This window comes from Spea bombifrons, chromosome 9, assembly GCF_027358695.1.
Source record: "Spea bombifrons isolate aSpeBom1 chromosome 9, aSpeBom1.2.pri, whole genome shotgun sequence".
Lineage (NCBI taxonomy): Eukaryota > Metazoa > Chordata > Amphibia > Anura > Pelobatidae > Spea > Spea bombifrons.
In genome coordinates, this window is record NC_071095.1 from 30,419,771 (window position 1) to 30,559,701 (window position 139,931).

At 41.7% G+C, this 139,931-nt stretch overlaps 4 protein-coding genes and 1 long non-coding RNA gene across 5 annotated transcripts; all 5 read left to right on the plus strand.

Moving 5' to 3' along the window:
- The first annotated feature begins 51,466 nt into the window (after positions 1–51,466).
- DPH6 (diphthamine biosynthesis 6) lies at positions 51,467–72,509 on the plus strand. The gene is made up of 15 exons (XM_053475565.1): positions 51,467–51,536; positions 52,056–52,150; positions 52,318–52,505; positions 58,525–58,598; positions 58,975–59,093; positions 59,438–59,499; positions 60,017–60,111; positions 60,570–60,657; positions 61,382–61,514; positions 62,376–62,492; positions 63,193–63,322; positions 63,507–63,684; positions 67,973–68,203; positions 70,093–70,465; positions 71,959–72,509. Exons 1-15 carry the CDS (start codon positions 51,499–51,501, stop codon positions 72,075–72,077), a joined length of 2,040 nt encoding a protein of 679 aa, XP_053331540.1. The 5' UTR covers positions 51,467–51,498; the 3' UTR covers positions 72,078–72,509.
- A 4,839-nt stretch (positions 72,510–77,348) lies between these two features.
- Positions 77,349–79,741, plus strand: ZNF770 (zinc finger protein 770). The gene has a single exon (XM_053475178.1). The coding sequence runs from the start codon at positions 77,713–77,715 to the stop codon at positions 79,726–79,728; it is 2,016 nt and encodes a 671-aa protein (XP_053331153.1). The 5' UTR covers positions 77,349–77,712; the 3' UTR covers positions 79,729–79,741.
- A 3,697-nt stretch (positions 79,742–83,438) lies between these two features.
- On the plus strand, positions 83,439–111,467 carry AQR (aquarius intron-binding spliceosomal factor). Its single transcript, XM_053475143.1, has 34 exons — positions 83,439–83,602; positions 84,917–84,973; positions 85,534–85,574; positions 86,308–86,343; positions 88,461–88,581; positions 88,703–88,846; positions 89,143–89,211; positions 89,816–89,916; positions 90,484–90,560; positions 90,958–91,022; positions 91,111–91,227; positions 91,305–91,418; positions 91,545–91,648; positions 91,815–91,917; positions 92,411–92,531; positions 93,043–93,184; positions 94,882–95,060; positions 96,384–96,551; positions 97,158–97,327; positions 99,373–99,614; positions 99,705–99,851; positions 100,186–100,255; positions 101,801–101,911; positions 102,862–102,971; positions 103,262–103,397; positions 104,109–104,318; positions 104,960–105,097; positions 105,376–105,447; positions 105,665–105,852; positions 105,950–106,121; positions 106,597–106,767; positions 106,858–106,943; positions 108,902–109,277; positions 110,437–111,467. The coding sequence occupies exons 1-34, from the start codon at positions 83,516–83,518 to the stop codon at positions 110,899–110,901; spliced, it is 4,710 nt and encodes a 1,569-aa protein (XP_053331118.1). The 5' UTR covers positions 83,439–83,515; the 3' UTR covers positions 110,902–111,467.
- Positions 111,468–115,930: 4,463 nt separating this feature from the next.
- Positions 115,931–120,800, plus strand: LOC128504667 (uncharacterized). Its single transcript, XR_008355477.1, has 3 exons — positions 115,931–116,009; positions 118,870–118,929; positions 120,286–120,800. It is a non-coding gene; the product is annotated as an uncharacterized LOC128504667 (long non-coding RNA).
- Positions 120,801–129,575: 8,775 nt separating this feature from the next.
- ACTC1 (actin alpha cardiac muscle 1) lies at positions 129,576–135,463 on the plus strand. Its single transcript, XM_053474486.1, has 7 exons — positions 129,576–129,719; positions 131,174–131,318; positions 131,985–132,309; positions 133,299–133,460; positions 133,882–134,073; positions 134,477–134,658; positions 135,106–135,463. Exons 2-7 carry the CDS (start codon positions 131,190–131,192, stop codon positions 135,247–135,249), a joined length of 1,134 nt encoding a protein of 377 aa, XP_053330461.1. The 5' UTR covers positions 129,576–129,719; positions 131,174–131,189; the 3' UTR covers positions 135,250–135,463.
- The last annotated feature ends 4,468 nt before the right edge of the window (positions 135,464–139,931 follow it).

A 139,931-nucleotide genomic window follows, 5' to 3' on the forward strand; every position in this document is an offset into this window, starting at 1 on the left:
TCAAGCAAAAGCCCTATTTCTTTTTTTTAAAAAAAAAGAATGTATAAACTGTGGACCCGAGGACAGTCTGCCACTGAACGCCTAACCAGCCCAGGCATAAATACACCCCTATACGTATAACCTTGTTGTAGGGAGCTGTGAAATCTTTTTGTGCTACACAAATAAAATATAATAATTGCAAGATAGTGATGTCAAATCATTTCATTACTTAGATGATAAGGACATTTAATTTTAAACACATAATTATTTCATGACACAAAAACAATTTTAACTTTGCCCTTGGCTACAAATCCCAATGACCTCCTGCGCCCTCCGAGCCAAGCATCTAATGCTCAGCACTGATTCCTATCTCAGGCAATCCGTAGAGGAGTTGGAATCTCAGACGTCAATATGAGTTCTTAATTTACGTCGCTGAGTTCTTAATTTACGATTTTCGTTATGAAAATCAGATACATACTGTTACATTTCTAATAAAAATGATTCTATTGGTCCTCATATTTTAGCGATATCAAATTCTTATACCAAGAAATGACCTATGAGTATTCTGAATTTGTCTTCGTTGGAAAAGCTTATGATTTGATTCCCATTATGGGGAAATTAGTTGACGTTCCACAGTCCATGTGGCTGATAGACCTTCAGTAGCGGCTCTATCAATGCTCTGATTCCACTCAAAGCTGTGCGCTCTGCGCAGTCCCATGCCGTGTTTTCTGGGTTTGTGTGATTATTTTAGGTTGCATATCTCAGCCGTATTTCAGCTCTCCATTTTTTTGCTCATCCCTGCACATTGTAATGTTTGAGGCTCATTTTTCAGAGAAAAGGCTAAAGGGTCTAGGGAGGGGGGGGCGCATCAGAGTTGGGTTTACTTGTTTTCTCCTTTTTTCTTTTTAAAGCACAAAAACATCAAAGCCTCGCTAAGCCTCCAGGTTTTCTGCACATGTGCCGCTCAAGAATGATTGATGGGCCCAGCTGCAGGGGGGGGGGGTGCTCTAGTACTGTAGCATGCGCCAAAATCTTGTGGATACCTTCCTGCCTGTGTCAGCCTTCCAGAGCAGGGGATCGACCGAGATTATTGGTATTTTTTATTAAAACTTGCGTAGATCTCCATGGGGCTGATTTTAGGACTATTACATATCACTTCAAAGAAACAGTCCAGACCCTTACTGCATAAACATAGAAGCCATATTACTTCTCTGCGCACACAATATTACGACAAGAAAACCAAGAGACAGGGAAAGCCATTTCATCTAATATCTTGTGTACTATGAAATGATGATCAGTGCTTCATAACGGGGCATAGAACAACAACATCGCCACTGAACACCTATCTCTGATTTCATTCAAATTTCACATAATATTGACAATTGGTTGTTTATGGGGGGGGACTGTTTCCTTGTGATAAGCCTATGGACATCTACAAATGTAGGACCAGCGCCCACAGCATACCTCCAAAGTGTCCTGGTTTTAATGGGCCAGTCCTGATTATCCTCTGATCTCCCCTGACCCTCCGAGGGAGCTGTAAAATCTATGAACGTCTATACTTTTGCAGCCCCCTCCTTACTGTAGCTCCCATGTGGCCTCTGTGAAACGTTTTGCAGCTTTATGCGGTGAGGTGGGCGGGAAGTCACACTCTGACCCCACCCCTGCCCAATGCTGGCCACACCCTCCAACACAGGGGTCCCAATTTGGACACCTAAGATGTTGGTGGTACAGAAATCTATGGTATAAGATATCAATAAGATATCTTCATTTTAATCATTTTTCTATTTGTAGGGTTATTAAAAAATGGACTGTGTGACTTAGTGGCTCTAGGTGTTTTAGGGGCCCTAAGCCAAAATATTTATCAAAGTCTCATATTTAACGTGGCTAATAAAAAGAATAATTATGCATGTAGTAAGGAACTCAATATTTATGACCTCAAATTAATTTGTAAGAAACAAAAAGAGTTATCATTTTAGGGAACTTGTCTCGCTTTTCTATAAACACCTTCCACTCAACCTTTAGACCTCTTAGACAACTGAGGACTGTGAGCAGCTGATTAATATGCTTTTATAGTAGTGCCAGGCCCAGACTAGCCATTTGGCACATTGGGCAGTGGGCCACTGCCAACAGGGGCAGAAAGATGTTGGGAGTCTTGTCCTAACTGTCAGAGAACTGGAGAGGTAAAGAATAAGAAAGAATAACCAACTAAGTTATGGGCAAACTCAACAACTTTTATAAGTTGGCATCACCAGAAGTTAGTATATTGCAGACTACTACATCATTTTGGAATTAAAGGTACATATTAGGTAATATACGGTTATATTTTTGTTGAAAAACTGTCTAGAGCTTGTACCTTTGTTTGTTTTTATATATTTTTATATGGCACCATAACTATCTGATGACTGAAAACATGACTCATGGATTCCAGTCTATTTCTACAGATCCATTTATTAATCAGAAAGACTGAAACAATCTTCAAAACCCACAGACAAATTGGATCAATTAGTTATTTGAAAAGGCTCCGGCTTAGAGCAGTTAATAATAATTAGGCCTAATTGAGTATCAAAAAGCCGCTGACCTAATTAGGCCTGTTATCGGCAGATTAATGAAATTAATGAGAATTGTGGACAGTAGGTCCGACATGGGGGATCACTTACAAGAACGGACAGAGACAAACTCATTTATACCATTCGCACCCAGTCTTCCCAGTAGGCTGTGTATTGATTTGTTATAAAATGTATTATGGGTCGAGAAAAAGCGTACTAATCGGTTATTGTTACAATAATTATATCATAATTTAATTTCTTGTAAACCGTGACAAGAGGTGTCAATAGACCGGCTCGTAGTAAGGTGGGAATTGATGGCAGCAGTCTGAATTTCCGTATCTAGAAGAATCCTTCCTTTTATGCTGACAATGAAAGGTATTTCTAATAATTCGTATGTCAAACTATGTGAAAACTCTACAAATACAGTCCATGAATTGTGGAAATAACACAGGACTTCTCCTAGGTCAAGTGAAATGGGAAATAGTACTGACTCGTGTTGACATGTCTAGCTCCTCACGTCAGGTATGACTAGGGCTGGACAAATACCAGAAACCAGGTAGCCAGAGCTTCTACAATTTAACATCCAGGTTTGTTTGGTTACATTTTATATTGAACTCTACAGACATATCCTTTTTTTTGTCTTGGAAAAAAGTCAAGATGGCTTCTAACTTCTACATTAATTGCCCATTAGACATGCAAGTAAATGACTCAGGGAAGAGAGCTTGGCCGCCATGACTTTTATCATAGTTCTGCAATTCTCCTGGAGGCATCCATGTCACAACACTACTCTAGTGGACTCATGTGTTTGGATTCTACCTGGAACTTGATTTTGGATTGTTCTCCAGCTTCTGACCTTTGCTTCCTGATAGGCATTGTGTGGTTGCCACCTGCCATGACCTTGGTTGTTTATTGACTCCCCACTGACCCATCCTTCTACACAGTTTTTTCTGTTTTACCTCTAACTTCGCCAATGGGGTTCTCCACCAAGACACACTTGTGGCACCTCCACAGTGCGCATGTACAATTCATGCAAAAATAACCAAAAAATCCCTTGATACAACAAAGTGCCCTGGCTGCCATACATGGTCCTGTCTCAACATAACCACGTCTATAACAAATACGGGTAACTCACTTTACGTCACGTTACACGATAATGCTACTATATCACATCAGCTTGCTGTGTACATTTATCATCGTTCTTCCAAGTTATAGCTGCACTTATACACATTTAAATATATATCTGGCCGTACATGTGTGCGGTTCGGTGTTCAGAAGGGTAAGTAGGTTGTTGTAAAGTGCTGCTCTCATCTCTAAGGGTTAAATATTGCGATTTGCGACCAGTAGTCATCTCCATTGACCTGGAAGATGAATCTTTTGGTTTTATACCCATTTGATCAGACTTTGCTCATTAACTTATTAATAATATTACATATTTAATTCACTGCCTTGCCCAGGCTACTGTCAAAGGAGTCATTTTTTGATAAGGAGATTGAATATCAGACAGCGAACGCCATTAATTAAAGCACTTTAATGCCTTGGCGCTCAGGAGTTTATGATTGGGATAAGGTAATTTGATGCCACTTAATGTCCCTTTATAAAGATTTCAGGCCTGTTAAAAGCTTGTTCTGTTGCTATATCTTCCCAACAATGTCATTTTCCATTTGATGATTTAATAGGGCCCCATGATAAAAGATTACTTATTAAATGATACGCTTGGAGTTAATCTCATAAATCTCTTCTTTTGCTTGTTAACACCGTTTTTGCCAGCAAGTTGTACCGTAATTCACTTATCCTCGCACCGGGAGATACACGGAAGGCTTATTGACCCCGCCCACTGCACTTGTGGGAGGAGTCAATCTACCCATTATACAATATAGACATTAAAATAAAAAGAATGTCAATGACATAACATTACATGGTATTTTGTGAATTACCATATACTCATCCCGGTGAGTTTTTGTACCATAACTGGCATTCATTTGAGTTATATTACCCTAACAAGAACCCTAACCCTCTCGGGGCTGCGGCCGGTCGCGTTTAGGCATGACCACTCCCCACCCTATTCCCTTTCCACCCCATACAAATGCATTTGGGGATAGTCCTGTCACTCACAAAGTCACTCCCCCAAAGTGTGAGGGATCTTGGTAGCCAGAGAATGAATAATACAAGGTACCGGGCATGTGAGAATGAATAATACAAGGTACCGGGCATGTGAGAATGCATAATACAAGGTACTGCGCATGAAAGAATGCCTAATACAAGGTGCTGGTACAGCGCTACGGAATTTGATGGCGGTATATCAAACAATAAATAATAATAATAATAATAATATGAGAATGCCTTATATGAGGCTCAGCGTATCTGAGATTAACCCCTTAATGACAAAGCCCGTACATGTACGGGCTCAAAATGCATTGTTTTCAATGGGTTTAAGGACCGCCCATTGTCCTTAAGGGGTTAATTTAATTAACAGTGTGATCATCGCAAAGTTTAAGAAATGGGGGGGATTGCTAACTCGACAATCACATAGTCAATTACTCGTATTTCTACCAAAAAGTGTATTATTTGCAGGCTGCGATTATAACACGTTGCTTTGTTTTTTTTTTTTTTGTTTTTTGTTTTTTTTATTTCTGCAAATATATTTGTTTTTGCTCAAAAGGCACTGTTTGTAGGTCACATACATTTCATACCATTTTGGTTTGGCTTTTTTTTCCGCTGATGCTAAATGTTTTTATTGTTAACATTCCTGGGATAACGGAATATTATACGGCCACAAAATAGTTATCAATGCGTTCTTCCTGCCATTGCATTCAAACGTGGCTTGGCTATTTTTGCCAAACATCTGGCTCGGAGGCATTATTGTCATAAATGTATGTTTATTTCAGAAATGACAGACGTTATACAACAAATAATGTTTTACATAAATTAAGCAAGCTGTCCTAAATGTAACTTCTAGAGGATCAATCAGATCAGGACACAATCCCCATTTTCAGACTTTTGTTCACAGAAATGTCCCCCTGACCCCTCTTGAGTTGAAATATATTTCAAAAGTAACCTGGTATTTTATTACAAGCGGTTTATATGCTGCAAAATATATCTGTCATAGTCATTCCCTAGGAACTCTGGGTTTGACTTGGAGTCTCTGGGTGAAGCACTGCTTTCCCGGGTCTCTGGGTCATTCTCCTCTCTCTCCAGGGCAGGGGAGGGGTCTTTAGCCACTCCCCACCCAATTCTCCTCCAAATCTATATGAGGCTAGCCCCACCCTTGTTTGTATCAAGACCTGCCCTTCACATGGCTAAACACACCCATCCTAAAAGAAGAGAGCTCCTGGTAGCCAATACTGGGACGTTCCCAGGTACAATTATAGTAAATATAACCAAATAATTTTGTTACACATCACACATCTTGGAAAGTTATAGATTACAAATATTGTTTCTGAGCAGGGGCGTAACTAGAAACCACCGGGCCCTGATGTGAAAATTTCCCCCAGGCCCCCCAACTTCAACAGCTAGTCTGTGCCATCATTGCCCCTTGCTCCCCAACATAAAACATATGTGAACACACAGATTACACACACTTACTCATACTCCGTAATCCACACAATTACACATCTATGCTCACAAACACAAAAGTACACATCTATGCTCACAAACACAAAAGTACACATCTATGCTCACAAACACAAAAGTACACATCCATGCTCACACGCACACACAATTACACATCCATGCTCACACGCACACACAATTACACATCCATGCTCACACGCACACACAATTACACATCCATTCTCTCACACACAAGTACACATCCATGTTCACACACACAAAAGTATACCTTCCATGCTCACACACACACAAAAGTACACATTCCATGCTCACACACACACAAGTACACATCCATACTTACACACACACACATATATATATATATATATATATACCGTATTGGCTCGAATATAGGCCGCACTTTTTTCCCCCACTTTAAGTTTTTAAAGTGGGGGTGCGGCCTATATTCGGGCTCTAGCGCCCGACGCCCGGGACATGCAGTCCCGGGCGCCGGGCAGGCAGCGGGGTTAAGATACAGATCCCCCGCAGCGGTGCAGGGGACCTGCATCCTTCTCCCCGATACGCTCAGACAGCCTCCCCTGCCAGCACTTCCCACGGGGGGGGGTGCCGGCACGGGAGGTTATCTAAGCGTTTTACCTCTGCCCACCCCCGACTTACCGGAGCAGACTCCCGGGTGTCTTGCGGGGCCGGCGGGAGACATTTACGCAATACGTGCATGCAACTTCCGGTACCGGAAGTTGCATACGCGTATTGCGTAGATGTCCCTCGCCGGCCCCGCAAGACACCCGGGAGTCTGCTCCGGTAAGTCGAGGAGGGGGGGGCAGAGGGCGACAGCGGCAGCGTATCGCGGGGAGGGAGGACAGTGGCAGCGTATCGCGGGGAGGGAGGACAGCGGCAGCGTATCGCGGGGAGGGAGGACAGCGGCAGCGGATCTCGGGGAGGGAGGACAGCGGCAGCGGATCTCGGGGAGGGAGGACAGCGGCAGCGGATCTCGGGGAGGGAGGACAGCGGCAGCGTATCTCGGGGAGGGAGGACAGTGGCAGCATATCTCGGGGGGGGGGCAGAGTGGCAGCATGTTTTTTTTGGTGCTTTTTTAAAGAAAAAAAACTTTTTCTTTAAAAAAGCACCAAACTTTTAGGGTGCGGCCTATATACGGGGGCGGCCTATATCCGAGCCAATACGGTATATATATATATATATATATGCATATACACACACACAAAGACATATATATATACATCTCACCTCCCTTCCGCCCCCGCTTACCTCTCACCACTCCTGCAGCTTGCTCTCCAGCTCCTCACACACACTGTGCTCACAGCCTCTGTTTCACCGCAGGGTCACGTGACAAGGGCTGGATATCAGAGGCCGCACATTACATTTATAGGGTCACGCAGTCTGCCGCTGGTCATATCCCGCCTGTGCCCACACACTGTGCTGGAATGGCAAATCGGGTGAGTTTGGAGCAATGTTGGCCAGCAGCAGACCAGGCATTTGTCCGATGTGCCAGATGGCCAGTCCAGGCCTGATTGCTATGCATTAGTGGATTGTTATGACATTTCCACTGCCAAGGCAAATTGTGCACGTCTCGGACCACTAGAGACCAGTACTATCAAACGTTTAATGGCCCTACACAGATTGTAATCAAATAGAGTAGCCATAGCAGAGAAACTCAATTTTCCAGAATCTGAATATTCTGTATATAGGCTTAGGAATCATGTTCAAAGTCCCAAGAACATAGAGGAGTAGAATTGTACCGTGTTGGCCATTTAAAAAATAGAAGCAAATTTCTTAAATCGCATCAGATTGCAAGCTTTCAAGACTCTTCAGATCTTTTCTCCAGACATATTCCCAAACTGATGAAACCATCTTTCTAAATGATCTAGACTTCCCAGATTCATCAGAGGACAATACACAATTCCGTCACATATTGTGACTATACCAAGGGGACCCAAAACTTAAATTGATGGCACCAGTGAGACTTTGCCAGCTTTTTGCACACTCGTAACTAGATAATCAGCTACCGGTAATTAATGAGTAAGAGCCATTTGGGAGAAACATAATAAAACCTCTTGTCCAAACAAAAACGGTAACAGTCATAAGCCCATATCAAGTCTATAATCAGAAAAAGATATAATTTGTGTGGTACGGCAACCGACTTTGATGCGTGACCTTGAGCTATCATTATTTTGTTGTAATTCAGAATTCATAGTTTTCTTCAGTTGTATTCAGAAAAAAGGATGAATCATAAAAACAAGTATGTACATATTGAACATAAAAGGCTTCATTCCTTTTAAGAGTAGGGTTGACGGAGAGGGGAAAGGAGAAGCCGGAAAGAGCTATAAAAGGTGAAACCACGTAAGACGACCAGTCAGACACAGGGTGTGCCAGACAATAGGGGAAAATGCAGTTACGGTCATAGGGAACGGTTGTCCTGACATCTGACCGATGATATGCCTTTGATTTAAGGTGCTGTTCCACCTAAACTGCTTTTAATGCATTTGATTCTATTTTGCATGGACTCCAATGCACTCTGTTGTATGTAGATCTGTGTCTTTCGATATTGGAAGTTAGATCATTTATTTGACTGATTGTACTATGAGGCTATCTAGATATGAACTTATAGTGCAGAAAGAGGGTAAATCATGCTTCTATGCGCTTAAGTGGGGCAGAAAGGGAAGGATAGTAGGGGTGGATTGCCAGGGATATGACGGGAGAGATCACAAGGTGAGGGCTAGGAATCTCTTTTCAAAAAGCCATGTTTTTAGTTACTTCCTAAATGTGGGGTGGTCTCCTGCTGTCCTGAGAGATGAAAGTAGGATGTTCTAGAGCTGTGCACCTAGAACAGAAGGTGAATGGCCTCCTCGTTCTTCTCACTGTTTGCTGACAAAGTGGGCAGTAAAATAAATGTAATCTGACATCAGTCGGCTCAATAATCGAATCTTGTAGCCACGATGGCATTGGATGGGAAATATGTACATTTCAGTGACACGCTCCTCCAGAAGGAATTCTGGTATAAAATTCAAGAACGTAAAATAATCGCCCCATAGCACATTTTTTTTCTCTGAAGCACTAGGAGCACTACTGAATCACGAACATTATCATTATTATTTTTGCATTGGTGTAACGCCATCATAATCCGCAGCGCGGTACAACATGATCCAAAAAGTCTACAAAATGTATCTATAGTTTTGTTATTCCTGTAGATTTTTACAGAGCTGTTATTTCTGCAGAGCGTCGTTTTATTTTATATTTCTTAAACCGTAGATTTTTGACTGCAGTAACTGGAATTCCTCGGGAGATTTATTTAAAGGAGTAGTTTTAAGTTTCAAAAACGAAAACACTTATTTCAAAATGATTTCCTTCACAAACAAAATACAGTTTCTCCCCCCAGTGGGACAGTAAACATTATAAAGACACCAAGCTCTGTATTTCTTTGCTTCTGGCTTCTTCTGTAAACAGTCCACGACCTGGGAGTTCCTTTGGCCACAGGCCGCTATGACATCACTTCTGCTCAATTAGAAGCCCCAACCCACCGGCGCTGACGTGCTAAACCGAACGCGCATGCAGCCTGCAGCCTTCAACTACAGATCTCTGCATGTTCATAATGCCGCTTACTTGATTATTTTCTTTGTATGAGAAAGCAAATTCAATACAGTTTTTATTTTTCGTGTTACTGTCTGTGTTAAAACACCAGACATGGTGATAGATAAATGGAGCAGCCTCCCATCGGAAGTAGTTAGAGGCTACTACAATAGGGGAATTTAAACACAGGATAGGAATATGGCTATCCTGAGTAGACCAAGACCAAGGACGATTATGGTCCAAGTCTTTAGATAAAAAATGGACCGGATAGTTCTTATCTGCCGTCAACTTCTATGTACCTGTGTCACTTTAGTATAACTGGATGGCAAATACCTAAAAGAACCCAAACCCAGGGAGAGTTAAAGTCAACTAATTATGTACTCCATTAACATTTGGAAAGCCATGTCTCTTTTGGCTCAAGAGCTTTGAAATGTGTTTAGTGTTCCAAGTTAATCCTTGTGATTAAAACAACACCGACGTGAAAAGCACATTCTGTGAATTCTCTATATATATATATATATATATATATATGCTGTGTACCACATTAAAGATGTATAATTAATTTCTTAAAAGGCATTCTTCTTTGTTGTTGGGAAAAGCTAAAGACATATGTCAGCATCCAGGAGGTTAAGTGTTTCAACTTCCCGTAGCCAGGTCTCCTCTGTTTGTTTGGGCTCTAGGGATGTCTTAACAGCATTTTTTTCTCCCGAGGACCTGAAGGTTGCTATCCGGACCAGATGACCATCTAATCCCAGGAGAACAAGCGGAATGGGATAAAGTAAACACCCGAACAGCAGTCATCTCCTCTAATTACCCAGCATGCACTAATGACCTGCCCCAAGTGTGGAGGCCTCTCTGATCTGCCATTTAACATGGGACTAGTCATTTGAAAATAAGCTGTTTCAAGGAGGATCTTAGGATCCTAATTCAGCACTTTGGCCCCCAAGTCCACCGGGACACTTGTAAAACACTGATTCGCTCTCTAATTCTGGCACATTAGCAACTCTCTTACAGATGACTTTACTGGTCTGGACATTTCTTTGGATGCTCAGTGTATATTAATAGCTAAGACTGAAAAAAGAAAACAAAAAAGAGAACTTGGCAAACCAAGTACATCATGTAACATGCTCCCGACAAGTAGACTTCATGTTAGTAGCATAATAATTTAGGTTGCAAAAAGTCAATTTTGGAAGTTAGAAGTTTAACCCTTCTAACGATCATTCCTGCTTTTGATCCAAAAGAAGGCAAAAAACTAAATTTGTGACTCCAAAAATCAGATTTCTCCTAGGATCAAGAGGGTCTAAAATATTTAAATTATGTTTTTGACAAGTACTGTACAGTGTGCACCATACATTCACCCTTTCACCTATTGCTTTTTATAGAAAATGTCCTTTCTACGTAAGGACCAGAGAAGAGATAAAGCCACTTGAAATATAAGTTTTGAATAAAAGAAGTGAGAAGATCATAGATTCCTCATCGTGGTCATAACACGAGGGATGATCTTGGGGGGTTTTGACAGGAGGGTTTGCTGGAGAGTTGTGTTTCAACTCCTCGACAACTTGGATTTACAGTGGCTGAAAACCACACATCCATCATCGTAGAGCAAGGTAGGATATAACGTGTCCGCATACGATCTATCAAAATGTTTTCCTCGTCACATTGTCTTGGGACAAGGAAGCCGGTTGCTCATTCCATGATCAATCTTCCATCTTTCCCTCCTTGGTATCCAACTAACAGGGATAAAACATCATCAACACATTCAGATGTCGGAAAGAACATGTCATTGAGTCAGAGTGAGTTGTAAGACACTAAATTAAATTCTGTATAGAGTAGGGTCCAAGTTACCTTCTTCTATATACTTCAAGACTCATGTGGGAGCACGTGTGACAATTGTTAGTCAAACTGTGTGAGTATGGTTGCCGGCAATGTAAACACAGTAGCAATTCCCACCCTCCCCTGTCTGCCTGCTAATTATTTGCTTTTAAGTATGCTTACAGACCCTGCCTGTGGCCTTACCACAAGTAATACAGTTTGACAAAGAAAACCCAAGGGAGCACATCACCTGTTAACTCTTACCAGCCTACAGGCATGTGCGTTTTGTAACCTCTTAACCTCTACAGCTCCAGGAATTATCACACATTCAGATATATATATATATATATATATATATATATATATAAATATAATACCAAATAATACCAACGCAGAATACATCCACGTAGGGCAGTATCAATAATTGTATGCTGATTTAAATAGTTACAAACAGGGCCAGACTGCAGTGGAGATAGCGAGGCGGCCCTGGCGCTTTAAGGCCAGCTTCCGCCTCATGGCGTAAGTGCTGCCAATGGCTGGATATGACAATCTGCACATTAAGTTTTTATGTTCAGGAATCATGTGGCCGGGCGTATCTAGCCGGAGGCCTCACACTGTAGCACCCGATCGGGTGAGCATGGAGAGATATTGGTCAGCAGCCCACCGAGTGTTTGACCGGTGTGCCTGTCCGGGTCTGCTTACAAAGCAGTCTCAATGCATGGCAGCAATTATAGTTGGCAGCATACATTATTGGATCGTCATTAGTAATTGGATAGCAGTAGTATTGATTGGGTATGTGAAGGTTTATGTTAATGTCCTTGTGTTGCTTTGGTTAAATCACAAAACAGAATGACCTAATTTCTTAACTATCATTGAATAACATCCACTGTCACGTCAGAAGAGAAGGGCCGTTTGGACTAATCTTATTATAGACAAAAAAAAGTTGTAAAGAAAATGCAGCCACGCTAATTTCCCTTTTAATGCACCAATATGAAGCCAGAAATATGGAATCACTGTCATGAAAAACAAATGAAAGGGAAATATTTTATCTATGATACGTTCACTGTCTGTTTTTGGCAAACAAACTAAAAAATCAATCAGGAATGATATTGATCTTTACAGGTAGAATCGCAAATAATTAAAATATGACCTTGCGTATTTCCTGTGTAATCTCTACATCTTTTTTATATTTCATATTTTCATTACCTCTAAACCCAACACATCTCTAATAGATTGTAGGCTCGCTCTGCCATTCTTTAAATTGTTGTATTGTAATGAAACCCAAGGTTTATCATATTCTTCAATGGCCAAGTCACCAACCTCTTAGAGTTACCTCTTTACAAGAAGGGGGATATGACCCATACAGTTTTTTAGACAGTGCCTGAAAATTGTACTTTTACCCCAGCTGTCTTAGCCAGTGTCCTGATCATCGCTACTTCTGGCAACCCTAGATATAATGTAACAATACCACCCGGGCAGCACATGATAAACTTGTTAAAACTTACTATATAAAATTGTGTTATTCTTCTTGCTGTGTTTCTTACCCATATGTGTTGAGTCCCCTTGTGGTCTTGCCTACACTGGCTGTTTGATGGTACAGCCCTGACTTCTCCTCTGTGTGGCCTTCCCACAAGAGGAGGCCCTGCACCAATGTTGGTTTGCATTGACTGTACATTCTATCAGCTGCGTATAAGGTGGGCACGTTGTATATTAGAGAGCATTCTGATACTTCCAGGCTTGTCATTCTGGGACTCTGATTTACCTGCCCTACCAGCTGTTTGCCGTCTTTCTTCATCCCTCTCCACCTCCCCAGGTATCACCTGTCAACTCACACATATGTTCTCTCACTGTTAGGTGAGGACACTTCAAAAGCTGCAAGTTCCCCCAAGAGAAGACTCCTCCCGCTCCGCTCCCTCCACTTTATTCCATCCCATCTGTGTCCTAATTTTCCCATTCTCTGGTGTACGAGCAGGGTGAGCATCAGGGTCTGAAGATAATTGTTGTTTGTTTTTAGCATTCATAAACACTTTACCTATTCCCTGCCAGATGAAGTAGCTGCAAATTCCTTTTTTATTATTTCATATTTGTAGTGGAGAAGGAATAAGGTCACTGGAATAATGTACTTTGTTGAATTCAGGGTAATAAGGACTCAACATTTAACCAAGAACATACAAAAAAAAACACTTTGTAGGGGGGACATTGCGTTTCATTCAATGGCCCATCCAACCCTTAACTATTAGTAAAGGTTGTTGAAATTCAGGGCTGGACTGGTGATGACAAGGTGGCCCTGGCATTTAAAGGCCAGTGGCCGTCTGATCACATAGCATGAGGCATATCCAGCCACTGAATGCACACTGCAGCACCTGATTTGCCGCTGGAGCAGTAGATCAGGTGAGTGTGTGGTGCTGTGAGACAGTGACCCACCAGGCATTTGCCCAGTGTGCCAGAAAGCCAGTCTAGACCTGTTCGTTTGCCAACTACTTAATTAAACCCCAAAGATTGTGGTTGTGGATTTTTAGACTGCGACTGCAAAAAAAATAAATCAATAGAAAACAAAGTAATCCAATGTGGAATATTAGTGCAACACAGGGTATTCGAAACAAACATTACCAAACATGCCCTTACACCCCTAGGTATATACCACTTTGGTTGTAATGAGCTTCTGCTGTGGCAACAACTTGTACTAACATCAATTAAACGTTTTACGTTGATCTTAAAAACTGTGGAACTGATTGATCCATCTGGGTCCATGTAACAGAACTACGTACTACGCATGCTAAGAAGATTTGGTCTAAAACCTGGGCAACAATAGCAGCAACGGACAAACCCAGATCTACTCCAGCATGAGTCATAACTTATCCAGAAACAATCAAATCTATAGGGATATCAATGATGCATGTAGGCAATACCACTGTGTTTAAGAGGAGGTGACTGGCTCAAATTAATGTCGCAGCTGCGAAGGCGGGTAGGATTTCTATCGTAGCAATGTTTTCCATAAGAATGAACATGTCTAAAAACGCACTATAAATGGTGGCACATCCTACTTATAAACACTTGTGGTGGTATAGCAGTATCGCTTCTGTATGTGTAAGAGTTGAAGTTCTGTTAAAAGGTGCCATTGTGGTGTTAGCGTGAGTTTAGGCACTGCATATATTGTGTGCTTAAGACACCTTTATATATATATAGCCCCAGTTGTGTTTAGCAGATGTGTCTCTAGAAGAAGCCTGGAACTCATAGTTGATGATTAGGTTTGAGTTAATGATCTTCACATTGAGTTTCTTTGCTGGGGCATACCGATTGTTACTTTGCTATATTGCACATCAGGGCTTGGAGCTGCAGTTCTCAGCTAATATTATCTGTTTTCTGCCCCCACCTACTTGCCTGGGCAGCATTATTTATTAATGACACGCTCACAGCTAATGTTTGGTCTGAATTATTTAAATGCATCTTCATTTATCAATACACATAAAATGTTAAACAAAGAACACTGATTGTAGGCATTATTTAGCTGTAAGATTTTATGAGGCTTTTCCGACACACTGCTCCCATTCTGATTTATTAACCCAATATATTTTGTAATTATTTTATTTTCCTTCTTTTTTTTCCACCGTGGTAGGAAAATATATATAAAAATAGGTCGCTTTCTATGCTAAATATGGGAGCCTATGAAGTGGTTAAAAAAAAAGAAAAAAAATATTTGTAGATACACATATCTCGGCTGTGGCAAAGCTATAAATCAGTAGAGATCCGTGTTCAATTGTATGCATATATTAAAGCGGAAGTGTCACTTAGAATTGAAAACACATAAATATTTTGTAGACAGTCCTACAGATCACAATTGGGACTTTGCCGTTGAAGGGAAACATATCATTCTTTAGTTCTGAAAACACAAGGGGGGCTTAAAAAAGGCAATGTATATAGGCACTTCCTCTGTCATCCAATGCTAACCAGAGCACGACATCACACGAGTATGTATGACATCACACATTGGACAACCATTTCTTGGGCATGTCCATTGGACTGCCATCAAAATGCAATATCTACATGGGCACCCTTTCTGATTCCAAAATGAAAACAGGATAAAGTATACTCCATAGATTGGAGAGTACTAAAAACGTCTTCGTGAGGGAAAAAAATCTTTGTATTCCACGAATATTCACCTGTTCCTGTGTTCGGTTCATGCGAATATTCGTGTACATTCTTCGTGTTCATTTTTTTCTTCGCTTGTTGCAGTTTTTCTTAGAAGGGGTTAATATGGGGTAACGCGGTACGCACTACGTAGCAGCTTTGCCGCCAGGATTCTAACGGTCCGTACAAGCAACTTTATTGGTCGCCGGCAGGGCACCTGCACTTCATTGGTTGATGCCAGACGAGCCATTGCTGGCGACCAATAGAGTCACTGGTACAGATTTTTAAAATCCTGGTGCCGAAACTCTGCCTGGGGAGACCATTGGTCTCCCCGTTCCAGGAGTTAAAGGTCCGTACATAGCAAACATTCTCCTTCTACTAGTATACGTCCTGAAGTTAACTCAAGGCAACTGCGTGTTTAGTGATTAGAACCCAATTACACATATGTACACGTGCAATTTTCAGTTAGGGAAAGCCCTATCACCTAATCACACATTATTACCCCCCTGCCCCCCCTGAGCATCTCCTAAGCCTCTTAAGTGCGTATACTAAATGCACATTCAAAAAAGCAATAAAAGCACATAAATTATTAATTTGAAACATTTTGCCATCCTTTAACATTCTCCCCGTGTCCCTAATAGCTGATTTACACCCGATAATTACCGGAGGGTCTGACGTACCATATATTTTTATATACATAACATGATGTAGTGCAGCATAACAAAAATAATTTTAGAATACCGACTTTAGTACAGAGCCTGAGCACAATTAAAATAGTACCATAGTCACTTATGTTGGAAAAAAAGACACAAGTCCATTGAGGTCATAGCACTCCAAAGGAATGTGTTAGATCTCTTCTGGATGATGAGACGAGGGTTATTGCAGTCCCAATGGGCACGACAAGCCAAGACTTGGCCCTCTATCCAATGATCTGGCAACGGAGGGTTCAAGCAAAAATGCTCCGCCAGCTGCCAATTCCCTCCAGCGAGAGATGGCTGTTGCGGACGAGCAAAGCTGCACCGTAGGGCCGGGAATGAGCGTTCCGCATGACGAGAGAGTCATTAGGCAATGAGCCATATTACAAAGTACTGTTATCAGGAGTAAAACAGACACGCTGGGTGTTATGAAGCACAGCCAAGTGTGAGCGATGCCCCCAGGGCTCTATTACACTGAGATAACCACACACCCACAGTGGCCTTATTGCCTTCATAAAACATCTTTATTACACGGAAGATTCCAATTTAAGTGTAACCCTTTTGATTCTGGAGGTGTAGCAACAGGTGCGGCACGGTTTTCAAAGGTTTAACCCTGTCATAACTAGGAGAACGAGCAAACGAGATGGAGCCAAGCGTGGTACTTCTGAGAAGACCGTGGCTATATACTGCATTCGGGATCTTCTATGACTCAGCAATGCGAACATCCCTTAGAACTGGAGAAGCTGGAAAGGGGAAGCCTGCACCATGCTTTCTAATGAGGGTCTTGCATCAATGTGTCTGGGATTTATAGATCAGTCAATGTGAAAACCAGGGTCAATTTGTGGCTTTAGATTGCATTTGAAAGTAGTCGTCTATCAGGGTAAAAATAGCTTGTCTCTGCAATAAATAAATTAACACACAGGACTACTATTCTCACAGAAACATAGAATTTAAAAGGCAATAAGAACCATTCCATCCCGTCTTGTCTGCCTGACGTAGAGGCTCAGAGCTTAATCAGTCCTTGGTCTTGTCTTAGATTCAGGATAGCTTAATGCCTATCCCAGGAAGTTTGAATTCCCTCACTGTATTATTAACTCATATCAGGCTGGGAGGCTGTTCCACTTATCTACCACCCTATCAATTAAGTAAAACTTCCTTACATTGCCTCTTAGGCATCTCTTATCATACATGGATTTACTATAATATATTTTCAATATAAAGCCTTGTAGTTATGTTACATTGAAGTCGTGCACAGCTTTTCTCTCCCGCCTATATGTGTGTATACTGGCACTTTATCACACATTAAAGCACTTAGAATATATTGTATATTTATTATTTGAGTGGAAGCCTGAATACTTATACTTTCTTCTACAGCCAAATATTTCAAATTTTGGCTCATCAGTCCAGAGCACCTGTTGCCATTTTTCTGCAACCTGGTTCCTGAATTCAGTCGCTTGGCCCTGTTTCCAGGTCAATGGTATGGCTATTTGGTTGCATGTCTTCCATGAAGACCACTTCTGACCAGATTTCACTGGAAGGTAGATGGGTGTACCAGGGTCCCACCCAATGCCGAGTTGATGGTACTGCTGGACATCTCCCAATTGCAAAGGGAAGTAAACACGATGTATCTTTCATATGCTGCACTAAGTTTCTTGGCCGACCACTGCCTCCTCAACATCGCCTGTTTCTTTGAGCGTCTTCAAAAGAGCTTGGACAACCCCTGTTTGCCTGGGAGAGACCTTGCTCATACAGTGTAACTACCTTGTGGGTTGTTGCTGTGCTAAGTCTTGTCATGGTGTATGACTTTTGACATTAAACTGTCTTACTCAGTTTTATTCCCCATTCACATCTGTTTCTGTTTCAGTTAATGATTGTTTTTCAATCTAGATATTAAATTGACGATCATTGGCCATTATTTGGTATAATTGATATACCTAACTGTATGCCTACAAAATCCATGACTATGTGCAAGTATACCAAGAAGAATGTTGATTTAGTTTAGATTTTTTTTCTGTTCCCTTACTTTTAATTTTGTTAAATGATAAAAATAACGATCTATTTTTCAAAGCATACTTACTTTACCGAATATTTTCACACTTGACTAAAGCTGTTTCACTATATATATATATATTTTTACCCGTGTTTTATTTCCAATCTTTTATTGTCATCAAATTATAATTTCTGAAAATAAGCAATACACAACGAATATCCTCCATCCAGATTTTATTGTTCACCAGTCATTCTTAAACCTACATGGATTGCGCCAGACCACAATATCACATCAAATACATTTAGTTCTTTGATGATTTTACACCATGTAACATATTCTCGGATTAATAAATTGTCCATTTATTTTAACCTATGTATCCTCACTTAAATCTCTTTCCAAGAACCCCCCACTCCACACAGGCCCTGAATGTCTGCCATGAGATGATTAGCTGTAACCCACATAATTAGCTGTTTACGACTCCTGGACATGTTTATACCATGTTGACAGACGGCCTCGGCCTCGTAGACCCTAACAACTATCTCATGACCCAAATTCCCCTCCCTACATCTGCCCTTACACTGGACACGTTAACCCACTCTGCACAAAGTGCCTCCTTAACATCATTTTGCATGTTGTAATGCAAGGCGTGTTGCTTCACTACAGACTGATGAAAGACATTACACGTCAGGTATGAGATCCTTGATTTATGAGAGCCAGCAGATTAATGAGACCACTACGCCATGAAAAGCACAACCCCACCAAGATACAATTGCTTATTATCTGACTTTAGGGGGCCATGTTGACATATATAGACGTCTACCTGATTTTTTTTTGAGCCAGGTGCTAGTGCATCTATGCATTTCTACCTATAGGCCAGAGACGGCTATAAACAGCCAAAATAGGACAATAGAGAGCTGCCACCCCAACAGATGGCCAGCTGCTGCTTTAGATAATGGCAGTAGGCAGAGAGGGCCAAAGTTAATGAGGCAAACTAAGGAAAGGATTCAGAGGTGTGATGTGCTGCTGGCTGCTATTTTGGCAACATGCGAGGTTTATGGACTTATTATGCTAGTGAATATATAGCATGACCAACTATCATCGACCACTGTTTTCACCTACCTAGATAAGAGCTGTTGTGTGCCTTGCGGTATCTGGGAATTTTGGTCACACTCAGGCTGGAGAAATGACTCATGGTCTATACTATCAACCAAAAGCCAAACCAAAGAACAAAGTAAACAAAGAAAGCATAAGCAAACATCCTGCAGGTGTTTACTGATTGAGTACAGACAAGTGTTAATATCGTGGACTAAATATTGTTATATATAAATTGTATCTTTATTATCCTTTATTTATATCGCAACAACGTATTCTGTTGTACATGTACAATGAGATTCTGCAGACAAAATGACACAAGGCTTGCAGGGTCCAGCTCTCTATAGCGTGCAATTTGGTCACACTGTACCAGGGCTTATATGATAAAGTATATTGAAAATTATTGAAATCCCTGGCCAAGCTCGTTATGACATCCTAGAGCTAAGGTGACTACATTTTATTTCTGCTATTCAGGGACACACTATGAAGCGCATGAGATCACACACACAGGTATATACACGTTAGACATGTATTTTTAACTACATAATATGTACTTATCTCTTTGAAGTAAAGACTGTGATTGAAATATAATAACTGCTGAACTGCTCAGTTTCTTTAATATTAGCCCCTGCTGCCGATATATATATATTAATATTAGCCCCTGCTGCCGATATATATTAATATTAGTCCCTGCTGTCACTATTTATAAATATTAGACCCTGCTGCCAATACATTTTAATAAACTTGCACTCTATGCAAGCATTTCCTTGGAACCCGCTCCACGCACCAAAAAACATGTATAGATCAAATAAACAACACATAAAACAGCACTTGCATTTATAGATCAACTGAATAAGACATACAAACCTACATAACTACATACATAAATAATGTATGGAAACATAGCATAGCAGGGATATATTAACACACAACCCCAGCTTTGCATGTATAGATCAATTGAAATTCACATGTGAACTCAGCACTGAAGGCATAGAATCAGACAAACAAATCCTGTATTTGCAGGTATACAATAATAATGTATGGAAACAGCATTGCAGGTATAGATCAGCAGAACACACAAACCCAGCATTGCAGGTATAGATCAGCTGGAAATCACGTGTAAACTCAGCACTGAGGGTATAGATCAAATAAACACATGGAAGCTGCACTGTAGATATTGATCAACTGAATAAGACATACAAACCCTGTACTTGCAGGAATACATAAATAATGTATGGAAACATAGCATATAAGATATGGATCTACAGAATAACACACAAACCCAGCTTTGCAGGTATAGGTAAATTGGAATTCACACAAAAACTCAGCATTAAAAGTATAGATAAAACCCCATCAATGACAGGCACAGATCACAGGTTGCACAACCCTGCTTGTACCATCTTTGCCTTTCCACAAACCAATTATACATCTATGATACACACAAACACTTTTACAGTCACTCACTAATTCACACTTTCATTCACATAATTCATTCACTTAATCGGTTATTTTCTCACTCAAACATATTCATTAATGCATTCTCACAAATTCATTCTCTCCCTTATTCAGACAATTCATCCACACATTAATTCATACTCTCTGTCATTCAGACAATTCATCCACACATTAAGTCATACTCTCCGTCATTCAGACAATTCATCCACACATTAATTCATACACTCTCTCATTCAGACAATTCATCCACACACTAATTCATACACTCTCATTCAGACAATTCATCCACATATTAATTCATTCTCTCCCTCATTCACACATTTCATCCACACGCTAATTCATTTATTCTCTCACTCAATCTCACTCTTTATTTCAATATTCTTACCACCCTCTTCCTCACTATCTACCCCTCTCCCTCCCTTCTCATAATCTACCTCCCTCCCTTCTCATAATCTACCCCCCTCCCTTCTCATTATCTACCCACCTCTCCCTTCCCCCTTTGTAGTTCACTTACCTTCCTGCGGTGAGAGCGCAAGGCCTCTGTCTCCCTGCTCTGCAGTCTGCCGCAGTGCGCGTTGCTTCACTGCTGCTGAGCGCCAGAATATGACGAATATGAAAACTTTATGAGCGACCGTTCTGCGCTCCTCTCTCTCCTCCGCATAAAAAAAAAAAAACGCGCTTCAATCCTGGGACAATGCACTGGCCCTGATTGAGGCTGCCCAGGACCCGGGACGCATGGTCACCCTACCTAGAGTTCGCATTTGGAAACCATCAGGTTAGCTTAGAGAATCGGAGATGTTCTGCAGAGCTAATATGTGGTCCTCCAGGAAGTCAATAAGGTACCTTATCCCATTAGCCTGGCTTTCTTTCTTTTTCTTTCTTTCTTTCTTTCTTTCGTAAGGCAAGTAACCTAGTTGGGCTGAGTAGTTCATAGCCAAGTGGTTCATATCTGCCATCAGTTTATATTTTCTATGTTCACCAAGGGTACTTGCCCAAGAACTTCACTTCCCTGGGCTGAAAGAGATCAAAGGATCTGTCCAAGCGGCCCATGTTCCCCACCTGCCCGCAAAAGTGGGACAGTGCCTGAAAACTGTGACTGTCCTGTGAATAGTGCATTGAGCATTGGAAGGTATTTGATTGGACTGTTTCATTTGTTTTGTTTGTTATCTTTAGAATATATATTTCAGTTTGGACTGCCTTGGGAAATTTAGGCCTATTTGCGGCTGTTAATTTGCCAGAAATGCTGCAGCATGGAACAACAAACTAAAAGCTGATGATCAGGATTGTAACTGATCATCAGCTGAAGCAGAGTAATGTGGAGCATTTGTGCAGATCTGATCTCTGCTGCTATGTGGAGATCGGTGTGAGACACCAGAAGCTAGATTTAGCTAGATCGCACTGTACGTTCTAAAATACCAGTATGATCAGCTTGCTGACAGTCTGACAGCTGGACCGGAATGTCAGCATGCGGGACAAGTCACCCAATCCTCAGTGAGATGCAGGAATCAATGTGCTCTCTGTAAGTGAATGAAATATGAGTCAAATGTTTAGTTAAAGGGGCAGTCTACTGTGCAGTAAGGATTGTAATATGCATTTTTAGTGTTTCTGTCTAGGTCGTTGTGTGTGAGTGCAGTAAGCGTGTTTGTGTATGTGCAAGGACCCACAGAGGGGTCTGGTGTGAGCGAGTGAGTTTGTGTGCCTGTTTGTGTGCCTGAGGTAAGTATGTGTATGTGAGTGCAGGGAATATCTGGGTGTCTGTAAGTGCAGTGTTTTCCTATGTGATTAAGTGTGTCTGTACATGAGTGCAGTAAGTTTGTGTGTGCCTGTGAGTGCAGTATGTTTGTGTATGACTGTAAATATATGTGGTGGCATTGTGTGTCTTCAGTGCTTTCTGTGTGTTTCTGCATTTTGCAGGATAAAATACTAAACCGGTGTCCCCTGTGTGTGATGGATCAGACAGTGGTGAGGCTTAAATTAAAACACATAAAATATTACTACATTACTACGGTGTTCAGTAGTAATGGATATATTAGATTATATAAACCCTGACTCACAAGCACATACACACAGTGACACTAGCATGTAAATTGATCATGAAATCTATACACACACACAGATTGATTCCAACATGAACACACACATACACACACACACACTGTCTCCAGGGAAATAATATAGTGACAGTGGAAGAGCAAACTGAGAAAGTTCCTGGCTAAATTAACAATGCAATTACATTACACGACACAGAGGAAGATGGATGAGAAAAAACTTGGCCCGGATCCTCTTCTGTTTTCAAATTGCAATTTATTTGAGGGCTTTAATGGATGCCTTATTAAAACATCCAGGCATTGGTGAGCCCAGGCTCGCTGTCACCGCCAGTCGTGATTGATGACATCCTGAGCTGCTTCTCTTGCACATTTGCAGGGGGGGGGGAGAGCAAAAGCTGGGAATGAAGAAGGTTGGGAGGGGCTGTCTACGGGGCTAGAAGGACCCAAGCTCTCCTCATTGCTATTGATCTCTGTGTCCTACACAAGCAGCTAATTGCAGGGATCAGTCTTGTGTGGAAGCAGATGGAAGGTCGCCTACACTGAGCCGAGGACATCCATATCACAGCTACAGGGAAATCACTGCTGGATATTAACCCATGAACTGATGACGCCTTTCAGTTAACATGTGAATATAGAATTCACGTGTTAACCGTTACATACCATGCCATGATATGCCATTATGCCAGCTGAGATTTTCTGTAGCTGGATTATATAGCGCCTCCATATTCCGCAGCGCTGTACAATGTGTCTGGGCAATCTGACCTATCTATGGGAAGTCACTGCCATAAATGTTTTATTTTACATTGTAAACAGGAGCATGAATCCACTGGTAATTATTACAGCAGCCTTTAACCCCTTGAGTGCTGGGGTACGGACACATTTTACCTAGTGGGAAGGCAAGACAACTAAAGCTATTAAGAGATGGTCAAAATACACACATTTTTGATGCTTTCTCACCCTCCTTGAATAGGAAAGCCCATGATGGTGGCAGTACACAACATATCGCAGGGTAATTACACATGAGAAGGAGCTACATTCCATAGTTATGCTAAATAAACAAAATATATAGAGAAAATATGCATTTATTCTCAGCCCAGTTTTTATTTTAAAAAAGCAAATAAATGATTAAGGAAATGGGGGATCTGTGATGTCATAATCAGTTGTAGGTAGCACTTTACAGTATAATAAAAGGGGAGGTACAGTAAATAGTCTACAGCCATTGTAATCCCCACACGTAAACAGGGATCATACTTTTTTCACAATAGACAGTTGCCTCTTTAATGTTTATTGTACAGCGCTGGTTAATTTGGTAGCAAGCAGCCATGTTAGGCCGCCAGCTACATGAACAGAATTCCACTGGGAGGGAGAAAATCGCTGCAGATACACAGCTTTATTATATTACAGAAGCGATCACGGAAAGGGGGCGCTAAAGTGTCAATGCACATGGGATATGCGGTTGATATCCTTGGCCCACTTTGCCAACCTTCTATAGCACAAGTGGACATCACTGGAAGGGTTAACAGTCACAACTTTTAGTGTAACTAAATTAATATTTGGAATGGCTGTTTTGGATGTTGTGGAAAATTTTATAAAAATATAAAAAAATAAAAATTAAATAAAAATTAATATAAGCTACTCAACAGTGCTGAGAAAAAGTATTTGCGCTCTCGAATTTCTTGTATTTTTAAATTTAAAAAATGTAAATATTTCATCATAAATAAATATTAGATCATCCAACTAATTTTAACACAGATAACGTGAGTAAACACAAAATCCAGCCTTTAATCAAAGAGTTAATCAAAATCTAGATCACCAATGTGAAAAAGTAATTGCCCCCTAAACGGAATAACTGGTTGTGCCACCCTTTAGCGGCAACAACTGCAGTCAAATGTTTGTAATAACTAGCCCTCTAGCTTGTAGTTTTTGTGTTATTCTTTGAGAATATCTTGTTTAAACAATCCACTCATGGAAGCTGAGAAGGCAGCAGCCTATGGCAAAGTCAGCATTCTCCTAACGCAATCAACAACAATACATGGCTGCTGAAACCAATCAACAACAATATTTTGGTTGTATATACATTAGGTGGATTTTCATGTTGTATATATTGATCGTTTTTAAATGTAAATGTTATTGCATGAAGAACCTGGTCAAAGAGACCTCTCCTTTAAGAAACTCTTCATTGGCCAGGATTACAATGAAATATTAGGTATTTAAATGGTAGATGTAAGGTGTCCTTCCACCTTGCCAGATGTCCCATGGTCTTTCTGAATGTAGTTTTGTTTTTAGCGATGGCGATGATCATGGCGATGATCATGGCGATGATCATACCTGGGAACTTGTGAGCTCCGGCTACCCAGATCCTACCCTTGCGGGATGCGGCCAGAACTGGCCACTGATGTTGGTGGGCGTTCCCGCTGATGCCGGGGGGGCATTCCCATTGACATTGTAGGAAACACCCCCATTTAAAGGGCGGGGAGTGGGTCGTGTCAAGATCCTGCTCCCGTGATCCAGAGGATTCGGGTGTTGACTCTGAGAACTGGAGAAGCGGGGCTTTTCCCAGAGTTCTCCTGGGGAAACCCAGAGTGTTCACAGGTATGGCAATGACATGGTGGCCCTGGCAATTTAAAGGCAGCAGCCGCGCATATGCAGCCTTCGGCTGCACTGTCATGTTTTAACGGTCCTATAGCATGTTGCGTGAGTATGTGGCGCTGTCAGCCAGTGGCCTCCAGGGATTTGCCCAGTGTGCCAGATGGCCAGTCTGGGCATGCACACAAGGTTGATATCGATTTGAAGCCTTGTGGCAATTGACAGTTATCCAAGAAACCAGGGTAAAGCTACCACTGGGACTCCAGTTATACCTGGCCCTACATAAGAGTGATAAACTGGGGAGACTGTGGCTAGCATGTATGCACAAACCAGTATGTGGAGAGAAAGGATGCAATTACGTTAAATGCATTAAAACAGTAGTAGATGAACCATCAATGATAATGGGCTGGCAACCCTATACATAGTTCCATTGTACAGCGCTCCAGAATATAATGGTGCTATATAAATCAATAATAATAGTTCTGTAGTCGCAAAACAGTGACTTCCACCCCAGCTTTCAAGGCAGACAGACCGTATAGGATTTAAGGTTTACCCAATTATGCTCCAATACAGAAAACTACAAAACAATATCCTTGGATATTAACACAAATATTGCATCCAAAGATAGACCGCAACACCGCTACACAATCCATCAGACGGGCAGTTTCAGTTTGCCAAGGTCTAACTGCGGGTTCAATATCAACTGAAACTTTGCCTGATATTAATAAAACAGTCCCTGCGAATACTGCATTGTTTACATCAATCTTTGAATTAAAAGTGAGTAGAGCCAGACTGGCACGGCTGTGCAAAGCCGCTATGAGACACAAAGTCTGCTCTGCTTGTCTCCTCTTGTTGAAGCGTTCTAATTTAGGACACGCACATGAAGCAAACAGAGGAGATTAAGTGGACGAAGGTTTCTAGAATAGAGGCTGTGTTGTACTATGGAGGCACGCTCTGATATGGTTGGAAATGACCCATAGACTAACATTAATATTCTGCCATATACATATAAAAGGCTTGTCATCATGGGAACTGTTGGCCATGCTGGGCAAGGCCTAAGGCCCAAGCAGAGTGAAGGAGTCTGATTGGATGTTAATGATTAAGCTCCACCCACTATGACCAAAAATTGTTGCAGACATCTGTCATTGGTGGATGTGCTCAATAGTGTTGGGGAAGCTTTTTGTGTGGCACAAATGTTGTGGCATGACGGGGTACTAATACAGAGAGAATATATGGCGGGCTTTGTAGAATGGACAGGGGTAAAACATGGGATATTTTGTGCATGGCAGTGGTGTGAATAAATGGATGACATGAGACATGGATTCTTGTCTTGCCTCTTCTTCTTCTGTCTCCTTTCTTCGTCCACTTCTCCATTGACCAGGCTTTCTCCACCGGAGGCCAAGAAGAGGCAAGAGAAGAAGAGGTGCTGCAGAAAAGCAGACATGGAAAGAGTCAACAGAGAAGGTAGTGAGACATTGAGAAGAGATTTCCGGACTTGAGACCCCTTGAGAAGTGGTTGCCAGGGTGGACCGTCTCTCCTTAAGTACACCACTGCCTGTTGGACAAAACCAAGGGGCTCCAAATGTACCCCGGGCTTCTTGAACCTGCTCTGCCTTACGGCCAGTGGACCAAGCTTTCCCTCTCTCACAGGTACTTGCTTGATTATGCCGCAGGTAATTGTGAGACTTAACAAGTTTAATTTAAGACCACAAAGCTACATTCCTTATTAATGGAACTATGCATCATGGGATCCTTGTACGTAAATATGCTGGGGCTACTTCTTTGTAAGAGGTGAAGCCAGAGTACATGGCACCTAGTTCCTAACTGGGCCAGTTTGTTGCACTAGCGGTAGATTTTCTTATGGCGTATGACCTGGGTGTGAGATGGAGAAGCACTAATACAGACTGTTTCTGCGCTTAACTCCATCTTGACCGCTTTACGTCATTTACATTCACAATTAATGAACACATTAAGAAATAGAGTAGTAAGGACATTCGTTTTTGTAATCCCAGGGAGCACTTATATATCTAAAACATGAACTCTGTGTTTTCTTGTTAATGTATGCTACAGCAAGAGCCCTTGCATCCCCTTCTGAATCCAAGGTGTTAAAATAATAAACAAACAAGCAAGAAAAAGAGAAATGGGAAGTAAAGAGAAAGATATAGCCGGAGGCAAGGAGCGGTGTAAAATATGTATGAAAGCAGAAAGAGGATGGAGCGGTACATGGGATCCAGCTCTCAAACTGTTTGCTGAGCTGCAGGCTGGCTCCTTTAAACACTTAGTACAGAGGAGGCATTAATATTGTATGGCTCATGCGGGGAGGCTGCAAAGGTAAATGAGAGGTCCAAAACTAGGACCACAAACAGAGATGGGCTGCTTCAACCGGTGTTTAGATGCATGGCAGTGCCTAGGGGAAGGCTTGAGCCGTGGAGCTGGGAAGAGCTTTACAGTAGGGTAGGCATGCGATGATACTAGTGTTCTGGGGTATATATCTATGGACTTGTTTCACGTGATAACCCTGCTATCACCCTGGTAGCCACAAGTGAGGTTTTAGTGATGCTCTTTGGAACTGTGAATATGTTGAGCTCTGGGTAATGAGCGGACACAAGAAAATGACCAGCGCCTAATCCCTGCCAATGATACGTGCAAACAGAAATGAAGACAGAGACCTGTGAGCGGAATAATGACAGCTCATTACTCCCAGAATATATTTCCCTAATGACAATAAATGCACAGAGCCTGAAATGGACAGTCCATTAACCCCTTGTCCACAAGAAAAGCTGAAGCTTTGTCCTGTGACTGATAAAAAGTCTAATAAAAGAGACTGTCTAAAGAATAGATCTCCAGCTGTTGATTTTCAAAAAGACTTTGGAAATGGCTGTAAATCATGAGAGGCATAGTTCTGGAGCAACTAGACCTTTGGGACACCCAGCTTTGTGACATTCCTCCCTGGAACAATAAACCAACATAGCCGTAGAAAATAGGAAGTGTAACATAAGTTATCCCTCCTTTAGGCTTAAAGATAAAAGAAAGATGACTGCGCCCACAATGCCATAATCCTGTTCTTGAATCGGTTTTGGCATTCTGGCAAGTTATGGATGGCTATGCTGTGCCTACATACCCTACCTCAATGTCCCTCCATCAGCAATGGTTACTGTAGATTAGCAGAGCATGTCATTCTGTGACATTGAGGTTAAAACCACTTGGAGTAGATTTATTCTACCATATAATCACAATCTAAACCTCAATCCTCATGGTGCGTTATAGGTAGTCAAGAATCAATTTGTATAGGACCACCACCTTACCTCAACCAGACTCCAAGTGTTTAAGTCATTAGCACCACTGATCCCTTGATACATAGATAGAGCCTGATAATCGTTAATACCGAATCCAGCATTTAAAGCGAATCCACGATAAACATGACTGGTTTATCCGGCATTAGTACTGGACAGTTGGTGGAACATGTGAATGGTTTGGGGCTCCACAGCTGTCCATCTGTTGTCAGACCTCACTATTAAAGTGATAATAGTAACTATTTACCCCTTTTACATATGCCCACTAAAGGCTAGCAAACAATAGAAAGTAAGGACAACTTGGTATTCATTCCCAACATTTTTCTGCCTACGACTCTCCCCATCTCTGTTTTTTCATGTGTTTTTATCATCGTTGTTATGTTAAGGGAATAATGAAAGTAAGATTTTTTTTGTAATGATCTTCAATACTTTCAGCATTCTTTAGAGAAAAATAGAACAGCACAGCATCCTTTTATTTTTTGGCATCTAATATTCTACTACAAACCCCCCCCCTTCTGTGACCTGTCGGTCCAGCTTTAGGAAGAAGTCTATCCCCCCCGCGAGAGGGGCACGCAGCATCCGATGTGCTCCTCTGAGCATTAATAAAAGCCCTCCGTTAGCTTCATCTCATTACTCTACTACGAGTATTGACTTTGGCCTGCAGTCATGTATAGATGAAATGAAGATTTCTTGTCCTAAGTGATTACTCAGAATTACAAATCATTTCGCCAGTAATTCTACACCACAGCCATCCTGGCACCCTGCCCCTAAACTCTGCTTCCATCCACCCCACAGTCCTGCATAGGAAGAAAACAAAACAGCCTTAAGACTATATTAAATACCTATCATCTTCAGCAGGTGTTTTTGGAACCCTTAAGACTGCAGATCCTTAAAATTCTGGTTTAACAACAAAAAATATAATGTTTCCAATTCAACCAATTTATGTTAAAAAAAAAAGCGAGTCTAAAGAGATATATTAAATATTATTTAATAATGTTTCTGCATATACCTATAAAAATCACTTATTTTATTTTAAGTAGTTTAGCTTCGCTTTGAGCTGGGTGTCATACGGAAAAAACATTTCCAAAAAAATGAACATTTAGGTAAAAATTCAAATATATGCTATAATTATTTACATGCATTTGCATACATGTTTAAATAGAAATTATGAGCGCAAGCTATTGCTTTAAGCATTTTATTCATCATTTTAGTGTTTTGGTATATGTTTCCTTTTCCTGAAATATTCCAGTTGGGCAAAATAAAAAAATTCCGTTTTTTTTTTTTTTTTTTTAAACAACCTGTAGGCTTATGGTTGTTTATTTCATTCAGTGTAATTATTTTGGACTATACTATCCCAGGGGAACTGAGATATGTGGTAGAAGGTGGCAAAACAAACATATTAATGTATTAAATGGTGCTCTCCCTCTTTATTTTGCCACCAAAGAGCGAAGGTAATGTCCATTGTAACGACTAGGGCCCATCACCCCTGCCTCTGTTAATATTTATTATCTGTTTGTTTCACCCATTGTACAGCACTGCAGAATATGTTGGCACTGTATAAATAAGACATAATAATAATATGTATCGAGTGATAATGTTTTTATGGGGGTTGCTGCCCTAGGATCAACACAGGATGGCCTCGCTCTGCGTTGTACCATTTTTCTTTGCACAGAACGCCGAGATAGGACATCATATCCATACCTGGGAGATCTCCATCTATGGTTCTCCAAGTCAGGGTGCTAAATCTTGGTGTCGTGGGAGCGGCATCTAGACATGCCCACCCCCGCCATATTCCCCACCCACAATTTAAGGTGTCTGGGGCTATTCATGACCATGTGTCATAAGTCCAGACCCTCACGTAGTCCTCCGAAGAGGGAAAGCTCTTGGAAGCCAGAGCCTGAAAGTGCCCAGGTATAATCATAACCCAGTGCTCTTCATTAGGTGGCGCTCAAAATATACCTGCACTGGCCCCCCTTACCTTTTTTTCTGTATGTCCAAATTGTTGTTGTGCACTTCTTGTTATGTCCTGTTCACCCACTGTACTTTGCTGCAGACTATGATGGCACCATATAAAACAATAAATAATAATATCTATTAACTACCTAATTCAGAAATGAACCGTGATGTGACATGTCCGTGTCACTGGCTCGCTGGGCTGCTGGAAGGGTTTTTGTGCCATACCATAGAAAGGACCAAGCAGCTCTGCAAAAGTGTTTCACGTTGATTTCATTTTTTTAAGCTTTGAAAAGCTCATGCTGCTGCTTCCCAGAATTTCATGAACAGAAGGCCAAGGAGATGCTAGTGATATGGATATCGATGTAGGGTGCGGTGTGATTGGGAAATAGCAAGTGATGGAGTGTTTTTCTCTATTGATTTATATAAAAGTGGTATTAAGCATCCCCCAGAAATAGCCCTGGAAGTGATCAAAATGATAAGAAGAGACTGATGAGCCGTGTGTCTTCACCTGGGACCTTAGAGCAGGATACAGAGATGAGGAGATACTGTAACATCTCCAGATCTCAGAAATGAACCTGTAGACTGAGTGCAAATATTCATTATTAATTCATACTCTATTGGGCCCGGTTGATTTGCTTATAGCTCTGATCATCTCTCACATTAAATTAACACTTTGTTATCTCTCAAGGGTAGTTAAAGCAAAAAGTGAGACAAGTGGGTAAATAATTGTGGTAGGTCAGACATTACCTTCAACGCTATATAATGTAGATCTATGGTATAATTTGGTTCGTCACCCAAAAGGAAGGCATGGTCACTGTCATGTAAGATCATTGGGGTTATTCATAAAGAAGGACTCTAGTACAGAAGTTGTAAAAGTGGTCTTATAACCATGGCAGCCAATGGAATACCCCAGTCTGTAGGACCATTCCTTTTTTTGCTATGATGATAAGACCCATGTTACACAGAAGACCAGCACTGGCTGAGCCTGTCCTAGTAATTTGCAGTCACTTTGTTTCTAACTGATTGTTTCAAACCTTGCCTTTGTTTCTAACTGATGCCTGTACAGTTCATAAAATTCTCTAAAACTGATTTTCTTATCTTCCTTCCTTTCAATGCTGACATTCCTTAAACATTCTCCTTCAATGTCAATGATGCAACCATCATCCCTAGTACCCTACCCTGAACTCTGGCCCCACAACAATTGTATTTGCCCCTTTCTAAAAAAGTTTGAGCACTTGTTATCCCCCATCATGACTACTGGAACACAATCTTAGCCGATGTTCCTCATTACCATTTTCCCTTACAATCCGTAAAAAACCCTTCTGTCATGCTTGTAATCCTGACCAGTCACTTTACTGACACCTCTCTTCCTTTGTCAGTCTACCTACCAGTTACCTGACACTTCAGGATTCAATTTTGAATACTGGCTCACACCTACCAAGGTCTTCTTAGAAGTCCCCTCCCTGCAGCTCTTCACTTCTCCCAAAATACACAACTACTCAGATGATCTTTGCTTATTATCTGCTCTAATCTCTAGGTTTCAGGCTTCCCAAAGGCTACCCCTATCCTATGGAATGCCCTAACCCAGTTTATCACACTCTGACCTAGTAGGCAGTCAACTAATTTCTACAGGGAAGCCTATAAACAGGTTACCTCAATGCCTCTCACTGCCTCTCATTCCCTGGCCTCACCACTGCTGACAGGTATTAATTACCATGTCCTCTTTCTTCAGTTGGTCTGTGTCACAACATCACAACCAAGAGTACCTGGATAATGACAGAGGTAAAGCCCCTAGCAGGTAATGGCAGGATTCAAGAATGACAGTAGGTGGTTCCAGGGATGCTAGGAGTAACTGGAACAACATCTGAGTGACAACTATGAAAGTCCAAATGCCTCTTCTCTGCCCAGAGAAAGAGTAACGTGACCCAGAGACCCGGGAAAACAGTGGCTTCACCCGGAGACTCTGCATCAACCGCATAGAGTTTCTGGGTATGCCTTCCATACAGCGCTGTGGAATATTATATAAATCAATCAATAATACAAATTAGTTCAATTGAGTTCAATGGTTGTATGTACTACACTACATAGGAATCCGGCACTGTCTGAGTCTGCACTGATAGCACCATCTGTATAATGTAAGCTTCAGACTGGCCATTGTCTGAGCATGTCCTAAGAATCTGCATTGAGGTTGCATTACATGGACACCCAGCAATGTCTCTCGTGAAATTTTGCAGCTGCCTTTCTAAATATGACATTCTTCCCTTTGTACCGTGCTACGAACAAGCAGGATACTGTCCCAAATCCCATTACAACATACCAAAAACAGTGCCACTGAGAGAATTTCATCTGATGCCCAGCTGTTCCAAATCTGCAGAAGGAGCGGCGCTGAAAGCCCCCTCTGACCGTGAAAACATGTTAAGTGCTCTCACCGCATGGTCTTCGAGATGGACAGGCTGAGGGAGTTGGCCCGAAATTACAGTCCCTCGGTCCTTCTTCCTATATTAATTAGTTTGTTGGACCAATAATATTAAAGAACCAGGACCACAAATCTAATTAGTTTACTGTACCCCTACGGTGTTGCTAGGCAAGCAAAGGTTTAGAAGTGGTAGAAGTTAGATTCCACCATTCTGTTCCTCGGGACTTGATCACTCTTTCACTTGATTGTATGAGTTCTTGTATCTGAACCCACATTTTCTTCAGCATCCCCTCCCTACACTCATTATAAGATGCCCCCACTGCTTTAATTAAGCCCCTGCGGTTTGCAGAAATGTGCCTGTCTGGTGTCATTATTTTCCCGGGGGATCTTTATAATTACCCACATCCATCGCTGGATGCCTGCAAGCTGCTGCATCCTTATTACCAGCTCGCTAATCGTTGCGTCCTGAGAAACAGCTGCTCTGCACGCTCTATGTACGGGGGTAGGAGGAGACCCCGGAGCTGTCACACACAACAGCCCCCCCACTACACTTTTCTCATTTCAATGCTTTCCTTATTTTAATGGGACCGCCGTCCATGTCTATGAGAGCACAGGTTGTGTTTAGCCTGCTGAGTTAAGCAGTTTAACCTCTTCTTTGCAATGTTTTTGCAGTCCCGATAACATACAATGTGACAATTCTAGTAGTAAGACCATTTTCTCCAAACTCCATTGGTCCAAGCAAATACAAAGCGGCTTATGCACAGAAATTCATAAATAAGGACTATGAACGTAGATATTGAATTTGATGATTCATATCCTATATTCATTTACATCTCATCATTGTAGCGTCTGTCAATCACCCAAACCTTTACTTGTGGAATGCTCGGCGCAAGGGCCTAAATTTTATGACCTGTGATTAATGTATCATTAGTTTTACCGCTAGATTCTAAGATTTTTACACATCTAGCCACACTTTATAGTTCACTACACACTCGCTTGTCTGTGACAGACTAATTTTTTAACAAAGGAATATAATGGAATCAAATACCTATGTAAGGGTTAGACAAATGATATAGAATTTAAGGAGCGGGCGGACAGTTTCAGGAACCTGCTCCAATTTTTAATAAACCATGACGATATTAGTCCCTAGAGAGCGTTACAAAATGGCACATATCCTCAGGTGCCAGCAGCAAAATGTTAGTAGCTTTGACTTCACTGCTCCTGGAATTTCATCTTACAACCTGTAAGGTACAATTAGAATCTGAATTCCAATTAGTCCTATCTGAATGCTTCCAACCAATGCCTGGTTCCATCTTCAACAAATCTTGCTGTGGTATATGATGATAAAATTGATAATCATAATAATAGCAGGTTCTTTAGGAACACCATAGGTAGGAATACATGGAATGGATGTGGCTGATTCCTCCTCAACCCCCCTGAATATTTAGTTTGTGGACCCATAGCCAACAGATTTGCATGTTTGGAGGCATATTGAACTTTGGAGTTGCCCTGGGTCAAGCCTGGTGGCCACCCACCATGGTGGCCACCCCTTCCACACCCACCATCCTTGCTACAGAGTTTTTGGAGGCTATGTTGATTGGCACAGCCCTCCATAGTATAAATGAGCCAGGTGGGGAGATTGGCAATCTCCCTTGCTACCAACCCATTGAACCTAGCCCCCAACCTGTTTTGCAGCAGGGGACCCCTGCCCCATTGGACCTGCCACTTCAGGCTTATACCTAGTCAGCCTAGGCCAGAACATTTCAAAGCTTATGGCTGCAATAGGTGAGTATGTCAGAGTGGAGGGACAAGTATTGCTTGGCAACAAATGGTCGACCATCCAAAACAAGTTAGTAACATTGGTGAGAAAGAGGGTAGGGTTTCCTTATCACACTTACTTGGTCTGGAAGCATTTTACGAATGATACCTTTTTCTTGGAGATAGGACTCACCTCCCACCTTTACATGGCACGTGGCCATCATACGCTACTAAAGCCCCATATTTACTCAGAACATTCATTTACTGGTTTTAATTTGAAAACTAAATGTGTTCCTCTTTAGTAATTAAATATGGATACCCTTCATGTATTTGTTGCTGCGGTGAAACAGGATTGACACATCGTGTCCTGGTTTTTTTATGCTTGTAATGAGGTGCATAGTGTGGAGTTTCAGGGGCATTGCAGGATAGTTGACTGGCCTAAGACCCAATGGCACACGCCATTGAGGACCGGTGGCCAAGCCCAATGACTTTGTGTTCCGTTGTCCTATTGCTCCTATGCCTGAAGTACATGCTTTGGTACCAAGTATTCCAGCATTCTCCTTGCTCTGTCTCCTGCACTTTTTTTGGATCACTAGCCTTATGCTTGTCCAGATCGCTCTTAATTCTATCTGTATTTCATCACTTTTTTTTTTTCTTTCAGACACTGAAACTCCGCAACAATCCTTGTGCTGCCCTGAACATTCCATTCCAGGTCTGAGACAAAATTAAAACATATCCAGTTTATACCTTGCAGTCGTATCATTAATCACGTCCCTTCATTGTTTTGGTTCGGGGGCAATTGATGCTGAACGTATGCATTTAATGTTATTAAATGCATTATTATGACAGCCAGTGGAACTATTTTCAGTTAAGCAGGTGACAAAATTAATTTGTAAATGCAACATTAGTTTACAGATATCATCACATTTCCCCTGAAGATGTTTGTGATTGTTCCCACAATTAGTAAATTTTATAAATGTAATAATGTTGAATTACGCAGGATCTTCTTTGTCTTACTAGCAATCTTATCATGGACAGAACGCAGCAAATTAAAGGGAAACCGTCAACCTCCCAGCATTAAGCATGACTAAACTCGTTTATTAAAATTAGCTATTGATGGAACTTTTTGTGATAAATGTAATTATTTTCGAGCTATATGCTTTAAAAGTAAGAATCTATTTTACCGTAGTGAATATGTCGATAGGCAGCCATACATACTGAAACAAAAGCTTAGAATGTGTTGTTTTCCATGAGATAACACAAGACTTTAGTTTTTATTTAAAAATTAAAACTAAAAATGATACTTTCTAAGTATCCCTCTTCAAAACCCATAAACAAAAATGTAATACATTTTGGGGGTGCAACACCTAACTCATTATAATACCACTAAATCATTACAATGCCACTAAATCAATGGGTGTTATGCCCTGAATGAAATCAAGATAACCACTAGGTGGCACTAAATGAAATCAATTTACTTTTATTAATGAAATATTGCCCAATTGCCCCCAGGAACACCATAATAAATAAGGTTCAGCAAAGAACATCCTACCGGTTTTGAGTTCCTTACTCTAGTAGATCCTTCACCAGAGGTGTTCTATAAGACTGATGGAGACATCAGTATATATGTGTAAGTGTACAGAGCATAAAACCAAAAAGCAAAAAAAAAAAGTGTCACAAATGATTTGTTTTGGGGTGCTGGCATTAAGATGGGTAGCAACAAAAAATTATAATTACTGAAATTATCTTTTTTCATTCTGTTAAGGTAATGGAAAGTAAAAAAAAAAATCTCAGGTACGTACCAGTAAAAGAAAGAGAAAAGACCAGAAAAAGATGCAGTCGATGGGCCTTGTCCCCTCTACCTGGAGTACTAGAGGTAAAAGGATACATGGGGTTACTGGGAGTCATGCCCGCTATGATGCCCAGTCACCCCTACTGATTTTAAACCTCCCATCCCATACCTAGGGAATCCTCCCCCTGGCTACTGGTCTCTGTAGACCTCAATTCATTTTAAAGCAACCTGTGCTGGTCAGTGGAGAATCTTCCCAACCGGCCCATGCTCTCCACTCCCTGCAAAAGTGGAACACTGGGGATCAGGAACAGTGGCCAGAAATCGGGAGAGTTCACTGATACCAATACTGTTGGGAGGTATGCTGATATCAGCATATCAGAGAAGGCATGTTTTAAACTGGGTAGAACAAAAAAAATGATTAGACAAGTTTAGCGGAAGTAAACTAAATGGGCAAATGTAGAAAGGTGAAAGAAAACTATATATAGGAGAAAAGGATATAGAGTAAAATATAAATATATAGATAGACAGATAGATACTGTAGATAAAGAGGGAAAAGGAAGAAGAAATATACCAATATTCAATATAAACAAACACTACTCATTAGATGCCAGGCTTTAGCATGTTTTTACCCTTTTGTATTTCTTTATTTCATGATGGTGTAGCATAGGACTTTCAATATTGATCTATTAAGAAATGCCCAGTGATAAGTGTTTTAAGAAGCATTATTTTATAATGTACCATTTTTGTCAAATTGATCGTTTTTATATTTTGATTTAAATTGATTGTTCTGGGGGGGGGGGAAGAAATTGATTTGATTTTAATCAGGATTGATGATTCAAATCAAATCCACGCGGTAACAGGTGAAAGCAGTAATGACAAAATAAAAAACAAATATGGCGAATTGAGAAAAGATCGCTCTTCTCCTGAAGAGTATATCCATTCCCAGCCCAATCTATCAAACAAAATGTTTAAAGGAGCTCTGTCAACTAGGAGTTATTTTGCATTATAATAATAGATCATCCAAACAACAACTAGATGTATTTTAATTTTGGATATGAGCTTTTGGAGAGCTTCCTTTCCTCCGAGTGTACGTTCTTTAGGTAAGAGACACATACTGAATGCCTTAATGTGTTGTATATTTATCATATTTATTCTTTTCTTTATTGATGTCTATATAAAAGTGAAAATGACTTACTGGTATACCATAATGAATACAATACAGCTTGTTAATGGGTATTCCTCCCCGTTAAGCTTCCCCCAGCCTATACTTGTCCTTGCTAATCGCAGAGACTCGGTTACACCCAGGATATTAAGGGGTAAAATCCCCTCTTCGCCAGTGGCTGTTTTTCAATTGCAGAAAGTACATTTCTGACAACAGTAATATAAATATCTATAATTCTCACACGTAAGAATGAGTGAGGTTTACAGCTTTCTTTATGGAACTATATTTTATTTATAGGCGCTCTGAGCTCGGCTGGTTCTGCAGAAATCAATGGCTACTGACAGCAGAGAAGACTGAGGTACAGGAGATAAGAAAGATCCACAGGAACGTAGAGTCCCTAATCCAATATTGCACTACAAGTCTTATCATCACGTACAGTCCTCCTGCATGGACTACTGAGGGTCTACAGAGGTAGTCGCCTTTTAACAATGGTGGATGGATGCATGAGTTTCTTCTAGTCGGTGCAACCTACACCATGTGCGTAGTACATTTATTTTAATAGACAGTTTTGCCTATTTACAGCCACTATGATACATCAGTGTCATATTAACAACCCCCTCAAATGCAGTTCTGGGAGCTCAAAAAGTACAACATTTGTAATCTGGTCTACTTGTTCTACCATAGGAGAGATGGTCCGTAACGGTCTAAGCATGTCTATTACCTGGTGGTGACACCGAGGGGAGCCTTACTAGTCAGTCCAAGAGATAGGGGACCACATAACAAAGTTCTCTGGTCAGGGAACGCAGAGGAGAAACACGAGATGGTCTGAGTAATTTGTTCCATAACTAGGACACTTCTGAGATCTTCTCCTGCTGCCCCATATGTGGCAAGGATGTGGCATTGGGTGGCAGGAAGGCAGGCCTGGGCATGAGGCCTCAGTTGTCCAGCAAAAAAGTAGGACCTGGGCAGAGAATGGGTAGAACCAAACACTGCTGCCCCACAGCCCTGCAAATCAAATGTGATACCCAAAGCCTCTGAGGGAAATCCTTAGGGTATCCAAGTAGACATTACACTATGGTTTTAAGGGGAGCCTGGGCCACCTAGATACTTCTTATTTACCATTACCGGTTTCTACACACTACAGACTTCCAAGATCATTCAGGCTCTCGTCCCAGATCTTAGTGTCATCGGGACATGAAGAGTGGGGATTTACTGAAACCTTTTAACGAAGAGAGAGAGAAAGCTGTGCGTTATCTCTCCCTTTTTCTCTCTATACATACATATTTCACCTAGAGCTATGAAGCAGTACCATCCCACATTGTCTGAAATATCTGAATCCAAGAACATGAGGCCCCAGCGGTATGTCTGTAAATTGTTTTGCAAATGAGGCCACATGCTAAAATGTTGCTAAAGGCAAAAATTATGTATTGTCAGAATAATCATCGAAAACATGAGAAGGAATACTAGTGCCTGTGCTCAGACATTTGAACCAGACAATTGGTTGTGTGTCTTTACCAATAGTAGCTTGTTTTTAGTAATATTGTTGTGGATAAGGTGCACACCAGAGCTTTTACCGGATGAAACCTTCACAAGTACAAGCAGCTTATGTCAAATGATTCAGAAATCCATGCTTAGTTTGGAATTCTCTCTTTGGATTCTTCTATATATCAGCTGTCGTTAAGTATTGGCATAAGTAGGCATATTGACCGCCGGCATTTGGCTAGCGCTAACCTAGGGGACTGCGCCACCAGCGCCCTAGTCCGGAATATACCACTGATTAACATAATTTATCATCTTTACATTTCAAGTGTTCTAAATATAATAAATTCAATATTATTAATTTAACCAACAGTACAGAATGACATCTCAACATAGAGGGAGAATCTTATGGAGGGTAGCAGTTTAACTCTAATTGATAACATCAAGGACCATTACTGTATAGGACAACATATAACGCTGAGTGGGACAACATATAACGCTGAGTGGGACAACATATAACGCTGACTGGCAGCCCATAGCTAGGTGACCTGGCACATGTTTTATAGAAAATCATCAGACCAATTGTAATTACTACTTGTGAAGAACAAGGAAATCTTTATGATCTTCAGCAGAGACTTGGCCCCTGAGTGGAATTTTTAGCATTTTGGGTTGTTGGTAACTTTCTTCTAGATTCAGAAAAAGAGAAGCAGAAAAGGCTACTGAATGTAAGCTCAACAAGCAAACGGACATGGTAGATAGTTAGATAGATAGAGAGATAGATACGACGAAGTATATATACATAAAGATGTCTTAGTTCCTTGTAGTGGAACCTTTGGTTGACAGAAATGTTCTACTAAAGCTGAGTAGATCCAAAGTTGGTACCCACTGATCTAGCACTTTTTCCAATGGACAATATGTTTTTGGTCCCCCTAGGGTCCACCCTCAAAGAATGCAGTAGTAGTGCATACAAACATTACTTCCATGAGTGTCTGTTATGATTAGCATTCTTAGGAGCTTTCTAAGTGAGCTGACCCTGAGACTCTTGAAATACTAACCCTTTAATAGCCCGTGGTGAATATTCTATGTAACAACTCAAATGTTTTCACCAAATTACTCCAAGACCAGTCCTTAAGGAAACCTTGAATTGTCATTGCTTGAAGATACACTTAATTGGATCACCTGTGTTCAAGCAGCGATATCAACCAAAACATACCGGGAACAAAGGGACCAGTTAGAAATTTTATATATGATCACAGAAGGGTAGAATAGGAAGAAGTAAGCTCCAGATCCTGAAAATCTGCCCCTTCATTCCGAGACCCTGAAAGAGGGGCAAAAACCCTGAGACTCAAGGGCAAACCCTGAGAGATCCCAGGTATGGTCCAACATGCACCTCCTGCAAGTCCTGTAAGCACGAGCAATCATTTGCTATCAGTACTTAAGTAGCCAAGTGATGCACATCTGGTGTCGTTCTGCAAAGCCAGACGCAACAAGTGATATGAATGCATGATATGATATGAATGCATAAATTGTCGGTGTGCAAGCTCAACAATTAATACACAAGCTCCTTTCCAGAATAATTAGATGTCTACTATTTGAAGAAGTATGTAAGGGAAATTTTGCCATTAATGGTATACTTATCTCGGCTCAACAAGGGCTTGGTTAGAGTGAGATTTCTGTCTTCCTTGGTGGTATAATATAAAATACCCCCCCCTGCCCTTTCAGCGTAGATCAAAGACCCCAGAAAACCAGGATTAAATATGGAACAGCTTTCCAATGCAAGAATTACAGTAGGTATATTGGCAGGAGCGTGCAACATTTCTAAGTACTTGCAGCCATCCTAGGCTATGCTGAAGTTTATCTATCCTAATGGAATTACACCGAATCGCTGCATGAACTGTCACTGGAAATCCAATTTCATTTTAAGCAGGGTTTTGATGATGATACATGACTCTGCCAGCGCTGACACATCTGCTTAAGTCCTGGGTGATTTTTCCTGCACTGGACAGCAGCACAATAAGAAGACGAGGTTTCCGAATTATTTACCATCTGCGAAGGAAAAGCATTTGCGGGATGACAGGACCGAGCGAAGAATAATATATGCAAAAAAAAAAAAACAGAAAAAAAACGCAACGGAAGAAAAGAGGTTATCAGAGAAGATGCAGACAGGAGCTTGGGGGTTTTGGGGGCATATTTATTCCCAGACAGAAAATGAACGCTCTTATTTGTACTTTGGGCTTTAGGCCAAAACACCGACCAGGGGCATGTAGTAATCTGTTGCTGTGCGTATTGTTTAAAAAAAAAAAAATGGAGGAAGGCTGGGTAGATGGGTGAAGGGAGTTAAGCAATAGCCTCCGTGGTATAAAACAGAAGAAAAACACCAAATATATGAAAATATTTCAAAACCGTTATTGGTTTTATTGATTGGTTGGGCTGCGGTATGTTCGGGGTATGTACCAGTACTTTTGTGATTTCCAAGGACAAGACTCAGAAGCCCCACAGCCAACACTAAAAGTCTTATTTCTCAGTCCTTTTGAACCTACATAGTTAATGATTTTTTTTTTTCATTTATCGAACCTCAGGACAGTTTAGCGCTTAAGCATTTTTTTTCTGGTATGGTTCGGAATGATTGGTGGTTGGGGCCCCTATCCGTTTTATTAATATATGTGCACAGGGGTAGATAATGAAAGCGCACGGGGCCCTTTTTTTAAAACGGTGTCTCAGAAACAAAGTGGGCGACCACATTGCTTCTTTTCTCAGTTATGCTTATAGAAAATGTATACTGCGGGGCTGTATTCAAATCAGAGCTACCCTGTGTGATCCATTTTTAAATACTAACCGGTATAAAGTATATAAATAACCGCTTTAATTACATTTTTATTGAATATATGTACATTGGAGCTCTAGAGGTTTTTGAATCTTGTGGCATCAGTGAGTTGTCTAAGCATGAATGTGTGGACAGATACTGGGGGGCACGCTTCCAATACCTAGAGACCCAGGCTTTTTAATCAGAGCCCGGCACGAGACATAGATCGGTGGCAGGTCTGCTCAGTGCTCCGTCAGCTCCCACTTTTGGAAGATGTTTCATTGTATATTGGCTTTTCATGTAAGCTATCCCTACAGCGTGGAATTTACCCTCTAGGTATTACATTTTAAGAGACATAATACAATATGTCAGTAAATACAATCGATTCAAGCTAATAATCTGCAGTTCTTTAATATAATGTATCTAGAATACATATTAAAATACTCTATGAGTAACCTTAACCCCATGTGAGTGCTTCCAAAATGGAACCTGAGACAGAATTTGCAGCCATATCGACTAGATGGGTTGATTGATTCTTATCTGCCATTTCTTACTCCATAATCCCACGATTCTTGCCACTGATTGGCTGCTTGAAGCTGTCAATTAGTGGCCGGAAAAAAGTGCTTCCGCTAATTTGGATAGGAGCAATTTCAAGTCGCTGATTGACAGCGGAAAAGTGGGAAGACTTTACACATTCACACTGAGGTCTAAACAGAGCCCTGCAACGGGCATTGAGCAGAGCAAGCGCAGGAGGTGGGTATATCACATGCAGGGAGATACCTGGGTAAAATCAAGCTATGCCCTTCAGTTACAGTGAGTGGCTACAGGAGACAGTTTCTGGCTTTGTAAGCAGGCAGCGTCAGTTGTTCACGATTAAGCAGCATGTAATTTTTAAAGCGCACGCTGCTTTCTCAAAATTCTCACTTGGTGGCACTTTAAATCAAAGTGTGCGCTGCTTCAGCAAATATTTTATTCAGAGTTACCACTTGAAAATATTTTTTAACTACAATTATCAACATAGTTTCTTTTACAGTAAAAATATTTACAGAGACACTTTTACCCCCCCCCCACACCTCCAAGCATGCTGTTACTGTTGTGGGTTATTCTATTAAAAAAAAAGCATGGGAGAAAAATAGAGGGGGGGAGCATGTGTGTGTCCTTAACATAGCTTGGAATGTAGTCGTTTTTGATTAATCAAGCTTTTTATTTAGATAAGCTGACTCAATGCACACTCCTTTCTAGGTCCCAAATGACTTGGGATGCTTTGAAGAAATTGCAAAACAGACAGAATAGTGAATTATAGGCCCTGGCTGTAATGGTTTTGTTTATTACTACAACACTGACCTGATCCTACCATGTCTTTCTGTTTTTCTGTTTGATATTTAAGGACTCACATTTCTGTTACTCTTACATTCTAATGGAGCTACATCCAACTCTTTATTCAAGACCTGCAATGAGCCTCTAGATTGTAAGATCCTTTGGATTGCAAACGTGTGATCCGGGCCCTCTTTAGCTAATTTGTCAGTTTGTCTTAATCATTTAATTCCTTTTAAATGTACGGACTGTAAAAAGCTATATAAATAAAATATAGTAATAGGTGTCTAAGCTGCATAGGGCCTTCATTGACTTATAGATACGATACGATGGACTGATAGTGTGAAGTGTGACAGAGCTGCTATAAGCCAAAGAGTTGGCCACAAGTTGTAAAAAAAAAAGACAGGGGTTTTCTTTCCATTCAGATCCCGCACACCCTGTATATACTGGGAGGAAGCCTGCACTGGCTACTGGGCAAACCGGGAAAATCCAAGGAAGAACTGTACTCACACCAACCCTTCATTGTCAATTGTAAGGCAGATCATGTTCTTTGGTGTGTGGTGACCATCTGGAATCACAGTCAAATGCTGCAAAGGTGAAAGAGCATAGCGCATGTTGTATCGAGCCATTGGTTCCAAATTTGTCATTTATTGACAGGTGGCCAGGGCTGAATTTAATCCCCATCCTGGCCGTGCCGAAGGGAAAACGATGGTGTTGGGAAACTATGCATAATAGCCTCTGGTGTGTCCTGACTGGCTATCCCTTATCCAACTTGCCAGTCTTGCTGCTCTAGCTTACCTGGAGTAGGGCAAAACATTTAATGCAATAGTTGTAGTAGCTCAACAAACATCATGTCTCATGACCCCAATACTATTTGGTAATAGTTGCAACTGTGTTATGCATCAGGAGACATGAAATGCCCCCTTTTGCGGTGACCTTGTAATTTTCTAGCAGATATCCAAATCTGAGGCTTATGCGGAGAGGTCTGGTAGAGGTGGATCTCCCAAGAGGATGAGGGCATGTTTGGGTGATGTGAGAGGGTTAAAAACATTACTGGTTTGTACATTTCCCAAAAGAGACCTGGAAGGGAAGCGGAATCACAAAAGTACCTTTTCATCAAGTGCTGATGACCTAATTAGGAGCTAAGTCTGCCTGAAACCTGATAGGGTGTTTATTTTATTTACAGGGCATGGACCTCCAATGACCTTCGCCAGGAAATGCTCATTAACCCATTTGTATACCTATGTAAAGTGAAATGTAAATATCTCCAGAGTACTCTACAAAAAATGTATTATTGTAATTATAAAAATATCAAATAATGTAAGAAATAATACTTGGTCTTTATGTTGTAAGACCTGGCAAGCGGGTCTTCATACTTTCTGGTACCATTACACCACACTGCGGTAATGCCGGTTCTATATACCATTATATAGGTTGCTCCCTGGGACAGGCCGTAACATATGATATGGGTGCATTTGGAAATAAAAATCTGATTTACTCTATGTTTGGTCAGGAGCGCATTCACCTTGTGCACCCAGGGCAGCTCCACCACCTGCCCCCTTCATGGCCACTGCCCTCGTTGTGGAGAACCAGGATATGGTTTTCGTGTTGGTCTAGTTGTACATGGGATGGGGCTAGCCCCAGACAATCTAGTAAGTAGGTGTTACCCCACTATGATAACCTTTCCATGGCAGGGTGTTCTACTTACGTACCCCCTCTTGGTAAAGTAAAGCTTCCTTTGAGCCTCTAATTTTAGACTATGCTCTCGTGAACTGTTAATAAGAAATACAACCCATAACAACCAGATCCACCAAATAACGTTGCTCAACTCCAATTCCCATGCTTCATACTTTCCAGTAGTGGCTACTAGAACATGGGCAATCAACCCTTATTTTTGTGGCAGAGGAAGGACTAAGCCTAATCAGCCTAGGGTGTTATATGCCGCTGGCGAGGTGCATGATATGTTACCTATGGCTCTGTGTTAGGGAATGTTTCACCTATTTGCCCACATGTGTATTGTGTGATCAGGGCATTAAACATATGGCGCTGTTGACATTCTGGAGTGTTGCTGGGACAGACATGACATCAGGATTGCTCTCAGGATTGTTGGCAGCTACACTTTGTGCACCGGTCCTGCTGACTCCATGCCACTGAGAGAATTGCTCTCTGGCAGCTATCTTCTGTGTGGAGTAGAGAAGAAGACCCTTATTCACATTCTGGCTCTGTGTTCCTTCTTCTTTCTAATAATTGCATGTTTTCCCTTCAGGCCCACTAAAGTCTTTTACTCTTTAATTGCAATTACTCTCATTTACATAGCAGATGAGGCTAATTGCCAGTATTAGTTACCAAATGTACGGCCGCGGTGGGAGGAAGTAAAGTGCCCTACAGGTAAGAACGGCTTCGCAGCTCTAATTGAGAAGTGTGGGGAAGGAGTGAGACTCTTTTCCCAGAGAGAAAGGTGTTCAGTAAGCTGTCAGGACTGGGCCTATAATTTAAAACTGCGGTATTGTGATTACAATTTTAACCCTTTAACTACGAGAAGAAACACACTAACATTTGAATTAGTTTGGAGTAGTTGGGGGTAACATATACTAAAGGCTGCATCTCACTAAACCAGGCTTAAAAAAAACTGTTACAATAGCATAGGGTCCAATTGCTCCAATATCTTCCATGGCAGATGCCCTCTGTGTAATATTTTTTTTCCAGCTCAAGGTAGTCTAACCACTACGAACTACAAAACACATTGTTGCGTTTGTGGAAATGGTGTATCGATATACAGTTTGTTCTAAAACATAAAAAAAAATCCAAGAACAGCAAGCAGCTCAACCACAAAATGGACAGGACGTTAAGATTCTCAGACAACTCTGCTCAATCTTGGGCTTCCCAGCACCAGAAATAATCTTCTTGTTGTTGAGTATATTTACTAAAGGTCATCATAAGATGCCTGATATCTCTCACTCTCACAATTCCTAATTTATTGGTTATTTCAATCTTGAATTCTCCAGATGTTCACATTGACTTTCCACCACTTGGTGAACTACAGATGGAGAACCCATCTTCTACACACTTCTTGGTGTTCCTGTATATCAGCCGAATCGAGCTGATACCAGGTTTTTAGCCCCTCGCTCTGGGTAGCTGCACAGGGGCAGGTCTTCTTCTTCAGAAGAGAAAGCCGGATACCAAAAGATATTCTGAATCCATGGCTTCTCAAGAATAATGTTAAAAATCTAAAGAAAGTCAACGACCACACAACGGCCACTCAGACATGCGTAATTTTAAGCGGCTCCATACACAATATAAACAGGAATTCCTTAGAAAATAGAGGGCTGTTGCAGTGGCCGAGGATTGGAGTAGGTTGCTTGGTGTTTGCATGATCTCTGACCTAATGTCCCTAAGGAAGGCTCTAGGTTTTAAGATGCCCTAAGCAAAAAGATTTTGGGGGGGGGCATCTGTAATGCAAGTGACGAAAAGCATGCATTATACATAAAGTAAGAAATGCAATACTTATGTTGTGAAGTTTTCTTTTTCATTTACATTCTAGAAATATAACTTAGAGGAAAGTGACTTTACGACGAGGCAAGCCTTCCATATTGTCGGAAAGGGGGTCCCTAATACTGGGGGTCCTAAGATACTGATTAATATGTCGTGGGTCCTAAATGAGTCAGTGCCAGGTTATTTGCATGCTGTTGTCACTGTGCTTTTCCACAAGTAGTGGCTCGATACCCCTTGCTAGCCAGAAAGAGATAATGAGAGTATTTATTAAACTGGTTGGCTTTTCAGGTCCTTGACTATAATACAAAAAAGGGCAGATCTGGTTTTATATAGCGCCATCATATTACGTAGCGCTGTCTAATGGGTAGACATGATACAAGTAGTATACACCATAACAATTTGACTTATAGAAACAACAGGTGCTGCCCAAAGGAGCTTACAATCAATGCAATGATTTAAAACAAATGTCCCCACTTAAAATATGCAATCTGAAGAGTATAACTACCGGTAGTCTGGAATTGGCAGGGATAGTCCCAACAGTTGGGCTTATGTAAAACACTTTATGGTACATTACATAGGCAAAGACTTGACGTAACATACCATTCTGCCTTTGAGAACTGTACATGCTAAGCCTCTGACAATTCCAATAAACACAACATATTCTGGCACATAGGTGTAGTTGTCAGGCCTGTCCAGGCATATTTAGGGCTGTTGATAGCAATGAACATTTACTGCAGTCTGAACATACCATTCTGTGCTAAGTGGAACATTTCAGTGGTTGCTATGGCAACTGCTCCACTAGCTATTTTGCACCAGAACTGCTCTTTACATAGAACCAAACTACTCACCTCCGGAGATTAGTCTGGACTTTTATTCGAGGGATAAAGTGGGGTCGACGTGGGGCTCAAAGCTTCTTGTCAGTGTTCTTTCTCACTCCCTTTACAGACAATGCACTAAAAGGAAGAACAAATATACCATAAACTAGTAAGTATAAGACAATAAATGTTAATGCGTGTATATATGAGGAATAATACATCTTTAATACATCTGGCATACATTCCTGTTATTGTGCGCCAATAAATGCAGACGTATAAATTTTATATAAGGAAAAAAATGCTCATAATATATTTAAAGCTCAGACAAGAAATATATTTAAGGCTTCTATTTATTGATATTTTTGAATGTTACGATTGGGTCCAGAGGGCTGTTTTCTCTGTTTGGCTCTGTGGTTAGGCTGGAGCTTACAAATCAGATTCTGTATTACTGCAAGGACATCTAGCAGTCTGTAATATTTGTATTTCCTTCACCTATCGCCTTATGGAGACTATGGGCTTGTGTGGATGGTGGGTATCTATAACTAAGCTCTCCAGTTCTTTACAAGGTAGACCAGGGGTTCAGATTATCCCTTAGCTGTCTGTCTATAATGATATATAGTTTCATGTTATATTGATATGCTCCTTTCCAATGCCTCCATCCAGGAGACTTTGGCATGGTATATACCATTGCAGAGTTCCCCAATGAAAAACTGCTTGGATTACGGATGACCTGGCCAGTGAATAGCGTTGCCACCAATCATGGTTTTACCTGGACAGTCCCGTAATAAGGCTCAGGTCTTGAGTCTATCTCTATATGTCCAGGGAAACAGTGGGTTAGTACCCGTGTTACTCTTTATGCTGCTGCGGGGATGGACTGGACAGCCCTTGGTCATGTAAAAGTGGACGGGGAATGCACATGGAAAGCATGTAGAAGGAGAGACGATGTTCAGCATGTGGACATGGCCAACCGCAAGGATTTTTTTTTCCGGAGAGGGGGCTGTCTAATGACATTTTGCTGCGTGGGTCCAAGGATAAAATACTGCCCCCACATCCATTATGTTTAATGATTGATAAATTAAATCTCTCATTCATACTCTCTCTCCCAATGTCTTTCTACCTTCTCCGTCGACTGCTTCTGTGTCCCTAGGTCCTTTCCCGCAGCTCTGCTTCTTTTCTTGCCTCTTCTTTTTCTTCTGCCTCGTCCACCTCTCCCACTGTCTTCTTCTACGTGAATCTGGCTTCTAGGCACACTTCCGCAAAATGTCGTTCCGCCCTTTTGCAGAAGTGCACCGAGAGGCCAGAACAATGCAGTTAGTTTAGTGGAGAAAGAGAAGTAACGCTTCTCTTTCTCCACAAATTTATCTTGATCTCTTCGCGTCGTAAATGATCTCAGTTATATAATTCTTTTCATAGCAGACATTGGTTAGAACTGAATAAGTGTTAAGAGTGGAACTTTATCTATTTACCAATTGCTCTGTCTATCTTACCAAATGGCAATAATTCCCGATTGACTCCATCACTAAAGGCAAATCCTAGAACCCTAACCCATGGCAGTATACAGTACATGCCCTCAACATGTCATCACTCCAAAATGTGGATAGTTGGGAAAGGATGATTCTACATTAGACCAAAAATAGTGTATCCTCTTTCCATAAGTTCTAGATATTATTTAAATTGAACTTTAGTTAAGCTAATGGATGGATATATTCCAAGACAAAATGTTGTTAATGTCAGTTTACAGTACAATGATATTCTCATTTATATGCGCATTTCTCCATGACCGTATTTGATTATCTCCTATGCTGCCTCTCCTTTTATGCTCCTGGGCACCCACCAAATAGTCATGTGATAATATCTAGCATCAAGCTATGCCCTGGTTTATCAAATAGAGACGAGTGCCTCAAAGCAAGAGAAATAAGAATAAGATGGAAAAAAGAAACTTTATCAGAAAAAACCTACAAGAGATAGACCTCAGATTAGAAGGCTTGGCACTAATGTTTTATTGCAACCTAGTAATAAATCAGTATTTTGGGGGATTATCTCCACATTGAGTTTGACATCAATGCAAATGAGGCTGTACACTGTTTTCGGGTTATTTAAATGTAAATTTTGTGTACCCTGCTTTCATTAACTTTATTTTGCGGGTACATGCTCTTTTTTTTTTTTTTTTTAGAATCCTTATCCTTCTCACCCTTTTCCCAGTTTGTCATTATGCCAAAAATTATCTCCTGAGACTTCTTGACACTTTCCAAGGAAGACTCATGAGAAAGTCCATAAAATTATGAAAGACTGGTCAGCTGGATGGTTACTGACAATTTACCATATTTGCGCGATTATATGACAACCTCCCAAGCTTGAACAAAAGATTACCTTATTAGAAGAAAAAGCAAAACCATTGTTTTTGTTTTGTTGCTCTCATGCTCTGTTAATGTCTCCCTACTTTCTCAACAGCTCCGCTTCCATGTCTCCTTTGCTGGAGCTCTGCTTCTTCTCTTGCCTCTTCTTGTCTTCTTTCTTTGCCCGCTGTTCCTCTGTATCAGCTCCGTTATTCGGGTACTTACGCAAAAGGGTGGAGCCTCCACGCACACCCTCTCTGATTGGAGGAACAGCGGAGAGGCTGTCCCTGTGGTGCGCACCATGGCTCCGCCCTTTTGCAGAAGTACTCCAAGAGCCAGAATATTGCAGACAGAGGGATTCCGGAGAAAACGAGGTCAGAAACGCTTCTCAATCTCCCTAAACCATAGGCACAGGCATCGTAGACTCAGTGGGCCCTGGCGGACTAATAGATATTCTTGTCTGTCATGTACTGTCAACCACAGAATAGTAGTAGATGCACTGCGCAGACTACCATACCTAGGAGGTGGGAGCTCATTGGGTTATGTCACATGACCCCGCAGTACATGCATGACAGATCTCATCACATGGAAGCAGGATATGTGTAGACACGTCTAGTAGCTCCAGAAGATCTGGCTGGCTTGTCGTACGTGGGCAAAAGAAGTATAGCGACTACGAAATGGAGAATTGCATGCAGCGGCCATCTTGGTTATGCAGACAATATAGCAACCCAACCATCCAGCAGGATTATCGCTAAGGTGACCTCATCGGCCATTTTTCCAGAAACAAAAGTATTTTAGATGTTCACGAAGTACACACCTTCCAACATGTCAAACGGCCAGGGTCGCCGGGCTTCGTAATACTTCTCGCGTGACCTATTCATAAATATCCTGAAAATAAAACGTAAAGTATTGCAATGATTTTATTGTTTCATGAACACCTTTTCTGCTGTTGCCATTATTGCCACTTTTGGGAGAGGACTGTCAACCTTGAAGCGGGATGATTCCCTGTTGAAGGAATTATTCAGTCATACCTAACACATGCAGCTAGATACCCCTTCACATGTACTGGGCAGCAACACGTATAAAATATATGAGTAGAATGAGCAGCCTTACTGCACTGCTCTCTGATCCTTATAACAATATAGCAATGAGTTATCTGTGCCACTTAAAACATATTTTTCTCATAAACATAACCCCAGCGTGGACTTGGTTAATGATATAACCGCCCTTACCATTGTGCCCCTTATTTTCGAATCGCCTTTACTTTCCGGCAGGCATTCGCTAAGTCAGCTCTTTTAGCGGGGTCCTGAGTCAACGAGCGTCTTCTGCCCATGCGCAATAGAACACGTGTAGCTACTTCCGGGTTTGGCTGCAGCAGGGATACAGAGAGTTAAGGATGCCCGCAGACGGCATGAGGGTTGTGGCGTTAATCAGGTGATTCACACCGCGGAACAAAATGGGAATCGGAGTAGATGGAGGAGATTTAAACATCGGCTGCGCTGAGAAGTTACGTCATCATATATCTTGTGCATCTCAATTGTGTAACAAGACAGGGTTGAAGTTTAGAGAAACCAGAAATAAAACAGCCAGCATATAAGTATCCCGATGAACACTGGAAGAATTGGTGTTATCTTCACTTATGTCGTGACAGCAGGGCTTGCTGTGCATAGTGAAGAGATGGATCTTTTATATGTAGATCAATATTATCACATAAGCCGAATGTACAAAAAAACCCCAAAACTACCCCAATACGTTACTAAAATCTCCGTAATGTTCATCGCTAATTATATACAAAATTTGAATAAACTTATTAAGGTGATTAAATAAATATGATTATATTGGAGCATTCGGGATAGATGGGCTGGATGGCTCTTATCTGCCATTGCGTTGTATGTTTCTCTTTGCTTGGAAATATTAAATGCATTTAATATGATATATTTTCTATCTTTCTAGCGGAGGGAAGGATAGCTGCTACAATATGATGCAGTGTGTCTCAGCAGGTCATCAGATAGTTGCACTTGCTAACCTGAGACCCCCGGAGGCTGCAGGTAATGACGTTGGGGATCTTGTCATTACTGTTTGGTTTTTCTTTTTTTAACCCCTTAATGACAAAATGCATTGTTTTCAATGGGTTTAGGGGCCACCCATTGTCCTTAAGGGGTTAAACCTACTTTATATATCACGGTGCTTGTTCTACCTTTTTTTTTTTGTGCAGTGGATGAGTTAGACAGTTACATGTACCAGACGGTGGGACACCATGCATTGGAACTGTATGCAGAGGCCATGGGGCTGCCCCTTTATCGAGCCACTCTCAAGGGCACCAGCCTTGACATCGGGAGATCATACACGCCACACGAAGGGGATGAAGTGGAAGATCTCTATCAGCTTCTGAAGCTGGTCAAGGTACAGTAAATCATGTATTATTACATTATTCTGGTCTTGCGGTGTACTTCCGCAAAAGGGCGGGGCCAAGGTGACAGCCCTCCCCGTTCCTCCAATCAGGGGAGAAGGTGTGTCTGGAGGCTCCACCCTCTTGCAGAAGTGCTCCGGGAGACCAGGTTAGCGCCATGGATTGCTGGGAGAAGTGGTCGAAGAAAGAAGGACAAGAAGAGGCAAGAGAAGAAGCGAAGCTGCTGGAAGGGAGACATTAAGAGAGAGTGAAAAAAAACAAACAATGAAATGCAAATGAAAATTAAGAGCTGTAATGCTGTAAAGTTAGAATGTTTTCAAAAATAGACATGTGAATAGTTTATTTTAATCATTTAACAAAATGCAACGTGATTGAACAGAAGAAAAATCTGAATCAAATCAATATTTGGTATGTCCGCCCTTTGCCTTCAAAACAGCATCAGTTCTTCTAGGTACACTCGCACATAGTTTTTTAGGTACTCGCACGTAGATTGTTTCAAACATCTTGGAGGACTAACCACAGTTATTCTGTGGTTTAAGGGCCTTAGTTGCTTCCCTCTCTCTCAGTCAAATTCTGACCCAATCCCTAACTCCCTTTGCAGAAATGCAACCCCAAACTTGCACCGTAATTGCCTGCTGCCATTTTTCGGCACCTCGGTTCCTGAATCGTTGAGTCGGTTGGCCTAGTTTTCCCGTGAGAGGTATGGCTTTTTGGCCACAAGTCCACTTCTGGCCTGACTTCTCCGATCAGTAGATCTATGTACCAGGGTCCCACTGTTTTCTGTCAATGCTGATCTGATGGCATTGCTGGGAATCTTCTGATATGGTCCTCAACGTTGCCCATTTCTTTGCACTTCTTCAAAAGAGCTTGGATATTACATCTGGAAACCCCTTGACGTTTCTACCTGGGAGAGACCTGATGCAGCGTAACTACCCTGTGTCTTGTTGCTGTGCTCAGTCTTGTCAGGGTGTATGACTTTTCAGCACCTTGTTGGTGAGTTAGGCTGTTCTTCACCCAGTTTTATTACTCCAACACAGCTGTTTCTTTTTCAGTTAATGATTGTGTCCCAACCTACAGATTAAATTGATGTTCATTGGCACCTGTTTGGTATAATTGTTTAATCATACACCTAACGTATGCCTACAAAATCCCTGACTTTATGTACCTAGAAGAATAGATGCTGTTTTGAAGGCAAAGGGTGGTCACACGAAATATTAATTTAATTTCGTTTTTTTTCTCTGTTCCCTCACTTTGCATTATGTGAAATGATAAAATTCACCTATTAACGTGTCTATTTTTGAAAGCAATACTTTGCAGTATTCTTTCCCACATGTCTAAAACTTTTGCACAGTACTGTATATATATTTTGCACATGCATGCAGACCCGCGCTGTCCGCATTTGCTAATTGGGTGCTGTTGTGTCTGGATGGCCGCATGCCTTGTGAACATAAAACCCATAACGTCAGATCTCTCGAATCCATCCATCGGCCGCAATTATATAATTGGGCGAGCACTAGCCTTAAAGTGGCAGAGCCGCCTTATCATCCACAGTCCAGCTCTGTGTGTTATATATATATATATATATATATATATATATATATATATATATATATATATATATATATATATATATATATATATATATATATATATATATATATAATGTGTGTGTGTGTGTGTGTTTGTTGCTATGAACAAAAATAAGCCAGCAGCGCCCCCTGCTGCTTTTATTCATTCATATAAGGCTGCTGAAAAAAATCCTACATTTGTAGGTTGAGGCTGGTGCCAGGTACGGAGTGTTTACTCCTGTATAAACAGCGTGTCTGGAGCATTTACTCCCTTAGAGATTATCGTGTTATATATTTTGAAAGCATCGCAGCTTCTTAGGAGACTTTGAAGATATTGGCATACCGCACAGATAACAAATACATCAGTTCCCTGCAGCAAATCATTATTTCTTTTCCTTTCCTTTCTTATCTGCATCTCATCTCTAAAACCTTTATTCGATAAATATTTTCCATTTTTTTTCCTCCTCTCCCTCCCATATCTTGATGTCTATTTTGTGTGCTTTTTGTTTTTCTCTTCTGCAGTTTTTAAACCCGTCTGCAGGCCCTTGCCTCGCTCGTACGAATGAAATAACCAAATTGAAGCCTGGTTTAATTAAAATAGCGATGAATGCAGATTGCATGAAGGAGACAGTATAATACAGCCAGTCTCTGGCTGCGGACAGACTGTATAATTACTGTGATGGAGCAAAGGGCTATGCGGAATCTCTTTTACCGACACTTACAGGAAATTCTCCTTTTACCGTAAATGCTTCGCTTTGCCACATCATTGGCAGCGAGACTTTCAACGCATTTTAAAGAGCAAGGGTTAAATTCCTATATTGCATTTATTTTTCCTCTAACTAAAGCAGAGCAAAACAGAATGTGTGCCCCACACATAATTTATTGTGTTTTTTTCTAAAATTATCGATCATTTTTATTAAATGAATGCTAAACACTACTAGCTGGCCATGGCATTTTTATGATTTCATAGGAGAAGGGGGTGAAATATATTAAAACCTTAAGTTTGATATATAACTTCTTTCCCCAGTTGTTTCTCTTATGCCAGTTTTTTCTTTTTCCATTAGTGTCTCAAATGTAAAAAAAAATAGTTTAATGTAAATATGAATGGAACCAAAACCTCTAGCCTGTAGAGTGCTATTGCTGCTTTTAAATATACAGTGAAAGAGAAAAAAAGAAAAGTTGAATTCTATGGTTTTACATATCAGGACATAATAATGATAAATAAATGATTCTGTTCCTTAGCAGCTCTACAAATTAGGTAAATACAACACCGTGTCATGATTTATTCAACAAAAATAAAGCCAAAATGGAGAAACCATGTGTGAATAACTAAGTAGAAGCACCTTTAGCAGTAATAACTAATATTCTGTGTTACTTTATCGGGGCAATTAAGAATGTTATTTTATACATTTATATGAATTAGTAAAGATTTAAATCTTTCAGTTTCAAACTGATGTTTTATGCACAACAAAGAAACAAGGAGAAAATGTGAAAAAAAAATTTGTATTTCTTTTGTATTCTATTTTTTCACTCCCCTTATGTGTAAAGAACTAATAATAGATAACTATGTTTTCCACACCTGATCTGTTGTGTGTGTGTAAATTAGGGCTTTTTAATATGTATGTTGGTTGAAATGAGGTCTTTATTGGCTCTTTATCATGTTGATTAAATGAGGACCGTACCTCAAAATACGAATCGAAAGTCCCACTGCATTAAAATTCCGAGAAGCAAGAGGATCATGTGGACATACTATACATATAGCAGGTAGAATCGCAGGTGTTGATGCTTTGTCCCTCTCTTGCTGCGAGAAAGCGAGTTAAAATAGTCAAAAAAGGTTAACTTGCCCAATTTTTTTTGGCTTCCCATTTTAAGGATCTCTACAGCCATTATTGCAATTCAGTGCATACGATAGCTGTGTGGTCCGTCTTACAAATGCACCTACAGTCCAGCGCTGGCTCTGGTGAACGTTGAGTGGTCTTGTGTGCATGTGTAAAGTCTTCCTATTGATTTCAATGGGAGCGCTTTCCTGCCACTGATTGACAGCTCCAAGCAGCCAAGCAGTGGCAAGAAATGTTAGATCATGGCGGAAGAGGGCAGCTTTGTGGCATATTAAAGTATACATAGAGGCATGGGGTTACTCACAGAGTACTTTAATACCAATTCTTCTATGGTGGACATGTCATATGCAGTAGTGTAGAATACAAGACATTTTATGATTTTGTTTCTGCCCCCCCACAACAAAACCAAAAAATCGTGTCTAATATTGCAGTAAAAAGGCGTATGTAGTTAAGAGGATTGGCGGTTTGAGCCCCGACAGATCAGCAACCTTTACACGTGCTGAAACATTATCCGGATGTCTTATTTTGTTTCCAAACATTAATACCCAACTCCATCCCCCCCCTCCTTTCTCCTGCCTCCCTCAGGCTGTTTGTGGTTCTGACTTGACAATTATTTAATTTATTTCTTTATCTGATTAACTGACACGTTGGGATCACATCAGACAGAAGCCCCCCGAGGGTGCGCACACACCGATTTCATTTAAAGAAAAGCAGAAAAGGTTTGCGTTCCACGCCACGTTTTAATGGTCGCGTTTATCAGGCAGAGAAAAATTACCTACATCTCGGCGGGGGAGACGGGGACGGGTTTGTCCTAAGGACTCGTACTTTAAGAAAATTGATAATAGCTCTAAGGCAATTCGCTGTTAAAAGTTTCCTCTCATTAATATAACATTTCCGCCTATAATTACAGTCTGTGTCATTCACCAATTAAACGCTGAAGTATTATTGCTAATTTTTCCCCCCGAATGATTTTTATGATTGGTGGAAAGGCTGGGTTTTTATGACTGGTTAGCTCAGTAATGGATGGTGAAGGAGAAAGGAAAAACACAACAAGGAGGAAAGCTGGATGTGGATGTGTACCTGTGGACCAAATCCATCAAATTTACTTCAGAATTGACCCTATCGCCATAAGCATTGTGTTGCGTTCTAACGGGATCACTCCAAAGTTAGCATTTTTGTCTTGATTAATCAGGTTTTGTATCCTTAGGAGCGAATTCAGTCATATTCAGTAATTTCAGGAAGAGTGGGCTTTGATCATTCCTTAACAAAGAAAGACGTTCTATGCTGTCCTCAAAAGAATGGTTCATTTTGGAGATCAGGCTAGTCGGCAGGAGCCAGCACCTCACTGCTCACAAAAGTGTTAAAAAAAATAAATAAATAACATTGGAAAAGCAGAAAAAATTGAAAATTAATATAGGAACCCTGTGGCGCCACTGATATCTTTAGAGGTACCTGCTTTTTTACAAGAGAGATTCAAAGACGATCCTAAAGTAAATCACTAAGTAAGTCCCTTTACACAGCTCTTTCTTGAGTGTAGTACAAAGTGAAATAAATAAATAAAAACCCCTCGTTGGTCAATCACCAAAAAATAAAGATAGCGTGTGGATAAAGGGCATTTTGGCCCTCCGAAACATGACAAATCCAATTCATGTGAGATTCTGTGCTCGGGGGGGGGGATGCTACTGAACATACTGGGTGTATGTTTGGCAGTGGGACCTATTCTGTGGAAGACATTTTAAGGAAAATGAAGACTTACAAATGACTTCCGGTTGCATTGTTCAGGGGGCTCCCTGGTACACTCAAGCCTTTAAGGGCATGGTTGGTGTCTGTTTATGGATGGAGCTCTGCATAATCCTCTACTTTGCCCTACCCTGCAAGGATCTCCAAAGGGTGGACCCCATTCTTGGACATGTAGGCTGGGCTTTTGGACACATAGGTGACCCTTTAGGGGGTTATGGGCTCTTGACAGCTGCCCACTTAGCCTGGTCTTGAAGACAGTTGTGGAAATAAGATGCCTTGACTCCATGTTTGTGTCCAGTGCAGGACAATCTGGTGAAAAGTACCAGCATACGTGGTGTAAAAGTAACAGTCGTGTAGTTTTCAGATTTGATGGAGAAGGTTCTCAGCGCTTTTAGGAATCTCGCTCTTTGAGCAGTCATTAGCAGACGTTCTGATTTCAACAGAAGGTCGTGACTTTAGTGATTTTACAAAGAATGACGATGTTTTGTCCAACTATATAAATGAGCAGAATTCCTTCTACGATTCTCACAGACAAATGATTGAATTGACTCACCACACCACAACTATTTGTATTCTTTGATCGTACGAGCTAAAACCAAAAAAAGAACATATTGTAATGCTCCTTCACCTTGCAGTAGTGAAGTGTGGTTGTGTATTATGAGATTGTGAATAGGATGAATTCAGTTCAACATGGCATATTTTTTGGTGGGAAATATGGTGAATTTGGTGTCTCGAATGTAGTTTTTTCACCAACATAGATGGCTGTGATAAGAGCTGAGGTGACACACAGCACAGTGCTTTATGTCATCTGCGGTAAGCAAGATTTGGCTGGTAGCGTCTCAACTCTGTCTGTGGGTGTTTTTCAGGAGAAAGAGTCGGTGGATTCTGTGTCTGTTGGAGCTATTCTATCTGACTACCAGCGTGTACGAGTGGAGAACGTGTAAGAAGGTTTTCCATGCATGCCTAAGGGGTCTTCGGAAGGGATGATGAGGGTTACTATGTATTACATGTTACTGGTGTGGCATACTTATTTGTGTACACTTTTATGGGTCAAGAGGACGACCATGAAAGATGTCTTCTACCATTATGTCCACCAATCATACCCAATCCTAATAGAGAGAAATATACAGCCATTGATCTAATCTCTTCTTATCTTATTTTAATTGATCTTGGGCACACTTGTATCTAGGGCATAGATTTACTTTATGGTTATTTTTATCATCTTATCAAATATCGTAAATGTTTTTGCGTCTGCCTGTATGTGTAAAAAGTATATATTTTTGGGAAATTGGTTATTTTGTCCTTTTTGGCTCTAGGTGTCAGAGGCTTGGTCTTCAGCCTCTTGCTTTTCTGTGGCGTCGGAAGCAGGAGGAACTTTTGGATGAAATGATTGCCAATGGCCTTGAAGCCATCCTCATCAAGGTAGCTGCGTTTGGTAAGCGGTGGGAGTTTGGGTAGAAATGAAAGTAGGTAAAATGTCTTCTCTGCGTGTAAATTTTTCCAGCTATACTATAAGCATGGAACACTGATAAGTTAAGCAGGATGCCCACTGCTAGAATTTAATTACCTCCTCAAATATTGAGGGTGTATGATGGGATTTAGCAGCACTGTGGTTGTTCTACTCAGTGTAAGTATTATGGACACAGATTCAGTTCCATAACATTACTGCCCAGGCTCTCTTGTAGAATTCTTAAAATAATTGTACTGTACTGTACACTTCTTTGAATGCTTCCACTGAACTGGGAACTGGGTGCAAAGTATCTATTATTACTCTTACAGGTTTGGATCCAGATAAACATCTAGGGAGGACACTGGAAGAGATGAGGCCTCAACTCAAGAAGGTAAGTTTGTTACCACTTTGTATCTCTATCTACCAGAAGCACCATAGTAGGAGCTAAGCTAAGGAGCTGTCTTATTGGGTGCTTGTGAAATTCAGAAACTTACGATTAGTTTCATATTGTCTGTACAGTAGTCTACCTAAGCATTTTGGATCAATGGAGGCCTCCATAACAGATAAGCTCTCCTTTCTTAAAAACGTACCCTCCCTTTAGTCACAAACTTTTAAATATTTCCCTTTATCCTCTTTATATTTGGTGTTTTATTCTATTAAGTAGCTTTATGTAGGCTATCTGATGACGTAATACAATAGCATCAGTACCAACCTTCTGTACATGAAATTACATGCTAAAAAGTGAAAACAGCCAAATCACCGTTTGTGCTGAGCTTGACTCATCCTGAAGAGCGATTAGAGACCGAATGTAAATGCATACAGATTTGTAATGAATTAAATAAAGGACTGGAAAAGGGTCGCTGATCCTTGCAGAGGAGAACTCACAGAATTCCTGATCTGTGTTTCAGCTTTCGCATAAGTATGGCGTCCACGTGTGCGGAGAAGGAGGGGAGTATGAGACCCTCACCTTAGACTGTGCCCTGTTTAAGAAGAGAGTAGTAGTGTAAGTTGCAGTGACATTTTACTATAATACAATAATTGGGATGATGGGGAGTTTAAGTAATGGCTTACTAGGAAAAGATGAATGTCTATTGCTTGCGTGTATACATGTTTTTGAAATAGAGGAGAATGTGTCCTGTTCCCATTGTATTAGGTGTAGGAATCGAAGGCTGGTAGAACCAATCAACAACAATCAGCAATTTACCAATAGATAAGAGACAACATAATTGGAAGGAATAATCATTCGGCTCCTGAGAAAGGGAAATTAACATACCTTTCCCCATGGGTTACACATTAGAGTTGTTTTAATACATATATATTGCTTATTTTAAGATATTAAACTTAATTATGTAATTTTATTTAGTGTAAAGAGACAGATCAGAGTAAATAGGTTAAAAACTGTCTGGTGCCGCTGCTCTCTGTACATCTACACCATGGCTCTATTCTTCTTCTGTGTTCCAGTGATTCTTCAGAGGTTGTGGTACATTCTAATGATGCCTTTGCCCCCGTGGCTTATCTTAGATTACTGAAGCTTCATCTTCAAGACAAGGTAATGGTCCAGTAGTTCTTACCAAGTCTTCCCGTCTTTACATATGAATGGATAGTAGCTGAAAGTTAATTTCATAGGAAAATATATTAATGGGAACCTTGGGGAGAAACACTAACAAGTAGAAGTTATAAACAATTATGCTTATCCCCCAGATATGTCCATAGGGAAGAAAATCAGATCTACTAGGAACAATTTACTCTTTAACTTTACCAGTTAAATGTCCATCCCTGTAGGTGCGGATTGATATTATATTTATTCTGTGGGCACCTGAGAGGCCAAAGCAAGATGAGCCTGAGGTCTGGTTGGACATCAGGTTGATGTCCCACCTGTGTAGACATTCATGTGCACAGGCTTGGGACATTGTTGGAAATACCTGGGCTCAATTTTATCTTCAGACCAGCCATGACATTCCAAGTTGAAGGTTTATAGAGTTATAGGTGGGTGGTCACGTTCCAGATTATCACATATCACGCCTATGTACAAAATATCAGTGGTGCTTTTGGTTCATTAGTTGATTTTAACTGGCAAACTTGCCTTAAAATATTAACAGAGGAACTTCTTCTCTAGTCCTATGGCTTATACAGTCTGTTAAAACAATCTGAATAAGTGTAATGATAGATTATGTGGTGTTGGTTCAGATGTGACAGTTTCTCTTTAAGTAAGCCTTGGTGTAGAAGGTCGTTCGGCATGATGTGGTAACCCATCTGAAACTCTCTCCACGCAGGATAACACCTCGGTTCTGGATTTTAAAGGAGAATGCCCTTGTGATCTAGAACTCACTGTAGAGCCTGTTCAATGTGACATGGAGCACCAGTCCTTGACTTGGCTTCCACAGGGCCTTCCATCGGTTTCCTCCTGTAGGTATCTGCCTTTGGGAAATGTAAATTCTCTTTTTGTTTGGATGTGTAACATTTGCTGATCTCTATTTACAGTATCCATGGTCGATTGTGATTTCTAGTTTCAGCAATGATTACTGGTAATTACATTCTTACTGGCTTTGAATTAATGTCACCGTATTTATCGACACTAGAAAGGAACTAAGGTTTACTCTGGGGCTATGTAGATGAATATGACATGGATTTCCATGCTCCTAACTGATTAGCACACTAATCCTTAATAAATAACAAAATTGGACAGGTCATTCATATTTTCCTCCACTACTTCTGGAGGGCTAATTCGTAGATGGCTGCAAGTAGTCTGGTCTTTTTGCAACGGACACACAAAGTTTTTCATTTCAAGGGGACGAAGGCACATACGCAAAAAGTGTCTCGTACTGGAAGAAGTCTTTAAGGAAGTATAAATGCCAGTTGCTGTTATGGGAGACAGGGTACTGTAACGTCTGTGTGCCTTGTGAACACATAGCCTTGGTAGGACTCAGTCTTGAAACCTGCCGCCAGGGGAGAATACATTTGTAGCCTACAAACGTGGCTTCCAATGCTTGTCCAGTGCGTAAAAGCACCTTGAAAGAAATCATCAAAGAAATCTTGAAATTGTGGCAAATGGCAGCGTTTGACAACATTGCTTGGGGTTTAGTCCTTAATTAGCTTCTTTGGCTTTATTGTAGAATAGTAGGTGCTAGAGGCAATGTGTGAGGGTGCCTGGTCTTCTCTTGAGTTCTGGTTAGACTTGTATCTATCCTATACAACCCTCTTTTGTGCTCAAAGTTCTCTTTTAAAATATAATATGTTTCAACTATTCAAAATGTTCTCCATCTCCAGGTAAAACCAAAAAGTGTCCTACCAAGTCTCAGGGTGGATTTTTATGGATCAGTGAGCTCATCAGCTCTGGTCAAAGTGTCTATGATGCTTCTCAGAGAGGACTTTCCACACTGAATGGTAAGTATGACACCCTACAGCTCAGGAGGACAGGCCAAGTATTTAATTGATAATTAATTAATTAAGGAGTGCTGCACTGCCGGGATACAAATGCAGGTTAGAGAAGAACCAAATTCCTGTGATCAGGGTGTGGGTGCTGTTGTACTGTCGTAAAAATGTAACAACATGTTGCGCTTTTAATTTAACAAGGAATTGTTTGTGTTTGGAATACACAATCATTGGCAAGAACCCGTGTCAAACCGCGTGACTCATGAATAATTGTTGCTGACATTTTCCCAAAGGGAGACACACAACAACTAGGTGAATTTTAATTACACAGCATTATGGCAAATAACCCTGACTTCTACAATTGTAAACTAGAAGTTTTGGCACCTAATACTTGAGCTATTTAACACAAACCCTATATATATTTGTTTATGGAAAATTCTAGGATTTGGAGACAAAGACGTCAATGTATGCCAGTAGACGTCTTTATATAATAGTCTAATGCGTCAGTAGTAACGTATTAGCGATAGGAGTTTGTCAGGACCTACTATAGAGGTATTCTGCAAAAAGTTATTGGAATCTAATAGTCGATGGGGGCAGTCATGAAATTAAGAAAGATTGAAGACTGTGCTAGGTAAATATAAGCAATGAGGATCAGGGTGACATTAAGGAGTTGTGTGGACATCTCTACTAGAAGACATGTTGCTTCTTGCAGTCCATGTGGAAGAGTTGGGATTGAAGCTGAAAGACGCTGTGTTGGTCCATCTGTACGTTAGGAACATGGCGGACTTTACTACTATAAACAACGCGTACAAGACTCTTTTTCCTGAGGCTCCCCCGGCGCGGTAAGTTTCTCTCCTGCTTTATCTGAACCGCTTGTCACTGTCGAAACCAATGGGTTGGTGCTGATGACACCTCTTCAAACTTTGTGTGTAGACCAAGCTGTCCAATTTATATCCAATGTATATTTTGTGAGCTGTGAGAGTGACTTCTTGTTTTGTTAACGCCTCAATCTCTTGGCTGTCCCAGGGTTTGTGTACAATGCCTTCTTCCCGCGGAGACCCTCTTTAAGCTCGATGGCCTGTTCTGGTATATGGAGCCTGATGTCTGCAGGGATGACTACTTTCTGGAGAAGATTTCCATGCATGTGCAGAGTGTCTCCCACTGGGCCCCCGCTAACATTGGACCTTACAGCCAGGCTATACGAGTGAGTCTTGAAGGGAATTGGAAAGGACAATGTGTATCTTATCGCAGAGATTAATTGTGTCCCGGCCGTGTCATGAAAAGTCTGCTGCATGTGTCAGGAGTGGACAAGGGTGAGACGGAGAAATGGGATGAGCCGGCAAAGAGGGCACAGTGACAGAAAAATGATAGAGCTAATGCGGTATAATATGACATATCTCCTGTATCTGTCACCTTGGGGTTACACTACCAGCTGTTTGTGACTGTGTACTTCTTCTCGGATTATTTCAACAATCTGGTTCTAGGGGAAGCTATTTTATATATAAAACATTCACAGACGCTGTAGGATCTGTACCATTATCAGGCCTTTACCGAGCATTGCCGTCGGTCGTTGGTTGACCATATGATGACTTTGCTTAGACACTTTGTCTATATACAAAAGAAAATGCAGCTCTCCGAAAATTATAAAGAAATGATAAACAGTTGTATTTCTTCTACTAGTAACATACATAACACACCCTCACTGATGGAGCATACTCCATCTCTACTCTGTCCCAGGGATGGGTCCTATGGGGAGAAAAGACAAAGTCCATCTTCACGATGGAGCTGCGCATCCCTATCCTTTGGCGCCACCCAGTGCCCAGAGTCTTGTACTGCAGACCCTACTGCTTGCATTGAGGGGTGTACAGTGTAGGGAGGGGGACCATACTATGCGCCAGCCCTGAATAAAAACTGTCCCTTCGGCATCATTCACTCAGACATCGTGCCCTTTAGCTGACGCTCTTGCAATTCCTTGGAATTACAGGGATTAGAGCGAGGCGGTTAATGCGGGGCGATGGTGTTTGTCACTATTTCCAATGTCCTGGAAGGAGACCCATGTCCCCTGCGGGCAGGTCACAGAAGGCACCTTGGCAGAACTAATGCCCGTCACCCAAACCCCCACCCCCCTGGTAAAGGGAATATGAAAAGACACCAGAAGCAATACATAAACCATAATGTTTTAACAACTTGAGTGCCAGGGGGAAAGTCTTAATACAGGGCCAAAGGTTTAAAAAGATATATATATACATATTTTTAATAAATAGGAAGACACAAATATCCATTTCTGTCTATATGTCAGTCTGTGTATCTATGCATGTTTAATAAATGATTGAATATGGCAAAAGATACCCATTAAGTCTTTGTATGTATGTGTTGGTGCGTGTATATGTGACATGTCTTTATGATTGACTCTACTGGTGTGTTTACCTACTGCGTATACGTTCTGTATAAGGTCTCATGCCCCCAAATCAACAGATTTAAGTTTAATATTCCCTGCATTAATTGGTTTAACCTAAATATTTTAAGACATATTTTCCCAGAGGGAGCAGAAAACGCTGGTATTCTATGGAGTTATTAAATGGGAATAATGTGTCCGCACGTCTCTTATGGATTGCAAGCTCTTCAGGTCCATGTGTCGATGATTGTCCTCTTGTTCCCTAGGATTTGTCTTTTGTACATTAATAAGATTGTGGTTGTTCCTCCTGGTGATGGCACCCGGCGAAGCATTGCAGGGGGTAAGCACGTCCCTGATCGGGGAGAAGGAGGCGGCTACTATTTGGTTTTCTTAGCGACTGCCTCTGACCTTGATAGCGTTTCACAAAGCGGAGCTCGTGCAGGGGGGGAAAAAATAGGGTAATCAGCGCGGCGTGGACAAAGCGAAGGTGACAGCGCTGCCTGCCCTGCACGGCACATCCAGCACGGGGGCATTCACCATTCAGACAGGCAAACAGAGAGGGGGCTTGGCACCACCCGGCAGCATGCACATAGCGAGCGTTACTTCCACCTGAGCGGCTTGCTACATGTAAAAAGGAGCACGGACATATATGTGTGTATATATATATATATATATATATATCGTATTATATACGATATATATATATATATATATATATATATATATATCCATCTATAGTATTATATACCCATATATCTATGTATCTATAGTATTATATACCCATATATCTATATCTATCTATATTATATACCCGTATATATATATATATCTATATTATATACCCGTATATATATATATATATATATATATATATATATATAACCATATACAGTATTACTCATACATACTCACATACTCGTGTGCGTATAGCTGTGTGTCTTGCCTATACGTGTTTGTGCTGCTATATCTGTTGCGTTTCCATTAATAGGTGTTTGTTCTAGCTTTACGAAGGGTGTCTGCGTAGTTGTTCTTTAATCTTTAATCAAACGTACCCCTTTTTGTAAGTCGACACCTTGTATTAAAGCAAAGATACACAATAAGGTTATTTAAGATGTTTCGATCTCCATCTAATAAAATGCATCACCGTCTACTAAAGAGGTCGTCGTCTTTTGGAGCAATACGGCGATATGCATTTCCCTGCCTTCCGACGGTATCGTCGTTTTAGATACATAGGAAGGAACTATTTTACCTTAAAGAATCAAAGATATGTGGCAGAAAGTGGCAGACCTGATACATCTCATCAGTTGTCCTCATCCGACTCTTGCAAAGGATTTCCGGCCCAGTCAGTAACTCTAATGGAACGCTAATGAGGAGGAATAACTATGCAGAGAATAGGGAGCTGAGATGCTCTTCCCGTTGTTTACACATAAGGTGGGTTTCTAATACATATAACATGGGTCTGTTCTGTGTATTGAACAGCAAAAGCCAGGATTTGGGCAGAAGTGACAGATCGGCATTAAGTGCCCAGAGCTTTCCTCTGCATGCGCCGCCGTATCTGTGCTCCCTGTAGAGTTGCCTCTATTAGTCTAATTACCGGCAGGATTATCACACACCGTGCGATGAGAAGATCCCTAATCCCGTTAGGGATCTGATGAGGCAGGCTACAGCCTTCATTGATTTGGACTACAGCTAAAGTCAAAGGTTATGTCTCGTGGGGGGGGGGACCACTTACACATGCCACGCGCATGCACCTCATCGGGGGTACTTGATACCTCCCTGTATAGGAGGGCTTGCCCCCCCCCCGGCTGCCACTGTACCCTTGTGCCAGTACAAACGTAACTTCCTAGTCATTCTATATGGATTCATTGCTATGGCCAGTATGGCATAAGTACCCCAGAGGTGGCCACTTAACCATTTCAATACTATTGATAAAATTCTTTGCACCTATTAGTCGGGTTTAACCTCTTCTGCAACCGTTAAGCCTGCTGTTCCGACTACTTCGCTCGCTCCCATTTGCAACACTGATGGTGTTTTGTTTTTTTTTGCTTGTATTCCTCCGTCCTTCTAATCTCCGCTTGAATCCGCTTCCCTGCGGGGAGAGCATTCTAGGTGTCGCTCGGTATGCAGAGCGATAAACGCCATCCCCTGCAGTGGACGCCGCGGTTAAGTGAAGGAAAAATGCTGGTTTTCTTATTGAATATTGGGTGGCCTCTGACCCCTTGATAAGGGCAGCTGCCCCAGGCACTGCAATGCATTCATAAGCTGGATTCACGTTATTGGGTATTGACGTAGATCAGAGGTAGTTACAGACAGCTGATCCATGCTAGGTCTGTATGTGGGGAGAGAAGAAGACGCTATAGGATTTCAGTCCAGCCCAGGGGTGTAATTGTGATATGCAGCTTCTCATCCAGAGATCAGGACGAACCATAAACACAATGATCACAGTCTTATGATACATGAAGATCTGGGGATACATCCTCTTGCTGGCGTTGTTTGCTGAACTAGCCAAAACCCAGATAAAGTTTGAAGAAATGATTGCCATGTCTATGCCGTTTTACTTTTTCCAGTGAGGATGGAACAAACCCTTGATGTGCCTATATTGGCAATAGCGTATTATTATTTTACTTGCTGTGTTCCGTACAGCGTACGGGTTTTGTAACCTTTTTTGGCTCATCGTAGACATACAAAATTGTTGGCTAGATGCCTTTTTGGCTTCCATCTCCCATTGAAGCCAAAAGGGGTTCGGAGAGGTACAGAGGAGATCTGGCGCACCTTCTGACCACTTGGCCAAGGTGCAAAGGGAAGGGGTTGTACCTCCGACAAAAGTATGTAGGTGTTGAGCTCACACAAACCCAACCCTAGGCAATACTTTATAGCTACGTAAATGAAAGCAGGCATAGGAAAATGGGGGGGCCCATGTAACTATAGGTAAGGAGTAATTAAGTGACACACATTGTGTCCTTGTCTGCGTGTCTATACATTGAATTCCTATTGTTCCTAGTTTTCCATCAGTCCAGCAGAAGACTTAATGTAGGGGAATGTGTATTATCTGGTATGTGTATAAAAGCATCAGATATCTCTCTTTTACCCTTCGTAGGTTGGTCCGGCGGTATTCTGCGCTGGACAGATTGCACTGAAGCCCTGCACCATGCGGCTGGTCCCAGGAGGTATTACGGCCGAGGCTGATGTCTCGTTGCATCACGTGGAGAGAGTGCTGGGTGCCATGAGCCCCGGGACTTCCCTGAGCCACGTTCTACTTTGCCACTGCTATGTGACACAGAGCTCTTATATACCCACCGCTGTGGCGGCATGGGCAAAAACACAAAAGGTAATGGCTAATATATATATATATATATATATATATATATAATATCCTTGTATATTATACATGCTATGTGGCTTTTTTGATTTTTTTCCCCGTCCTGTGTTCAAGCATCAGCTCATTGACTTCATGGCCCCGGTTTCCTGGAAAAAATATTTTGTTCTGCTTTGTAATTATACATTTTATTGATTGGTGCTATTCTTAATAAGGCTTAGTTGTTTTTTTTATATGAAGGCTTGGTTCTTTATAATCAGGTTAAAGACAAATTAGGATTTTTTTAAAAAAAATGTTTGTTCCTAAAAGAGCATATTATTAAACCTTTCATGGCACCACACCCCAATCATCATCCAGCGGAGATGCCACCTACGTATATATATATATATATATATACTGCAATGCAGTCAGGCGGCAAGGTAATTAAAACACATTCGTGCAGTAATTAAAAATAGGCTTTTAAAATATATATAAAACATAGTCGTTTTTATTACAGACATTAAAAAAAAGGTTTCTCCGTATACCACCAAACACACCAAGTATTTTCCAAAATACTGTATAAGGACCTGTGATCCATAAGCCATTTCATTGACATTGATGTCCTTCCATATATTGCCCACTTCTGTGCAGGGTCCTCTTCTAGGTCATTCATTCTTACATCTAGAAGACACACTTTGTCACCGAAATGTCTATGGGTGGCGTTGGTCTTCCAAGCACACTGTTGGAGTCACCTCTTTCGTTTCGTGTAGCATGATGTCCCAGCAAGGAATCGAGAGAGTCTTCTTATTATTCTTTCTTACTCTGGCCTCTTCTACAGACGTTTGGTGGGATTCTCCTACTATTTTCTGTCCGCCCGATCCTGTTCCGTTGACACATCCCAACGTGTTTCGACTACTGAGCTTTCTGTATCATTCCATGTTTGTCTTTACGGGTTATGCAAGAAAAATATGAAATGCTGCTGATTGAGAAGTCATATTTATACCTACAGGTGGCAGCTGACCTGTTATTCCCATGTCATTATATTTACTTGGATCACCTGTATGTGGGCTACCAGTATCTCCCAATGGCTCCTTAACGTTAACTTCGAAAGTTTTGTTTCAAATTAAAATCTTTTTCATACAGAGTTTTACAAAAACCTGTAATATTCCCCCAAATCGCCTCCTCTAATGTATTGGACAGCAGCTTGGCTGTAGGGCTCAAGAGTGCATGTGATCTGGTGGAGAGCAGCCAGTCTGCATGAGTAGAGACTCAGGGAGCTCCTCTATTATGGACCATTGGCGGGGGGGGGGGTCTGTGCTTTTAATCATGACCCTCTATCATTTACAAATGTATTAAACTGGGATACAGATTAACTGTTGATGGAATAGGCAGACTAACAGTCTGGGTATCCTACCCTAAAACAGATGTGAGTAGACATGTCCCATCCATTGATAGCCTCCCCCTAAAGGGCTCCTGGTGTGGGCATAGAATAAATTAGCGCTGACAATGTAGTGTCTGGCCACGCGGCCACTAATTGAGTCCACCAGCACTCCTGTCTCCTTACCTAACCCTTACAAAGAATGCTTGAACAACAATTTGAATTCTAAGCTTGGCGTTGTTTATTGCATCTGGAACATGTAAAATTAAAAGCTATGTGCTACGCAAGGGTGTTAGTGAAATCGGACAAAAAAAACGTTGGTGATCAGATTGGTTCACCTGGCAGCTCTTGTGTAGGATATGAGACCCTTTTTTGACTATTTAGTAGACCTAGGCCTTACACGGTTCTCTTTTTCCCACATCTGCATAAAATAGCACTTTATAGCCGGTGGCAAACTGGACCTAGACCTGCTTTCAGTGGACATGTTTTCCAGAGAGCAGCAAGCTGTGATGTGTGAGCTAAAACGAGTATGTTCTATCTGCAGGATACGTCCGCCTCTATCTCAGTGGTGGTGGTACCTGAGCTTCCCCGTGGGGCAGCGGTTGAGTGGCATGTGGTTGCGGCAGTAAGTGACCCTTTGGACAGAAGATGCATATCCACGACGGAAGAGAATCTGGGATACCGGGCGATTCTGTATGGAGTGGTGTCAAGCTGCTTGTCCTGTGCCTCCCTCACAGTCTCCCTGGCTGTCTCTTCTCCTGGGCTTCCATGTCAGGACTGGAGCCCTGCTAGACAAGTCCTCATAACTGTGCTTAGGAGAGCAATAGAGGAGCTTCCCGGAGAGACTCCCCTCACACCCCTGTGCTGCAGGACCTTTTATAAAAGTGAAGGTTCGGAGTTGCGAGGTCTGCAAACAGGTGAGTCAAATACAGGAATACAAATCTGTTAAATGTCAGAGAGAACATTACTCAACGTACCACCCCAAGCCAGAGTTGTCTTGATTTCTGTGATTTGTTTGTGGATCAGGGGTAAATGAACTCAGATGGCGTGGTTGGTATGCTTCTCTGATGTTATAGAAGGTATGATTTGCCCAAATTGTTGTAGAAAGCACAAGGGCTTGACTCCCTGATATGTTTAAGTAGAGAATGACACACGTGTGTATGTTACTCATGTCTGACATGTCGTCAGCAGGTTGGATAGCTTTGAGCTTGAATGGCTCATTATTCCCTTCATACAACGTTATCATTAGTGAGGTGAAAATTACTCTGCTGACAGTGTGCGATACAGAAATGTCCACGTTACAGGAGCCTTACGAAGGGGCACAGCTCCTGTCTGGTGCCGGAGAGGCTGATCTAGGTGTGGTTCTTCGGCGTGCGGTACGGCTCGGCGGTGCCAGCGCTATCAGGTTTCCCGGCAGACAGGAGGTAACCTGTGAGAGGGCGCGATATCATTAGCAGAGCTTTCAGCAACTTCTCATATCGACTGGAAGGAAAATGCTAATTAGGCTTTGCTCGATAATAGGGTTCCTCCCATACCTGGCCTGAAGAAGTGCACATCCACAATGCCAGTGCCTGAATTTAACCCCTTTGGTGTTATTCTACATAATAGAATTACGTTCCAGATGCACAGACCACAGTACCCTACCTATGGGGCCATTGATATCTTTTTATTGTGGAATTTAAAATCCAACAGGTGTTTTCAACCCTTGTGATTGAAGCCTATGTGTGTTATGGTTGCCTTTGCCCTAGCATTCTATGTATTGGGAGACTGCTTCTGTTTTTAAATTGATTACATTGAAGATCGACCCGCTGTGTGCCAAGATATTCATGTCGGAAGCGTACATGCTCAGCTGAGCTCTCCCTCCTTCCCCCCGCGCGGGTACAGCTGGGATAGTTGTAATGAACGATTCCTTTATTTAATAAAGCCCAATTATTGCTCCTGTTTATCTGCTCATTTGAAACATTTTGGGATTCAGCAAATTGCAACGCTCCCGGCCTTTCTAATTTCAAGAGCTGCTAATATCCCCACCAGGCCCTGAATTAATAAAGCGCAAAAAATCCTCTTTCTAAGGAGATTATCATTAAGCAGAAAGTATCTCCTGCTCCCCAAGCCCCAACCAGTTACACAGGGAGGGTGGAGAGCGCTGGATCTCCAGACTGCACGTAATCTACCATTTACCTCTGAGATCGGCTATTGTGCCGTAAATGTTTGCCCCCAGGGGTCCTGCCATTCTTTCTCTTACACTAACAGAGTCCGCATAAGGCCAACAACAAACATGCGATGATGCCCTCTGACAGTTGGGTTCATTGGTCTGTTCTACCTACTTGTGACCATGGAATGCATTGTGAACCATGACCTTTGCTGTTTGTAAGCATTATTTAATTTAATCTTTTTGTCTTTTAATCTTCAGGGCTGGAAGGAGTTCTGGTTGACGTGTGGGGAGACACGGCCCCAACTCTGGTTCTAGTGCCTGTGTCAGGACTGTCCATCTCTGAAGTCTTGCATCTATCATTGTGGTTCAGCTCATGACCACGTCTCGCGGTGGACTTGTTGGAAGAAGAGGATTCGACAGACCTTAAAAAAAGTCCATATATATTCCAAATCTCAGACTGGACATTTTATTCAAAACCAGGTGGTCGATAACATATTAAACTAGCCTCAGGATAGCTAACAATAGGATGTATGAAAAACCGCCTGTCTCAAGGATGGAAGGCAGGAAGCACTGTGTACATCTGCGGGGGACCTGATCCAAAAACCATTAAGTGTGTAGTAACTAAAGCATTTGCAATATGTATATATTGTATATGGAAATATTAGACTTGATAGTACATGTTCCAAAGCTGCAGTGGGATTCTGACTGCTTTTGATTATTGGAGGTTGTCCGAGGTGGCTGGGTGAAGGGCAGCGTAAATTATCCTAGAGTAAAAAGTGGCTTCAAATAAAAATGTTATAATAAATACATTTTTAATGTTATAAGTGTATTTACTTAAAAAGTTAAAAGTTCTCCACAATTACATGCTGTGCATAGACAAAGTTTGTTATTAATAGGAGATACGGGCCACACAAAAGGAGTAATGAACTTCATATACCGTATTGGCTCGGATATAGGCCGCCCCCGTATATAGGCCGCACCCTAAAAGTTTGGTGCTTTTTTAAAGAAAAAGTTTTTTTTCTTTAAAAAAGCACCAAAAAAACCATGCTGCCACTGTCCTCCCTCCCCGAGATATGCTACCACTGTCCTCCCCCCCGAGATATGCTGCCACTGTCCTCCCTCCCCGCGATACGCTGCCGCTGTCCTCCCTCCCCGCGATACGCTGCCGCTGTCCTCCCTCCCCGCGATCCGCTGCGCTCCCTCCCCGCGATCCGCTGCGCTCCCTCCCCGAGATCCGCTGCCCTCCCTCCCCGAGATCCGCTGCCCTCCCTCCCCGAGATCCGCTGCCGCTGTCCTCCCTCCCCGCGATACGCTGCCGCTGTCCTCCCTCCCCGCGATACGCTGCCGCTGTCCTCCTCTGCCCCCCCTCCTCGACTTACCGGAGCAGACTCCCGGGTGTCTTCAGGGCCGGCGAGGGACATCTACGCAATACGCGTATGCAACTTCCGGTACCGTTACCGGAAGTTGCATTTGCGTATTGCGTAAATGTCTCCCGCCGGCCCCGCAAGACACCCGGGAGTCTGCTCCGGTAAGTCGGGGGTGGGCAGAGGTAAAACGCTTAGATAACCTCCCGTGCCGGCACCCCCCCCGTGGGAAGTGCTGGCAGGGGAGGCTGTCTGAGCGTATCGGGGAGAAGGATGCAGGTCCCCTGCACCGCTGCGGGGGATCTGTATCTTAACCCCGCTGCCTGCCCGGCGCCCGGGACTGCATGTCCCGGGCGTCGGGCGCTAGACCCCGAATATAGGCCGCACCCCCACTTTAAAAACTTAAAGTGGGGGAAAAAAGTGCGGCCTATATTCGAGCCAATACGGTACATATTTATGTAAAAAAAAAATATATATATATATATATATATTGTTTTTTTAATTCGTGAATCAAATGTGGACAGAAGTAAGGAGACATACTGAATTAAAGCAGACTGTGGACCAGGCATGTCCCTAATGGCTGAAACTACGGAACCAGAACCCTATCTTAACTGATAGTAACCCATGCAGAAAGTAGACTTAATAATATGGCCGTTCCAACCAAGTTTGTTTGAAGCTGCTACTGGGTGCCATTGCAGCATACACTGAAGTTTAGATTGTTGATGTGTTTACATGGATTTTATATCATAAAGTATAAATCGCAGTGAAATGATCTTCAGATCAGCTTGTGATCTTAAAAAGGCCACTGAGCAATAAAACCAGTGACCTTCCATAGAGTCTAAGGAAATGAAAGCACGTTACTTAGAGCCAAACCCTTCAGGTATATATATATATCACACATACATACCCCTCACATTTTTGTAAATATTTTATTATATCTTTTCATGTGACAACACTGAAGAAATGAGACTCTGCTACAACATAAAGTAGTGAGTGTACAGCCTGTATAACAGTGTACATTTGCTGTCCCCTCATAACGCAACACAGCCATTAATGTCTAAACCTTGGCAACAAAAGTGAGTACACCCCTAAGTGGAAACCATACACCGCATCAAATAGGTCTGCATGGCTGTCGTCCCAGATTATGCACAAGGAATCCCAAAAAAAAGTTTGCTGAAGATAAGCAGACACGGATTACTGGAACCATGTCCTGTGGTCCGATGAGACCAAGATAAACTTACTGGGTTCAGATGGTGTCAAGCGTGTGTGGAGGCAGCCAGATGAGGAGTGCAAAGACAAGTGTGTCTTGCCTACAGTCAAGCATGGTAGTGGGAGTGTCATGGTCTGGGCCTGCATGAGTGCTGGCGGCACTGGGGAGCAACAGTTCATTGAGGGAACCATGAATGCCAACATATACTGTGACATACTGAAGCAGAGCATGATCCCCTCCCTTCGGAGACTGGGCCGCAAGGCAGTATTCCAACATGATAACGACCCAAAACACACCCCCAACATGACCACTGCCTTGCTAAGGAAGTTGAGGGCAAAGGTGATGGACTGGCCAAACCTAAACCCTATTGAGCATCTGTGGGGCATCCTCAAACGGAAGCTGGGGAAGCGCAAGGTCTCCCAATGGTGGCCACGCAAATTGACATTTTGGGGCCAATTTGGACATTTCCACTTAGGGGTGTACTCACTTTTGTTACCACAGTTTAGACATTAATGGCTGTGTGTTGAGTTATTGTGAGGGGACGATAAATTTACACTGTTATACAGTCTGTACACTCACTACTTTACACTGTAGCAGAAGGTTATTTCTTCAGTGTTGTCACATGAAAAGATATAATAAAATATTTACAAAAATGTGAGGGTGTACTCACTTTTGTGAGATACTGTACATATGATAGGAATATTCAGGCAATGCTATGATGCTGACATTTGGGTACGGTATGTATTGTACTGATAACTGCTATGTGTTTTGTGCTGTCCAATGGCACCCCTTAGTGGTCATATAGATAAACCTCTCTTCCTGGAAGACGTTAGCTAGCATTGTGTTATGCATCATAGAATGCCGTCCAATTATTAAACTCAATGATTGCACCGTAGCAACCAATCCCTTTACCACCTTAAAGCAAATGCTCTTTACGCATTTCTTTATATAGTTGCAATTTTGAAGAATAAATAAAGCCATCTTTTTCCCTGACCCAAGGCAGACTGACTCAATGTGGAGGATATACTAAGTCTTCTTAGTTACTCCTTCCCACCATGTCTCTAGGCAGTGATGTGTCTCGGTCTAGGGAGGCAGGTCTAAGGGGACAGTGATCAAGCTCCAGTTGTCCTGCTGCGCAATGGTCTGGTTACAAGCAAACCTGGGAACTCTCCGGGTTTGACCCGGAGATTGTTGGGTGAAGCACCGCTTCTCTGGGTCACGGGAGCCGGGTCTCACACTGACGTCAGTGGGAACTCCCACCAACGTCACGGGACCGCTCGCTGACGTCAGTGGGCAGTCCTGGCCGCGTCCCGCAAGGGAAGGCTCCGAGTAGCCGGAGCCTAGAAGTTCCCAGGTATGATTACAAGGGAGATCTTTGATCTCCCTAACTAGCCTATTTCTGCAATGGAGGCCACACCGGCTCAGCACAGCTTCCGTAGACTTAATTAAAAGCCGATTTGTGCTTTTAAGATATGGCACAAAGACACCCACCATGGAGGCAAATGGGGCTGCTGCCCTACAGTGGACCTATAGGTAATCACATCACTGAAGTGTGGACTCTCACTGAGGGAGCCATTGAAGAAGCCCGTTGCATAATATAGAGCAGGGAACAGGTTGCTGTCCGAGACTCGGATGCTGATCCTCACCTTGCTTAGACCACTTATCGTTGACAGTCCGAAGGAGAATAACTGGTACCTTCAGCCCTTGGACCATAGTGATTTCCCTTTTCACTAATCTTCCTCCATCCCCAGGTGTCATTCTTAAAAATAATAGCACTTTTTTGCTCTCCTAGAACTAATAATGTTTTCGCTGTTATCATGATCACTGTTTCACATCCATTTATGAATTATTGTTGGCGCTTTGCGGAGATACAGTACAATACTTACAAACCATACCCTATAATAAATCAATAAATCCTGATATTAAAGTTAAGTCCTAAAAGTCCTTTGAATAAATACAGGTGATAAAAACACATGGGCCACAGTCAGTGACATTATTACATTGTCTTCTCTCTACCGGCCAAAAGGCTAAAGGTAAAAAAACATGGTGGCTGAAGGGTCCAGGTCCACTCGTGCATCAGCAACATCTATGTGAAGTTATAAGTGTACCACCATATCACAAAAGTGGTGGTGGGGGTTCAGAAGCACCTTGGGCTTCAAGCTGCCTCTGTGTTGAGGCCATTGGATCAAACTTTCGTCCTCTCGCAGGTGCTCAGTGGTGGTCTGGCCCTGGGGGGGCCCAGGTCGGTCCAAAATTCTGTGCAAGGGGACTTTCTCTTCTCGCCCAGGGGCAGTAGGGACCTTAATTTAGTAGTACCAAGAATCTCGACTATGGTACATGCAACTTACTCCTTTTTCAAGAGGTTTGCGTATTATACCCAAGTAAAGGGTTTTTGACATAAGCTGCATGATCGCCCCCCTTCAATGTCGATAACCCCTTCAATATCGATTGCGGTAACACTATAATACCTGAAACTCAAAGATGCTTCCAGGTCAGTTGCAGTCGGTTACGCTCTGCATCAGAGGACCCATCAGTGAGATCTGATCACTGATTTTTTTATTTTACAATATCTATTTTATTCTTAACAGCTTTTAACCTAATAAATTATCTGATGAATGAATAACGACTGTTTAGGTCACTGATCATCGATCGGTCTCACAGAGCGTCAGTCGGGGGCCTAATCTGGGGGTGCATATTATACAAAAAACAACATTTTCTTTTCTAGAAAACACAGGTGTGTATTATATCCAAGATTTTACGGCATTTGCTATCGATAGTAGCTTCAGACCAACACGATTCCAAGTGCACAAATCATTTTAATTAAACTGGTATCTATATAGCATATACAGACTCTTTGGATGTCATGCGTACATAAAGACCCCTTGTCCTTTTTTGGACTCTTTAGAGGTTATGTGCCTGTTGGCATAGCAACCAGTGGACAGTGCAGAAACAATGCTAAAGATGCGTCTCCAGAAAACTCCCATATCAAAGATGGCTGCCACTGCTTCAGTCCCTTTTTATGATTTCATCAGGCAGGGAGTTTGACACATCCCAGCTAGTGGCACATGACTTCCGGGTGCAGATTATGGCTGCATAGCTGCTGTCCTCATCTTACCCTGAGGGGAAGCAATAACAGATAAGAAAGATTCCTGACAGGGCTGTGAACAACAGGATGAGGCACAGTGGGCTTTCAGAGAGAGAATCCAGAATAGTAATGGAAGCAACTGCTTCAAGTAAGACAAAGGAAGAAGACCTTAAGAGTGCAAGCACAGCAGCAGACATGAAATACTTTCTTTTAAGAACCTTTGGGATGGAAGAGGACAGAATGATTTAAAGATGAGCCGAGGGACACCATCATTCTTCTCCAGTGGGACCTCAGGCTTTGCCTGCAACACTAGCTTCTAGTTCTGGTTTCCTTGTGACTCGTGCAAAGAAAAAATGTTGAAAACCCAGCAGGGCAAACATCTTACGATATCACCTAGGAGGAGGTCATATCGCTGTGATGTTTGCCCCAAACAGTTTGAAACCCCTTCTAAGCTTGCAAGACATCACCTCACCCACACTGGCCAAAAGCCCTTCGAGTGCCAGGAATGCAGCAAGTCTTTTCGGCAGCTTGTCCACCTAGAGAGACACATGATCACACACGTGTTGCCTTTCCGGTGTAACGTTTGTCACCGTCACTTTAAAAACCCAGAAACATTTTCAAAGCACCAGCAACTTCATAATGAGACCCCCGCTAGTCAAGTGAGGCCGGTGAGGAAGACATCTGCTGCTCGTATGAGAAAATGTAGGGCTGCCCCTGCTTATTCTGGATGCCGTAAGACTTTCACTCCTGAAGAAAAAACACTGCCTTATCATTGTGAATCTGAACACGTTACTATCAGCAAAAAAATTGAAGATCGGAAATGTGAGAGGTGTCACAAAGTGTTTCCATCTTGTTCGAAGTTGGAGAGGCATCTGCTTGTTCACACTGGACAGAAACCCTTTGCGTGTGCTGTTTGCAGCAAATCGTTTAGACAGAAGACTCACCTAAAGATCCACCAACTCACACACATTCAGGAGAAGCCTTTCCAGTGTAGCTATTGCTTTAAATGCTTTAAGACACCAGAGAAACTCCTCAAGCATGAAGATGTCCACACTCGACAACCGCAAGTTCCTGATATGTTAGTGAAAGTTAAAGACTTTGGGATGGCAACTTCCAGAGAGAAGGAAGAGTCTGGCGAAATCTTCTCTAGTCTGAATGTGATCCCTTCTCAATGTCCCTCTTGTGAACAGTGGTTTGAGACGCAACAAATTCTGGAAATGCATATTTGTTTCGTAAAAGAAGATAGGAATGCAATCAATTGTCGAAGAAGGACTTTAAACAGAGAAGGAGCTGGAAGACAAAAGAAAAGATTTGGAGAGCTACTTGACACGGATAAGAATATATTACCAGAATCCAACAAATTAGGGCATTTTCATAAAAAGGATCACATGGAAAGAGCAGAAAATCTGGAGAATGGCGATCTTGTGTGTCAAGAACTAGATGGTTCCTTAAATGCGTTTAAACTACATCCTGCACCAACAGGGAAGGAGCAGGGTATGGAACCTGCTGAAATGCTCCTTCAGAGACACTTTCAACAAGATTTAAATAAAGAGTTAGAATTCCACTTCCGGGGATTTTTGGGGAATCAAGCTGCCCAGACCAGTGCTGGAGTTTTCAGTATTTCAGACCAGGATGAGCATGGGATTGGTGGTGACACACTCTACCGTTTTCTTTGCGGTGCCCAAGGCGTTCTGCTCCAGAGGCCCAATGTCAGTAAGTGTGATCGGTGCGAGAAAGTGTTCCCATCCTTGTCCAAGTTGCGTAGACATTACCTTATCCACACTGGACAAAAGCCCTTTGCGTGTGCTGAGTGTGGGAAAAAATTCCGTCAGTCTGCCCATCTTAAAAGACACCAGGTAACGCACACACCAAAAATACAACTTCACAAGCCACAGGGCACACTTGGAGATGTGTCTCGGGTATTAAGACAACATCGAGAACACAATGGCTTTCAGTTCTCGCGGGTTTATTCTTTAAACGCTCTAGATAATGTCCAAGGCTTTGGTCAAATGAAGCCCTGTGCTGCCCCAGAAATTGAGGTGAAAATAGAATCCACTGATGTCTCTTCAGAGATCCCAAAGTCTCAACGAGCGATTTGCAAGAAGCGTAGGACAACGGTGCCAAAGGACTACGTTGCAAGCTCACGCCCCGAGCGTCCGTGGAGGCGGACAATCAGAAACAAGGGTTTCAAAAAGACCTACGTGTGTAGTGTGTGCACTAAAAACTTCCTGTCCCCTTCTAAGCTTGAGAGACATTATCTCATGCATGCTGACCAGAGACCCTTTGAGTGTTTCCAGTGTGGCAAAACCTTCCGTCAGGACCCCCACCTGAAACGGCACCAGCTCACACACATTCGGCTTAAGGACTAAGTGTTTTGCATGTTTTTTTAGTCCTTACCAGAACTTTTATGAAAGTTATTGTGTATTCTTTTTATAGTTTGTGATGTTCATTGTATGTTAAGTAAAACATTCCTAACACCCGTACCCTCTGACAGAAGATGATTCTGAGGAAAGCTCTTAAATCGTTTACATCTCAGCACTCAGGTCAAGAGTAATTACAAAAATGTTTTTGTTTGTATGTTTTTATGGTTACGTTTTTTGAATTATTATATCAAATTACTTATTGGGGCTTTGTAGGAGAGTTGGAACATTTTAAGTCAATGATCTTGCTACATTTTATGAAGGGCAAACCCCAGCGAGCTTCTCTTTACAAGGACTTACTTATTGAACTATACATCATGTAGGGTCAGAACAGATCTCCTAGGAGGTCCTGGGTGGACTTTCCAAGGCGAAATTTTCAACGCGCCATTCTTAGTGAATAGATCATGTTGCTCAAATTACTTTTTCTGATTTTTGTTTTTTTTCACCCGCTCATATATGTTGACTAGACTAGATAACACAGACCTCTTTCTACATTTCAGCTGCATCCCCTCCTTTCGTTCATCCTAAGGCCATGGGGCGCCTTGGCAAAATCCTTACATACATGAGGCCCCTCCAAACAGACACTCAACTCATGTACACCCACATGGCTCATACATGTACGTGTTATATTTTTAAATTCAGTAAGGCTCACATTCTATAGGGTAACCACATCGGCTATGTTGTCCAGGCCATGCATAATTATCACATATCTCAAGATTGTAAGCTTGCGTGTGGGACCCTCTTCCCCTAATGTATCGCTTTGTCTTAGTCTGTCAATTCTAGTGTCGTCATCCCCCTTGAATATATGTATTGTATCAAGCGCTGCGTAAACTGTTGGCGCTATATAAATAAAAGATAATTATTATAATAATAATAAGTGCTGCCCCGCGCAGTGCGTGGGGTGTATAACTAACGGGTTCCCTCTCGTGAGTTTATATGTCACACATACTGCACAGAGCAGGACTTTACCCTAGTCAGAGATTTGTGAAGAATACGTGTGTCCTAGAAAATAAATAAATAGGTCACCTGACCACCAGCTATTATATCCCATTTCTGCAGCACCAAAATATGTAATTCTGCGCCAAGATTCATGTTACACCGTGACTTCAGTTCAGTCTAGTTATTTACTTTTTATTAAATTATATTAAAAATGCAGTGGTTGAGGACTGCATGATGGGTGAAATATCCCCGCATATATGTTTATGGCTTCTTTATGGCTCACTTTGTAACACTTTCCACCGTATACCGAACGTTAATGTGTCAGCAGCGTGATGTAGATTATTTCAAATTTCCTAAATCCCCCGGACTCCTATTGAGTTCCAAAGAAACGATCCAAGACGTCAAAGCCAGATTTTAACAAATAAAGCTCAATATGTAGCCAGGGTCATTTCTTTGGGTTTTTTTTGTTGATGATCTCAAATAGAAACCCACGGCTCAGTACCAACATATCAAGATATTTTCTTTATATTCACTGTTATAAAATCAACACAAAGCTCAATGTATGCAGAGATTGACAGACTAATCTGATACTCGAAATATATTTGACCGCCATGGCAGTGTTTTTTTATGTTGTGTATAGACTTCGATTATAAAGGTTTATCACGTCTGTTATTGTTCTGTTGTTTCCCCGTGCTGTGTGTTGAAAAGGCATGCAGGCAAGAAGTTATAATAAATTGAGTTTATTAATCCTGCTGTGCTGACTGTTTCGTCTCTGGTTTTATTATTAGAAGGATTTAGAGCTCACTGGGTGTATTCAGTGGAACATTTTAACTCACTGGTATCATTTGTGCATCCTTAGGGGTATGTGACGTGTGGTGCGCCCTAAGATCGGTCATTGGGAGCAGAAGACGGCAGTTTGGGTATGTGTGTGTGTGTTGAGGAGTGCGTTCCTCGGAGTATAAATGTATAATGAGTCAAGGTGTGTATCCAGGCTAATGAGAGCCTTGTGTAAGAAGGTCTGAGGTGACCCTGAGTAATGATGGAAATCATTATCAAGGGATGCCCAGGACTCTCACGGAGGGGGTCACATAGTAAAATATGCAAAAAGGAATCAAAGACTCTTAAAGATTTCAGATGCAAACTATTTACTACACAATAAAGACCATAACATAGCAAACGTGAGTCGTCACAGGATGCCTGATCTTCAGATTATGTTTTCGTCAGTTGGCTCGTTGAGAGCGCTGATCTCCGGCATCTGACGTTTCTTTCCATATTTATGGAGGACGTCGATAGGGAAGCAGCACAGGAGAAGTCCCAGAAATACACAGACTGCTGCAAGAACGTCGTAGATCACAAAGTAGACGTTATGCTCTCCAGATGTGGGCGCTGCAGTCTTCTCCTGCGTCAGGTTGCTGTCGCCTTCAATCCGTTTAGCTGGAAGAGGAGCAGCGCTGAGTTCGGTCACCAGCAAGAATAAGAAGAAAATGATCAGCCTCATCTTTCTTCTTAAATGCTTCTTCAACAAGTGCCCGGAGTCTATACTGTGCACGGTTTTGTCTCTCAATGCTTCTTTAACAAGTAGCCAGAGTCTATACTATACACAGCTTCGTCTTCAATGTTTTTCCAACAAGTGGCGTGAGCCTGTACCGTGCAGTTACTAGCCTTGCCTTTATTACATCACTGGGCCGTGATATCACAACTACAGAATGATTGCAGCTGACGTGAAGCACACCTTTTTTTTTGTTTATTTTTTCATACAAGAAAGAGTATTGAAATACAGAACTTTGTCTTACATTATTTGACAAATGTGTTGTACATATGAACAAAACCAAATGATTTACATCATTGACAACGTCATCCCTGTAGTTCAGATCCATTTCATGTTATTTTAATGGATTTGAGATGTAATAGATTTTAAGATTTGTGACCCCAAACTTTGCAAACGAAGGCTGGTACAGCATGACTCCTATCATTATATAGTGATCCAGGCACATAGAAACATAGAAAGTGACGGCAGATAAGAACCAGTAGGCCCATCCAGTCTGCCCAACCTCTGAGTACTTTCCTTTAGTACCTGGCCTTATCCAATATATAGCTTGGCCTTATGCCTATCCCATGCTTTCAGATGGATGCATATCAATTAGTCCATTACATTCGCTCTCATTGTGTTATTGTAACCTAATCCCCCTAGCTTCTAATCATACAGCCTTTTGATTAAAAATAGAACGACTCTGTCTCAATGATCTCAGTCTGACTAATGAAAGTCTATGGAAGAAAGTGTTTCCTTGCACAAGCAGGACTTCATTGGCATTGCTGTACAGAATCAGCTCAATGTGGGGATTGCGCAGAGAAAACCGCCCAAAATATCACGACTGACAGCAATGGCGGCCTCCAGGTCTGTAGATATAGGCAGTTTATTGGAATAAAATGAAATTATTACATGCCGGGCTATAGGCTGAAAAATATTTCTGTTTATGGGACTTCCCCTTAAATGCTGTTTCTGTGGCGCTAAGCACAGGGTACCCGAATGTCTGCCCCGGAACCTGCATTATTTATCAGTTTAGCTAACGGGTGTTTTTTCCGAAGCCCTGCGTTGGCTTTCCGCCTCAATAACCCTTCGCACGGCAGCCTTCTCGGCTGCAGTAGGCGGCGCTGCTTATATTGCAGAACGTGTCGCTTTGCTTTGCTCGTCACGTCCCCTTTCGTCACGCTGTGTCAGTCCTTCCGGTTCAGGAGTTGTGGCTGCGTTTTTTACTCTTTCAGACCCGTGCGCGTCCCGGTTTCCCGGTGTGTAACCATGGAAACCCGACCCGCCGGACAGCCGACAGCCCGGAAAATGGCTACCCCGACGGTAACCCAGATGAACGCGGAGTTTGTCACTCAGGTGAGACTGCTGTTATTCCATGTGCCGCTGCCTCTGTTTGAATAATGGGCTCCCTTCCCCCTGTGGATATTAAACTCCATGCCGGCTCTTCCAGCTGCAGCCCGACAGTATGTAGGCTCTATATAGCGTTAAGTTACAATAGATTGCTTTGTATAGCGCTATCACATGCCGTAGCGCTGTACACTGCAATTGGCACCAGTTTGAGTTGAATATATATATCGTAAAGCTACTCACTCTGGGCCAAGTGATAAATTCGAGGCGGTTACCATGGTTACGGTTTCTGCTGATTTCCCCCGCACATCCTTATATTCGAGGGACAGTGACCTAATTGAGAGGTGAATTTTGGGGTGTTTTAGCACTTTACGTTATGTTCACAAACATTATATATATTGACATTAGTTTACCCCGAAAAGGGGGAACTGGAATAATCACACTGACTGTAGATAAAAATATTGTACCGCGCTATGGAGTATGAAGGCGCTATAATATAAAACAATAATGACATGGCTGCGCTTTTAAGATATGGAATGGGCAGTCTGGGGTCAACTTGGACTTGCCTTTGAAATATAAATTCAGAAGCGTCAAAATATTATATAGTCTTCTTTTGCCGTTGGTTAAAATCTGAATTGGGGATACCATCTTATCAATAATATAGATAGTAATAATAAAAAATGTTTCCCCATAATCCTAGGAGTTTAGGGTTCTTTTTTTTTTTACACTTCGTGTAAAACTTACTAAAACAATACATCAAGGCAGCGAGTGTTATCGGTGTATGTGAAGTAGATACAGAAGGGGTTTTCAGCTGGCAATGCCAGGGGGCACAGTGGCATCTCTGGGAGGGTATAAGGCATATCAGAGTGCAGAGTGGCATATCAGGGGGGTATAAGGCATATCGGGGGTATAAGGTATATCACGGGGGCAGGTTGGCATATAGTGGGCATAAGGCATATCTGGGGGTAGATTTGCATAACCAGGGGGGGGCAGGTTGGCAAATAAAAGAGGGAAAAAAACGAGAAATACAGTTTTCTCAATCATAGTTTTTATGAAATTTGGAAAAAAATAGTTAACTTGTAAATCAGATCAGAAGTATTTCAGATAAGGGATCATTTGGGATAACGCCCGTGTGCCGGTATGCTGGGATATATCATTCCTTAGTTATTATTCTTAAGTTCAGTTATCTGAAGACGGCTGCACTTTTCCTTTTAAAGGTGACCCGCGCCGGGCAGGGAGTGTTAAATGCTTTTTTTTGTGTTTTCATCTAAACTAAATGAGAAATGGAATATAAACCCAATATTCTGCCCTTATTCCATCCAGCTGGCAAAAACTTACTGGGCTCCACACTCAAAGAAGAAGCAACCCTTTGATTATAAGGTAAGTCAACATTATTTTCAAGTACAAACCTCTTGGAAGGGAGAACGCAGTGTTTTACATTATAATCGTACGTATTATGTATGGATAATATGTTCTGGCAGCTGCCATTTGTATGCGTTCTAGCGCTATTCTCTACCCGACTAACGCTGTGACTCCTTATCATACTGGCTTGTGGAACGGCATATAAACCACCAAGCCTGATGATCCGACTAATGAAAGCAGTGTGCAAGCAGGGCTTCATTAGCAATGCCATAAATAATCGTCTCAATGTAGTTCCTAAACTGGGAAGATCATCCAAATTATCTGACAATACAATGGCGGCCTCCTGGACTGCAGACAACAAACTTAGCGAAGAATAAAATAAAGTTTTTGTCAATTAAAAATTGTAACCGTGTTATCTGTGTCCAGCGATCAGGTTTTGTCCCACAGGGTATAACCAGTGGTGAGTAAGAATGGCAGAGCCATTAATGATATAAAATATTTATTCATTCCCTGAATGGAGAATTATTATCTAGACTTCACCATCATACCAAGGGTTTTTCTTTTTTTTCTTTCAATAGGTAATAGAAGATATATACGTGAAGGAAATTGTAAAATCAAGGTAAGTTCTGCTCATATAACATGCGGATGTGTAGTATTTAGAGCAGTCTTTGGCGTCAGTGAGACGTATTTAGGATCCACACATACCGAATTTACTCGATTATAAGACGACACCCAAAATTTGAATATTAATTTAGGGGGAAAAGCCCGAATATAAGACTACCCTATAGGAAAAAGTTTTACTAGTAAATATTAATTCACATGTAAACATTTTGTTTCATATTTAATAAAAACTATGTTTGAGAAAAATTACTTTCCTTTTAAATGCCACTCTGCCCCCAGATATGCCTTATACCCCCTTATATGCCACTCTGCCCCCCAGATATGCCTTATACCCAATTATATGCCACTCTGCCCCCCAGATATGCCTTTTATCCCCTTATATGCCACTCTGCCCCCCAGATATGCCTTATACCCCCTTATATGCCACTCTGCCCCCCAGATATGCCTTTTATCCCCTTATATGCCACTCTGCCCCCCAGATATGCCTTATACCCCCTTATATGCCACTCTGCCCCCAGATATGCCTTTTATCCCCCTATGTACCACTCTGCCCCCCTGATATGCCTTACATCCCCCTAAGTGCCACTCTGCCCCCAGATATGCTTCATTGTGTCTTTTCATACGTTGAATGTTTCTTTCATGTATCCCTTTGCACATATATGATGCGCATGTTTTTTTGTAATTTGTTTTTTAATAATCTCTCCTAATGAAAGTTTAATTCTTTGTTGTAGGTTTGCCATCAGGAAGATAATGCTCTTGGAATTCAGGTGAGTTTGTAGTGCACCAACCCCCAGCCCCCCCCAGCATTTTTGTACTATACCCCTTATTAAAGATCTTGTTGAATTGAGATATTACACAAAGGAATCAAACAAAGACTCTTAAAGATTTCAGATACAAACTATTTACTACACAATAAAGGCCGTAACATAGCAAACGTGAGTCGTCACAGGATGCCCGATCTTCAGATTATGTTTTCGTCAGTTGGCTCGTTGTTGAGAGCGCTGATCTCCGGCATCTGACGTTTCTTTCCATATTTATGGAGGACGTCGATAGGGAAGCAGCACAGGAGAAGTCCCAGAAATACACAGACTGCTGCAAGAACGTCGTAGATCACAAAGTAGGCGTTATGCTCTCCAGATGTGGGCGCTGCAGTCTTCTCCTGCGTCAGGTTGCTGTCTCCTTCAATCCGTTTAGCTGGAAGAGGAGCAGCGCTGAGTTCGGTCACCAGCAAGAATAAGAAGAAAATGATCAGCCTCATCTTTCTTCTTCAATGCTTCTTCAACAAGTGCCCGGAGTCTATACTGTGCACGGTTTTGTCTCTCAATGCTTCTTTAATAAGTAGCCAGAGTCTATACTATACACAGCTTCGTCTTCAATGTTTTTCCAACAAGTGGCGTGAGCCTGTACCGTGCAGTTACTAGCCTTGCCTTTATTACATCACTGGGCCGTGATGTCACAACTACAGGGCTGTTGCAGCAGGAGTTTTTTTTTTTTTGAATGCGAAGAGTATTGAATTACAGAACTTTATTGTCATCGTGTGTTGTACATCTGAACAAAACAAATCCCCCCCCCTCCATGGTGAGACTTGTGATATGTGCAAATATCACTTGTGTTACTCGTCTTTATCGCTCTTCTTCTTATTCAAACCAAAGAATTGCTGTTACTTTCATAACGGCCTCCCTTCAAAAAATTAATCAACAAACCATTGAAATTATATTTGTTTTGCTAGTTTTTTTGGGTTAGTTTTGCTAGTTTTTTCGGTTAGTTGAAACGGATTGAAGGCGACATCAATCTGACGCCGGAGAAGACTGCGATCTCCATAGAGTTGAAATGTTGACCACCACCTTTTGTGTGTCACAAACTAATGATTTTTTTTTTGTTTTGTTTTATGCAAACCTGTTTTGCCATTTTTTTTGTATCTGTGACACATTACCAGATCAGTGTTCAGTGCAAGAAAACAAATATATATAAATATGTGTGTGTGTGTGTGTGTGTGTGTTTGTATGTGTGTATGTATATATATATATATATATATATATATATATATATATATATAAATAAATGTGTGTGAGTGTATATGTAATATATTTTATATTGCTTATTATAATATATATATATATATATATACACACACACACACACACACACACACACACACACACACATGTATACATACACACTACTCATTTTTTCATGTTGGACAAATACATCACGCAAGGTCAGACAAAGGAGCTTATGGATACATAAATAGCTTTGTCTTTATCTCTAGACTCTTCCTGGATTTCAGGAAATGTTGCGTAGTGAAAGGGATGGATCACTTTCCGTCGAAAGCTTTCTATGTGAAAGACATCGCCCTCTTGGGAATCCTTTAGCTGTTGCCCCCTGTGCGTTGCAATCGCGCAGAAGTTCTTACCCAATCAGCAGAAAACCGATCTTGCACACACAGATACTTTTGCTTCATTAGGTTTTCATGTGAAATTTTTTTGGGGGGTGTATCTACTAACCTGGGACTTTGCAGGAGCATTCAGCGTTCCTAAGCATTATAACTAAAGTGAGCTTCTCTTGCGAGGAGGGTCAGCGGAGGTTTGTGAAGTACACAGTTATAGAGAGATTCCTTGAAAGTAAAACTAAATTTTAACTAATGTTACTGTACATATACTATACAATACATCAATGTTACTATACATTATGCTGAGACAATTCACCCCTCTTGCCTGAGGAACATATTAAAATCTTAGACTGTTTTTGGTTTAAAAATAAATATATAATATTTTTGTAAACAACGTTTACACAATGGTGCTTTATTTATTTATATTATATATATATATAAATATATATATATATATATATATACTAAAGTGTTGATCTGATTTGTTTGTTTCAGCCAGTACCTGGAGAACTATCTGTGGCTGAATTACACGCCAGAAGTTTCTAGCAAAGCCTACGTAATGTCCATCTGCTGCATGGTGAACGAGAAGTTCCGCGAGAATGTGCCTGCCTGGGAGGTAACCTCTCTCCTGCTTATTGCTATCATTAGAATAATTTGATTGTTCCTTTGGGTAACTTTGTGGTTTGTGAGTCAGATTCCCTTCCTAGGGGTTCATTAAACTCTTTATTTGTTTCCAGACTTTCAAGAGGAAGCCTCAACACTTTCCTTCGTTCTTCAAGAGTATTATGGAAGCATCGGTAGCTGATGAGGCGGAAAGTGAATACTCCTTACACGAGCGTACAATCTTGCTTCTTTTCCTGGATCACTGCTTCAACAGCTTGGTAAGCGTTTCCCGCGGTCTCTCCGTCTTGTGAAAGGGAACCTTTGCCCGCAAATCTGACATCTTGGTAGAGACTTGGTGCCCACCACATGTTAGAGACTTGGTGCCCCCCACATGGTAGAAACATGACGCTACATCTGGTTTAAAACAATCCAATGCACAACATGTTAGGATATCCACCATTCTACATCCTACTGTGCAGGGCTCGATTGCCTACAAAAGAAACAGAATGCTCCTCTTCTCAGCCTAATATATGTACGAAGTAAACACGACATTTTTCTATCCTCCTTCTGGCAGGAAGTTGATTTAATCCGTGGACAAGTTCAGCAGCTGATATCTTTACCCATGTGGACCTGCCTGCAAAACGTAAGCTTGCCGCTCGTTCTAAATGCACTTAATATTGTTAGTGAATCCGTGTAGCGGCTGTGAAAGATCTCATTGCATTTCCTGTGTATTATTTACTCCCCAGATATGAACTTATGTGACAAACTATCAGAGACTCCATAGGCTGTTATGTTCTCTCTGCCTCTCTACCCGCAGAGGTAGTCCGTTTATTTAATGAGGCCTTTATAGCAAGGTTCTTATCACTTCTGTTGTAGTGTACTTCTAGTTGTAAGAGCCCCATCTACGCGGCTGGAGAAAATGAAGTATGATTTGCAAAGCTAGGAAGCTGCTTGTAAAACTACAATATAGGTCTAGATGGCTTGTTGATAGACAGGACTTTTTCACTTATTGAATGCTTCAGAATTGTGGTGCCAACATTGAACCTAGACGCTTGTTCACAAAAGAATCGGTTGCAGTGAGAAGACACATTTCATCTTATTGCCTTTCTTGCAGGGAAAATTAGCCAGGCTTACCTTTTCCCAGTTTGTAATCTCTGCGCAAACGATCTAGAGCTCATGGAAAAGTGAATATTTCCCCTTATTTTCTCAAAAAACAAGTTCATTTACCCAGCCCGCTTCTCTTGTAGCATCGTCTAGAGCAGGAGCTGAAGAAGATGCAGAAGCTGAGGAAGTTTTGGAATCTCATAAAGAAAACCGATGAGAAGATGGATTCCCAGGCACGGGCACAGTATGTAGCCATGAACGTTTCTCCCATTATCGCACACCTCTTCTTTTTTGGCAGGGAATTGGCATGTGGGATTCCCCCCCCCCAATTGTGATTCACAAACAGTGGGGGGTTTTGATTTCAAATTCCTGGGGGGCTCTCTGTACCAAAATTAGGGAGGGCTACCTAAATGGTGAGTGGTCTGCAGGATAAAATTTAGGAGGGGAGGGTCTCAATATGTACACCCTGGAGGAAAGAAGAGGGAGAGATGATACGATATAAACATTTAAATGCATGAAGGGATTTAACAAAGTACGGGGAGAAAGTCTATTTCAAAGGAGGGGAAATATCAGAACAGAAAAGGTCCCAATCTAAAACGAGAGGGTGAGAGGCTTTGATGTATTACAAGGAAGTTTTACTTCGGGGAACGGATAGAAGATAAAAAGCAACAGCGTCTCAGCAGAAGTGGTAGAGGTTAACACCGTAAGGGAATATAAACAGGCATTATGCATTCTTCTATAGTGGGTTTGTGAGAGACCCTGAACTGCCCCTGTAAATATGGCCTAATATGATTTTTCCTTTGCCTTTTAGGGCGACTCAGGAACGAACATTTCTTTGGCAGCTTATCCAGAAGTTTTTATCGGTTCTCCAATCCATCTCAGCTTCAGGTAATGGTGGTCTCTTACACAGGGGTTTCCATGGTGCCTGCCTAATTTAAAATGATTTGCCGCAAGCGTGATAGTAGAACATGAGACAAAAAAAGGAAAGGATTTTGGGATGGCGTTTCCTTTAGTGCTCGATCCAGATAAATTGGAAATAGCACAAATGATGGGCATGGTGTGTGAAAAGGTACGTGTAAAACATTTATTGAAATGTCATAAATCATCTTCCAGCCTTGTTACTGCAAACACAACTATTTCTAATAATTAAATCTTTAAATGTGGAGTGTTGCTGTTAATGTCTGTAAGGAAATGTAATCTAGGATTGTTTAAGGTTATTCATTCCAAAGTCATTAAATCCTTTTGAGTACTGAGTTTTTACACTCGTCACATTTGTCTCCAATAGGACCAGTGCCGCTGGAGAAGGTCCACTACTGCGAACGCTTCATAGAGCTGATGATTGACCTGGAGGTAACTTGTCATTATTCTTGCATGACCACCATAATTTATTGGGGGTGTTTTTTTTTTCTTCTTCTTACTAACTGTCCATTCCTCACAGGCCTTACTTCCCACCCGGCGCTGGTTCAACACGGTGTTAGATGACTCTCATATTGTGGTCCATTGTCACTTATCTAACCTCAGCAAGCGAGAACAGGAGGGACATCTCTTTTCTCAGGTGAGGCGAGAGATCATTAATGCGTGGCAAAAGAATACGCTTGGGTGGGCTTCCTAAGCATATAATGTTTCTTATAGCTCCTGGATATGTTGAAATTCTACGCTGGGTTTGAAATTAACGATCAGACTGGGAATGCCTTGACAGAGAATGAGATGACAACCATACACTATGACCGCATTACCTCCCTTCAGGTCAGTGCGATTCACCTACTGGATTATTTGGGGTAGCATTTATTATTTATTTTAAAATGACTTTATGAAAACTCTAAAATTGATCTGCCCTTGCCACTTTTTTATTTTGTTATTTGTGTCATTTAGAGAACGGCTTTTGCGCACTTCTCTGAGCTGTATTGCTTTGCGCTGTCCAACGTGGCTGCTGTGGATACAAGGGAATCTCTTGTCAAGTTCTTTGGACCTCTTAGGTAAACACACATCAAGATTCCTATTCAGTAAAGTATCATTCCGTTCCTCGTATGTTAAAGCGGGACACCATTTTTTATTTATTTATTTATTTATTAATAGATAAAAAATATAAAGAATCGAAGAATCAGTGTTGTGATGTTTTGAACGTGTTCTGTTGTATTGCAGTACCAGCACCCTCCACCGTGTGGCATCGCACCTCTGCCTTTTGCCTGCTTTGCCTGAAGGAGTTGAAACAAAATACGAGAAGGAGTTTCTCATGGAGCTGCTGGTATGTTGCTCGGAGAGGCTTCAGTGTGTATTTCGATGCTTTCTTCTTCATTTCTGTTGCTGCGAATGTTGCATCCTAAATTATTCTTGTGTAAATTAAAATTATTTCCCTCTTTTTGTTAGGAGTATCTGACGTGGGCAACAAACACGTAGCTCTCAGTGTCCATCAACACCACTCATGGTCATGATCAAGGCTTTGTTTGTCCTAAGATAGCTAGAATCATGGGAGGTTTACACTTTAGATCAAACTCAAACTTTTACCGGCTTAGATTGTTGGGGTTTGAAGTTGAAGTGGTTCCAGGTGCAGTGGGCAAGATTGCCTGTCCTGCTTATCCCACCTAGATGACGTGATAATAGTGGTGTATATAAGCTCTGATGCACCAAGGACGTTACTTACAGAGGACCAGAGCAAATGTTTAGGAGCACTTATGTAGCGCTAAACAAGTCTGTCCATTTGAGTAATGATATAATGCTTTTTTTGTATTACGGGACAGGTGTCACGTCATGAAAGGAGAATCTCCCAGATCCAGCAGCTGAACCAAATGCCCTTGTACCCAACAGAGAAAATCATCTGGGATGAGAACATCGTACCCACAGAGTATTACTCCGGAGAAGGTAAGAGTCCATGTAAACTCCTCATTTCTTGGTATTCACCTTGCGGAGCTGATAGAAATACACAGCTCTCACCTTTTTCTTGGGGTGGGGGAGAAATGGAGAAAAATGGCATGTTTTCTTAAAAAAAATAAAAATTATGTGAATGATGTGTTCCCCGAAGTGTTTTGTTTAAACCGCCATTTCCTTAACAAATCTGCTTATTGACTGTTCTGGATTTGTAGTCCTAGCACCGCTCTGGTACTTACTGAATTGTTAGTATATTCATATTATCTCTGCTGTCCTATAGAAAGTAATATGTAATGTAAACCGATAGAACTGTTATGGTGCAATTACTATTTGTACATGTCGATGGCTTCTTTTGCCTAACATGGGATCCTGATGTGGAGTCATACTTTACATCAGATTAAAAGTAAAACTAATGGTGTCAGTCGGATTTCCTTGTTTATTCGTGAGTCGTGCCTATATTTCAGAGCTGGTTAGGATTGTCACGCTGTAAATGATCTTCCATTAGGGTGCCTGGCATTGCCAAAGCTCAATCTGCAGTTCCTTACGCTCCACGACTACCTTCTACGGAATTTCAATCTTTTCCGCTTGGAGTCTACTTACGAGATTAGACAAGACATAGAAGATGTGGTATGCCGGATGAAACCATGGTAAGTGGCACCATCAGACCGTCTTTCTCCACTGTTTCTTCTTATACTACTACGCTGTGTGTCCCTGTAAGGTCCCAAAACACAATTTTTAATTGATTTAACACATCCGGAGTGATGCTTACTTAACGTGATTCTATTAAGCGAAGACCACAGCAGGCATCTGGCTTGTAAGTGACTGCAATTTTGTATTTGAAACAGTGGATTTTCCCCCCCAAATCTCTGGCTCATTGGAGGATAAAAATCTCCATATATGATTAAATAGCATTGAGACCCCTGACATTCACTGGTGGTATTTCCATAACGCAGAGGTCTGCCATATCACAGCAGGGCCTATCAGCGGAAGGGTACACGTACTTAACGCTGCTCCTAAGAAACGATTCAGCTCGTACGTGGAAGCGTGAACGTTACAAAGTAAAGACTTCCAAAATGTCATGAAAGCTCAGTCTTGAGCTTTAAGTATTTAGTACTCATGGCTGAACAATAAAAAATAACAATACAAAAAAAAAAAGAACAATTTGTTAAAAAAAAAAAAAAAGGCAATCTACATCCAACCTTACACTGGATTTGCTATGACATAAGTTTGTGCGGCCACATGTGTCTTCCATCATGTAGAGATCAATTTGTACATGCTATTACTGGTTGATCACAGTCCATATCTTCCCGTGTTTATATTACATTACTTTTACTTAAATAGCAGATTCCATAGTGGGGTTTCAATAGGGGGCAGTGAAAATAAATGGCATTTTAAAATGACATCATAACCCATGATACCGGGAAATAAATACCGCTAGTACCTAACATTTTGAGTTCTCTGCGTAGCACTCCATGGATAAAGCTTCTCTCTGTGCAGCTATGTTTTTCTAGCATTTCCCTGCATTTCAAGTATATTTGTCATCCCTAGCTAAGTATTACGTGGCTTCCGGCAGAATTCCTCCACAATCAGACAAGGATAGTTTTTAGCTTAAGCCTTTAGCCAAGTCTTTTTAACAGAAACTTCTAGAGACTTTTCACGCTTACTTACTGTATTGGTGCATAGCAGGGGTTTATTTTTTTGGGGGGAGGGGGGTCCAATTGTTTGAGCAGATGTTTAAAGGGACAGTTTAATGTGTCCTTTAATGTGTTCTTCAAAACCAAAATAACAAACTGCTTGAAGTTGCTGAGCTTTTCCTCCGTGGTCTGTGGCAGCAATGCGCTCCTATTAAAATCAATGGGAGTGCGTACTGCGCATGCACACAGGGGCAGCATCTGCTGAGTTTGTTATGATTTTTCTCACCCTGCCCCAATCGGTATGGTTTGTTCCAGGGCTGATCTCTCTGGCGTTCTTTGCAGATCTGTTGCCTATCCGGAGGAGCGAGGACTCTGGGAACCTGAGCCTGGGCCCTGCTTCATGTTACGAGGCTATTTCAGGATGCCGAGTCTGCTTGTCTTTGATCAGTAACCCTCTTGCTGCTCAGCACGCTGACTCTGCAATCCATTGACTAACATAAAAGACCTGTGCTGAATTATATATAAACATTTTAATTTCACGGAGAGGACAGGTGGCCGCAAATATTTCTACAGCACGGCTTTTAAGCAGTTGAGACAATGCTGTCTTGTGAACATATCGTGTTTATTTTGTATATTCTCTCCGGTACACATACTGTATATATTAAAAAATACAAGTACACCCCAGTAACTGTGCATTACTCCTGATGCAGGCAGTCTGAATATGGCGGCACAGTGTTTGGCGGATGGGCACGCATGGCCCAGCCAATCGTGGCTTTCTCCGTTGTGGAAGTAGCCAAGCCTAACATAGGTGAAAACTGGCCAACGCGTGTCCGAGCCGATGTCACGATCAACCTGAATATCCGAAACCAGATCAAGGACGAATGGGAAGGTACGGAAGTCCTTCTTCTTCTACGGGTTGCCTTTGCTCTGTCTTACCTCGCTCTTCATGTCTACTTCATTCACAGATCTAGAGCCAAAAAGTGCAGTCCCTGATTGCCAGAGCTTGAATTGGCATGGAGAGGCTTTTATGAGTTAAATAAATGTTTGATACCAGAAACTCTGTATGCTTGTGATCCAGTGGGCCCAAGCGTATAGTATAGCCACGGATGTTAGATCCTGTAGGGAATGTTCTTTGTATATGGGCACCTCGATTCTCTCTAATGATTTTCTTTTTATAATAGACTAGATGACGGCTATTCTCAGGGAGTATCGATTCCCACAATCCTTACTGTGATCTAAAAATACGCTGATTTTCGATTGCAGGGGCCAGGTTTCCCAGACAGCCTTGACTGATGAGTGTAATTTATATGTTGAAGGCCCTGTGAGTAGCTCTCGGGGTGCTGCCAGCTGGCACTCGGGAGCATAACATATCCCCGTAGGTCCTCTGGTTGGAACCTCACACTTAAGGTGACCTTTGTTGGCAGGGCAATTAAGCCCCATGTGTTTGACCAGCACAGGGACGGAACCTTGCCGAGTGCCAGGCAGCACGCTTGCCACAGTCCGTCACCAGGTGTCTGGCGGCGTTACAGAACACAGATGCTTCTCGCTGCACACTTATAGCACCTCGTTATGTCATAGGAATCAGTCACTTTTTGCCCCTGTTATCCATCTTTAAAGTCACAGCTGGGTCACATATGGCAACTCTTAAGCCAGTTAATGATTTGTATCTGCTATAAGCCGGGAATCTGTGCTCATCCAGCGGAAACAAACTGTACATTACAGCTGCCGTTTAACAATATTGTGCATTATGACGCGTTTATATGGCCTTGTAACTATATCAGTTACTGTTTTGCTTAGGTACGTTCCCAATATTAATACTTGAGATAGGTGCTTTTTTTAATAGCATTTGTATTATGCATCTGCTGGGTGTGCACTGGGTATACAAATCAGTCTTTCCTCCCCACTGATTATCTCTATGCTTTCTAGAATTTGTATAAGGGAGTTCTTAATTAAAAAAAATAATTCTTGTGCACGACGGTAAACATAGCGGTTAGTGAAATGTACATGAATTTAGGAATAACCAAACTTCATTACCAAGCTTCATTGGGGGCTTTTCCGAATCGACGTGAGGGCTTATGTCAAGGTATCTTTTACAATAGCGCGAGAAGTTTGCCCACTCTTTAGCTATTTCAATAGATAGGGATTGGATGACCGGCCTTGTTACTGTGAGGACCTAAGTGGCAAAATATCTTACTCTTCCCCATCCCTCTAGGCCTCCGTAAGCATGACGTCTGCTTCCTTATTACCTTGAGGCCCACCCTGCCATATGGTACCAAGATTGACCGCCGTCAACCCATCGCCGAGCAAACTGGCTTGATGTATGTGCGAGGCTGTGAGATTCAAGGCATGCTGGACGAGAAGGGACGTGTCATAGAGGAAGGTAAAGTACATTTCACTTTTATAATTGTTACTAAATCAGACTCGCTTTGCACATAATGCTGGGGGGAAAAACACATTTTATGGCAGATAAGACATCTGCCTGTGTCTTCTTGGAGGTTTCACAGGAGAAAATTACTGCAATCTACAATTATGTGGGTTATTAAAAAAAAAATCTGGTTTTAGTTCATTTTGTTCCCATAAACTCTTTATCTGCATGGCCAGGAGGCTGCCCGTGTTGTCAGGTGTGTGATATTTTGCCTGACTTTCTCGGCATAGTCACCACACTGAGCTGATTCTTTATGGCAATGCTAATGAAGTCCATTCCTCCATAGACTTAATCCGAAAGTCTGATCGGGTGATTAACAATGATCTATTGTTAACCACAAGTAGTACCATAACGGGGCTAAAACGCATACAAATGGCTGATATACAGCTGCCTGATAACATTATTCAAAACTACAACTGCTTAAAAAAACTGGGTGAAGTCATCAATCAAAATACTCATTCATCTGCCTGGTAAATTGTGTTTTTTGTGTAATTGTACTTCTCAAGTCCTGATTGTCAGCAGCATTCTTTTTATCTATACATACTTTCTCTATATATGTAGGTCCAGAGCCTAAACCCAAGCTGAAAGGGGACTCGAGGACGTACCGTGTATTCCTAGATCCCAATCAGTACCAACAGGACATGACTAATACTATCCAAAGCGGGGCGGAGGACGTCTATGAAACATTTAATCTCATAATGAGACGGAAACCCAAAGAAAACAACTTCAAGGTAATCTGCGATAGGACTATCAGTAACACTATGCCCTTGCTGTGGTGGGTATGATTTTAGCGATCATCTTCATGTGTTAAAAGTAGATGAGATGGTTAAATTTGGGCAGGACAGACTGATTTCTGGAGGCGCTGTGTTTCCGTCAGATTAGGACCTGTGTTAGGATTCTGTCTTGGTTCAGGTTTATGCTTTGTCTCTTCTGACAGAGCCCCCAGCATGTATATTGTATCAAGACCCTCGGAAGCTATCGTTCAGATAACCCCTTTTCCTGTTTAAAATCACGTTTCGTAACTTTTTATTTAAAATGATCTGTGTGACGCTAAATGTGGCATTAAAAACAAACAAAAAACAAAAAACAGTATAGGAAAGGCTCAAAATTAATCCGAATATTTGCAGGATTCTCCAAGGTAATCAAACCCAAGTCTTAACTACACCCACACACACCAGACCTGGAACCTGCCATTAAAACGGAACTTTTAATGTTATTTTAAAAAATCACAATGTATCTATATTGTAGCGGCAGTTTAAACGTAAAACTCCTCCTATATAGATACTATATAGATACTGCAGGTCTGTATCACGGCTCGCCAAATGAAACATTCTCCCCCAAATTCAGGGACTAGCCAGCAGCCGACTCTGATCTAATGATCTGCCTGCCTGTGAAAGATTCTAACGCTGCCTAATAACAGAAAGTGAAGGATTCTGATCTAATGATCTGCCTGCCTGTGAAAGATTCTAATGCTGCCTAATAACAGAAAGCGAAGGATTCTGATCTAATGATCTGCCTGCCTGTGAAAGATTCTAATGCTGCCTAATAACAGAAAGTGAAGGACTCTCTGATCTAATGATCTGCCTGCCTGTGAAAGATTCTAACGCTGCCTAATAACAGAATAAATTAAATAAACCCGACGGGCGTTTCCACGCAGTGCTCACTGCATATTCACCAGGGGATTGTGGACGCGGGGGCCTCCAAACAGCTTTAAATAACCTGTGCCAAGCGTTGATTGGACGGCCGCACCACACCCTCATTCGTTAATTCATTAACTCCTAAACTCCCAGTGGAGCCACCAGCAGGGGGCTTAAGCACCATTGTGCTTTACAACAGGTAGCTGAAAGCAGGGGATTAACCCCTCGAATCCCACATACCAAAATTACTCCAAGGTCTTACTTCATTCAGACTCGAGATCACGTTCCCATTATTAATTTTGAACCTGAGCATTAACCCCAGCAATTTTCCATTGTGATTAATATACCTATATACAGCAGATATACAATCTAGCCCATCGGATGAATTTAATGCAGAAGGAATGCACCCCAGTGGTATTTATATTACCACCCCAAAGGTATATAGGAGCTCATTGACGTATTCATTTTAATAATAATAAACTTGTGGGGAGGAAAAAAAAACAAAAAAACATATATAATGATAATCAAATGTGATAGACATTGATAGCCTGTTTGCGGCTTAGAGACCGCTACAATATAGATACAGTTTATTACATTGTGCTTATTTAATAACAATAACATTAAAAGTTACGTTTTAATGGCAGAATTTCGGTTCTGCTAAATGCGGAAATGACGTTAAGTTTAGTTATCGTTTTAAAGCTTAACTTTTTTTGGAACATTACCGAATATTCATTCATGTAGGAGGTGTTGGTACCCACCCTGCATTTGTGGTACTTGCAAGTTGGTTTTAGGTTGGCGACTGGGTTGAAATAATTAAGATATGGTTAGGTATTTACAATAATCACCCAGTACATCCTTATCTAGAATAACCTGTTCTGATCACAATATTACTCCAATCAGGGTGATCATAAGGGTTTGGTCTTTACCCATTTTCTTCTGATACATTTGGTGTGGACAATTTATTATGGAAGAGGGTGAAAGCTGTGTATACTTTTTCATACTATTGATGGGTCAGAAACATAAATATGATAAGCTGTGTCCATACTAAGTCAAACATCATATGCTTTGTATGAAGTAATGAAGAGGGGTGGCCAACGTTATCTGAGCTACTTACCAAGATGTTCATCTTTTCTTGATAGGCCGTGCTGGAAACCATCCGGAAGCTCATGAACACGGACTGCGTGGTGCCAGACTGGCTCCACGATATCATATTGGGATATGGAGACCCAGGCAGCGCCCATTACTCAAAGATGCCCAACCAGATTGCAACTCTTGACTTCAACGATACGTTTTTAAGCCTGGACCACCTCAAGGCTTGCTTCCCTGGCTATCGGGTCAAGGTAACGGTGGAGGACCCAGCTCTGCACAAGGCTCCTTTTAGGTAATGAATGCTCCGTAAAGCTTGGCTGGTAACAAGCTTGCGTATTGTACAGTCATGGAGAACGATTTTAAATGTTCTGCCTTTCCTCAGGATTACATTTCCAATCTGTGAAGGAAAAGGGAAGAAACGGAAAAGCTCAGATGAGGAGGAGAACACGCAGGAGGAGCCCCCAACATTGATCGTAGAACCTCACATCATCCCAAATCGTGGGCCGTACCCATACAACCAGCCAAAACGGTATAGACAAAATGTTGTATTTTGCTAATTACTTTGATACAGTGATCAGACAAGGACACAACTTTTTTAAAAATCCTCTAACTGTAATCACTGTCAAAATTACTAGTAACATTCATCAGATAACAAAACCTGTAGCTTTTTTAATTATTTTTATTTTTTTTTTTGAAATAGTGTTTTTGTCTTTGTAGTTTCAAAAGAACTTTTAATGTGGAAGCACTTGTTGCTTCCAACGTAAACGGTGAAAATTGTGACTCGATTTGAACGTACGTTTTTTGCGGGATCGGTTTAGGCTGCGGCGTTACAATTCGCTCTCATGTTTCTTTTTGTTTACCAGCAATACCATTCAGTTTACCGCCACCCAGACGGAAGCGATCCACGCCGGCATGCAGCCCGGTCTTACAATGGTAAGCCAAAAATCCTGTACTCGTTATATGGAACTTGCTAATAGAGCGAAATAAATCTGATTCACACATACCGTAAAACATTTGCAATCTTGTGCAAGACCACGGCGTAAATGAAGTGAATTCATGCGTCCTATATTGATTTCTTTTCGTTCATAATACATTTTGTGAAAGGATATACTGTACTGTGGTTACAAGTCAGAGAGGCATGCCCCCCCCCCCCCCGGGGAGCATAGAAACGTTTCTGCTTTGGGCGTCCATTTAATGCATTAGTAAAAGAAATGGCCAGCACTGTTCCCTTTTTGGCATCTGGTTTGTGGAATGCGTCATTTCAATTACTTTGCAAGCGAATGTCTGTGTTCAATAACGCGAGATGGATTTTAATTAATTCAAGACAAATTCTCCCGTATCCTGCAATAGACGGTATTGATGTCAAACAGTGACGCGTTTTTTAGGTCTTGTAATTTAATCCGGACGTTTCGTTTGCAGTCAAACCGTTTTCTGCTTACCGAGGGAAATGGCCAAAGCTTCTCGATGTTAAGTTACGAGGGATAGTGATTTATTATCCTATATCTGTATGTAACCCATCAGATGAAGTGTTAAGTGAACCCCCCCCCCGAAGGTTAAAACACAAAAAGAACACAAACTTTTAAGAAGATTTTAGGGCAACCGTCAGTGGCTGCTTTCGTGTGACATGAAAATTAAGCATTCCTGCAAGAAATAGAAATAAGGGCAAAAATATTACTATTACTGGATTCTTTCTAGAAAGTATTTCTGCCTCCAAAACCAGGAACGACCTTTCTAATCCTGCAGCCAAGGAAGGTGGTGTTCCCTATTAGGAAGCCTTTTCTGTTTTATGGCAACATATCAGTAAGGTGAAGCAAAAGCCGTCGCTAAGTGATCCCCGCAAAAAAAAATAAATAAATATTTGAATTGCTTCTTAGAAGAAGAGTAGGCGCAACATCACCTCAAATCTCCAAAACAACTTTAGGTTTCGTAGACATTTGTCTTTGATGTCAAAAGCTGTGAAAGCGACAGTTCACCTTTAATACCTGAGAAAACAGGGACACTCGCACCAGGGGCCGAAAGAGGTCATGGCAGTGGCCCCATTACTCTCATGTCCCTCTGATGCCTCCTGGTTAATGGATCCTCAAGAGCTGCTGCATCAAGCATCGCATCCCGTTTCTTCCATCACATCATGTGTGTTTGGCTGTAGAACGCTGTCAGAGGAGCTTTTAGTATCTAGAAATGACCTCGTTCTCTCATGAACCTTTCTCCCTAATGCCACCGGCATCAATATGACTATATATCGTGAAGTATGTCTTTCTCGATGGGGGAAGTCACCTGGGTTGGCCATTGATAATACTTAATACCGGGCCTCTGTATGATGTGTTTGAAAGTGCCTCCAAGTCTTTATCTGCTTTATCTCCTTTCATGGCACCCTTCTTTTCAGATAGCGCTTCCTCCTTTTGAAAGTCCTCCCAAATTTCTGTGTAGGAGAATTTTTTTTGTTTTGCTTACAAGTAAATGTTAAACTATTTTCCTTAGGTGGTCGGACCCCCCGGGACAGGGAAAACTGATGTGGCTGTTCAGATCATTTCCAATCTATACCACAACTTCCCAGAACAGCGGACACTCATAGTTACCCATTCCAACCAGGTAGGCCTGTGAGCCAGCAAGCAACACCTCGAATTATTCAGCGATATCGTATTATGAATGGCACTCGTTCTGAACATTAGACACGCCTGGATTTGTTGAGAATGTTCTTAGCAATTGATTGTTAAACTCTAAAAAGTTTGTTATATGTGACTTTTTTGTCAATGATGACCCTCTGCCTTTGATGTGTTGCCAACCTCAGTTTCTTAGGCACTCCTGGTGGCATGTTCTGTCACATCCAGCTTTTAGCGTGTGATCGTTTCCACACATGACCTGTAATTTAACACTCCTGTCTTCTATACCCCTTGGGGTGATATCTGACCCCGTCATTTGGACGTGAAACCCCCCCATCGTCCCCACTGCTTGCACTCCTTACAAGATGCTCTGGTAATTCTTATTTTAGATCTGGAAGCAGCAGGGGAGCCAGCCTCTCGCACGATAAAAATACCATTTATTAATGTTTGCCAAAGAAGCCCGTATAAACGATCAAATCGTGGTAATGGATACTGTGATAAAAAGGAAATCACTTGTCTTGTTTCATGTTATTTAATATCTCTGCAGAGACATCACCGAGATTTCTCCGTATCCAAATATAATAACACATCCCAGATTTAGAACATAATTACACATTCTGGAAGCAGTTGTGCAAACTAGAAAATAGTAACTGGCATACAGAAGAAGGGGGGGGGTGACGTTTATGGAGAAATTCTTAGTTTTACTCTGCCATCTCCATCTAGGTGGATCTCTCCCTTACCATGAGCTTGTTCCTTAAGGGCACCCAACTGGACTGCCATTATTAGAACTACGTGTTTGTCGGTTCAGACACACCATCTGTTTGTGTTACCTGGGAGGATCTATTTTGTGGGGCATCTTTTAGTCACACAATAGCTCCTTTGTAACAGAATCTCATATATTCCAAATGCTCTTACCAACCCGCACCCATTAATCCACAGGCTCTGAACCAGCTATTTGAGAAGATTATGGCCCTTGATATTGATGAGAGGCACCTTTTACGTTTGGGCCACGGAGAGGAGGAACTGGAGACGGAGAAAGATTTCAGCAGGTGAGCGTTACTCAGACAGTCCTCTAATGAGAATGCCGACAATCCAACGTTAGTCCTTCAAGGTCAGGCCGTTGGCTTGTTTTGATGATGCGTGTTCCACATCCCATTTAGCTCTGATTTCTCAAGTGATCGAGCATACACGTGTCCTCTTCATTGGTAGGGTCATCTTTTCTTTTGGATGTACCTTCTTGTTTTTGTACTGGACTGCTAATGAAATACCTCTTTGCCCCTCCTGTCAATATACATACTCCATGCTGATCTAAGTGATAACGCATTGTGTCTCATTACAGGTATGGGCGAGTGAATTATGTGTTGGCAAGGAGATTGGTGCTTTTGAAGGAGGTAGCTCGCCTACAGGAGAGCCTAGGAGTCCCTGGGGATGTATCTTATACATGTGAGACAGCTGGCCACTTCTTCTTGTACCAGGTAATTGGTTCGTATTTACACCATGTAATGGTTTTTAGGAACACATTAATATGTGTCAAAATATATATTTCTGTTTTTTCACATAATGTAATTACAGCTGCAAGTTTATTGTGTGTCTTGTAGCTTAACCCGCTCAACTAGACAAACACACTGACTCCTTATCGCCAAAAGATCACATGACTGTCTTGGGACTTCTTTTTTATTTATCTTTATTTTAGGGAACCAACAAGATGTTTTATTAGAAGCAGCGTGTTAAAAAGAGTTTTCAGAGTCATATATATATATATATATATATATATATATATATATATATATATATATATATATATATATATATATATATATATATATATATATATATATAATAAATAATATATTTTCAGACAGCTTTGTATTTGTCCGTGTGTTCTCGGTCATTTTACCCAAATCTATTACACGAACACCCTAGGTAAACAATAGAATGCCTCTGAGCCAGCCGCTCTGACTAATGAAAGTCTATGCTGGAAAGAATTAGGTAGGACTCCATTCGCATATCCGTAAATAATCAGCTCGGAGAAATCACCCAAACTATCACATGACTTGACAACAATGGCGGCCTCCAATGTTTATTGGCACAACGTTTTCTTTAATGCTTGACTACATTATCATATACAGCACTGTAATTAGGGCTCAAAGTGATTGATTCTACCCTTCTCTCGTTTGTGCCTGCAGATTATGTCCCGGTGGGAGGCCTACCTCAGCAAGGTGAAAGCAAAGTCAACGCAGGCACTAGATGTGAATGATATTTCCAGTTTCTTCCCCTTCCACCAATACTTCTCGAATGCACCCCAGCCTATCTTCAAGGGGCGCTCATACGAGGAAGACATGGACATTGCTGAAGGGTGCTTCCGGCACATCAAGAAGATCTTCACCCAACTAGAGGTGAGTCCACGGTGGTGGACACTTTGACATGAGCCACCCATTAAAATGATTAGTTGAATGGATCCGTAGCTTTGACAAAATAATTCTCCACCATAAAGCGAAACACCCATTTTTACAAAACTCTGTCCACAGCAGATCATAGTTCATGTATTTTTGTTACCAGAAAGCCCTACATTTTCTTGCTCCATGTAGTAGCGTCAATGAAATATTTTTGGGCGATATGAAATGTGTGGAATTACACACGAAGGTGCAGTTGCAGGCTAAATCTAAAACAGCTGCAAGGAACGCTTTCCGCAAATGCGCATGGGGGTCTCGTTCGGCTCCCCTATTTCCGGAAATGTCCCTTAGCCAGTGCTAGTGCTTGACTGGTTGTAAGTGCGTGTAGTTAAAGGGGCAAATGCATATGATTTATTCTACAGAATCCCACCTTCGTTTGCAATGTGAACCCGTGCACATTTAAAAGGATTACTGAGTTATATTATGCATTAAAGCACATATGATGGCTGGGGCGTCCCCTTTAGTCCGTGGGGCATTTTACTTTGCCACATTACATATGATCTTTTTTTTCCCCCCATACTGATTATTGTGCCGCATCAGACGTGAGTTTCCAATGTTTATTAACGCGTGTTTTGCTTCTCAAGGAGTTCCGAGCTTTTGAGCTGTTGCGCAGCGGACTGGATCGCTCCAAGTACCTACTCGTGAAAGAAGCAAAGATCATCGCAATGACCTGCACTCACGCCGCTCTGAAACGCCACGACCTTGTGGAGCTGGGATTCAAGGTATATTCACGCCTGTGGAGCGCTGTTTCAATAGATAGTAGCCCTGGATACAGATGAATCCCACAAAGGGTTAAGGTGGTCGCTATTGTTGGCCATACTCGGTGAGGCACGGGTGGCTTATTGGCGCAGTTGGGATTTCATATTTCTGTCAGCTGTCGTAAGACATGAGACTTGTTTGTTAAACGTCGTTCGTGGCCCAGATTCTGTGTCCGACTCCAGACGGTCACCTTGAGGCCCCATTCTTGCTGACTCTTGGATTCTGTTTTCTTTTTCTGCAGTACGATAACATTCTGATGGAGGAAGCTGCTCAGATCCTGGAAATTGAGACATTCATCCCCCTCCTCCTGCAGGTACAATTTAGAGTCTTGACCTAGTGCCACAAAAGTTCAGCCTAAATCAGTTACTTCTTACAGGTCCATGTCTGCAAGAAATCAGCTGTGCGTGGTTTCCAAAGATTAACCCCTTGGCCAGTGACGGCATAAAAATAAGGCATTTCATTGGCAGCCATGGACTATAGACCAATGTTTGTTACTTCTGCCCTGAAATGTTTTTTTGTTTTTTTCCCAGAACCCCGAGGATGGTTTCAGTAGGTTAAAACGTTGGATCATGATTGGGGATCATCACCAGCTGCCCCCCGTCATCAAGAACATGGCTTTCCAAAAATACTCCAACATGGAGCAGTCGCTCTTCACGAGGTTCGTTAGGCTGGGGGTGCCAACTGTGGATCTCGATGCCCAAGGGAGAGCCAGAGCCAGGTAGGGTTATCAAAGTTGGAACTGATGTAGCGTCACAGAGTATGCCCAATGGAAAAGCTCTGATTGTTATGAATTATTGTAATCTCTCTTCTGGTAGTTTGTGCAATCTCTACAACTGGCGCTACAAGAGTTTAGGAAACCTACCACACGTACAGCTGCTTCCAGAGTTCAGAGCAGCCAATGCCGGCCTCCAGTACGACTTCCAGCTTATAAACGTGGAAGACTTCAATGGAGTTGGAGAGTCTGAGCCTAACCCATACTTCTACCAGGTACAGTTATTTTACTAATTGGACACTGACTACATTATATGACATCCCTGTCTATTATCCACTTTTAAAAGCACTGCTTGTTTCAATAGTTGCAATAGTGGCAACAGTGGAAATGGCACGTATCTTCTAAGCAGGTTATTGTGCCATTAAGCATAAGAGGGACACTGCTAGAATTAATCTAAAGCAGTAAACACGACAAAAGGCTAAGATGGAGGTTTTGGAGTGGCCAAGGCGACTCCTGACTTGAATACATTTGAGATGCTGGGACACGACCTTAAAAAGCCAGTTCATGCTGTAAATGCCCTTAGAAAACATGGCTGCTATGCATGGGCCACCTGTATACTGCCAGTGGGCAAACCCATTTATTCTGACCCCGTAGTAAACTTAGATATTAAAAAGGAAAGCCCGAACAATGTTTGATTTGCTTAAACATGGTCTTTAAATGTTCTCTGCGTTATGTACACGCTCTCTGCAGAATCTGGCCGAAGCGGAATATGCGGTGGCGTTGTTTATGTACATGCGTTTGATTGGCTATCCAGCTAACAGGATCAGCATCCTCACCACATACAATGGACAGAAACACTTAATCCGTGACATCATCAAGCAGCGATGTGGCAACAACCCCGTCATTGGACAGCCCAATAAGGTACGTGGGGCAGGCATGCGCAGACTATTGGGTTGGAACACGTAATGTAGGGGTTTGCAGGAGTGACATTTCTGTGTGCTGTCCCTGTAGATAACGACTGTAGACAGATTCCAAGGACAGCAGAACGATTACATCATCCTCTCGCTGGTCAGGACCAAGGCAGTCGGCCACCTCAGGTATGTGACCTGAATGAATTCTGTTTTAGAGTGGTTGTTTTTTAGAATCAGAATGTGCAGACTGCAGCATTGATGTAATTGAAAAAAAAAATGTAAATACATTTGGACCTTATTAGTAATGGTGGAACCTTGGGTCTTGGAGATAAAATTGTCCTTGCATATAGCGCTCATCCTGAATCTTTACCGTCTAAGACACGCACATCCATCAGATGGAGGAAACTTAAGACCCTTGTGCTTCATGATAAAAACAAGACCATTGTGTCGTGGGTGGTGGTTTTGCTTTCCTTTTTTGCCAGAGAGTATGTAGCCTCTTAAATGCTCGTCCTCCTCACCCTTCAACTGCGGTCCCGTCTATATGGTGTGACAGCAAGTGGAGAAGAAGGTCTTAGTACTGATTTCTCCCGCATTTAGGCCCTGCTCCCTTGGATTGCACTGCGGCTGTTTGCATGGCTGTCTTGGTAATGTTTTCAACGTACTGTAATGTTTGGAAAGTTTCTCGGATCCACTTAACATTGACTATTACTGAGATAAAGAGGGATTTGTACGTTTGCATACACAAAACCTTCCTAACAGCATTGTTGGCAGCCCTAGAAATCCCTGAAGATTAAAACGGTGGAGTCCACAAGGCATCTTCTCTACCTCGTCTCTACAGGGACAAGTATACTAATGTATGACTTAATGGGACTGCAGTGAAAGCTTCTCGAACCAGACACATTCATTCTATACAGACATCTTACTATACTGTTAAAAAAAATAACCCCCCCACCTGATTTCTTCTATTTTTGCATATTTGTCACACTTAAATGTTTCAGATGATCCAACTAATTTTTATATCAGACAAAGGCTAACTGAGTAAACAAAATAAAGGTTTTGGAGCGGCCGAGTCAAAGTCCTGACTTGAATCCGATCGATATGTTCTAACATGACCTTAAAAAGCCGGTTCTTGCTCGAAAAACCCTCCGGTGTGGCCGAGTTAGAAGTATTCCTCCTAGAAGAGCGGCCAAAATTCCTCCGCGGTGATGTAAAAGCCTCTGCCGATTATCACAAGCGTTTGACTGCGGTTGTTGCCGCCAAGGGTGGTAAAACCAGTTATAACATTTAGGGGGCCAGTTACATGGGTGATACAGGTTTGGGTTAACTCTTTACCTTCAATAAATGAAATGATCATGTGAAAGCTACATTTTGTGTTTGCTGTCTAATATTAAAATGAGTTGGATGGTCAGAAACATTTAAATGTGTCAAATAAGCAACCATAGAAGAGATAGAACAGCGATGCCACATATGTTGGTTTAAATAATTGCTTAGATGAGTCTGTTCTTTTACATTTTGAGCGTGACACACAGACAGATCTTTCCCGTAGAGTGATACGTTACACGGCAGAGCTTATAGTGTCATCTGGCTCATTGAAGGCCAAAAAACTTGCGGTTTAACTAGACAACCAACTATTTATTGTACGTGTCAACACAAGCGTCTTGGCTCGTGTCCCCGCGATAAGCTTATCGCGGGGAGGGTTTGGAATGAAATCTTTCATTCTGTTTCCATTGACTGATGATGGTGGAAAAATAATTCAATGCCAAAAAGGCAATATGAAATATACAAGAGGTTATCCTGGCCATGGCCCCGCCATTTCTCAAGGCCGCTCCGTCAGTGGACGCATCTTTAGTAAAAAGCCCAGCGCAACTGATTCCAATGTGTAACAATCTGAAACCAAAGGTCCCAATGGGCAGTAGGTATTTTATCATTAAAACTGATGAACACGACCAGGAGTGTGAAAATAAATTATATATAATGTTTGTTTTAAATATCGCTTTGGGTTTTAAGTTGGAGGCGCAGGTATAATTGGTTTTATTAACCGGCTTTAATACGGGAGACACGGATCTCCGGGTCCCTGTCGTTGATACGGAGCGTTGCTTGCAGCACATGGTAAGCCGTTGACTTCATTATACTTTGCTCCGCAGGGATGTCAGGCGTTTGGTGGTCGCCATGTCCAGAGCTCGCCTCGGTCTGTACATTTTTGCCCGGGTCTCCCTGTTTCAGAACTGCTTTGAGTTGACTCCGGCGTTCCGCCAGCTCACGGCTCGCCCCCTGCAACTGCATATCTTGCCAGGGGAGACGTACCCAGCTACGCGAATGGTAAGGAACAACCGCAGCACTTATGCTTTAATTAACGCTTTCATCTGTCCTCCTCTTAACTGTCGCTGTTTTACTGTTTTCCAGAATGGGGAGTTATCTTACCCTGCCCAGGTCATTAAGGACATGCCAGAGATGGCGACCTATGTGTACAACATGTACATGCATATGATCCAGAGCAGTCATCACTACCAGTATCGCCAGGTAAGGAGACATTGCATATGGCACCCCCATAATGGACAACTTAAGGTGCCAGTGAAGCTCCGTTTGCCTGTTTACCTATGTGATCAGCCTTTATTCGGGCAAAGTATTACCGAGAGGTCTTCCGTGAATTCCCAGACTTCTCCTGAGCTTGATGTGACCGATCTATCCACGGCCGGAGTGGCACTGTTTTCGGCTTCTGTTTCATGCGGTCTGGCTGTGGGTTTCCATTTACCTACAACGCCCCTGTCGTAAGTGTCCTATTCTGGTCATTTTTCAGGCAGCTGTAAAACCATCATAATAATCTAATTCTGTCACGTTCATTTGTAATTCCCTTAATGGATTTGCTTTTACCATCCCTGCTGTTCTGTGTCAAGCCGCACTTAACAGAAGCTGCCGTCAAGCCCGAATCTTTGTTTAATTTATGGCCAAATCATATCTATATTATCCTGTCAGCCAGTAACTCTGCCCCGCTTTCAGTGCATGCGTGCGTTTCCCTATCAGAGATCTTGGGTATGGAACACAGAGACTGTCAGGCCTTTGGGCCAGTGTCAAATGGTTCCATTGGCATATAAATCTTGGCATGTGATTGAGGCAGGCCTTATGAGGTGAGGTGGTTTCTTTTAACCTAATATTATGTGTGAGCGAGGGAAGGGGACAGACCCACAGACAGACAGACGCAGGAGTCCTCCCTCCTGTTTGTGGCCGAATTCCACACTTTCAGCACTAAATCTTTCCGCAGAGCCTTGGAAGCGGTTACACGGCCGTGTAAATGTGCTGCAGAAGCACAAATCCCAATCGTTGTGTGCAGCGGAAAACGGAAAATGTCTGTCTTCCTGGTCTTTATTAACATTAATCGATCTTCGGCTGAGACAATTTAACCACTTAAAAGATAATGAATTGGTTTTATTACCAGTAATGTATCATTTTACCCGGTTAGCAGATAGAAATACATAGGTCTCTTCTCATCACAATTGGATATTGAGTAATAGCAACTCCAGCTATCATTTGGATTTTAAAACTTGCCTTTATACACTTATTAAGCATCTGCATAGTAATGGTGATATAAAAGAAGGCAGAATGGAAATACATCAAGCGCATTGCTCATCAGAAATAATGATGTCCCTTAAAATCTGCATGATTTTGTGTTTCTTCATAACAGGGTCTAATGGCACCTCCTGCATCCACAAAGCACGAGGACCATCACCCCTCTCAGGATGAAGAGATGGAAGTAGAAAGTTTACCCTCAGAGACTAAAACAGCCGAGCCTCTGACATGTCCAGAACAGGACCAGTCCTCCGAGGTAGAAGTCTCCAAAAACAGTACCGATGGTGGTACAGAGATACTTTCAACTCAGAGTGAGGAGAAAGAGACGGAAGCGTCCGATGCCACAGAAGACATGGCAGAATCCTCCAGGGAGCAGGAAGGAAAAGCAGAGACCGAGCCAGAGAAAAGTGACGCTCAACCAGCCGCAGCATGTGAGGAAGGAGCCAGGAACGAAGAGGTGGCACCTCAAGGCGTAGTGGAGCCAGCAGAAGGGCAAAATGAAGAGGACGCAGAACACCACGCAATGCCCCAGCATCCTGGGAGGGACAGTGACAGTGAATACAGCGAGGACGAGGCCTAGCGGTTGACAGATAACATTCTCCCCATAATATAAACCGGTTTAGTATGTGGCTTCAGTTGAAAATGCATTACCAGAACGCAGTTCAGGGTGGAAACCATTTGGTTTTGGCAATCGCTTATGAAAAGCTCCACCATTCCAGCGTTCAAATCCATAAAATCCTTTGTACTGTGTTTTCTACAGCAGTCTGTCCCCATTTATAGTAATGGAAATTAGAAGGTCGATCTAAAATCCGGAATTCACATCCAAACGCAGGAGGACAATGCAGAATTGTGATGCACTGGCGTAGGATTGTATTCCTGGATCGTTTCCAGTCCATGTACTGAAAGAAGTCTTGTAGGCTATTGTAATTAAGGAGGCAGACGCTCTGTCCACTTTCTTTGGGTGGAATATGTTTAGCTGTGAAATTACAAGAAGATGAATCAGGGAGTATATGTTTTACTACTATGACATGTTTGCCTTCTCCCGCAGGGGAAATGTTGATTCACAAAGGTTTTCTGGGGTTTTTGTATAATGATAAGCAAAGCTTTGCAATAAAGTTTATTTTGTAAAAAAAAAAAAAAATTAAACACATCTGCTTTTTGCTTACTACACTTTGTAAATTCATTTAATACCATTCCGGTCCTGCGTTAATACACAACGTTAGGCTAAGGATGTATCCACAAGTTCTCAAGCACTTCTAAGATGAGAATTTCAGGGTAAATACCAAGAAATTCACACCAGATAAACATATTTAGAGTAGAAGCTTTCTTGAATTCCAGTCTATCCCCAAAATAGTTTTTTTTCCCCATTTTCAGTATAGGTTATATAGAAAATGAGGACGAAAACATCTTTATCTACAAGGGTGTCATTCATGTTCTTAATCTTATGAGCAGTGTTCTATTGCTTCCTCCACCCTTTATCTCGGGTCACTTGGTCAATGACTAGTTGCCGCGCCAAGTAAGTTAGGCCATGTTGACATTGTATTCCAGGGGCGAACAAGCCCCCTCACTTAGTCAAGTGTGGATGTGGGAGAATGACCCATGTTAAGAAGATGCACCCTTTGTTTGACAGGGATATAGACTGACTATAGGGTGGCAGCAGCTCCCCTACCACTTGTTACTGTCCCTCCAAGTCAAAAAATGACATACTGTTGTATTATCCATGCTAAAACACTATATAGAGTAATGATAATCACCTTGCTCAACATTATAGAACTTGTACCATCGCAGCAGAGACCCACTGGATATTCTGGCCATAAAGCTGTTCAGTAAACACCTCTACAATAAAAGCTGCCACCAGGACCCCAGGGTTGGGATTGCTTCATACAAGCTATCCAGCTGGGATGGGGATATCTTTCAATCGGATCTGTCACCCGCAGATAAGTACGTGTGAGCTACAAATTGTTAGTCAACATATGGTGTTATCCGTAACATATATATATATATATATATATATATATATATATATATTCACCCATGTAATTATCAGAGACATTTACATACGCTAAAGAAGCACCTCCATGGGCAAAACATTATATAATATAATATATAATATATATATAATACTAATAGGTGAGAATACAGCCTGCACATCAAATGGACTTAAACATGTTTACCATTTAAACGTATAACAGCAAGGAGAGAAAGCATGGGCAATGCCTTCCTCGTTTCTGGGCAGCATCTTGAACGAACTATAGATTCTCTGATGTTCCCAAAAGCCCAGCACTTACAGCAAAGATGGAGCAGTCTGCAATTCAAATCACCTAAAACTGGCCCTATATATATATATATATATATATATAGATAGATAGATAGATAGATAGATAGATATCCACACATTCAACAAAACGTCTCCATTTAATCAAAAGCAGCACAGCCAGTGACTGCATGTTTCCCATAAGCTAATTAAAACAATGATTTTAATGCCGTGCTATCGTAATGCAATTTCAAGCTTAATGACCTTTCCTGTTTTCTTGTGATCAGCTAGAATTTACAATCTCTTCATTCTGCTGAACCACAGATAGAGCACAACAGACCAGCCTTGTGATCAGTCTCTTGGCGATCTTATGATTTGTTAACATGCCCTCAGTGTACTATAGAGAAAGCAGCCCCGGGATGTCTGACGGCGTTTGTCAGATCATGTATGGATGCTGCTAGAAAACATGTATGTACAAAAAAAAATTTTTTATATAGAAATTATAGACTGAAATATGTTTAAACAACAAAAAAAAGAAAACCGAGGTAACGAATACCACCTGTCCGGCCACCCTGCAGCAGAAAGCGGGCATGGAGGAGCTATGATTGAGCACAGATTCTCCCCAACTGGCACATGATCCCTACTGTTCTCACAAACAGGACAGTGGTAGTGGTTTTAGTACCAAATCAGGACTGGTCTACATGGAGGTATTTAATGATGTATAGTACCATCATATTTCACAGATGTGGTAATGTTAGGTTTGCCAGAAATCTCGGCTTTGTTGGTTAAAATAATAATAATGCTTAGGAAATTCATGGACTTCAAAGCATAAATCTCCTGCTTGAGTCAATAAACCTCACTCTTTCAACCCTTCCAACAATAATATATTACTGGTAACCCCCAAGATCATGTGTTTGGGGGAAAAAATATTTTATACTGCATTTTCTAGCAAATTCCTGAATGCCTGAACATCTGTAGTACCTCCATGTACAACCCCATTAGACTGGAATGGTGACTAGGAAGGTGAAGAGCGTACTCACCCAAATTGGATAGGTTCCTAGGATAGCCCAACGTACAGATGTAGTTTAAGTTCCCATCTACACTAGAGGTCCACAGCGAAATCCTATTTTAGATGCACCATTTTCTGCACGTGGAGAATTAGCTGCCTGAGGGTGTTCATCAACCTGTAGATCAAGAATAAGAAATAGAGGGCAATAAGAATTGGTGTCCCGACCTTTGCTGATGCAGGGATATTATACATGGTAATGCAGTCCGAATGAAATATTTCTCTGTATGGATGTAGTAATTCGTCAGTTTCTTCCCTCAGGTAAAATACTACCAGGTTATTATGATGGAATTTTACAGAACCTGCCTGTCTCTTTTTCAGAAAGGATATGCTACTGTTATTTTGTAGGGCAGCTCCGCGGTGCCCACCACCAGGGCCGGATACAAGTGAAATCTCTTATCTCGCCAACAGGCCCATTTATACTATGGATGACAGCGCCCAATTGGCACAACCTATGTCGCTTATGGAATCTCAATAGTGCCAAATTGTTATTAAAGTATGGTCCAAGTCCCTGAGGGTCATATCTGGAAACACACTGGGTTTTGCTCGGAGACTTTAGATGAAGCAACAGGTTCTCCGCACCAGGTTCTACAGGTCACCATGTTCTGTCTCTGGGTCGCGTCCCAGCCCCATAGAGATTTAAAAGGTATCCAGGGCTAGTCTCAACCTTATAGATGCCCCTCTATAAGCCACTGCCCCCAAAAGAAGGAAGACTGCGGGGTAGTTACGAGGTATGCTCAAGGCACAGCAATGACCCAGGCACTCTCTAAATAAATAACAGCAAACTATAGATTATATATGTAAAATCTATATTCTGGGAGAAAAAAAGGTGGAGTGTGAAGGTCTGGAGAAGTTAACCTGCAGTGACGGATAGGGATACATCAGTTTGACTCTTACGACGCGTAGGCTCATGTTATGTTGAGTGTGCCGAATACAGAAGCAGAAACAAAAACTTGAATGGTTTTAAGAAAGAGATAACGGCGCAATATTTTTGAAAACGTATAGAAAACAATCTACATGAATGTAAGTACCAATCAGGCCAATCAGATCTCACATCAGACCGGACCATCAAACCACAATCCAGATTTGGATTTGAGGAGCAACTCTGAATTTCTAATCCAGTACAGTTAAATTAACAGTTACCCTGACTACGAGATATCAAAGACCCGAGGACACATGGACAGGAACCTCCGGACCACACATCCTGTGGAGGTGAGAGTAAAAAAACAGGGTTCATATCACACTACTAAAGGTGAGTGGGTATTTAAGGTCAGTCGTGAGGACCTTCTAGCGCTCATCTGACTGGGATTAGTTTGTTCCACTTTAGCAGATTCTGAGATTCTCCAATCTCAAAGTACGTGTGAAATATATATTGCACAATTTGAAATAAAATAGCAAGAGTAGATGGAAGTTTTTTTGTGGAACATCATGGCTGACTTTTCATAAACCTTTTTGTGAGTCCAACAAGTAACCAAGTAACAATTAGTAAAGACTGGCTTGGACACAGATGAAATCCGCTTTATCAGATAAAGAAAAGATCTATGTTGGTCTCCTGCCTGGTCATTTGTGGCTATACCTTGTAGGGCATCCAGGATTATGGGGGTCGGATCCAGACACCCCAATAACGGTCATATGCTCCAGGTGCGAACCACTACTTTGGTCAGGAGGTACCCAATAGGATTAATGAGTAAAACTAGAGTGCAACACGGCGGCGAGCGGTGCAAATTAAATGCCCCGTGTAGAGTGTGATCAGCAGGTGTGAGTGGCACCTGGCCTGCGTACCCAAAATATGAGAGAGTCTTCTCAGCTCTATGGCGGTGGTTCTGGAGATGAAGATGTATAATTCAACTTTAGATCTATGTATTTGCTAGCACTAAATGTTTGAAAAAATTAGCCATTTTTGTAGGAAAAAAAATCCATGCTTTTTTTTTTTTTTTGTTAACGATACAGCGTTAAAAATGTACTTTTCATACTTTTAAATATGCTGCTTCTACTGAAACAAAGTTTCTTCTTTATTTTTTTTTTCCTACAAAAAATAAAAAATAGGTCATCCCACAGAAACGTATAGGATCTGTTTGCGTTTTCTTGAGCCGAGTGCCTGTAGAAGGGGTTACGCCCTAATCAGATCACGCACACTCACTGTTTTGGTGTTCGGCCAAAAGGAGGAAATACACATCTCCCAGAAGAAACATTCACAAGCGACAGAAGTGTATGAGAATCTCAGCCCGTACTTACAGGGAGAACAGTTCTTTTAACCAGTTCATATACTGGGACTGGGACTATCACTATTATTTTTTTATTTTTTTTTAGGCTTTTCGGTTCTTTGCGCCTTTTCGGAGTTAAGTCTCAGAAGGAAAAGAAAATCCTAGTAAGTAACATCTGGCACTAATCTGTGTCCATCTTATTGCACTTTTCCTCTGTCGCTGTGTTCTCCCCCTGCAGCCTTCCACAAGCTCTCCTCACTATCTATTATAACTATCCTGTTTTCCAACCTAGCCTCAACATCAAAATGTTATTCTTTCCTGGGGGGGGGATTCTAGAAATATGTTAATATTAGGGAATTTGAGCGCGCATCAGGTCGGCCCATTTTTACTTCTGTAAAGACTCGTTGGTCCTTGGTCTCACATTAGATTCAGGAGCCATCTGCCTATCCCGTGCACGCTTACACACCCTTACCTCTACCACTTTTGCTGGGAGGCCGTGCCACTTATCTACCACCGTCTCAGTAAAGTATATGCGCTGTTAAAAACAAAAAAATACAGAGGTGAGAGGTGGAGGACTTCTAGATTTCTTCTTACCCGTTCACCACCGGGCCCCTGTGACAACTGCTAGCTTTTGATTATTGGATCTAGAGGCATCAGATCAAAAGTTCCTATCCGTCTGAGGTCACCTAGACCCACTCATTAGCAGAAGCCACTCAGCTCCTTTATACACATTCCAGGACTCCCCCACGGCGTGACTCATCCTGAGAACAGCACGGGGCATAAGTAGCTTCGCACTATTGTTTACGCTGACACTCAGATCAGCCTGTTCTGGTTTCTAACAAGTATATTTAAACACTCGCTACCGGCTATAATAATTCTTCCAGCAGAGAGAAACCCTTACTCTCGCACTGCGGGAAGACTCATTGAAGAATGATGGCTAGTAAGAGGAGTACCATATATGATTGTAAGCTCCTCTACTACCCTGATCATTCCTAGAAAATGCAGACTTTGGAAGTTATATTAACTAATGCTGATGTGTTATTTCAAAGAGCATTGAGAGTTACTGGACTGAAAATCCTCCCCAAAGACAAAGTCTTTTTAAACAGATAATACCAATAACAAAAGTTATGGCGGGTAAAGGTGACGGAAAACCCTTCCACATAAAATAATACTACTCCCTTAAACAGATATTGAGGAGGCTAGCAATGGGCAGCAGTCATTTGAGTTGGACATGACTCCATCAGAAGTGGTTGAGATATGCGTATAGCTATCCTGAACATAAGACAAGACCAAGGCCTGATTTAGGTCTGCGTTCTACGTCAAATGCGTAGACTAGATGGGCTGAATGGGTCTAATCTGACGTCAAATACTATGTTTCTATCCTACTGGTTGTTTACAAGTTTCACATTAGTAAACAATATGAGTTGGGTATAAATATCAGTTTGTGCAAAGTTGGAAGGTGGTCTTAACAACAAACGGAAAACCCTAACTTCATGCAGGTTTGGAGTATTAAAGAACAAAAGTGGGTGCATATTTACCAGGGAACATCCTCAACCTTCAGGATGCAGGTCAGTTGGCAGGGTAGATGACATTGCTGGTTGGGTGTAGCCCCAAACGCAGTACATTTAAAGGGGGCAGGAGGGGGAAATGGATGGGGAGTGAGGCATTCCTAAAAGCTGCTCCCAAGACCCGTAGATTTATACAGTTACTCGGAGAAGCAGCTCTTCACCAATAGTCTCCAGGCGAGACCTGGAGAGTTCCCAGGTATATAGCAAGTCTAGAACATAATTTATTGTGATGCAGACACTGCAGTAAAATAAATAAATAAATAAAAAAAGCATAGATCACAAAGATGCCGTTTCAGATCCTTCTTAGGTCACGGACTCCAATGTTCATACTAGGTAAAAGGGTTAGAATTGGATATTCTCTCGTTTAGCCGGTTGGGCTTCCTGATTATTTGGCTTCAATCATTTTAAAAAGTTACGTTTAAAGTCCTTGTTCCTTAATTATCACACCAGAAAAATACTACATATCACTGAGTAAATGAGTGACTCCCTGTTTGCTTGAAACACTCCCTAGAGATTTATAGAGGACTTCTTAGGAGATCATTTCAATCCCTACTAGATGGACGTCTTCACTATACAGCAGTTACACCGAAAGAATGTTATAAATGCTCCCACCCGCGTATAACATCTAACTATCTTCACATGTAATGTGTGTAATACATAACCAAGTAGTGTTGTAAAAACACATACACACGCCTGGGGACTTTCTATACGAGGCTAGGGTTGCCCTTGTACGCAAATATAGTATCTGATGAAATGCAGAACTCGACCTTTTCTGTGACATTTTTAATGACTGTGTTTCGGGTAGTTACCGGGGTAACTATTCAAAGAATAGCCATAGAAACATAGAATATGACAGGGATCTGGGCCTTAATCAGGTCTTGGTCTCATTTGAGGTTCAGGACAGATTCAGGCGGTCTATACAGTAGATATTGAGGTGATATTGCAGAACGGGAAGCTCAACGAGGCCTAAAAATTGTTGTGCGCTTAAAATACCCCTGACCCGCCTTCAGGGTAACCAATACAGCCATGTTAAGATTGGTTTGTATCTAGAACGTAAGCTTGTTGGAGAGGATAGAGGTAAGGAGGGCCCTGCTCAAATATGTCCTATTTGTATAGCACTCTGGAATACGATAAATATCCCAAATCACGCACTATATAAACCAATAAAAATAATAATCTGCCAAACAGGGTTACCTCAGAAGGATAAGGATAAAAAATGGACACTTTAGCAGCAAATGACTAACACAAGCCTTGCCATGGTCATATATATCAATATACATGGTAGCGCCCTAAAAAGTATGACAAGGAGGTCACTCAAGTTCCTTTTTTGTAAAACCTTATAAGCAATTACCGTATATTGCAAAAAAGTTACATTTATTTTAACAGACAAGAATAGTCTTAACTCTTCCTAACTATTACCTATATTAACAAGATTCTTTTTATGCTTTTCCTGAAGGAGAACCCTACCACACAAACCACAGGAGAGCGTGATAGAAACTCATAACTATTTACAAAGGTAATTACCACTTTCAATGGCTGCGTAGAGAAAGATAAAACTGTAACGTGTTAAAGAGGAAGTTTCAATAACGGCTGTTTGGTGACAAAACAGCTGCCCTTTTGGATTTTTTTTTTTTTTTTTTTTTTTAAACATAGACAACTGGGAAACTAAACGAAAACACAGAGTTCCTAATTTCGAAGGATAAATAGTGTGGCTGTCTAAAGTAAAAAGACACAAACGGAAGAAAGAAAGACTGTGACAAGAGGGTTCATTCACTTAACATGGGTACATGAGGTGTAGCAATAGATCTAATTTCATGAATTATACACGGTGAATGCAAAACCCATATTAGTTTCGCACAACTAACAGTTAAATTTAGAACAGGCCTGGACTGGCCATCTGGTACACCGAGCAAATGCCTATAAGCAGAGATGTATATTGGCTAGGTGCTGCCCTGGAGCGTTGGGTTATGATGTCCTGTCCCCAAGCACATTGCATGTGCAGAGTAAGCTCATTATAGAGGCTGTGACGGCTAGGCATAGTGCTCCATAGTGTACATTGGCCATTGCAAGGGATCTCACCAACTAGTTCATGGAGAAATGGTGCACAGGGGAGCGCCCAATCGGGTGATCGTCCCTCGGTTATGCAGCAGAGGGGCTGACAGTCCTAGGCTGCTAGCTATCACTGCACTCGTTTCCTTTATTGGGAGAACCAGCAGTTTATTACTGGGCTCTGCACATGCTGTAAAGGGAGAGGATGTGGGTAGAGATGTATGACATCACACATTCATTAATATCCTGGTGTGGGACATTGGACATGTTGGTCAGAATGCAAAAACGGCAAAGAATTTAACATACACACACAACAATGTGACAACATTTCCTGTTACATTTTAAGGCTTGTGTGTCAATCCCCTTTTGACAGGTTATCAAGGGTTTTCTCAAAGGACTTCTCTCTAGCATGTTCTTACGGTCACACTCGGTGTGCCAGATGACCGGTCCGAGCCTGTTTCTATTTCACATCAAAACTGTTTCATTTGAAGCCTTTTGGACTAAGGCAGTTGTATACAACCTAGTCATTAATTTTCCCCCCAAGAAAAAACAAAGTGAACCAACCATGATCATCTACAGCCTGGATATCCAGTATATGATCTAAGATCACTGTACAGAAACAAAACACTAAGAAAAGGCCCCAAAAAAGCTACCTTCCCAAGCTTCCATTTTGATTTACTTTGGATTCCCAACAACAACCATGTGTAGTGAGGTACATGTCCCAAATTTCTACTAATAGTACATGTGCTGATTGGCTTATAGCTTCCACTTCATATTAATCAGAATGCTATCTTCTAATTGTTTCTGTATTTTCTCTCTGTAGGACCAGGATGGCGGGTTGCGCACACATTCTGTGGTGCATCTTTTGGGTTTTGGTGTTGATTTTCTTGGCTTGGCCCTTAAGCATTTTCTTTGGGGGTCTGTATGGGTTCCTGGCCCCTCTGACCACCTGTGTGGGACTGGACAAAGTGACAGACCTTCTGCTGAAAGGAGTTAATTTGGGAAGAACCTGTGCAGAATATGCCCGAGATGGAAAGTCTCTGTGAAATGGTCACAATGCAGTTGGACTGAAGCCACAAACATCTTATATCCCGTCTGCTTCTTGAATTAACATCTCCCTGTCTGAGGAAAATGTCCATTTAACCTTTGCCACTTACACGGCTCATCTACACCCAAACATAATAATGGTGCTCATTATTTGCTCAGTATTAACTATATGTTATTTCTTTTATCTATGTTTGCAATGTCATATGCGCAATACAAAATAATTTCTAAGACATATATAGTACATACATTGTATCGATATGTGAAATAATAAAAGTAACCCAGACAGATAAACTTGTATTATGTTCATTGTCGGCATCTTAAGGAAACTTTACACTCATGACACTCCTAGCGTAAAAAGTGTTATTAGAGTATGAGGCTCGCAGGTATTGCCCAGGTAATGGAACCAAGAGATTTATAATTGTGATATATAGATTCTGGCTAACAAAATATATATTGGGAAACAGTAGAATGAAAGCATAGAAACATTTTAGGAATCGATAGGAAAATAATAATTTCCTTAGAAACAATCAATGCCATAAAAACACATTTAATGGTTTACTAATGTCCATCTCACTATATAAAAAGGTCCTTATGGTGCCTAATTGGGTGGTATAGCATGGGAAGGTTTTCTGATATCCAAACTGAGATACCAACATTACTTAGAGTCACACAATGTTATCATGATAAGAACCGTTTTATTTTTGACAATAACAGCAGTCGAGAGAGCACCCTGCACCCTCTACAGGACCAACTACAGGCATGAGCAGAGCTGCCACGCCGACACCCAAACACACACACCAGGACAGGCTCTGCCACACCGACACCAAAACACACACACACACACACCTGGACAGGCATCTAGTTACCTAATAAGGCACCTTGTTTTATGGAGAGAAAAGTCAAATGCATTTAATCATTTAAATGTTTCTGCTCAGTGCCCAATTTTTAAATTTTTAAGCAGAAATAACACTCCCACTATGCCCCATAATATATAAAGCGTAAACAGATTCTGGAGCACTATTAAAATATGGGAACATTGAGACTTCACATCACACAAAACTGACAAAACTGTAGGTCTGGCAACACAACAATGTCTGAAGAAGAGGGACTGCTTGGGTGATTATTTCATGGTAGCGATTGAATGCTTCTCAGAATAAGTAGGCTTTTAGGGAGTGTTTAAGTAAGTAGGGGAGACACTGACAGAACAGGATATATTTTCAGTGAATACAAGGTTGTCTTAAATATTGATCGGACCCTGGGCAAGCATTTGCTTTGGGATCCTCCATGTTCCCTAGCGTACATTCACACCCTCCACTCCAACACCAAAAAAAACAAGAAAAAAAATATCACACAAAAAAAACAAAAGTATTTTTTTCACTGACAGTTTTCTCATAATATGCAGAGTCATTGCGGAAAGTACTTTTGTTTCTTTTGTGTATTATTTTTGCTTGCTTTTTGTCATCACTCCCAGAGTCCCTTTATCTCCTCCTTCACTGTACAACAACTTTATTTTCCCCTCATGTAGTTCAGGTATCTAATAAATAACACATGAAACACACAGCAACTGAATACAAGACATACAAACCGTCAACTGAAAAATCACGAGGTACAGATCTAATAAATAAGGCATGGAACCCCTAAATTGCAGACATTCCGGTAGATCACAGGTCCCACACCCCAAAGGCCAGACCTGTCACCAAGATTATATACATAGGACTTTCCCTTATATCCCATATTGGATGCGTAGGCCATCTTTGTCCCCCAACCAATCTGCCTCTGCCATTTTTGCCACCACTTACTTATCCCCATTCATGTTATCCCCCCCCTTTACATATATAAACACAAACTATACATAACACATAATTATTCACACATACTCCCTCCCCAACCTTCTCTGTGTGCTCTTTCATCACCCAGAGAACGCAGCAGGGTCACATGACATAACATGACCACATTCCTGCCTCCCCTGGGCAGTACAATACACACTGCTTGCCCAGAGTGCCAGCAACACAGAGGTAAACTGCGGGTCCATGCAGAAGTGGTCGCAGGGTTTGCCCCGGCCCCCACATTGGTGGGTCCGTTTGCAGTTGTGACCTCTGGGGTGGTGGTTGTTACAGGTCCAAGTGGCAGCTGCTATGGGTCCTCTAGGAATTTTTAGGCCTGGGGCATCCGCCCCCTTTTGCCCCACATTAAAGATGGCCCTGAGTGAATAGGAACAGCATGGGTAAAATCCTGGATACATTAGTGGGAAGAAGTGATAACCGTTGAAGGACACTGTAGGAAGGGGGAACCTTGATCTTCTGGGTACATTGAGGAATTTAGTGATTGATGACAAGAAATAACCAGAAGTTCAGACTTGGAGATATTGAGTTTCAGATAGTGGAATGCCATCCATGATGCAATTTCAGAAAGGCACTTAGTGAGGCCGTGTAGAAGAGAGGGCAACAAAGGAAAAATCAGCATAGAGGTGGTATTGGAATCCAAACCAAGAGACAATATTTTTTACTTCTCACATTTAATCAATATAAGTAGCCCTGTTACCTCTTCCAAGCTGCTCTATATAACTACACCCAATACTTCATCTCAGTGGTCCACAGAGACCCCACCAATCCATCAAGCATAGTACAGATCTTTATCTATAATCTTATTGTTTGTCCATGTCTTTTACTACCATCATATAACCATGGATGTTCTGTGGAGATGATTGAGCAGTATGTGACGGGTGATAAAGTAATCCCTGCTGTTCTCTGTCCGTCTCCAGCTGAATAAACTGCCTTGCAAGATCCCAGGTGCAGACATATGTTTGGGGCAGGTGCTTGGACAACTGTAGGTCTGGTACATTAACTCTTCCATCACAAGAAATGAGTAGGTCCTAAAATACTTTCTCAGCCTGAAAGACTATATAAAAATGTAATTATCTCAATTATTAGAGCTATATTCCGTGCAGGTATAAAAGCAGAAGCATCTAATCATAGCTCATTGTAATGTATACATTATGCTATACTGATATTTCAGAGCTGTAGTGTATTTGGATAATAAAACCATGCTGTATGTCTGAAGTATAAATATCCAGGACGTGCCTATCTCACCTAGGTCAGAAAGTTACAATCGAACAATGTGGCAGCTTGTATTCCACTGAAAATTTTTGCACAAACCCAAGTTGAACTGAAATCTACTTTAACTTGATATTTGAAAGACAAAAATACATTATTCTGTAATCCAGCTTTGCTTCCTATAATTAAATGTTTTCCGCATTCTCCTTTCCCATTCCAACACTTAGTTTATCATCATTGGCTTTGTGATTTAGATCAGAGAGCTTACTTTTCAAGCAACACCAGTTCCCAGCCTCCATATAGATTTGGGATCGCTATAGGTTTACCAACTATGGAGTGAATCTGGAGGCCAAGCCTCGTGGCGTCTTCATACGGTCTGAGTAATGGAACAGCTGAAACTACGGACAACTGGAAGTAGCTGCACCTGTTCCTTACGGGGACATCAAGAATGAGAACTACATCAAGACAACTTTACATAACCATAGAACCGTATGTTCATGCCAAAAGTGAAGTCAGTATAACTAAATAGTATGTTATTATATTCAGGTAATAGGTACAAATGTATAAATTTGCTTCATGTCTACAACATAACAATGTTGAGGTCATCGTAGGAGGATTACAAATAAATGCCAGTTGTTAGGAGTAGACTAGGAAAAAAGGATATCTCTTCAGACATTTTGGGAGAAAAATGCCAGTTCTTGTTCACTATAAAAGTGGATCAATACTGCAGGAAAAGCTTGTCTGTCTCTTTATAAATGTATAGTTAGATCAATGAGATGTTTCCTGGAGTCTCCTAACCTATTCAGTTTTGCCTTATACAGGGCCAGCTCAGCCCTTCACTCTGGTTAAAACCACAAACTCTCTTGCAAGCTCTCCAGACACGTCTCCTTTTAACGAATGAACCTCAGGTAGTGCTGGGAAGGGGGTGGCTTATCATGGATGCATCTAAATTTACAGAACATCTTAAGTTTCAGACCAATAATAGAGACATCATTAACCTCAAGATTGTAAGCTTGCGAGCCGGGCTCTCTCCACCTAATGTATCGGTTTGTCTTAGTCTGTCAATTTTCGTCTTGTAATACCCCTTTAATATATGTATTGTATTAAGCGCTGCGCAAATTGTTGGTGCTATATAAATAAAAGATAATATAATAACAATAACAAGTCAATGTTAAAAGGACTAGCAAAAAGGAAGAGTTGCCACCTACACCATACATAACCTTTTACGTCCTGGGGGAAATCGCTCCCAAAAAGGCCATGACTCACAAACTACCCTTGACCAAGAAGGGGGAAGAAGCCTTCGAGTTACTCCCATATTATAGACATACAGATGACTATAGTTCTTTTATAGAATCTTTACCCTCTGTAAATAATCTCTACTAAGACATTTTCACCTTGGTACATTATTATTTACTAAATAGACATGCTTTGAGAGACTTGACTCCATCTTCAATATGGCACTAATGTATATATGTGTATATATATATATGTATATATATATATATATAGCTGATTGCATTTTCCTCCACCTGGGGAGAAAAAAAAACCTTTTTCCGCCATTCTATTCTATTCCTGGTGTGTTACAGTCAAACCTACCTACAAATATTGACGGCAGTAGACATTACAGTGTCTCATTCATCAGACTTTCATTGATAAATGGAGTCAATCCAAGGACAGTCACCAAATTCTCTCACTTCTATGGGTCAGAAATCAAGTGGTAGAGATCAAAAATGAGGTCATATGCCTGGTCATTTATGGGATTCGATATATTAACTTCGGGGGAAGGGGATTCCAGTAACACCAGATATGAGCATCGGAAAGTTTAAAAGGAAATCGCAACATTTTTATTTTTTGTGCAAATGCAACTTTGTTGCAATCAGACAGGAAGTAATTAATCGTCGTCATTTTTCATTTTACTTACACGATCAAAATAAACTAGTCTAAGTAGCAAAAAACGGCCAATACGCCTAAGATATTTGACACATTTTTTCGCTCTGCACAATATCAGCCCACTGACATACCGGTCCAAATATACATTCCGCCACCTCCTCTTAGGTGCTTTTTTTCCTCTAACCTTCCCTATGTTTAGGTCCCTCCGCTTTACTCTTTATCTTTCTCCCCTCCCCGGGAATGCAGTTTGTGACTGGGATGTTTCTAAGTAGGGGGAAAGAATTTTGGTGGCCTGTAGAAGAATCCACTCACACCCCCACTGCCAGGGACAGCTGCGATAACACAATGAGCCTTCTCCGTGCACACCCTGCGTTTAACACCGCAGTTGCCAAACAAACCAGAATAGAAGTGCCTCCTCCTTTATTCTAGGGGTTAAGTTTTTCGGGGTGGGGGATTCACAGACACAAGCTGATCAGATACCGTATATTGTTCCATAAACCACCACCATGTTACCTATTAGCACCAAATTACATATTCTGGTAAGCAATGGGTTAACTTTTTCTTACCAAATTATTTACTGTTATTATTCTACGCCTTTTGTGCTTTGATATTATTTTGATCGCTAAGCCGGCCGGATCCGCTATTAATTAAGGCGCGTTGATATTATCCTCAGCGTTAACCATTGTGGTCATCAATATGTTGCCAAGGTCACCCTGGATCATGGATTTGGATCAGCTCCCAGCCCCCCGCCCCCCCCAGTCACTGTACTCTTGTACATCAGACAACCACCTCTGGGGCAGAAACTCTATCTCATCCCGTTCCTACAGGGTTTTAGCTGACAACCTGTACCTAGATATAGCCAAAACATACTGCGAGGAATGCTGCCCTAGTGAAATGCTATTTTTAGGTTTCGAGAGAGAAAAAAAACTTGAGATAAATTAATCTTTCAGGACTGCTTCAGTCCTCGAGCGCAGAAGTGACAGCATTTAAACTCCTCGGCTGCTCTGCTTCTATTCCCCCCACATGCTAAATCTTACATTAATACTTTCTAAATCTATAATCAGAGAGTAACCTTGTGTTACAAATAAAAAAGTACACTCACAAAGCAAAAGGCAGCATTTAAAAAGATATTATATATATATATATATATATATATATATATATATATATGTGTGTGTATGTATAGTGGGCGTATATGTTCAATATAATTGTGCATATATACATATATAGTATACATCCACTAACATTGTATGTGTGTACAACTTGGGCTGGACTGGGGACGGCTAGGATGCATTCAGGCATACGTTACGTTCTGTGTATATCAGATCTAGCTGGCAGGTGAACACGGATGGACCCAATCTGCCACTCTAGCAGTATGGAGCGCTCTTGGCCAGCGTCGCACTGGGCTCAGTGTGCCAGATAGCCAGCCAGGGCCTCTGTATAACAAACTATCCCTCTTAACTTTGCAATTTTGACCCTGTATAACAAACTATCCCTCTTAACTTTGCAATTTTGACCCTGACTTGTCCATGTACCCTCTATATGTTGTCACGCCAAGGATTTGAATGTCTATACACTGTTCCTGTGTCACGTCTTCTGCCATGTAGGTGCAGCAGAGAAATCACACTGCATTACAACTGCCGGATAAGTCTGTCTACGTTAAATGGACGGCCTACTGCCCCAAACAGTTTTACCAAACAGTCTTACGTTATGCTTAAAAAATGACTCTCCGTGTGAGAACAGTGCACCTTAGGTTTTACCGGCCAGGAGGCACTATGAGTCAAATCGATGGGAACACCAAATTCATGTGTATAGGGGTCTCGCTAGAGCTGTGGAGATCTTGCATGCAGAGAGCGTTTGCACGGTTCTCATCAGGTGCTTCATTTGGCTAAACATCTCCTGCTAGGAAGTGAAGGTGGAGTAAATGCATGGAGTGGATTCTCGTTGGAAGCCTTCATTATAGTTGCATGGAACAAAATGCCAGGTATCACTCAGCCATCAAACGCATGGGAGTGCCTAGCTTGCTTGGTTTCTAATACCATTTATTAGACCCACATGGTTTACAATGATGTCCATTTTGGTGGCCAGAAGCACAATTTCTTACTAATGATGTAAATTTTTTTTACAATGTTTGCTGGGGAGTCAGCGCTGCACTTGGTGGCCGGATCACTCAAGCAGAGTCTGTGTGGGCTCTTTATATTAAAAAATATTGGCCCACCCTGGGATCAGATGCTTTAAAGTATGTGAGATTTGGGCAAATCTACACTGCGCTTAAAAGACTGACTTTTCTACGAACCCGAAACTCTGCGCAATACAGACAGACTAAACTACGGTACACATTTGGGAGCCTTAGCTGACAATTAGGATTTCTTCTACTTCATTCTTCTAAATAAGCAATACTGATCCTCAACGTATACATCAGTTACTTGTGAAGCTATGGAGTGACAGTGCAGCCGTTGCATTAAATCACTGATTTCCCCTCAGCAACCAACATTGACAAGCTTACTGAAGATATAACATTTCAGCTCCACCTCTCCTTTCTCCTCTCCTGCCTAAACCTAGCTACCCCTCTATACAACTCTGCCCTTGCATCAGCCCCTGGCAAAGTAGCCACAACCCAACCTACTCTTCATGATGCTCACATTTTCAACCCAGTGCATGAGACACTAGCTGGACATCTTCAACATTGGCCCCAAACTGCTGAACGTAGCTGGAGGAAATCCCAATGTGCGTCGGACGTTCTGCACTATAAATTCATGCTCTTATTGCTCATCCCAACCGATTGCCCAGCAAACTTACTTCTCATAACCCTAAACGTGTCTTCAGTACATTAGACTCGCTTCTACACCCAGTCACGACCACCCATTCCGCCATTGGCCAGTTACGATGCACGCTTACCTTTAGTGCTGCTTGAGACCAGCAGATGTGGTTCTTCATTGTGGTACCACCAACTGGATACCAGCCGGCGCATACTGTTAGAGCCTAAGAACATAGTCGGTCTTTGAGTGTGAGGCCACTGGCTGGATACACGTGGCTGTGCCCTGTGTATAGTAGGCTAACTAGATGGCACAAACTGCGTCTCACTCAAATACAAACTCATATCAAATCTAAGACTTCATAAAGATAAAGCATGGTTCACCGAGACACTCTGGCGTTAATGACAATACCCATGAAACCTCTCTATTTTAAAGAAATATAATATACCAACGTTCAATAAACATTTTACACAGGAAGTATTGTGCTAAACACACACACATTTAAGGAATTACTTTGAAAATGTCAATGTGCCCACCCACTCGATCCTGAGAGTAGAACGTGGGGATTTCCACTCAATAAGCTGCCATGACATCTTGTCCCAGGGCAAAACCTGAACTGTGTTCTGCCAAGCCACACATTTTCCGTGTATATGATGCCCTACGGACTGTACTTGCTTTGCTAGGTTTTTTTTTATTGCCATTCAGTGCAAGCTATTAAAGCAGCAACATTCTAACGGCTTTCACCTTAACGAGTTTGTCGCTACTTTTGTAGAGTTTCCAATATAAAATTATTTGTTGAATTCATTTTTTTTCTATATAACACAGTTATAAATAAAAAAAAAAAACACATTGACAGTGATTTTTTTGTAACATCTTAGCTGAATGGAAGGTAAAAAATCTACTTCTGCATGTTAAAGTCACCTGGCACTAACTTCTTTATGTACTTTATAAAACATTATTCCCTCCATGCAGCGCTTGTTTCATTATTAATGTACAAATCACCGGCAAATTAAACGCCTGTCCTGAGTATTCTTTAAACAGCACACAAATCTCCCTTCTCTGAAGATCCCCGGTAGCCTGACGCTCCCTCTCACTAACCCCCCTTATCCTTGCCAAATTGTCCTGCACCTGTCTGATCCTTCAGCGGTCCTTGTTTCTCTACAAACTATTTCTTTCATTGTGATTTTTTTTTTGTCGCCCAGCATTGCAGACATGCTTTTTTTTGGGAATCCCTATTTGGCGATGCCTCGTAGTGTTCTCCCCACCTCCATACCTTCCATACATGGGCTAAGGGGTCCATGGACCATCCCCTCCCCCTTCACCTACTCCATTAATGGCTTCTTTGCTCCTCAATGGCCCAGAAGCTACCAAATAAGGGCAGACCGCCTGCCTTTCACCGTGGAGCTCCCACTGACTCCACTTCTCTAGGCAGGGTATAAATTGACAGCTCAGTCACCAGCCAAGCACCCAGCCAATTCAATCACAGCAGCCAGCTCTTGTGCGCTGACCAGGTAAGTACCCGCAGGAACCTGTAGGTGGCTTTTTGGTGCTTTTCAGCCTATTGGATCTGCGTATTCACATTTTTTGGGACAAAGTCAAAGGCTTTTTCTTTTTCATTTATTGTTCGACTCCATTGGAATTAGCGAAGTCTTATAACTTTTTTCCAGATCTTCCTTAGGCACCAGGAGCTTCAGCCACTGAAATATTGTTTATGTGGTCTATGTTCATGCAGTTGGAGGTCTCCAGATAGATGGGAAGGGATAGATTGTTTTGGTATTTTGTTCCAGGATACGTTGCCTGCTTCGTATATTTGGGAGATACTTTATTTTACAATAGTAGAAGCATTTCAGGAAGAGTGTAAAAAATAGACGTGCCCAAAGCTGTGTCTAAAACAGCAGGCATATGCAAAAGAGAGAACCCATGGGTAGGGAATCCAAAAGTGACATAACTTGTATCCTTATCTGCATGTCTCTGCCCAGGTTGTTTTTAGACATGTCCATATAGTACATAGGTAAGAGATGGGCTGTCATGGTCACGTTTATGAAGGACACGTGATTGACCCAACGTTTTCTCACCCGTGTGATAACCGAGCTTTGCGTATCCCAGGGTGATAGCTACAGAGCTTTCAGAAACATGGTTCTTCACATGGCAGGGTAGGCTTAAGCGCAGTCTGCTGGGATATGTGAGCAGATATGGGCTTAAGAAACGGATCATATGAAACTTGTTTTGCAAGCATGTGTTTCAAGGGGTGGGGGGTGATAGACAGTCTGGGGCTGACAGCTGCTCAGGACACGTGAGATCCTAGGGTGATAGCATTGAGGGAGGGCAACACGAAAGCCACCTTTTAACCATTTAGCAGCGTCTTATTATGTAGCACAATTCCCAAAGGAAAAGTTTAACAAGTTTCTACTTGTTTTATAATAGTATTTTGTCTTTGGAAGTTAACAATTCATTTATATTATCGGCTCCTTACTTAACAAGTAACGTATTGTCTGTCCATGCGCCATTAGAGAGAGTTTAGGGACCTAAAATCGTTAAATCAGATTTATTGAACCTTCTATTCTGGGGTTTGTATTGTTTCTGTGAATAGCAAGAAATAATCTATTTTTCTATTAGTGCTATATAAGTGTATATTAGTGTGTGTGTGTGTATATATATATATATATATGTATGTTTTTCCAAGTACAGAATATATTTCAGTCTAAAACATCTTCTGTAAAACTGCTTATTTATATAAGTTTAAGTTTTTTTGACATAATACGAACTCTTTATAAGAGATACATGGATTTAGCTCAATTTAATTTTAAGATCTGGTAACTCTCACCAATTGTTATTATACAAACTCATTCAGTAAAATCCTTAATTACTGTTCTTGTCTTAATTAAAGACCAGTTTAAGGAAGGCAGGATATGGCGAAGCTATGAATGTGCGAACAGGACTCATAATCTGTACATGTTTTTTGCAGAACCTAACCCGCCAACATGTGTGACGATGAGGAGACTACCGCCCTTGTGTGCGACAACGGATCAGGGCTGGTGAAGGCTGGGTTCGCTGGGGATGATGCCCCACGTGCTGTGTTCCCCTCCATCGTTGGTCGCCCTCGTCACCAGGTATGTACTGTTTTGCACTCAGTAGTATCTTAATATTAAATGGTGGGAGAAAATTGCAAACCACTAAATGGTTAAATATTTCAGAGCATGTCCTCTTGCTCCACTCTATAAAGACAGAGGTGTATGAACGAGGTCCAGTGATAAAAAGAGTGTTATTAATAGGGGAGCCTGTCCTTAGACTTGTCATATTCTACTCCTGTATCTAATCTGGGTGAATTTGTCCTTGTTATGCTGTCAACGTTGGCAGCCCCTGAATGGTTTTGCCATAGCTGAAATTCTAGCAGAAGCGTTATTAAAGTCCCGACACTCATGAGGGGAAGCTGAGCATATTAAAATTAAGCTTTGCCAACAGCCCATTAGTATTACTTACTGCTGAATGCTGCCAAATCCCCCTCTGGGAATGTGCTGGACCCAGGCGCACTAGGGTCAAAACAAGAAAAGCCTGTACTCTATCTAGGGCCAGCTGGTTTCGGTGCCAAGTGACTCACGGCTTCGTGTCACCTTGAGCTCTGTGTGACTATGTTCGAGCCAGGGCGTTATAGACTCTAAGCACAGACGTGGGAAGAGGTTTTAATAAGAAACTAATAATAATTTAGCTTCTGTGGGCTCTGATGATTTCTGCTTGTTGCTGCTCATGTAACAGCACTTCTACCTTCTTTATTTTAGGGTGTCATGGTGGGTATGGGTCAGAAAGACTCATATGTAGGTGATGAGGCTCAGAGCAAGAGAGGTATCTTGACCCTGAAATACCCCATTGAACATGGTATCATCACCAACTGGGATGATATGGAGAAGATCTGGCACCACACCTTCTACAATGAGCTGCGTGTGGCCCCTGAAGAGCACCCCACCCTGCTCACTGAGGCCCCTCTTAACCCCAAGGCCAATCGTGAAAAGATGACCCAAATCATGTTTGAAACCTTCAACGTCCCAGCCATGTATGTTGCCATCCAAGCCGTGCTGTCTCTGTACGCTTCTGGTCGTACCACAGGTGAGAACACACCTTACCACAGCTTGTACTTTTCATACCACGTTTTCAGCACCAAAACATTACATGGCACCTTGACAGAAAAGTAAATTATTTATCGGCAGGTTAACCATCTTCCACCATACCCGTCTTAAAATGTACAGTCCTCATAAAGGCAAAGTCCTTGTGAATTCTACTCTACTGCATTCTCCTCTGGGGCTTAAGAGATAAAATGAATTCATTGGTTTTATTTTCTTATACATGAGATTCCCGAGATGAAAAAAAAGAAAGCGTTAAAAATTCCTAGCAAATTTACTTTTTATTCCTAACCAACCCCCTTTAATACATCAAAGTCACATTATTTTATCACAAGTTCAAGCAGAATGCATGGAAGCCTTAATCTTCTTACATTGGTGACACAGGCATCTCCTCTCTGAATCCAGCCTATTTAGCGTTACAGAAATACTGGCTTATATTTACCAGAATAGCACTTCTCAGAGGAGGGGGTGAGAGACATGACCCTGCTTTGCCTTCTAGAGAGCAGAGGGGCAGAAACATCTGTCTGTTATATAAATAGAGAGACGTGCCACCGAGTGCTCTGCATATTCTTCCCCTACAAATCCTTCAATCGAGTGCTCGGATAAGAATGAAGAAAGTAGCTGCAAGTGTAATAATCTGTCTTGCACAAGAAGGCTGGAGGCTGCTGTCACTCGTTGCCAGATCCTGTGGGTTATTTCTGCACATGGTGACATGGTCTCCTTCCCTGCAGGACAACGAAGCTCTGCTTCTTCTTTTTTTTTTTTTTTTTTTACATACATTAGATTTTTTTGAAAATTGTAGCTTTTTTAATAAAACCCAAGGGATGAAAGAGCAGTCCATGACAAAGTAAATGTGAAGTCTTTTGGTGATAGGTCAAGCAAAACTGTTTAATAGCCATGAAGCTATTAAGACACAGCAAATACATCACTGTGGTCTGACCAGGAACATCTTCTCATTCTTCTTCTGCTCATCAGGTATCGTTCTGGACTCCGGTGATGGTGTCACCCACAATGTCCCCATCTATGAAGGGTATGCTCTGCCCCACGCCATCATGCGTCTGGACCTGGCTGGTAGAGACCTCACTGATTACCTCATGAAGATCCTGACTGAGCGTGGCTACTCCTTTGTGACCACAGGCAAGTTTCCAGTACATTTGGGGTTTCTAGAAATTCACCATAGGGCCAGTCCACAACAATAGAACAGAAAAAAATCATTTAATTTTCTATAATCAAAGCGCAGGAAGAAACTATGCCTATTGCAAGATATTGCATCCATAGTATAGACTTTTTCCCAGTGTCATACGTAGTGCTGAGTCAAAGAAAACAACATCTTTCAGAGATTTGTAATCTAGTGCAATGCTTGTAGCCTACGGGAAATGTCGACTTATAATTAGAGATTCTCATTCCACAGAGAGAAAAAACAGATAGGGTCCAATCAAGCTGTAATTGGCTGTAGATAATGGAGAATATAAAAAGTCTAGAGAAGTTCTAGAGAATTCAATTAAACTGTAATAATTTAAGTCTTTTGTTTAATATTGATATTTATCTCTCAATACAGCTGAGCGTGAAATTGTCCGTGACATCAAGGAAAAGCTGTGCTATGTAGCTTTGGACTTTGAAAATGAAATGGCAACTGCTGCTTCCTCCTCTTCCCTGGAGAAGAGCTACGAGTTGCCCGACGGTCAGGTCATCACTATTGGAAATGAACGTTTCCGTTGCCCTGAGACCCTCTTCCAGCCTTCTTTCATTGGTGAGAAACAGTTTTGTTTATGCCCTACGTGTTCACCAGTAACAATGTTACACTCACTCATGTTGTATCTGATCTCACACTTCTACACTTTCCAAAACATAAGCAGACATATCTTTGACAGGGAATTATAAAATCCAGTCTAGTTAAGTGTAGATTTATTTTCAAGAGAGTTAATGGACTCTCATACCACCCCCTTGTGCCAACACAAACTGCGGCTCCAACAAAAAAACCTCTTTATCACTTTAAGACCCTGACACCTGTTCCGGATGACATATTTTGCAAGCAGTTGGCGCCATTTGGCACAATGTGTCCAAAGCAGTCTTAGACAACAACACCTGTTCCGCAGTCACTCAGAGTAAGGGAATCTGCTAATGTACTTTGAATTACTTTCTACCAACACCAGGTATGGAATCTGCTGGTATCCATGAGACCACCTACAACAGCATCATGAAGTGCGACATTGACATCCGTAAGGACCTGTACGCCAACAATGTCCTCTCTGGTGGTACCACCATGTACCCAGGTATTGCTGACAGAATGCAGAAGGAGATCACAGCCCTGGCTCCCAGCACAATGAAGATCAAGGTGAGTTATCTACTTTCACAAAACAAATTAAGATCTCATCATTTTTACAAGCGGTATAAAGTTAAGAGGACATTATAGAATGCAGGCTCAAGGCAATGGAAGAATTTTCAATGTATCAGTAGACACAAATTTCTGACAAAGTATAAAAGACAACACCTCCAGAACGACATTCTTCAGAATTTCAGTTAAAAGCAAGAATGTAGCACTGCAAGTCTCATTCATAGATAAAAACACACTTAAACTAACCGGAAACGAAGCCACACAAGCATAATGGAGAAATTTCTGTGAAAAAAATAAGATATTGACAAAGTATCAAAAGGATTGTGATATTTATTCTAAGATTACCGAAGGTCCTTCGCACAGTTGTTTACTGAACAGAATTTGATTTTTAGTGATGTGATATACGACTTCTGCTAATTCTCCTTTTCTCTTTTTTTTCCTTTTTAGATTATTGCTCCACCTGAGCGTAAATACTCTGTCTGGATCGGAGGTTCCATTCTGGCTTCTCTGTCCACCTTCCAGCAGATGTGGATCAGCAAGCAAGAGTATGATGAGGCTGGACCCTCCATTGTGCACAGGAAGTGCTTCTAAAGAACCAACCCATCACTCCATGCAACTTGTACAGAATACTTCCGACTCAAAAGGAGCAAGACATGTGCAGCCGCTGTACAGTTTGTTTACACTCCATCATATTTATTACTTTATAAATAAAACACATGAGGTTATAAGTCCATCAGAGTTCGCCTGTCTTCTTTGCTTTTCCAGGATGTTTTTTTCCTGCCAATAAAAAGGATCCATCTGCTCATTCTTGGCTTGTCTGTTGTGTGTAAAGTTTTCATAAAAAGGAGAAAAAAACCCAAGAAATGATTAATAGATTTAGAGCTCATGGGACATTAAGACATGTGATAAGAAGTTGGCAAATTTGTTTCCGAACAAACACCTATACATGGTGAATATAAAATCCATTTGTTTCTGTCCGAAGGTGCCCAGTTAAATGCTTGTGGAATATTAAAAACCATAAACCATGAGTTCTACCTTAAAACACAACTCTCATAAAAGGGGGTCTATCGCCAAGGTCGGACTGGGACAGAAAAGCGTCCCTGGCACTTTATGTTAGACACAGTCCCTAAATTACGCACAGTATATACTGCTTTTAGCCAGATATGTGCCGCCATATGCTATGCTCTTTCACTTAACAAATACAGCAAGGGAAGCACACCATTGGCAGGTCCTATCGAATTTTACGCAGCTGGATTGCTTACCATAGAACCGAACCAGTGGGACTGCGCTGCCTTTTAACCCACTGACACTCTCATGCAACTTAAAGCCCCCTCTCTCCCTTCTCTATCCCAACCCTTCCAAAGGCTACATCAAACAATCAACACAAATCAGGAACTTAACAAAAAAGGGGAGAGACAACCAGATGAGGGATTCTCCCATGGTACACAAAAAATGTGCATTTTTACTTAGATACACGGCAACAGTAAAAAGGAACCAACTGTCCCTTTGGAATCACCTTTTACTACATCCACTGGAAGTCTCTTACATGTATCTACTACTCTTTCCATAAAGCAGAATCTTCTCACATTACTGTCCTCAGTTGTCAGCCGTCTAACTTTAAATTATGCCCTCTAGTGCTGGCTATCCTCTTTTCCTCTTTTTTTTTTTAAACTGCTTCTATTCTGGACTTTGTAAAATCCCTTTACATATTTTAATGCTTCCATAATGTCTCCCTTTATAGCTCTATGGTGTACATTTTAAGGTTTCTAAATATTTCCTGGAATGCTTTGTTGTTAAGACCCTGTACCATTTTAGTTACTCTTTAAATTCTCTCTAAATGATTTATGTCTTTCTGAAGCTATGATCTCCAGAGCTGGACACATTCTACACAAGGTCTGACCAGAGATCTGTAAAATAGTGTTAGTACAATTGTTCTCCTTTCTTTTGATGTGGATTATTTTACACTCTGTGCGTATAATACGTTATTAAATCATATACATTGTATACGTAAGCAATATATAACTTGGGCTCATTTAGTATATAGAGCGGTAAAATGTAGGGTTTCGAAAAAGTGACCTGCTTTAAAGAAACAAAAGAGCAGACATTTACAGCAGTAGCGTACCTATCGGGAGGCGGGGGTCCGTCCCAGGGATGGACAGTAATGTCTGCCGCAGGCTTGGTTGGGGAGATCAAGGATCTCCCTCTAACTGGCTTAAAGACAATCAAGGGAGCGGGAGCTCTGTTAATGCGGACCTCCAATCCTGTTCCCGTGCGATGTGCGCGGCAACTGATGCTGTGCGTCGGGGGTTGAGGTCATATCCCGGCGCACAACACTGAAGCCGCCCCCCACCGCCTTCCGCACTCACTGCACCGGAAGGAAAGGACACAGAAGAAGGAGACCCAAGAGGAAGAATGAAGAGGAGAAGGAAAAGTGACAGAGAAAAGGTAGGAAAACATTCAGTGAGAGTGGATTAGTAAGTGTGTGAGGGTGATGGGTGTTATGCTGTAGTTTATGCTGAATGTTTGTGAAAGCGTGTGTGTGATAGCATGGATGTGTAAGTGGGGGGGTAGCATGGCATAGGGAGGATGTAGTCACATTCCTATCATCCCCAGGTTCCAGCATGTACTGGCTGCCTGGGCATGATAGGAGTGTGATTGCTGTTAATTATATATATATATATATATTAAATATTGTTTTTTTTTTTGTCTAATTTTGGTTTGTTGCTTACTTTTAATACAAGTGGTTTTTTTTGTTTTCGAAGGTGGGGGGTCATTTTTGGTTTCGGCCAAGTGACTGCTGAATTTTCAGTTTCAGTCCAGAATTTTCATTTCGGTGCATCCCTGCTATATACTAAGCCAGACACTGAAGTGGTAGGCCTACACCACATCAATGTTTGGCTTTGTATATAGTGATAGGTGTTATGCTGTACCACTGTCAGTGCGTGCCTCAGTATATAATAACAGTTATCCTGTACCACTGTCAATGTTTGCCTCAGTATATAATGATAGCAGGTATGCTGAACCACCATCAATGTCTGCCTCAGTATATAGTGATAGGTGTTATGCTGTACCACCGTCAATGTCTGCCTTAGTATATAATAACAGCTATGATGTACCCCTGTCAATGTTTGCCTAACAATAGAAGCTATGCAGTTTTAAAGTGTGTGTGTGTGTGTGTGTGTGTGTGTGTGTGGGGTGCCACATACAGGATTCGCCCCAGGTGCCAAATACTCTAGGTACGCCCCTGATTTACAGCAAAGTGAAAGGAGAAAAATCAAGATGATAGAAGTCTAGTTGACTTCCTCAAATAATAAGTTAGTTTGTTTTTATAGATAAAAGTTATTAAAGGGTTTTTTCTGTTTTTGTCATATTTATATTGTCAGTAGGGTACATGACAATAGGTTCTGAGTAGGTTTTTGTTACTTGAAGCAGAAGGACTGGGAAAGATAGATAAAGTCTTTCATGGGTGTCTCTTAGTTCCTCTTTTTCCAGTGTGATTTACTGCAAGATATGATCTGCTGCTGGTGTGGCAGATAAGGTAAATATGGGGTACTGTTGTCCAGAAGCCCAACTGGGGCATTTGTGTCAGATGGCCAGTTTGGGCCTGGTCACATGTGATGCAATAAGGAGCCATGTTCTGATCTGTATACTTGAGAACTCTCTTGTGGAATATGGGTAAGAGGGCCCTCTGGTGGGCTGTCCTGCTGATGTCGCCAGGATCATGTTGGTAGGACCATCCACTGACATTGGCTGGACACACGCCATTTTTTTCACAATAATCTAGGGCAAGACCAAGGTTTGGGTATTTACAGCAGACTAAATGGGGGCGAATTGCTCTTATCTGCCATCAAATTCTATATTTCTATGTAACCTTCATCAAAACAACTGGCTGGCCTTCTGTTCTGTTTGCAGCAAAGTATTTAAGCTAATGCATATGAATTAAGAGGATATTACAATTGCCCCTTGATATGATGCTCTGTGAAGGTCTTTTGTGAGCTGCTGATTCACATCTGCCATGTTACCAGTGACCCATTGTTGCATTCAGAACTGTACAAACATTTTTCTCTGTCGAAAAAGTCCATGTACTCTATCTGTAGGGGCCAGAAATGGGGACGGAGAAAACCAAATGTTGAATCCAACATGAAAAAGAGAATCATTAGCTTGTTTTTGTTTGACAGATATATGTTAAAGTGAAATAATAATAGATTTGTATCTGTAACTTGATACAAAAATGAGAGTTCGGATACCTTGGAAGAATAGGGACAGGTCTAGCCCTGATGTGAGGGGTGAAAAGTGAGAGGCGATAGATGTGATAGAGTGAGGTGTGAGGGGAGTGATCAGGCCCGGACTGGCCATCGGGCACACCGGGCATTTGCCCGGTGGGCCGGGCCACGGCAGGGCCGCATTGACTTAGGGGCTGATGGAGCTGCAGCTCCAGGCCCCTACCCTACCTACGGCCGCATTAACGCAGGGCATAAGGGGCACCTGCCCCTTAAGGCCGCCGCAACTGCGACCGGGTAGGCCACTCTAAGGGGCCAGGAAGTCCCCACCAAGGCCGGCCTTACAGGTCTGCGGCCGCACAGGGTTTAAATTAAAACATCGGGGGTTTTTTTAACTTTATTTAACATCCTCCATGTTAAATAAAGTTTTTTTTAACTTTATTTAACATGGAGGATGTTAAATAAAGTTGAAAAAAAAAACCCCGATGTTTTAATTTAAACCCTGTGCGGCCGCAGTCCCCTAAGGCCGGCCCTCTTAGAGCAGGGCCGGCCTTTGGGGTGTGCGACCGCACAGGGCGCCACACTGCGGGGGGCGGTCCGCACCGGGTGCCGCTCCGCACCGGGTGCCGCTCATCAGGGGGTGCCAACTTGCGGCACCCGGCACCCCTCCAGAGACGGACAGTAATGTCCGCCGCTGGAGGAGCAGGCTCGCAAGGGAGCGGTATCGGAGGTCTTTAGCCGGTTGAACCCGGCTTAAAATCACTTAAGGGAGCTGGAGGTCTGTTAAAGACCTCCGATACCGCTCCCTTGTGATCTGCGCGGCAACAGCTGCTGTGCGCCGGGGTTTGTTGTCAGATCCCGGCGCACAACACTGAAGCCGCGCCCACCGCTGTCCATGCCCTCTGAACCGGAAGAAGACAGAGAAGACAGAAGAACTGAAGAAGAGGAGGAAAAGAAGCTGTAAGGAGAAAAGAAGAAAGGTAGGAAAACATTCAGTGAGAGTGGATTGGTATATATGTGTGGATTGGTGTTTATATTTATGTGTGGATTGGT

What these genes read in the sequence shown, in the direction of transcription:
- ZNF770 (XM_053475178.1), top strand. Translation starts at nt 77,713, where the DNA reads ATGTTGAAAACCCAGCAGGGCAAACATCTTACGATATCACCTAGGAGG.
- ACTC1 (XM_053474486.1), top strand. Translation starts at nt 131,190, where the DNA reads ATGTGTGACGATGAGGAGACTACCGCCCTTGTGTGCGACAACGGATCA. An exon ending in CGCTTCTGGTCGTACCACAG is followed by an intron (nt 132,310 to 133,298) that starts GTGAGAACACAC and finishes TCTGCTCATCAG; the next exon opens with GTATCGTTCTGGACTCCGGT. An exon ending in CTTCCAGCCTTCTTTCATTG is followed by an intron (nt 134,074 to 134,476) that starts GTGAGAAACAGT and finishes TACCAACACCAG; the next exon opens with GTATGGAATCTGCTGGTATC.
- AQR (XM_053475143.1), top strand. Translation starts at nt 83,516, where the DNA reads ATGGAAACCCGACCCGCCGGACAGCCGACAGCCCGGAAAATGGCTACC. An exon ending in GATCAAGGACGAATGGGAAG is followed by an intron (nt 95,061 to 96,383) that starts GTACGGAAGTCC and finishes CCATCCCTCTAG; the next exon opens with GCCTCCGTAAGCATGACGTC. An exon ending in GGGACGTGTCATAGAGGAAG is followed by an intron (nt 96,552 to 97,157) that starts GTAAAGTACATT and finishes CTATATATGTAG; the next exon opens with GTCCAGAGCCTAAACCCAAG.
- DPH6 (XM_053475565.1), top strand. Translation starts at nt 51,499, where the DNA reads ATGCCCGCAGACGGCATGAGGGTTGTGGCGTTAATCAG. An exon ending in CGTGTACGAGTGGAGAACGT is followed by an intron (nt 58,599 to 58,974) that starts GTAAGAAGGTTT and finishes TTTTGGCTCTAG; the next exon opens with GTGTCAGAGGCTTGGTCTTC. An exon ending in AGGACTTTCCACACTGAATG is followed by an intron (nt 62,493 to 63,192) that starts GTAAGTATGACA and finishes TGCTTCTTGCAG; the next exon opens with TCCATGTGGAAGAGTTGGGA.